The 144179-nt window shown below is 42.4% G+C and overlaps 3 protein-coding genes across 3 annotated transcripts; 2 read left to right on the forward strand and 1 right to left on the reverse strand.

The window, feature by feature from the left end:
* Positions 1 to 18750: 18750 nt before the first annotated feature.
* On the forward strand, positions 18751 to 40123 carry xpnpep2 (X-prolyl aminopeptidase (aminopeptidase P) 2, membrane-bound). The gene is made up of 21 exons (XM_010867705.5): positions 18751 to 18980; positions 19550 to 19611; positions 23718 to 23828; positions 23910 to 23973; positions 26619 to 26723; positions 27342 to 27428; positions 28022 to 28165; positions 28521 to 28622; positions 28705 to 28786; positions 28952 to 29153; positions 29483 to 29572; positions 32008 to 32117; positions 32196 to 32273; positions 32380 to 32451; positions 32862 to 32922; positions 33168 to 33237; positions 34923 to 35027; positions 35246 to 35305; positions 35524 to 35600; positions 35830 to 35919; positions 39347 to 40123. Exons 1-21 carry the CDS (start codon positions 18932 to 18934, stop codon positions 39545 to 39547), a joined length of 2022 nt encoding a protein of 673 aa, XP_010866007.1. The 5' UTR covers positions 18751 to 18931; the 3' UTR covers positions 39548 to 40123.
* Positions 40124 to 46115: 5992 nt separating this feature from the next.
* On the forward strand, positions 46116 to 57652 carry sash3 (SAM and SH3 domain containing 3). The gene is made up of 8 exons (XM_010867706.4): positions 46116 to 46315; positions 49011 to 49100; positions 50545 to 50682; positions 52698 to 52836; positions 53423 to 53580; positions 54176 to 54394; positions 54838 to 54982; positions 55387 to 57652. Exons 1-8 carry the CDS (start codon positions 46247 to 46249, stop codon positions 55623 to 55625), a joined length of 1197 nt encoding a protein of 398 aa, XP_010866008.1. The 5' UTR covers positions 46116 to 46246; the 3' UTR covers positions 55626 to 57652.
* Positions 56552 to 76802, reverse strand: zdhhc9 (zinc finger DHHC-type palmitoyltransferase 9). The gene is made up of 8 exons (XM_034291766.1): positions 76617 to 76802; positions 72297 to 72455; positions 68883 to 69020; positions 66359 to 66407; positions 65942 to 66044; positions 62181 to 62284; positions 61525 to 61621; positions 56552 to 61331 (listed from the first exon to the last, which is right to left on the reverse strand). The coding sequence occupies exons 1-8, from the start codon at positions 76705 to 76707 to the stop codon at positions 61086 to 61088; spliced, it is 987 nt and encodes a 328-aa protein (XP_034147657.1). The 5' UTR covers positions 76708 to 76802; the 3' UTR covers positions 56552 to 61085.
* Between the last annotated feature and the right edge of the window lie 67377 nt (positions 76803 to 144179).

Genomic DNA, 144179 nt, shown 5'->3' on the forward strand with positions numbered 1-144179 from the left:
GAGCAATTACCCAGGGACAGGTAACATAGCTACTGTAGGATGTGGCATTATGCTGCAATGTCATGCTAATGTAAATATACTATTTTGAGTCACAGTCTACAAATGTGTCATGCTACTTGTTTTCTTGTCTGGTACACTGCTGGATGTTCATTCAGTAATTTTGTGTGTATCGGTATCAGTTTGGCACAACCACATTTGGACAGCCTCAATGCGGTTCCCTCAATATCAGACTTAATCAGAGAACTATATAATTCTATAAAATAATATATAGAATATGAAAAATGTAAAGATCTGATAGCAATGATGTGCAAATAATTTTAACCCTATATTAAATATAAAATAGTCCCAAAGCTACATATTAAATGTTGAAACTGAAAAAGGTTATTGTTATTGGAAATATTTAGACACTGACACAATTTTCATTGTTTTGTCTCTGTACGGCACCACAATGGATTTGAAATTAAACAAACGAGATTCAGTTGAAGACTTTCAGCTTTTATTCAAGGTGTTGAACAAAAATATTGTCTGAAACATTTAGGAATTGCAACCATTTTCATACACAGTGTCCTTATTTTTGGGGCTAAAATGTAATTGGACAAAATTAACACAATCATGAATGAAATTTACATTTTTTATACTTTGTCGAGAATTCTTAGCAGGCAATGACTGTTTGAAGTCTGGACTGTATGGACATCACCAAACGCTGGGTTTCCTCGTTCGTGACGCTTTGCTAGGCCTTTACTGCAGCTGTCTTCAGTTGTTTGTTCATGGGTTTTTCTTCCTTAAGTTTTGTCTTCAGCAAGTCAAATGCATGCTTGATCGAATTGAGATCAAGTAATTGACTTGGCAATTGCAGAATATTCCACTTCCTTGCCTTAAAAAACTCCTGGGTTGCTTTTGCAGTATGTTTTGGGTCATTGTCATAGGCGCCGATACCGTGGGTGTACATAACCAGTCGCCTGCTCCGGGTGCTCCCTATCCACCAATCACAGCGTTTCTCAGATGAAAAAATGCCACTATCAAAAACTTGTAGCAGAAATTAGGGAGAAACTCCCAGAAACTATATGTGTCGTTTTTTTTAATCGATATTTAGATAATAGCGCAAAACATTAATTTCCCACAAACTGATCGCGGTTAGGCCTACGTGTCAGTTAAACTTTTCATCTCCAATCCTGTATTTGTGATAAGTGGTACATTTTGAAAGATCTACTTTACGGCTTTATTAATAAGTAAATGAATAGGTGTGCGTAGTGCGTTTATATATGTATATATAGGTGTATATATAGGTATATATAGGTGTGTATATCAGAGGTGGGGGACTCGAGTCACATGACTTGACTCGAGTCTGACTCGAGTCACAATTTTAAGGACTTGTGACTTGCTTGATTAAAATATGAAAATGACTTGACTTGACTTTGACTTGAGGACAAGTTACTTGAGACTTGACTTGACTTGAAGTGGAAGACTCGACAATGACTTGAACTAATAATAAACAAACAGCAATAAAATTATTTTACATGTTGTGACATCAGCACCACTAATCAGCGCACAATTCAAACCGCGCCAAACATGGCAGACAGTAATGTTAGTCGAGCTCCACAAATAGTATCGTTTGGATACAAGGACTTTGAACTGGACCGTGTGAATAAAAAAAGATTTGCCAGATGCAAAATATGCAACAACGTCAAATTTCATTCGTTATTTTAAGAACCACAAGGAAAGGTAAGAAAGTAATCTCTTTATATTCAGTTGAATATGAGCGGGCATGTATATTATTACACGTAGGCTATAATGTCTGTATTAAATGTGGGCATTTTCAAGTGTTGGACTGCGTGTGGAAACTAAAAAGCATTGTGCTTACACCATAACAGTTAACTTTACTGCATGAAAGGCTAACATGGAGGCGCCAATTGTGATTACTAGCACCTAAACATTTCGAAGAGGTTTTTTTTTTTACTCATACAGCGTAATTACATATTAGGTAGTTTTTCAGTCACAATAATTAGTTTATAAGGTTGTTATTATTAGCCCTTATTACATGGATTGGCTGAATTCCAGTGCAGAATGCGTGTTATTTCTTGATAACAGACCGTTGCCATGAAAAACAGCGCGTTGCTATGGACGCAGCAGGATTCTAACCAGAGACGGAACGGACTATTTTCTTTAGAGGAAGCAATACAATCGTTTTTAAATCAATGAATTCCTTTTGAAATCAATCTTTTGTGTCAAATTATAGATTTATTTGGTAGGTAGCCATGCAATAAGCGGGATAAGGTATAGCGAGGCTGTTGTAATTGCGAATACAACCCCTTCAGGCTGATTCAAGATCCCTCCGCTTCGTCCCCCCAAAAAATTGTACCGCGGAGGAGAAAAATATTTGATTTTGAGATCGAGCTTCGCATCGAGCACATGTCAGAAACAGAGGACATTGTGTGTGTGTGTTCATCTCTTTAGTACTGTGACTTGACTTGAAACTTATAAGGACTCGACTTGACTTGCTTAGTGATAACCCTTGACTTGACTTGACTTGCTTGATTTATCTGAACTGTGACTTGAGACTTGACTCGAGACTTGATGGTTAAGACTTGAGACTTGCTTGGACCTGACCATGTGTGACTTGTCCCCATCTCTGGTGTATATATAGGTATATATAGGTGTGTGTATATATATATATATATATATATATATATATATATAAATGGCGTGAGCCTATGAGCACCCACGGAGGAAAACATAAATTCGGCGCCTATGGTCATTGTACATCTGTAAAGTGAAGTGCTGTCCAATCAACTTTGCTGAATTTGGCTGATTCTGAGCAGACAATATATCCATATATATATCAGAATTAATCAGGCTGCTTGTATCTTCTGTCACATCATCAATAAACACTAGTGACCCAGTGCAACTGGAAGCCATGCGTGGCCATACCATCACACTGCCTCCACCATGTTTTACAAATGATGTGCCGTTCATGAGCTGTTCCAAGACTTCTCCATGGTCCTTTTTGTGTTGCAGAGCTCACCACTGTGTTCTTCTTTTCTCAGAATGTATCAAACTGTTGATTTGGCCACTCTTAATGTTCCTGCTATTTCTCTGATGGCGCCTAAGGGGAGGTCCTGTTTCACTTGCATTGAGAGCTCAGCTTCCAAATGTGAATGCCACACGTGGAATCAACTACCGACCTTTTACCTGCTTAATTGATGAAGAAATAACAAAGGAATATCCCACACCTGTCCATGACACAGCTTTTGAGTCAATAGTCCAATTACTTTTGGTCTCTTGAAAAAGAGAGGTCTACATAATAAAGAGCTGTAATTCCTTAACCCTTCCTCCAATTTGGATGTGAATACCCTCACATTAAAGCTGAGAGACGGCACTTTAAGCCTAATCTAACTGTGACTTGAATACATTTAGGTAAACAGCCAAATATTTCTGGATATAACTGTACATGCTCACTTCGAATTGGATGTCAGCAACAGGTTTCAAAAAGCTGGAACAGAAAGACTGAAAAAGTTGTGTGATGTTAAAAAACTAAAGTGGAATATCACACCACAAATAAGGTCAATTTGCAACAGATCAATAACATAATTGGGTATTAAAAGATCATTCCAGGGAGGTTGGGCCTGTCAGGGGTGAGGATTGGGAGGGGTTCACCACTCTGTGAAAGACTGTGTGGACAAATAGTGCCACGATTCATACATCACATATATCACAATGTAAAATTCCATAAAGTTTGGGGATCTCATGATCTACGGTACACAATATCATTAAAAGATTCAGAGAATCTTGAGTAATCTCTGTACATAAAGGACAAGGGCAAAAACCAATATTGGGTGGCAATGCATTAAAAACAGACACGATTCTGTAGTGGACATCACTGCATGGGCTCAAGAACACTCCCAAAAACCATTGTCTGTCAACATACTACGTCGCAGCATCCACAAATGCAAGTTAAAATTCTACCATGCAAAGAAGACAACCCTCATAAACACCATACATAAACAACACCCAGAAATGCCAGCGCCTTCTCTGGGCCCAAGCTCATTTCAGATGGACTGAGGCGAAGTGGAAAAATGTCCTGTGGTCTGCCACTGATCAAAACAAATAGTCTATAATGTCAAAGTAAAAAATATAATCTCAAAATGTCCTGTTTGTATAAATTACAAATACAAAACAGAAAATAATTGATTGCATCAGTATTTACTCTATTCAGTCTAAATTTAATAGAAGCACTTTTAGCAGCAATTGAGTGGAAGTCTTTACTGATGTTGCACATCTACAGAAATTTTTACCCACTCTTCTCTGCTCAAGTGTGTCATAAGGGGCTGAATAGTTATGTTAAATCAGTTTTTTGTTAAATGCCCCTTATTCTGTTTTATATTTGTAATACATTTATTATGATTTGTGTCAGAGGCGTCGCTAGGATCACAATACATTTGGGGCTTAGCCCACCAACCCACCCCGCCCCGCCCGGGTCAGAAAGTACAGGGTTTTGAATGTACATGTGGAAAATGTCGATGTACACGCTAGCAGCCTACAAGTCTACATTGTCATAATGCACGATCGGAATTATGGATGAAAAGCTATTTATTTATTTTTTGGTCCGTTTGAGATTCGGGGCTATTCATAAAAGACCCGGGGCTATTCATAAAAGACCCGGGGCTATTCATAAAAGACCCGGGGCTATTCATAAAAGACCCGGGGCTATTCATAAAAGACCCGGGGCTATTCATAAATGACCCGGGGCTATAGCACCGGAAGCCCAGGACTAATGATGCCACTGATTTGTGTTGATCAGTGGCTGAAAAAAACTGTAGCTGTTTTGTAGCACCAAGCTCAAGCCAACCAACTGGTGAGGTTATAGCCTTCACTGTGCCACTAGCTGACATGTGGCCTGGAACTGAAGCGATTGGATTGGTCAGCGTCGTCTGGAGAGTGGGGAAGCATCATCAGTGGGGACTTTCAGATTTCATCACATCTCTCTCAGGTAGTTTGAGCACCTAAACAGCTAACTGAGGTTGTCAGGCGAGCGTGTTCTAGAAAGCTTTGACCATGTCAAAAGCTGAATGGCTTGTTCTAGATGTTTTATTTTATTTATTTAACAATATAAGTCAGCTGACAACCAGTTCTCTTTGTTTTTTAACGTAGATTTGGGAAAGGGACGACCACGTGGGCTGTGGGGAATGTCAGCAGGAGTTGTCAGGCCAGGTAGTGCTGAAGCTGGTTCAAGGGCTCATGTCACCCGAAAACACCAGAAATCCTTGAATCCAAAAGGATACCTCAGCATATATTTCAGACTGATCATTGTCCCCTGTTACATAAACTAATGCAGCGTAAAGAATTGGCATTAACACAGGACAGACTGACCCACCTTCCCCAGCCCGATAATACATCAGTGTAAAACTAAGGGCTGAGACAGGGAGGTCCAGATACACTGTGGCCGCAAGCAAAGGTAAGGAACGACAGGACCAAACAGGCAGGATGTACAGCTGTGAGGTCAATTTGGTGTTCTATAGCTTCACCAGTGGTAGCTGGACAGAGGTTACTATGACAAGGTGATACTCCAGCTCTATCTGTACATCTCGGCCTCAATGCTTCTGTTTTTTTTTTTCACGTGAAATATGACATACGTTATCCCATTTCCTCCATGATCTGCTTTCAGCTGGGCTCCTGGCACCAGGTTACATTGAAAAGCACTTTGTCAACAGAATGAAAGGAGATATTCCTTCTACTCGGCTGAAGCACCCAAAGTGATGTGTCGCAAAGAAAGGGAAAATGTTATTTCACCAACTCTGTGCAGAAATCTGTAATGCCTTGAAGATATAAACAAGTGTTGGGTGCTTCTTTGGCGCAAGTGAGAAGAGGTTGTAAGAGGTTGTATTTTTTCAACGAGACACAAAGCAGTCAAACCGAAACGTTGTGTTGACTTCAAATGGAGGGAAACTGTACTGCTGTTAATCTTGAGCCATTAATCGTTTTCTTGGGAGGCGGTTAACATTTTCAGGAAATGTCATATAAGCAAAGCCAAGATTCAGCCACAGTTGTATAGACTAGATGTAATCTTAGGGAAACGGTTACATTTGTAATCTGCTTCTAGAGGATTTTGAAGTTGCATTGCAAACAAAGAAAGGCTAGGGTTGTAGAATTGAGTGACCCCACAGTGGCTACTAGCATTTTCTTCTCAGAACAGAGACTGCTGATAGGGGACCTGACTACATTCTGTGTACGTGACTGTACGTGACCAACTCTGCTGTCACTCTATTTGGTTGATTCTGGAAATGTTTCTCTCTGTGCCTGAATCACATCCCTCTCTCTTTCCATCTATCCATGTTAAAGTACAGGCTCATTATTTCACAACTGGTCGTTGATGGTTCCCCACCTCAAACTGAAAGTGGTAAACATATGTCTGTAAGATAAACACAATAAGTCCCTCTGGATAAGAGCCTGTACTAAATTACAATGTGAAATGAATTTGTGGTTCTGTTGTTGTTGATTTTACATTCATAGCAATCTAGCTAACTTTAGCCAACGCTAGCTAAATGTATGGAAGTGATAGGAGCAAGTGATATTGAACTACTCCTTACACTAATTACATACTTCAGTGGTTTACAATAAGCATTGAGTCCGGTAGGTCCAAAACAGATGGACCCCTCATGGCGTCCACTGTCTGTGGCTCTGTCTCTGATTTATATTATTTTGACAGGACTCGAACCTCCACTGTAAATAAATACATCCCAGAAAAAAAGTATGAATTATGAGCACCACAACAACAATTACATCCCAAAATCTATGTTCCAAGACGGTGTAAATTGGTTAGGACACCCAGGGTGGAGGACTGTATGCAAACCCATGTCCACGGATAATCAACCCATGTTCTCTCAGCCTTCCTGCTTCCCTTTAGAACCCTCATGCCTCTTCTAAATCAGAAGAATGTTCCCGCTGAAATGTAGGCCTAGCTGCTTACAACTCAGCCTGTAGTTTACCAGACATAAAGCTAAGCACAGGAGGTTCAAAGGTGGGTGAGTGACGCCACGCTATCTTCACACACCAGAAAAACAGAAATGAAATACAAAGTAGTTCTTTACTGATTCCTGCAGTTCCATGAAAAAGTCATAATACAGAAAAATGTCCAAGGTAATTTGATTGCTTTTAGTTTCTAACACCAACACATTTTGAGTATTTAAAGACCTGCGCCAAACATTGGCTCGACATAATGTTCTTTCCACATTGGGGACCAGTGCGACTGTGTAAGGATCCTATATGAGACAGATGTTCTATATTCTGTGCATGAGACAATTGGATGACATTTTCAGTAAATGGCACCAATCCATGATTGCACCAGTCTTGTTGCAATACATGAAAGTATGTAGCCCAATTATAAAGTCGTTCAACTAACAGTCAGAGTGAAACAGATTTAAAGACACAATTCAAAACAAACACTCTTAAATCTGGATCTTGGTTTTTGCGAGACTAGATACAAAATACGCACTAAATACACTGTGTGTACAATTATTAGGCAAATTGTATTCCTCAAGATTTATTTTATTGTTGAACAAACACAATGCTCTCAACAATTGGTGTGCACAATTATTAGGCAACTAATTAAAAAATGTATTTCTCCCAACTCACGTGTTTATTCAAAGTTTTTCAAGTAAGTGCCACAAATAAGTAACACAAAATTACAATTAGTTGAAATTTTTGTCCTTTCAAAAATGTCTGTGACCAATATAACCACCCATGGAGTCTGTCAGTTTCTTGATCTGTTCACAATCAACTTTCGCTGAAGCAGCAACCACAGACTCCCAAATGCGGTTCAAAGAGGTGTATTGTCTTCCCTGACTGTAAATCTCACGTTTGAGAAGGGCCCACAAATTCTCAAAAGGATTTAAGTTAGGAGAGGAAGGGGGCCAGGTCATTATTCTGGCATCTTTGTGGCCCTTGCTGGTGAGCCAATCAGTGGAGTACTTGGATGCTTGTGATGGAGCATTGTCTTACATGAAGATCAAGGCCTTCTTGAGTGCTGAGGACTTCTTCCTGTACGACTGCTTGAAGAAAGTATCTTCCAGAAACTGGCAGTAGGTTTGGGAGTTGAGTTTCAGTCCATCTTCAACCCAAAAAGGTCCAACTACCTCATTCTTAATGATAGCAGCCCATACCAGTACCCCTCCTCCACCTGGCTGGCCCGAGGTAGCTACAATAGGTACTTTGACTCTACCACCAAACACAGGGAGCTGTTGCCAGGGCTACCATTTATTAATATCAGTCCATAACTTTGAGCTCTGCCACTGAGCCATATTTGAACCAATACCAGAGACAGTAGCCTGTAAGTCTTCATCTGGAACATACCTCTAAACATACTGTACTGGTGATGCTGATGTGGACCCTGGTTAATTTCCTTCATCCGACCATGGATTGTATTTAAGGTTATATCATTCAGATGAGGGGCTGGGCTCTTGTTGTGGATAGTGGGTGTCTTGGCTGTAGGTTCTGTTGGTCGCTAGCACCCTCTACTGTTGATTGGTAGAGGCAGGTAATTTCATTGAGTTTATAAGAGTTTAGAATAGGCAGAAGGGACAGTGAGACAACACCCATTTTTCTTTGCCTTTTTCAGTGGAAGTCAGTTAACTAAGTAGACCAGACCCAGATGCTATCACCTTGTAGGTTGTCCAGTTAAAGGTGCATCCAGGACACATCCCGGTCTCAAACAGACACTAATCACAATGGAAATCCAAATGTGGTCCAGGTATGCTACGGGTCATTGCGCTACTCCCTCTGATTTAACAGGCTGGAATTTGATGTTACTGTACTCTACTTTTCTTCTTGGAAGCCTATGATTTGTTTGCATGGTGGTACTTCTCAGCAGTAGAGATTTCAAATAGATGATATGGTGACCAGAGTGCACCTTTAATAATATTTTGACCAGTGGATAAATATATTGTTTATATTGAATAATCCTCTGGTAAAACAAATGGTCCAGACCTCATGGATCTCTGCCTTGTGAAAAACAATGTCACACTCTTATGATGGCCAGAATTAGGGAATGTAAATCAACAGAGGTGAAACAGGTCCGTAATCTGGACATTTGGCATCTTGTAACAGAGGATAGATAATTCTTGTTTATGTTAATGCATACTTCTTTTTATTATTTTGGGATTTGTCACAAAAAACTGTTTATCTCAGCAAAAAGTCAACAGAGCACTGAGCACACTGTGAGTTAATTCTGCTCATGTCATGCTAAAGTTGATTTTTACAACACATGAAACTATTTATGACAACCACAAGATTGAAGAACCTCAAACGTTGTGTGTGAGAAAGCTGCACCCCTCTGTCAACATTTATCTATGTAACAAATGGCCAGTTTTAGGATTTAATGTTATTGATTGAGTCAGTTCAGTCTATCAATCACATGTATTTACTGTATAAAGCCCTTTTCATCAGCAGTTGTCACAAACTGCTTTTACAAAACATCCAGGCTGAAACCTCAAGGAGCAAGCAACAACAGTGTTGTCAGGGGTGTAACACAACATTCTGGGCCCTGTACATATGTGGTCTCTGAAGGCACCTCCCCTCTTTATTCAACATTCAAACATTTTTGAGGGCCCCTTTACATGTTAGGGCCCTATATACTTCATACCCCTTTCCCCCCCAGTCCAACGCCACTGAGTGTTGAGGCACAATGGCATGGAAAAACTCCCTAAAAGGGGCCAAAACTTAGGAAGTTTGGAACTTAAGTCCTCTTCAGTTCCCACTAAATAACTCAAAACACAAAGAATGTTATTTGTTTTGGTAAAATGCATATTCTAAAATAATCTAGTGAATTGTACAAAAGCTAGTTCTCACCCACTTTGTACAGATACATTGTTTATTTGTAGTGGTGAACAACCTTAATAAACTATCTTAATTTATCCCAGAACGAAACGACTAAGGCACAGCTGACAGGTTGACCTTTTTGAAAAGACATTTTGAAAATGCCTTCATTGCCAATTAACTTTTAGAGGAATGTGAATAATTTATAGCCCTCCTTATATTTTATGCATTCAAATTTAAATACACAATTGTTTTCAAAATCAAGTAAAATAGGACACAATGTGTTATGCTTAATATTTTACTGAACTGTTTCTCACTTTAATAAAGTAATATGGCCATAATTTCATCATAGTCCTATAAACAATAAAGATGGTGGATAAATTATGCTGTTTTATGAAGGTAAGGATGACAGTCTGTCTAAAAGAATAATTGGAGATTTTGGCAACAAGGTTGTTAGTATACTTCCCCAGAGTCATATTTAGTGACAATTTGTATGTATCTGTGTGTTGTTTGAGGAAAAATGCTAGCGCTAGCACAGCAGACAACATGGATTTCCAGTCATTGCGTTAATGCTAGTCAGCATTTGCTTGCGCATCTACTTCAAAGTTATTTCATACTGGTCACAGAGAAAAAGGTTAATCTGAATCTGGGGAGGAATACAGTAGCTTGCAAAAGTTTTTAACCTGCTGACCAATTCTCTGATATTCCTGAATTACAAATGGTACATTGAAATATTTATTTATTATTCTTTTTTTATATATATAAGACTGACACAGTGACTAAATTATTGTGAGGTGACATTGATTTTATGTTGGAAAATATTGTATGAAAAAAAAGGAAACATGCTGCTTGCATTAGTATTCAACCCCAAACATTAATATTTGATAGGGCCACGTTTTGCTGAAATGTTGGTAAGTAAGCTTTGCACATAATGTCAGAGCTATTTTGTCCCTTTCTTTGCAGATAATCAGGTTGGACAATGCTTGTGGACCTCTAAAAAAAGAATATGATTTATTTTTTTATTACTGGCTTTGAGGAAATTGATTTCTAGGTGAATTTAATGTTTCAATCTTTAGCACATTATGGTGGCTCTATGATGACTATTCACTGTCATTCAAATACAGACAATCTTACAACCAATCCAAATACAGATTAGAGAAAATGCTAACATAACATTATAAATGCTATAACTTTATATTCATAATGACCGGATGAACAGACAGTATAGAACTTTAGGCGCTCTCAGCGTGATACACTTATGGATCAAATATGCCCCCTCCTGGTAACGTAATGGATTACCTGTCTCTCTTGGCTGCAACAATTAGCCTGTATGATAAATTATTATGCTGTATATTTAAACTAAAATCCCATTCAGTGCTCTTCTCAATTTATTAATGCTATTTTTGGCAATGTTGATATCTCTACCTGTTAGTGTGTATAACTGACAGTGAATGACTTAGTCATGGCATAGCCTCTGAACCATAAGGGTCTGATCCAGTGCACAACAGATGGTGGTCAGTGACCAAACACTATCAACTCCTAATCATAACATGCTCCAATAGAAGATTCAATCAAAGGCTGTATTTCAGCTGAGCTTCAGTATTTCATCTTTAACTTACATTGTCATTTAAATATTATGTTTGTTTTAATAAAATAAAATAACAGCGATGCTCCCCATCAACTTCACACAAAGTGTTGGCCAGGAGTAAACAACTCACTTCCTAGATTGCAACTGACCTGGAATACCAAGTTTGTTGAACTTAGTCCATCTCTGGAATGAGCTTTTAACTCAGTTGAGGTGGGTGCCATGTAACACTAATTACAAACAGACCTCATTGAAATATCCCATGCCATCGCTTTAAATGATACAATAGCATTTGGGAGGTGTGGTCTACAGTAGTCTTTCAATGTTGAAGCGTTTTGGTTTCAATTATCTTTATAAAAGACAATAAAATGAATGCCTATGAAGGTGACACCAAGTCTGGGAGTTTGTGTTTTTCTTAGTGAAGATAATTGTTTTCTGAAACACACATATTACTATGCTTGTTATATCTGGACCAAAATGTATTTCCAATTAGAAATTCATATTTTCCCTAACCACAGTTATAACCCTTAACATAATAATAACCCGAACAACCCCAAGCCTAAAATAAATAAAAAATGTCCTCACTTTGTTAGTGTCAGGGTGAGTATAAGGAGGTGGAGTCAGGCAGGGGATTGTGAAGAAGACGACAGCTTTATTTTCAACAACACAATGCAGGAGACGTAACCCCAGATAATGAAAAGGGCTGCTACAGCGCAGCACAAACAAAAGATGAAATAACAGAAAACTTCCGGATACAGTGCTAAAGCTATACGGCTGGTGTGAAGTCAAAAACAGATAACGCACACATTACGGAACATCTGCAATACAGCTCAAGGGCGTGGGGAAACAGAGGGCACATTTATACAGGTTATTATTAGGTATGAGTCATGACAGTCCGGGTTGCGTTCAAGATGAATGGGAAACGGTGGTAACTAAAAGGCCAGCGACGTAGATGCTGTGACAGGCCAGGGGAAGGATCAGTACCAGAGGGAGACGTGACAGTTTGATCTGCCATGAATTACTATATGTCTTCTAGTTCTCATTAGTAACATATGTCAGGGGTGTAGTCTGCTCTGCTCAAATGGAAAGACAACACTCCCTAATTCCTTTCAATGTTTAGCTGTGCTCCTATAAAGCCACAAAGAAAATGTTTAGAACAGAGATGCCGGTTGAAATGCAGCTGAGCTTCACGTTTTATGTTTAACAGCTGTCCAGCGACCTAACTCCTGTGGTCAGCCATCCTCTTTCTAAAGATCTGTAGGTACTCCAGGATTTTGACTTGAATCAACCTTGGGAGATACTTTATGAACCTTATTCTAAGTGGTCTGCAGTTTGCATATTACTCATAATTCCACAATTCTTACAGACAGAAGGATTTTATATTTGTTAATTTTAGTTGTATGTTATACCTGCTGGCAACAGTGGCAGAATTATTACATACTACTGTGGTGCGATCATGCACCCACCTGCTTCATCCACTCCCCGAAGGAAAGCTGAAGAGTTTTGAAGCTTCCAGGGCCAAATGGCAGGGCCAGCCACGCTCAAGGGCAGCTGTGCCCCATTGGAACCTTGCCTTGGGAGGTATAAAGAACCTCCCCAGCACCTGCTCAGGGGAACAGTCAGAAGAGCCGGAGCACACAAGCTGGAGAAAATAAAAGATCTGGAGAGGAAGCAACAACAAACAAGCACCAAAACAAACAAAAATGAAAGAGTTGCCTTATTACAGGCTATGTCCAGTACAGTTTACAGTGTGAGGAACGTTATAAACAACGTCCAATCGTACTCCTTGGATGCTGTTTTGTTTTGTACCTGATGTTAAGCGTCTCTGTGTCCTAGAAAAGTGCTATATAAGTTCAATGTATTATTGTTATTATTAAATAGGTATATAGTTGTAATATCTAGGTACATTAAATTGATTAAGTCTGCCTGGCATGTGTAGGATATCCTAAAATGTCTTAGGACATTTTTTTTTATACACCAGTCTTACAAGCTTGGCATTATAGCAATACTTTGGACTGGTTTTTGCCGGGAAGCATAAGCGGATCCGTCCAATTGAGCGAAAGTCTCTTATGCTACGTGCACTTTGTCCCCTTGCTCAATTTGCAAATCGCTCTATCTCTGGCGAGCTGTCGCAGAGCCGGACCTAGGGTGCAAAATGCCCGCTCGGGCAGGGCGTATCTTCCTTATTTATGCCAGCGACAACCACTTAACCAGATAGGGGAAACATCCGTCTCAGCAAATATTAATAATTATTTAATATTTGACTCCACTACTAAAAACAAATGGGAGATTTTGTCTCTAGCTCCGCCCGCTGTCGCCGTGATTCGCTGGCTCTAATTGGAAATGAATGAGACCATTGTATCTCTAGCAGGTGGATAGTGTGCAGGTAGGGTAACAGTGTGCACGTAGGGTAACTGAGTGAGTGAGTGAGTGACCGACCGACTTTCCCTTGTTATATAGCATAGTGGTCAGAGATGCAGACTGCCAAGTGGGGGGCTGGTGCTCGATCCTTGCCATAGATAGATCAAACGTATGCATTAGGATTTGCTGGCTACAAGCTTCAGTAGCTATGTTATAGTAAGCCTAGAACTGTTTATGGTTCTGTTGTGACTATTTCTTTTTGGGGTAATAAAGACCACAACCACTTGCACAGTAAAAGAGGAGGGGTTTCCACGATTCTCTCGTCTTTTCACTTGACAAAAAAGTCAGTTATCGTCACCTATAATGATAGTTATTGTATCAATGTCATTCACGAATGAAAGGAAAATGTACGTTGTTGTGCCATGACATTTTTGTGCTATGAAATGAAATAGCTTTGGTAGTGTAAAGTTTATCTTCTGTCTCGCGAGCAATTGCTCAATTCTCATGACTATTCCAAGTAGAATAGTATTCGATACTAGTAGGCCTATTACTGGCGAATAAGCTGTTAAAACGTCCAATGGCAAAAGCCATACATTTCATAGATGCTATTTGTGGTGGAAGTAAATAAGAAATGTTAGTCTTGGAACCTCAGGTAATCTGATAAAGAAATCCCTTAACATTACACATCTGATGAAATCTTGATCTATTCCATACTTGTCCTTCAAACTCCTGAAACAAAAGTCCTTAAAATAGTACAAAATGCTGTAATTTTTCTCTGTCATCATACCTGTTACAGGCTGGAAATACTCCAAAAGACACTCAAAACCGATCAAATAAGAAACCAGGGGTGTTTCACTATTGTGGAATCCTTGGCCCCTGGCAGAATGAGTGTTGTGAGAAGAATAGATGGAAAACAGGTTCAAACAGCAAGCAGCGCACTTGGAAAAAAGGACAACAATCCTAACGACAATGCAAAAATTCAAGGAACTCTCTCCTACGCAACAGCAAATGTTTCTGGACACAGCAGAGGGAAACTAACAGACCCCCATTCTACAGCCCATCTCTGCTGGAGTACGCCTGAAATCTGACGGGATAAACACATTCCATTCAATATTTTGGGGTCACAAATATCTTTGTTTTTGAAAGAAAAGCAAAAATTGTGTCCATTAAAATAACATCAAATTTATCCAAAATGCAGTGTTGACATTGTTAATATTGTAAATGACTAATGTAGCTGGAAATGGCTGAATACATCTACACAGGTGTATTGAGGCCCATTATCAGCCACAATCACTCCTGTGTTCCAATGGCACGTTGTGTTTGCTAATCCAAGTTTATCATTTTAAAAGGCTAATTGATCATTAGAAAACTCTTTTGGGATTATGGTTGCACTGCTAAAAACTGTTGTGACAATTAAAGAATAAATAAAATTGGCCTAATATAGATCAGTACAGTATCTTCAGCAACAGCATTTGTGGGTTTGACTACAGCTCAAAATTGCCAGAAACAGAGGACTTTCTTTTGAAATTCATCAGTCTATTCTTGTTCTGAGAAAGGAAGGCTATTCCATTAGAAACTGAAGATCTTATACAACAATGTGTAGTACTCTCTTTACAGAACAGAAAAAACTGTCTCTAACCAGAAAAGACAGAGGAGTGGGAGGCCCCGGTGCACAACTGAGCAAGAGGACAAATACATTAGAGTGTCTAGTTTGAGAGACAGCCACCTCACAGGGTCTCAACTGGCAGCTTCATTTAATAGTACCCGTAAAAAAACAGTCTCAGTGTCAACAATTGTCACCTCCCCTGGGACTCCCCCTACTGGTGCGCCTGGGCTCCGGCGGTTGGCGTCACCGGCCTTCTGAAGCCACCTTTGCTCTGCAACACCAGGCGCACCTGTTGTATGTGATTTGGTTAAGTATATGTCTGTCTGTTTGTTATGGGGGTTTGTGGGTTATTGTTTTTTGCACCATTCTGTTGGATATATGTTGTCTAAGTTACTGAGAACCCTGTTATTGCCCAGCATTTGATGTGCTTGCCTGTTTGGGTACCCTCCTCTGCTTGTTCTGCTTGTTTGAATAAACGGTCGCAAGCTACCTCCCTGCGAGTGACTCCTGCTTCCTGACGACAGAACGCTGACAACAATGAAGAGGCGACTCTGGGATGGTGGCCTTCCAGGCATAGTTGCAAAGAAAAAGCTATATCTTAGACAGACCAATAAAAAGAAAAGATTATGATGGGCAAAAAAAGTGTTACAGTAAACTTGTGGTTTTAACGACAGCCATATCTAAAAAGAGTTGCTTTGTGTTTTACATAATTATTCCTAGGCACTGATTTAAATTGCTACTGTAGCTTCAATAATGTTAATTCCTACAGCTACAGTTTGTTTAGCAATAAGCAAGGCACAAACTGTCACGGTCGTGGGGTGAGAAGGACACAGGCGCAGAGTAGAGTTGGTGAAGATAATCCATGTTTAATGAAAAATAAAGAAGGACTCCAACAAAACAAAAGGCAGCAACCAGTGACGTGGGTATTCCTTACACAGGATAAACAAAACCAAAATGAACCACGCCTCGGGGCCTACAAACTAAACTTAAATAGGGTCCCCAATTGGAGGCAATAACTAACACCTGCCTCCAATTGGGGAAACCAAAAAAAGGAGTAGAGGTGGCTAAAGGCCACCTCCTGTCCTGTCCTGGCTATGCCCCGAGCCCAGCGCAGAGATGGCTAGGGGCACAGCCAGGACATGACACAAACGAATAGAACTAACTTCCTAATTTGCTTTCTTGGTCCTGATCAATCTGTTGTGATCGCATTGAAATTAGTAAATGTATTCTTCAGTCCTTGGTTCAATGCATTTCTTAACAATATTTCAAAATAGCTGATGATGCCGTTTGCACTGTCTCACAAATAATTTTCTTTAGCCTACTCCAGTTCAAACATGTATGGTTCAATATCACCTCTTAAGATCACTTCAGAAAATTCTTAATCCGAGATGCCATTTTGTTGTGGAAAGTTTGTAAGCTTACTACCTGCTAGGGATAACAATAATGGCAGTTCTTTGTTGGCTTTTCTTCAATATAGTGAGCATTATTTGGTCTAGTAGGTCATTTACCATTCCTGAGCTAACCAGTGCTTCCTCCAAACAGATTCTGGCACACCTAGAGTAGGGCTGGTTTCATGGAAACAGATTAAGCCCAATTTTGGACAAAATATCAAGGTCAATGGAGAACCACACTGAGCTTGATTCTTTTGTCCTAGACCTGACATTTTCTGTGTCATTGAATCTAGACTCTAATGTTTTGGCTATGTCTTTGGTTTAATTCATATTTGCCTGCATTATGATGGCCATTTTGGCTAGCTTTGACACTTCTTTGGTCCTCGTGTTGTCAGATACAACCAACCCCAAGCAAACATATCTGTATACTGAAAGTGTATTATTTTGGAACCAATAATGTTGTGCTGTATTACACTAAATAATATTTAAATAGTAAGTCCTGTTTGTAATATTAATAAGTAAATTTGGTGTGTGAATATTTCCTACTTTAGTAAACTTATAATACATAATTGGAGTATATTTAGTACACTTGAAATATACTCAAACTTTTTTCAAATATATATTTGAAATTCATTAAAAATAAATGTTGTCGTTTTTATAAATGTGATAATAATATATTCCCACACACATAGGTCTAAGTTATTAAATGATTCAAATGATCTATGTCACAGTAATTGATGACAAGTTATCAATTAGTCAATGTCATAGTAATTGATGACAAATGATCCATTTTGTCAGTGTCACAATAATGTATGACAAATGATCCATTTTGTCAGTGTCACAGTAATGGATGACAAATGATCCACTTTGTCAGTGTAACAGTAATGGATGACAAATGATCCATTTTGTCAGTGTCACGGTAATGGATGACAAATGATCCATTTTGTCAGTGTAACAGTAACCTATCATTTCCATTGTTTGTGTAGTATTAAAAGGATTATCCTCAAGCCATGTCAAATGATGTAACATTGCAGAAAATAGATTTATGAATAGACAGATTTTCTCCAAACCCTTTGTGCATATGTTTATCTTCTGAAAGCTCTTCTATGCACTCTAATAATTTGATACATCATTGTGATAAACAAATACATATTTAAAAAAGTAGTCAGGGAAATTCAGGTGAAAATGGGAGGAGTCAGGTGAAGGGAGAGCATTACATTTTAGGAAGATTTCAGAAAAAGACAACTTTCTCCAGGTATTTCAAAATAACATACAATCCCCGAAACATAGTGGAACAAGAGCATGTATTATAACATCAGTGATTACACATGTGAATAACATTCAGTCCATTAAACTGATTATGCACCAATCATTTCATCATGTACTGTAGTTACATACTACTGCTATATTGTTACTACAGTTAGTTACATAGTTATTATAGCCTGGTGTGCCCTATCCCATTGGCAGGAGTAAAAAAAACAAGAAAAAACACATGGGACTGTTAGATGCAGAAAGATAGGCGCCCTGTGCTGTAAACAATATTAAACACCTGTGACTGTTAAAGGAAGAAATATAGGAGCCTTGTGCTGCAAACATTATAAACAGTTTAAAACACATGCGTCTGTTAGAGACTGAAATATGGGAGCCCTGTGCTGGAAACCATTTAAAACACCTGGGTCTGTTAGAGGCTGAAATATAGGCGCCCTGTTCTTGATACAGGGCTGAATTATTGTAGGTAACTGCAGTGACAAATAGATTTTAAGAGAAATTAAATAAATTATTATATCCAGTCATTCAATTAATTCCATTATTTCGAGGCAGAAAATATAAATAACAAGAAAGCCTGAAGGGAAATAGTTTTTTATATGCCTCGCCAGTCTTCGGACTGCTGAGGGAGGATGGCAAATAGCAGTGCAGCTGAGCGGCAGCAGCAACATGACACACAGCTTTTTATGGCATGGAGCAAAGCCAAAGTTCCACCCCTGAAGCTGTGGTAGTTGATCACTATCACTGGAGGACAGAGAGGACAGTGCATGCTGTCTTGGAGAGAGAGAGATAGTGAGAGATAGACACTGACAACTGACACACACCTGTCTCGCATATCTGTACATTCACACAGGAGCTGTGGTGTAGCCATCACTCACTCAGCAGATTCCGTCGTGGTGGACGGTTTACGTCAAGATGCTCTGTTTGAACTGGCTTCTGGTTGGCGCTCTTCTGGCACTTGCAGGTAAAAGTTTTGTTTTTAACTTCATGTGATGTTTGATGTGTCAGTGTGAATACGTAGAAGGCATTTTTGAGTGAGGGCTCATTGGCTGCTAAAGGGTTCAATATTAATTGCCATCTGCTGTTTGTGTCATGCCTGTTGGTTTCTTCATTGTAAAATCTTTACATTGAACTTGCCTGAGATATGCGCATCATTATCTCATGATAATGATGCGCATATCAATGTGTACATTATGCTTGTCTCATAGTGGATCATTTGATTGATTCTATCATGGTTGAGAAAGCTATGTGAGTTGTACCGTAATTTTACAAGAGATATTATTACAAATATTTGTTCCTGGCTGGTTTATCCTTCCTCCACACATAACTGCATTTTATTCTCATTTGTTCCTGGTGGAAGTTGCAAAGATTTTCTCTGGTACAGATTGAGTCACTCGCTGTAAAGGGTGATGAAATCAGTGACTGAACAAAAACAATGTTCACCTTTGATCTATGAATGGGCATGCACAGCTGAATCACTGTCACTTTCTAAAAGTGTCTTCCTGCTGTAATTAAAATGTTTTCCCATTTTAGAAAGCTGGAACGTCGTTCATGCTGATGATGGGTCTGAAAGGAACTGCTCTGCAATGCCACCGGTAAGTGATGTAGACATCATGATGCCATCATGCACCATATCTCCTTGTAAACTGTTTCCCTCCTGGAGACACAAAGTAAATGGTGATTCATCTCATGTCAGTGAATTTCAGGATGTCGAACAACCCTTCTCTTTCCCCACATTACTGTAACTAGCTAGTCTGGGTCTGTAACCGGTGTAGGTGCGTGAAATAAGGAGCCAACGCAGGGAGGTAGTTTCAAATAGCAATAGATATATTAACAAAAGCACGCGTAACTCTCAGGCGCACAGGCGCAAAACAAGCGTGCAGACAGCTCAAATACAAACGTACACCGCACATAGAACAATACCACACAAAGACAGCCAGAAACACAGGAACTTATATAAGCGATCTAATGAGGGAATGGACACCAGGTGTGTGCAATAACAAGACAGGACAGTGCCGTGGGAGGAGGAGCGGCGTGGCTAGAAGGCCGGCGATGACGCGCGCCGAACACCATGTCGGGAGGGGTGGCGCGCGTCCTCCATGCGCGTCCTCGTTACAGGGGCTATGTTTATAAAGGATTTTTGATTTAGGATCAGGTCCCTCCTGTCATTTCTTCTTTCGTTCATTGTAACAAGGCACAACTGATCATTGTCATATGATCAGTTGTCACAAGGCACACGTCATGGTACACACCCTAGAATAGACACGTATGAATGTACTCTGAACTAAAATGTAAACGTGACATCTGATAATCTTTGGCCAAATGTCAGGGAATGGATTATCTTGGCAAAAGAGAAATGCTCACTAACAGGGATACCAATGTATGCCCGAAATGTGAGGGAAATTAACTTTGTTTGCATAGGGACATTTTGTGTTCACCTCATGAAACCTGGGAGAAACTCTTGACTGTACACTTTGTGCTCATATTTTAGTACAGTACTAAATACACGATCGCTGCTTTTGAATATTGTTTGGCTTAAGTCGGGATTCCAGGAAACCTTCAAGTTCTATCCAACCTTATCTTGATAAATCTACCCTTTGTGACTGTCTATCATGTTGGTTAAGAAAGAGGCCCTTCTCAGTCAATAGATGAAAAAAGAGTTGGATGATTGATTTTCAGAGCAAGATTAGGTTTTATTGACAACAGGTGCCATGGAGGAAGTCTTGATTGCAGCAATCAGTTTTGTACTCAAAATAACATCACAGATTTGGCCTGATGGTGATTGGTCTTCACATATTAACATGTTAATATATATACAATTGAAAAAATATACCAGATTTGTGATGATTGGACAAGTCTACCATTACCTCACCAGACTTTAGTAACTGGATCCAGGTCACAATGGTTATGTTGGTTTGAAATAAATTGGAAACAATTGCGGCAAAAAAATACTTTGCAATCCTGTGAAATATAAAGGCAATAAGAGGAAGTGGGTTGTGTATATCACCCTATTGTTTTTGGCACTGGGGTACTCCTGTTTGTACAGTACCAGTCAAAGGTTTATACATACCTACTCATTCAGGATATTTCTTTATATTTTCCTATTTTCCACATTGTAGAATAATAGTGAAGACATCAAAACTATGAAATAACACAGATGGAGTAATCAAAAGTTTTTAACAACTCAAAATACATTTATATTTTGCTGTAGATTCTACAAAGTAGTCCCCCTTTACCCTGATGACAGGTAAACTCTCAACAAGCTTGAGGTAATATGTCATATTTTATAGTTTTGATGTCTTTACTATTATTCAACCAAATCTAAAAAATAGCAACAACAAGAATGAGTTGGTGTGTCCAAACATTTGACCCATGTATTATATATTTTATATAGAGTTTGATCCGGAAATATTTGGGCACAGAGAAATTTTTTGTAATTTTGTCTCTGTACACCACCACAATGGATTTCAAATGAAAGAACCAAGATGCGATTGAAGTCCTGACTTTTAGCTTCAATTCAAGGGGTTGAACAAAAATATTGTATGGAATTGTAATTTCCATGCCCAGTCCCATTATTTCAGGGGCTCAAATGTAATTGGACAAATGAACACAATCTTTTAGGCAATGACAATCTTTTCAGGCAATGACAGCTTGAACTCTGGAAAGCATGGAGATCACCAAACGTCGGGTTTCCTCCTTTATGATTCTTTGCCAGGCCTTTAATGCAGCTGTCTTCAGTTGTTGTTTGTTTGTGGGTCTTTCTGCCTTAGGTTTGTCTTCAGCAAGTGAAATGCTTGCTCGATCGGATTGAGATCAGGTGATTGACTCTGACTTGCAGAATATTCAATTTATTAGCCTTAAAAAACTCCTGGGATGCTTTAGCAGTATGTTTTGGGTCATTGTCCATCTGTAAAGTGAAGCACTGTCCAATCAACTCCAATCAAGCGCTGTCCAATCAAAACGCTGAATTTGGCTGAATCTGGGCAGAAAATATATCCCTATACACTTCTGAATTAATCCGACTGCTTCTGTCTTCTGTCACAACATCAATAAACACTTATGACCCAGTACCATTGGAAGCCATGTATGCCCATGCCATCACACTGCCTCCACCATGTTTTACAGATGATGTGGTATGCTTCGGATCATGAGCCATTCCAAGCCTTCTCCATACTTTTTTCTTCCCATCATTCTGGTAAATGTTGATCTTAGGTACATCTGCCCAAAGAATTCTGTTGCAAAACTGTGCTGGCATTTTTTGATGTTTTTTGGCAAAGTGTATTCTGGCCTTTCTGTTCTTGAGGCTTATGAATGGTTTGCAACTTGTGGTGAACTCTATGTATTTGCTCTCGTGGAGTCTTCTCTTCACGCTAGACTTGGATAATGTTATGCCTACCTCCCGGAGAGTGTTTTTCACTTGGCTGGATGTTGTGAAGGGGTTTTTCTTTATCATGGAAAGGATCCTACGATCATCCAAGACTGTTGTCTTCCGTGGATGTCCAGGCCTTTTTGTGTTGCAGAGCTCACCAGTGTGTTCTTTTGTTCTCAAAAAGTACCAAACTGTTGATTTGTCGGGGGGTTGGGCTAAGCCCCAAATGTATTGAGATCCTAGCGATGCCTCTGCACAGCAACAGTTTCCAAATGCAAATGCCGCACCTGGAATCAACTCCCAAACTTTTACCTGCTTAATTCATGAAGAAATAACAAAGAATAGTCCACACCTGTCCATCAAACTGCCTTTGAGTGAACTGTCCAATTACTTTTGGTCCCTTGAAAAAGAGGGAATTCCCTCAAATTAAAGCTGAGAGACTGCACTTTGAGCCCATATTCATTATTTAACTGTAACTTGAATATATTTTGGTAAACAGCCAAAATAACAAAATGTGTGTCAGTGTCCAATTATTTCCGATCCTCACTGTATATTAATATTGTAACAAGATGTTAACGACAGTTAATGACCACTAGTATTCTGAGTTTATGTTAACTTCATTTTCATCGTTGAGCCCGTGGCCATTCAGCTTCATTTGCATTTTGTTCCCTACAGATATTCAACATTTTTCTAATTTTAGAATTTTCAAACTCACACTAAACATTGCAAAACCCGCCAGACTTTCAAACACACACCTTTTTCACCACCACCACCACCACCACCATTTGCTCAGCAAAAACGTCCCCTCTTTAAAAAGATGGCCTACTTCCTCTCCCGGTCAGAGGTCAGACACCACAAACAGTGTCCTCTTCCACTGAACCAGAAAAGGAGCAGCACCAACATAAAGCAAACACTAACACATTTCAAACCCCCAACTATTCACAAGTTACAGTACTTAGTAGCCCACTCCATCAGCACTGTATTTTTGCAACAACCTTGTCTGTCACAATATAGCGTGTATATCAATATTTTATACAAATAGACATTTACCACCCTAAAAGGTGCCTTAAGACTTTTGCACAGTATTTTACACCAAAAGTTGGAGAACTACAATATACTCTAGATTACATTACCTGTCTTCCGTGTGGATCTACGAGCAATATAGACTAAAGTAGTCAGGCCTTGCTTGGTCCAAAGAACAGAGGCTGTATTGTGCAAAACATGATGTGTGTGTCCTTTAGCAAAAGCACACAGAAAAACTATTACTTTTCCCCTCTCCCCAGTCCCATTAAGGCCCGTCTGTGATACTCTCTTGTCTTCTGTTTGTCCCAGTACCTTCCGCCCACGGCGGTCAACACCACTCAGCGGCTGCGGGCCCTGAGGGAAACGATGAGTTCCCTCAACGTCTCAGCGTACATCATCCCAGGGACGGACGCTCACCTGGTAGGGGCAGTGTGTGCTGTACGAATGTCTGCATGTGTCCGGGTGTGTATGTGACACTGAAACGGCCTGTCTTTCCAACAGAGTGAGTACATCGCCCAACGTGACGCACGGATGGCCTTCATGACAGGCTTCACGGGCTCTGCAGGTGGGTCCTTCCCTGCCCTACATCCCCCTTTGTTTTCTCTTCCTGAGCCTTCATTTCACATTTCCTCTTTGTCCTCTTCTCCTGAACCCCCCCCCCCCGACAAAACCTTCCGCTCGTCATCTCCTATCTCATAGTCCCACTCTCATGCCACTATGTCCTCTTATCCCGTCTCCTCTTTTTCGCTGATTCTCCTTCTCACATCCGTCAGCTTCCTGCCCCCTCACTAGGCCACTGAGGAGAGACGACTCAGTGAATGTCCACAGGAAGATTGATGTACTCCCTGACTTATGCAGTGACCTGAATATGTGATGAAATCCTTTTCTGTTCTAGATCTCTGTCAGGTGAATGAAACATTCCAAGTACCGTTCGAATGTCTCCCCTGAGACCATTTTTGGAATCTGCCAGATGGTCAGATTTTAGATTAGAAACTCCCTGATGGTACTGCAGTCTGATTGCAGTTTCCATGTATCTCACGTGCTTTGAAACATGTCTGTGCTGGGGTGCAGATGTATGTTTGCCTTTTGCTAACATGAACCCTCAGCTGTCCCACTCCCATTCACAAGAGGCTAGAGCAGAGCAGAAAGGGAACATTTGGTTAAACACATAAAAAACTAGCTACCCTTTTAGCCTCCCACATCTTCAAGTAAAATAATAACATTTAATCTAATAAATATGCCCTGGGAAATATTATACTTGTTGCTGTAACTTACAGCATGATCCCATTAGCTAGCCCTAGAGTCCCAAATCTCCAAGCAAAATAAGCAGTTAAAATTAACATGTGCCGGCAAAATGTATACTGAACGGTGTGACCTACAATATTATTCCTCTTCCCAGGTTGATCTGCTACTTGAATGTATTCAGTCCCATATCATATTGTTGAAAGAGAATTATGCACATGGCCGGCTAGTCAGCTACAGCAGCATATACATTTAACAATAGCCTGTAATCACCAGTCATTACTGCTCTAGAAAAATGCTTTTTAGGTGAATTTCTGCTGTTTGTTATATGTGGAATATAGGGGCCTTTGATGTATACTGATGTGACTATACTCTAGCTTGGTCAGATTGGAACCAAGCTACAAAACAACCCCCACAGGTTAGAAAGGATAAAAGATTACATTTGCTTTGTTGTCAGTTGAATGCAAGTATGTAACATAATTTGACTTTAGCTTTTGACATAGCCCCTTCAGTTTGGAGAGTTTGGGGAGAATGACATGCCACATTCCAATTTTCAGGCTATGCAAGATTGTGTTGATCAGGGATCTGTTCTATAAGAGTCCATTTGTCCCATAAAATTAAATTGAAACATTGCATTACATTCTATATGTTGCACTTCCATAACGTTTGTCTTGACTGTGTCACTGGCTGGGAACTCAATTGATCAATGCATATATAATCTGGAGCAATATTTATTCAGGACTGGCTACGTTTTTCCACTCATCCCCCAAGGGATTCAAACCCACAACCTTGACATTGCAAGTGTCAAGCTCTGTCATGCAGCAGAGCTATGACAAACAGACTGCCATAGCAACCAAGGAGCATTTAAGGCCAAAATGCAGAATGTTCTTTACTGGCCGAGTATGTAATAAGATCTGAATCCAATTGTGCATGCCTTTGACATGATGAAGACAAGACTGAAGACAAAAAAGCCTTGAAACAAACAGGAACTGAAGATGCCTGCAGCACAGGCCTGGCAGAGGATCACAAGGAAAGTTACAATCTGTCGGATGATATCTACTGGATGCGGACTTCAGGCAGACATTTGGGATATATGACCAACAACATAACATGACAATTAGATTGTCCACAACGCTAATCTGTCCAATTATTTTTGGCATCCTAAAATCGGGCGACAAAGCACAAAACATGCTGTCGTTTCTTAATGTTTAATCTGAAATTGATAAGATATAGAACTTAATTAGAGCTGACAGTCTGAACATTAACCCCATAGTCATTATATCATTTTAAATCTCAAGTGCTGAAATACGGAGTAAAATTTAATTAAAATGTGTTACTGTTCAAATACTTTTGAACCTCACTGTAGAAGTTGCTGCAGGGAGGCTCTAATGCAGAAGCAGAGAAACTGTCTACTGGGGCTTTTTGGTGACGGCATATAGATTTATCAGACAATCAGAGCAAATGTTCTCCAAACACTAAGCACAAGAGACTTCTACAAAACTACATCAGCTGCTACAGAATCACAAAGTGTCAAAGATACATAATCAGTGTGTGCCTGGTCTAGAATGGAAGCAAACATTAACCATGACATTGGATACCGGTAGTAAAAAGGACTTAAACTGATACACATGTAAAGCATAACATACTGCAGGGACTCTATTGACCATTAACCTTTTTTCATGGGAAATATTCCCATGTCTCAGTGTGTCTGACAGGAAATAAATAGAGAGGTCAACCTCTGTATTAAAAAGAGAAAATGGAAACGGTTTTGATTGAATTTTTGATTGTGACATGAAAATGGCTTTTTTTTCATTTTGGATTTATTGTTACCGTCCTTCATGTGATGCCCTTGTCATATGTAAACTATAAGAACGCATTATGTAGCCTATAAGAATGCATAACTCCAACACAACTGCAACCACACATTATTTGGACAGAACCAATCTTAATGCCCCTCTCCCTCCCCAGGCACAGCTGTGGTGACCCAGAACAAGGCAGTGCTGTGGACAGACAGTCGCTACTGGGTCCAGGCTGAACGCCAAATGGACTGCAATTGGGAGCTGAAGAGAGATGGTGAGAAGCGACTGTGTTGCTAATTAGTGACCAGGGAAGCAGACTGTTTGGCCCTGTCGTAAGCCTCTCCTTTCAAATGTCTACCTACACCTGAACATTGGATGGAGAGCACACACACATTTAAAAGTGGCATGGAGACAAGCTGATGTATAATCATTTTATTATAATGAAAGAGCTAACCTTAAACAAACACATTTACAAGTTGGTAAACATTATTTAAAGGGTGTGTTGAACATATGATACTTTATTTGTACAAATGACTCTTGAGACAATGTTTCCAAGCATGTAAATATGGAAGAACTATGATAATATTGTAAAAGCACCAGAATGGTAAACACTAGTTAGTTTAATCTGAACAGTATGTAGCATCTTGATGAAGAAGATGACTGTTGCTTTTACCACAGTGTAGTTTGAATTCATTATGGCTTCTTTGTTAGCTGAACATTAATGTTTATAAGTAAATCTAATTTCATTTTGTATACGTTTTTAAAGGGCATTCATAGCAACTTCAATACAGTTCTAACACTTGTGGTAACGCGTTCGTCATGTTATAACCTCAATCTTTAACATGTGTTGAACTAATATCTGATCTGTCCTATTGTTGCTCCTACTCCACAGTGTCCATTAGCAGTATAACTGCCTGGCTGATTCAGGAGGTGGCGGACTCTGACGGCATAGCCTTTGACCCCTTCCTCTTCTCTATCGGTAAAGCCGCCAATATACCGTAGCTTCATCACCCTTGACAGACTACGGCACTCTGCCCATTAGTATTAAATCAGACATACATTTTGCTCCACAGTAGCGACGGGCCACTTAATATGTACTGCCTATATTGATGTTATCCCCACATATTACCCAGGTCACAACAGATGTAGGTGATTGTGGATTTGACAAAGAGCTGCTAACGACTGAAGTAATTCTGGTAACGGGGACAACGAGAGGCTTCCGTTAATTTTTCAACGGGCGTTGAATTTTGCATATTTCCATATGTTCACTAGGCCAGGGGAAGGAGCAATCTATTATTTGAAAATGTTTGGCCACCTCGTTATTTTCAACACAACAAGTATTATTTCTCAAATGTTATTTGGGTTTTGAGCGCACAAAAATTATTTGTACTTAGTCGTTCCTTGTCGGCACTGGTCGGTGCAGCTTAAATAAACCCTAGCGATCATTCATATACCAGCGAACGCTCTCATCTAAAGCGTCTTAAAGCATACTGTATTTTTAATTATACGCAACGGTTGTGTATGGTATATCTGCGTGGTGTTCTGTGATGGTTTCCTTGTTCTTCCACACAGAAACATATGAGGCCTACAGCCGCAACCTTGCACCAGCCAATATGGTCCTGAAGTCCCTCCCTGACAACCTGGTGGACACAGTGTGGAAAGACCGTCCCCCCGTTCCCTCCGATGTGCTCATCCGTCTCCCAGACAGAATCATAGGTGTGTGTGTATGTTCAGCTCTTATCTCCGGGCTGATGCCTTGATAGATATCTGCAAACGGCACAGAGCGACAACACACAGAATCATAAAGGTTCCATTGCATTGTTTATGGCTGGTGATCAAGGCAGGTTATTACTCTGTGGAAGTGGGCCAAGAAGTATGCTTGTCTTAATTAGACTCTCTGTTTGTTTTTCTCCAATAATAATCCCAGACGGTCCTTGTTTGTCTTGAAAGTTGTACCTTTTTGGTCTTCTGTCATCATCATTAGCTGGTGTTTTAATGGAGGGATCGTAAAATGATGGCTGTAACCCGTTGTGTTTGTGTTTTTTCTGGCGCCATCAACACTGGCTGATAGGGAGGACCTGGCAGATGAAAGTGGAACACATACGGAGTCAGATGAGGGACAATCCTTACAAGCCCACGGCGGTCCTTCTTTCCGCTCTGGACGAGACCGCCTGTAAGAACCACCCCCCGAATCCCGGAAACGTCCCATTCGGGTTTACTCGGCAAACGTCATCTATTCCCACTCTCTGTTTCAGGGTTGTTCAACCTGCGTGGGAACGATATCCCCTACAACCCTTTCTTCTACTCCTACACGCTGCTGACCTTGGATGAGATCTGGTGAGTCCAAAGTCGTCGTTGTTGTTGCCCCCCCACCCCCACTCCCTGAACCATAAAAGATTGAATGAGAATGGTCAAACGTGCCAGGTCCTTGTGCACCTGGTTCATGAGTTTTGGTCAGACTTGCCTGTCTGTCTGACTGACTTGCCTGTCTATCCCTCTCAGGTTATTCGTACACAAAGACAGAGTGACAAAGGAAATTAAAGATTACCTGAACGGCAGTTGTTTCCAGGCCAACTGTGTTCAGCTGATAGAATATAACCAAGTACGGAAAATGCTGAGTGATTACTTGACCAGACCAGGTGTAAAGGTGTGGATTGGGACGGAGTACACCAATTATGCCCTGTACGAGCTCATCGCCCCAGAGGTGAGGACACGGGCAGGGTATCATCTAGGGAAGAACCCCTTGTTGACTGGAAATGGGGCCTCAGTGGGAGGCAGATAGCCCAGGGTTTGTTAACTGGCCACTATGTGAAAGGTTGCTGGATCGAATCCCAAAGACGGCAAGGTGAAAAATATGTTGTAGGGTTAAGGGGTTTAAGGAGTGGATTGAGAATGAAAAACTGCCGATAGTTAAAACTACTGGTAATCGCTGTAAACCGTTAACATGGAATAAAAATATGTTGTGTCACAGTTTCTGTGCATCGCTACAGATGGACTGTGATAAAATAATCTCTCTCTTCAACAATACTTTAGGAAAAGTCACTGACCAGTGACTACTCTCCGGTTTTGACCAGTAAAGCAGTAAAGGACAAAACGGAGCAGCGCATCCTGAGAGAAGCTCATGTATGTGAAACACACACACAGTCCAGTCTGTTTTATATTCCCTTTCATTGTTGAGTTGTGCTCTTATAAAGCCATAAAGTCTCACAGGAGACGCCAGTGACTCTAATGGTTAAGCCTGAGAGCATTCAGATGCAGTGTCTTAACATTTGATATTGACAAGCCATTCCTTATTGGTCCTGTTATATTGGAGGCAATATTACATGGGTTTGTGAACGTGCTTGCAGTACCCTACTACGATCTACGCTTTTGGTTTTCAATCATCGCCAAAGCCTGCTTTCATGAGCGGGCGTTTTATGATAAATACCTTCATTCCTGTCGCCATGGCGACAGATAATGTCATTCTAAATCAAATATAAAGATCTGAGCTTGGCAGTAAGACATCGCAGGCGGTTGTCATGGCATTCACATTTGCTATGTTCCATAATTAGATATCAAGGATCTCCTGTTCCACTATGAAACAAATATATTAGAAGTAAGCGTTTGTGACATTTCTAGGGAAGTTGTTTTTTGAATTTGGTCTAGTATCAGTTTACACACCCTAACCTCAAACTCATATCCCAACCTAAACCATTATGAGGAAAAACTTATCTGAGATCATGCCTCAGATGGATCAAGTATGCAAGTTCTGATTTCAGATCCCTTTTTCCTTTTATATCATAATGAATAAGATTACATGGAACTGATTGTGTATCAGCTGTCCTAGTTAAAGGCGGTTGATACAAATGTAGAATATGTAGAATTTTTGCATTTTAAAATGAAAGTGTCCATTATTTATCTACAGTAATAATTAAATGCTTGTATTTCACAACACTTAACCAGAAAAAGTGCATCCTCTTCGCAGTTATAACGTACCTACATTTCCCCTTTAACTTATTGTCTTGTAAAGCAATGCCAGCACCTGATTGGCTGTGTAATCACGTTGTTGTCAGATGGTGACAGAATGTCGTTTTTTTTCTGGTAACAGACTTGGATTGTTGTCCCTTTAATCAATCACATATTGGCCAAAGAAGTAAAACATATACTAATCTTTCAATCTGTTAGCATGCAGTTTAAGAATGAATAATAATACTGGCAAGTAGCAAGAATGGTTTAGCACATGGACATTAACAATGAAATACCAAACCACAAGCCTAGAATGCTGAAACGTAACAAAGAAAAAATGGCTGAAAAAATTCTAGGCAGATTATTTACTTTGAAGTGAATAAAAAAACAAGCATTGTAGGTTTGCTCTTTTATAATTTTCTTTTTACTGGTCAACCAATGTTAAAGGAAAGTTACAGGCACGAGTGCAGGTGGATCTTTGGGGGGTATTCAGTTGCTCTTGTCAATTTCCATATACAGAGAAAGTGAATGACAGAATATTCATTATAAAACATATTTACACCATTTGGATTGGGAGGAATTGGTATGATACCGGGTTCTCGGTAGTAAATCGGACTCGTTCCAGGTGGGGGTTGGCCTCCGCCAGGGCTGCGCTTTGTCACCAATCCTGTTTGTAACTTTTATGGACAGGATATCAAGGTGTAGTCGGGGTGGGGAGGGGTTGCAGTTCGGTGGGCTGGGAATCTCATCGCTGCTTTTTGCAGATGATGTGGTACTGATGGCATCAACGGTCTTTGACCTTTAGCACTCACTGGACCGGTTTGCAGCCGAGTGCGAAGCGGTTGGGATGAGGATTAGCACCTCTAAATCTGAGGCCATGGTTCTCAGCAGGAAACCGATGGAGTGCCTCCTCCGGGTAGGGAATGAGGCGTTACCCCAAGTAAAGGAGTTCAAGTATCTCGGGGTCTTGTTCGCGAGTGAGGGTACAATGGAGCGGGAGATTGGCCGGAGAATCGGAGCAGCAGGGGCGGTATTGCATTCGCTTTACCGCACCGTTGTGACGAAAAGAGAGCTGAGCCGGAAGGCAAAGCTCTCGATATACCGGTCAATTTTCCTTCCTACCCTCACCTATGGTCATGATGGCTGGGTCATGACCGAAAGAACAAGATCGCGAGTACAAGCGGCTGAAATGTGTTTTCTCAGAAGGGTGGCTGGCTTCTCCCTTAGGGATAGGGTGAGAAGCTCAGCCATCCGTGAGGAACTCGGAGTAGAGCCGCTGCTCCTTTGCGTCGGAGCCAGTTGAGGTGGTTGGGTATCTGGTAAGGATGCCCCCAGGATGTCTCCCTAGGGAGGTGCTGGGAGGAGACCTCGGGGTAGGCCCAGGACTAGGTAGAGAGATTATATTTTGACACTTGCCTGGGAATGCCTCGGGATCCCCCAGTCAGAGCTAACAAATGTGGCTCGGGAAAGGGAAGTTTGGGGTCCCCTGCTGGAGCTGCTGCCCCCGCGACCCTGTACGGATAAGCGGATGAAGATGAGATGGTATGATGTCCTACTGATGTAATGGGACTAATATCTTTTGCTGTCTGATTGTCTTCTTCTGCTCTCTGTAGATGAGGGATGCGGTGGCAGTCATCCAACTACTAATGTGGCTGGAGAAAGTTGTACCAGAGGGGAAAGAGACGGAGATGACCGCAGCAAAATTTGTCAATGAGTGTCGCAGGTGAGGGAGAATACACACACACACACTGGAAAAAACAAACACACCCAAACAGCTAACACAATCTTTGACTCTCGGCAGCAAGCAGAAAGAGAACCGAGGGCCAAGCTTTGAGACCATATCTGCTAGTGGCCCCAATGCAGCTCTCGCCCATTATAGGTAACTCTGACTTCCTGTTCTGTGATGTCTCTTTAATATGGCCGCCATTATCTGCCTCTCATTACTGATAGAACCTGTTGTCTCGTCAACAAACATGGTATTTCAGCCCTTCAAATGAAACCAGCAGAAAGCTGACTGTTAAGGAGATGTATCTGGTGGACTCCGGTGGCCAGTATCTGTGAGTAGACAAGCTTTCTCACTACAGCTGAGAATATAGTTGGTTCTACATTGCTGAATGCTGAGGGGCTGAGAGCAAGGGTATGACCAAAGATTTCTGTTTACTGGTGTGATTTAGTTACATTAACCGGTTGATTTAAGGTTTGTGGGTTATGGTCATGATAGCTCATTTAAGGGCTTTATCCTTTCAGTTGTGTTGTGTGTGGTGCTAATTGCCATATACTACACAGTCCTGTACCTTGGTGCTTATATAACACCTAATTTCTATTAATACATTAGATTGGAAACGTACATTTATCATTCCTTGTTAGTCATTTAGCAGAGACCTTTTTTTTAGAGCAGCGTACTCTAATGGGCGCAAGGTTTTTTCTTAAAAATGGCATCCGTGAGTAATCTATTTCTAACCCATAGAGATGGGACCACTGACATCACACGAACGGTTCATTGGGGGACGCCGACCGACATGCAGAAGGTTTGGCTATATACTCTATTAAGATGGTCCTCAGGAGCTAAGTAGCTCTATTTATCTCTATGTAGCCTATACCTAGCAAACAGGGGATGTCTTGAGGACGTCCAGGGGACCATGACACAACCTCCTGGTGTTCTGGGGATGTCCCAACGACTCCTTTTTGTCTGCAGGGTAGGTACTTCATATGTCTATACCTAAAATGTCAAACCCGTTCTCTGGTCAATGTCGATCTATTTCCCACACCATAGGAGGCCTTCACTCGTGTGCTCATGGGAAATATTGAGATCTCTCGAACCATCTTCCCCTCAGGGACAAGAGGTGAGTGCCATGCAATGTTCAAATGCACAGAAGCGGAGACATTTATTCAGGTCACATTCAAAGGTCTACATCTGATGGATATGTAAAAGAACAATGTGGTATTTTCCAAAACCACAAGAGGGCTCTTATTTTTCATCTCATTTCAAAGTACACCAATTTGAATCTGTTTGAGGCCATGTGTGATTAAATATATTTCCTTTGAGGACACAGATCCCACCTAACCATGTGTGACATTTTCAAATTTTGTTGCATTACGAAGTATCATTAAAACGGATGTGTGATTCTTCACAAATTATGTTGAAATATGTGAAAGTAGTAATAAACAGTGTTTTAGAAATATTATTGCAAAATGAAACAATGTAATTTAACATAGTAGTATAGTCAGAGCAATGTTAGAAAAGTATTTTTGCAGCAATGACCACCCCCCACATTCCCTCTCTCTCTCTCTCTCTCTCTCTCTCTCTTTGTCTCTCTCTCCTTCTCTTCATATATTTTTACATTATTCTTTCCAGAATTTGCCTCAAGGTTTAAATTATTTTGTACCAGTTTCAGTAGTCTGACATTTTGTATACAGGAAGGGCCAGTAAACCAGAGCGTAATGTTCACAGTGAGTGTTTAAGCACCAATCCTACAGAAAACATTGCCATATTCAAGGTTTGTCAGGATGATCATTTTTACAACAGTACAATTGGCAGTGTGGCTACAGAATGTGTTTTTGCAGAACAAGAAACAATTCTGAATTTAACTTGAATGTGGGTGGCATAGTAATTCATCAGGTGGACAGAACACCCTTAAAACATGATATTTGTAGGTGTTGATACTTAAACTCTTACCCGTTCAGGCTATAGATGTTACAGGGTGGTCAGCTGAGGCTTTGAGTAAAGAGCATACATTTTGTTTTGTTGGCATTAAGGAGTGTGGGGAGGTTAAAGAATGCATGCCGGATGTTATCAAAACTATGTTTGGAAAATACTGTAGTATTCAGTGAGGGGCCAGTATGAAAATATATGCACTCTCAGTTTCCTACTGTCACAAGAACTGAATCCTGTGGTGTTTTCAAAATCCCCATTTGTATCATGGTGAGATCGAAGAGCAGTTTCCGTCGCTCTTCAGCTTAGACTCAATATTTGATGTCTCTGTTGTTCAATACATTATCCACAGCATCATTTTTACTTGACAATCCTCTAAGAGATACTCAATATCTCGTTTCTTTTTGGTACCCATCAATCAAAAAAAGCCCTTTTTTATGACACTTTTTGTTATTTATTTGTTCAGCCAAACATGACTCCTACACTAATTTATTGTAAGCCCGCTGGGTGGGGAAAACATTTGCATCAACTATATAGTACTTATTCATTTCAATTGAATTGTTAAAAAAAAAGTTTAGAATTGCATTTCACTTTGACACATATAAAACATGATATTTTCTTTGCATTTACTAAATCCGTTTCAGTCGTACATTTGATGCAACAATATAGTCCGAATGAAAATTACTCATATTTGATCTACTGTGTACTGTATGTGTGGATCTTTTACTTTAACCATCACATGTCTGGTTGTGTTAAATCAGTGATTACTTCAACAGAGGAGGGAAAAGTACATGCTTGAAGTATGTAAACAAGTGTTTGTAAAGGCTCAAAGGATGTTTGACACATGGTCATGTAAACACGTGTGTTTATCAACAGGTATAAACATGGAGATGTTGGGGCGCCGGGCATTGTGGGAAGTGGGATTGAACTACGGCCACGGAACTGGTCATGGCGTGGGAAACTACTTTGGTGTCCATGAGTGTACGATTTCCTGACTCAACACAATTTATTTTATTTTTGTCTTCAGTAACATTTGATGGTAGTTAATGTCCAGTGACATGAAAAAAAATATAATACTGTAGTTAGCTTTTTTTTTTTTATGCAAAAAATCATTCAATCCCTGAAAAGGGAAGGTATGTAGCTGAAAATTTTGTGGTTACGGCTGTTCAGTTAAAAACATTCTCTGTTCACCTTCATAGGGCCTGTCGGTTTTCAGGGCAACAACATTCCATTCCGGGAAGGCATGTTCACCTCTATAGGCAAGACTACAAAATCAATATATTCATGCTTGTTATAGTGTGAAAATAGCAATCCTGTGCAAATATAATGTTCATAAAATATATAATGCCTGCTTACTTATCTTCAATTGAAATTGGGCAGCCATTAGGTTTTTTTTTTTAGCTGCCATTTTGTCTTGAATTGAAATCTTGGGATGGAGACCTTTATTTTATGAGCAGATGCACTGTATTTCTTCTAGAACCAGGATATTACAAGGAAAATGACTTTGGGATCAGGATTGAAGATGTCGTTGTTACTGTTCCGGCTCCCACAAAGGTACATAAATTACACAGCTGAAACCTTTCACTGGATTACTGAAAATATCAGATACCAGATAAGCCTTGAACATTGGCAGCATTCCTTATCAAAAGCTTAAGAATTTACTCGCTGTTCATAAAATTACTGCCTATTGTCAGATGTGAAATGTTAATGTCTGAAGATGTTGTGAAATCCGTGATGCATTGAGGGTAATATTGTGACTGACTGTTGTATTTATCCCCTACAGTACGGCCATAATTACCTGACCTTTGAGACTGTGTCATTAGTTCCGTATGACAAGAAGTTGATCGATACCTCTCTCATGAGCCCACAACAGGTAAGGACACCTAACTTGAATACACTGTCACAAAACCTACTTACTGTGGTGCCAGATATAAAAAATAAACTATCCAAAACAGTATTTTCTGTTGATTGTAGCTGGTTGTAGGCTCAAATCAATGGGCCTGTTACAACATCATGTTGTTCCCCTGAGCAAGGCATTCATCCCTGCCGCTCTAAATCATTGTGGATAAGTGTCTACTAAATAGAAAATGTCTACATAAAATGTTCAATATGTCCATCATACTGTATAGTTGCATGTTTTAAAATGTCCCTATCGATAGAATTACCATCACAATATGCTTTGTGTACATCAGTTATTGTTTATTTACATTGGCTATTGTTAATTTATTACATATTTATTACCACTGCAAAGTGTCAGGAATTGTTGTGTGTGTGTGTGTGTGTTTGTGTGGGTGTGTATAATCTCTGCGAGGTATTAGGTAATAATGATGACCGCGTTGCATAGCCCTCATGATTGGTAAAATCTACAAGTTTCTATCTACAAGTTTCAATTGTCTGTGACTTCTAATAGGACAGCATACTCTAAATATGCATTTGATTTGAGACTGACAGGTTGTGGTGTTTACCTCATGGTTATGAGTGTGGGTTTCCTCTGAAAATCCCCCATATTTTTTTTAAGATATGCACAGTCTTCTTGAGAAAACAAATGAATTCCTAGTAGCAGTGATATGACATTCTGTTTGTCTCAAAAGAACAAAGCCAGCACTTACAAATAACGTGGCCTGTTATAGATTAGCTAGTTAAATATAAACATAAGTTGACAGCTGGAGTCACAACCTAACAGAATAGTCTTACGTGGACAATCCTGGTGCTTATATATTGACGACTTATATCACGCAGGTGAGAGTGGAGAAGAGAGACGACTGCATTTCTGTCATTTAATTAATTCAGTCATCCTGATGATTAGCACTAAGCTCTCTAGCTGGCAGAAACCACACATGGCACCAGTTAAAACTTGTAAAATAAATGTTTATTTTGTTTGGCAAGGGATTTAACAACTTGTTTATGGTCACCATCTGGATGTTACTTTGGCATGACACTTTTAAAGATGAACTAAAATAGCTACACACCCCACACCCTTTTGTGACCTAATGTACTTTTAATTTTTTCTACTTCAATCCAGTGGTGACTATTAGTACAGCTATCATTGAGTAAAATGTACTTACTACTGCTGGGTTTTATGGATGACCACCTAGCTTTGCTAAAATGTATGCATTAACTGTAAGTCACTCTGGAAAAGAGCGAAAAACTGATTAAAATAATGAATTGCGATTAATAGAATAATCTTCTGCAGTCAAATGCTACACAAGGCTGCTGTATAAAAAACAAAACAGCCCTTTTATCTGGAGAGCTGCAGGGTGTGCAGGAGTTGGATCCAACACTGAATCACACCAAAGCATTTCAAGTTATGGTCCAAAACAGTCGCTTTCCTGATGGATAGTTAGTCACAACCAGATACTACTGTGTTTATTAAATCATTTCCCAATTCAACCAAGTGCATAAGGTAGGCTTCTTGAATAGGCAATGGAATAAGATAGTCAAGGGGGCAAGAAATGTTTATCTACAGACATGAATCAGGGGTATCGTTAATTCCACTATTAGAATATGTTTTGGTGTGAATGCAACTGGCAATGACATTAATGCTTAGCTAAAATTAGCAAAAATATAACATAAACATTACATACTGCCAAGCAACTTCCAGTTGTTTGGCAGAATTCATAAAGTAGTGACGAATAAACACAATAAACTAGTGACAAGTAAACACAAAAAACTTGTAACAAGAAAACATGAATATGCCCACTGTCCAAAGCTATTTTGAAAAATAATATATAAATCCTCAGGACAAGTCTACCGTAAATAAAGTTATTGATAAACAACAGGTGCATGCTGGTACCACGATCCTGACAGCTAATTTCATGTGCTAATTATGAATGGCTCAACAAGAAATGTGTTAACTGCGACAAAAACATTTACGAGTTAACTTTGATAGCCCTAATATCAGCAAATAACATTTACAAGAAATGGAAAATAAGGAACCTGAATGATTGTGTAAACTCTCCTAAGGCCAAACTTTTGCAGAGAATTCTCTATGAAGTTTCTATTCCCAATGGCTGCTGAGAAGGTTCATAACATAATTGTGACAACAGGCTAAACCAGATCTATTTGTTTCCATTCATCTCTCAGCTGTGCAACATGCTTCAGGAACGTCGGCCCCATGGTCCCCTAGCCTTGTATCTTTTATCTTGACTATTGTAATTGTGGAAGATGGAAAAGAGTTAGCCATTTATCAATTAAAAACTCTTCAGTCGTTAGCATAACAGTTCATTATTTCAGGTTTAATAATATATACAGGAAATATCAGGACAAAAGAGAACAGGTACAGAGACCAACACAGAGTAGTGTCATGACGGTTGTTCTGATTTTACATTGCTAAAGTCTGAGTTTGATGTAGCCTAGAGAATGCTAGGTTGCATACAGACATAGATCCAGGAGACACAGGTAATCATAAAATGTCAGTTGCCCTGCCAACTTGGTGAAAGCTCACATACGACAGCTGGGGCATGTTACTATTGGTGGTTTTGCTAACTCAGCTCTCCCCATAAGGAATAGAGTCCTGTTCCCCTCTATAAAACAAGAAGCAGGAGCCCCACTGCTACTATTAAGACGTTCCTCCAAAAGGGAGACTTCTTCTAGTGGTTTCTGACAGGCCCAAGGCCTAGTCGACCACACATAGATGGAGACATGGAGCCTTGCTCAGCCAACATTCCATTTATTACAGTGTGCCTGGATACAGAGAAGGGAAAGACATTGACCATGGAAGACATGGCTATTGTCATTGGTAGTGCATTAGGTAAACAGAATAACACAAACTCTGAAGGACTAATCAGGGGTGAAATAAGTACTGAAATAAATGTTCATTAGAAAACAAAATCCACAATGTCCCCCTTTCGTCCCATGAGGGACAATAAACTAGAAAACAGATACATATTATTTTAAAATTGGACAATCGGATAAGAAGGTGACTATTGCTGAACTTTGTTACTTCAGCACACAATAATTAATGATGTTTAATTCACTCAAGTCATTTCAAAATCCATGATCACTGATCACACAAAATAGAAATGAGTTTATTTGTTTCTGTTATTGGCCTTCAATTATAACCGTGTTCATATACTGAGGATTTAGCAGTTTGAATACAGTTAGCTAATGAGTAATAGTGAAACTCACACCATTCGATCTAGTCTCCTTTCGTATACAGGTCAGGTGCTTTTATTGCTAAGCTGCCTGTGTGTCACAACTGACTTGGGTCTGTTCCATTGCCTTGATGCTAACAGATGTCCGACTGACCAAAGTCTCTCCGACCCAAGTGCTCACTTCTCCCTCTCTTTCTTCCGTTTTAGCTGCAGTGGCTGGATTTATACTACCAGACCATCCGGAGGCTCCTGGTGCCTGAGCTGGACAGGCAGGGTCTGACTGAGGAGAAGGAGTGGATGCTGAGAAACACAGAGCCCCTCCAGAGGTCCACCGCCTCAGCTGCCATGTCGTCTTTCAGCCTGACCTTCACTGCCCTGGCCACTGCCCTCATCCACGACTTCATCTAAAGAGCCTGCGTCACCCATTCCTCTTCGCCTTCCTTTCATTCCTTAATCTTATTTCACTCCTGCTTAAGATCCAATATTATTAATGGTATCTGCCAGTCTGTTGTACTCCAGCCCTGGAGGGCTAAAACTATTTGGTTTTGTTTGTTCTACCAGGTAGATAATTGAACTCATTTGGTGTCAAAGATCTAAATTAGTCCCTGATTATGAACCAAGGTGTTATGATAAGAAAACTAGAATTGTTTCTGCCCTCCAGGACTGGAGTTGAATGATACCGGGTCCTTATTTATCAATATTGCGTAGAAACTATCCTAAATGTGTACTTATGGATGGGATTCAGAATTGTTGTACAAATAGGAAATGGGTTATATATCACTGGATCCTGAGACTGTTTTGCGCACAACCATAAGAGATAACCATTGATAAACATACATTTTGTTCTTAGACTCGGTGCTCATGCATGACCTTAGCTATTTGTATTTTGACACATCCCTACTTACCCCTATATCACAGGTGTCAAACCGGTTCCACGGAGGGCCGAGTGTCTGCAGGTTTTCACTCTCACCTTGTACCTGATTGATTAATTAGTTCACTAATTGGTTAATTTCTACCCCCACCTGGTTGTTCAGGTCTGACCTGGGAACCAATTTAAAGGAAAACCCAAAGACCTGCAGACACTCGGCCCTCCGTGGAACCGGTTTGACACCCCTGCCCTATATGGTCAAAATCACCCCTTTAAGTTGGTGGGGAACATATAGTGCCATAAATGACATACAACAAACCAAAAGCTGTCTGAAACAGTCAAGGTGCCATATTTAAACATGTTGAGTGCATGACAAAATGACTCAGTAATCGTATTATAATATTGGTTAAAATTAATGCTCAATACATAATTGAGATGTAATATATGCAAGCACATTCAGTTTTGCCACACAGTGGTGCCATAATGGCCACATGACCTAAATTGATGTGTGACACAGTGAGATTACATTTGGCACACATCAGGGTTATGATTCCTAGCTAATTTATTAACTATGGTTCAATTTTTGCCACATTGTGGCATCATTGGAAAAAATCATCAATGCAGCATTTGGTACATCTGTGGACATATGCTGCATAAATGTTTCTAAACATAAAAGTGGTCCAATAAGGCCAATGTTTTCTTACTGCTTAACCCTGCCCAAAACAGCTTGCCGCTTTAATCATCTTTATTTGCCTCTCTATTATGTTTTTTTATGCTCAAATATTTGCTCTCTGAAATGCAACGTATGGAATATCCTCTATCGAAAAATCAGCCTTCCATTCTTTTTCCTCATATATCACTCTGTTATACTGTAAATGTTCAACAATGTTTTTACACATGGCTGTACTTTAACAAATGGCCCTACTTTATAAATTTTTATATTCAAATTAAATGAATGCCTATTAAGATATATTACATGAGAGTTGCAATGGCAAAACAAAGATATCGAAACAATTAAATGGAAGATTGATTCACACGTTTTATCTTTCCACATAAAATAGTCTACGTTTCTGAAGCAGTTCCCGTTTTCAACCACATGAACACTGTGCATACATTTAGTCATTGCTGTGTGTACATTTACAAATGTTCTTAAATGATAATATTGATAGAAATCCCACACTTTGCAGAAAAACGATTGCATGCATTGTTTCTGCACAGATTTGTGGGTATGCATCCTTGATGAATGAACCCTCTGTCTTATGCTGTTCCTGTGGATAGTAAATGCACTGTTGTCAGTTATATATTTGATTGCAATCCATTGATGTGAGTACTTTCTCTTTCAATCGATTTATTTAATTATGTGAAATGTGTTTAGCTGCTTTCATTTGTTTAACATCTTTTTTTTGATTCAGTTTTTTGTATGCACTCCATATATGGACTTTTGCCTGTAGATGAACTCAATTTCCAGTGTAATTTATTAAAAGAGAGTTATTTTGAAACTTAAGTGCAACTATTTTTTGTTAACTTTTTTCCCTTCCTATTTCTTGCCATATCCAATTGTATCTATTGACCTGTTCTGACAATAGATGGCAAGATCTCGGCAAGCCTTTTTTTCTCCACACTGTTCTTCCTACCCGAGGCGTCGCTAGGATCACAATACTAGCAACGCCTAGCGACGCTCCCCCCCCCCCCCCCCCCCCGCGACAGAAAGTAGAGTGTTCTGAATGTACATGTGGAAAATGTTGATGTACATGCTAGCGACGTCTACACTGTCATAATGCGGGATCGGAATTACAGATGAATAGATCAGGGGCTATTATTCTTTTTTGAGACATTTGAGACACTGGGCTGTTCATAAAAGATCCAGGGCTAACGACGCCACTGCTTCCTACCCAAAAGTCACTTGGGTCAAGTACAAATCTGTCTCAAACTTACTTTGTCACTAAAAGGGAGGTTCAAAGAAACAGGGCAAACCCTTACATAACGAGATGGTCATTATGACAGTATGAAGGTCACAGAGAGAATCTTTGCCTTTAAGTACTTTAAGAGGAACTGATAATTGTGGCCATCAGTTTCTCTGAAAGTAACAGCTCTCATTGCCTCATAGGAGTCTCACCCCTCCAACCTTTTTAACAGCTCTTGAGGATCATCTAGCTATGCCACATGTGAAGGATTGATGTCAGCAAGATGGGGCTTGTTGCCTGGCGACAGATCTGTCGGAGTGGCAGGAAAGTGTGAATGTGGGTATTTCTGAGACGTCCGCCCTGCTGCATGCTTCTCTTTTCTTTGCATCCTTCCCACAAACGAAAGAACACTTTCAAAGTTAATCATCTTTGCTTTGTTGTTTACGATATTTCCATTGTAATGGGTTTGCTGGCATTGTCCCTTTTACCCTCTGTGGTTTGAAAAGGTTAAATATTTTTGCTAAATGGTCAAATTTAAGAGCAAAGCATGGGCTTATTGGTGTTGAACATATGCGTGAAAATGGGTAAAACTTTATATTTAATGTATTATCAGGGCAATTAAATATGAAGTTAGTAGTATCAACATAGCAACAACATTGGGATTAAAATGTGACTGACAGCAACACCTATAGTAACATCACATTACAGTTGTAACTACTTTACCAGATGGTAATGGCTGTTGGGTATAATGTTTGGGGAAAGAATCAGTAATTACACAATCCAAAAAAAGTATTACACATTCCCTTCTGAAAGTTATTTCACGTGTGCAACTACTGATGTTATTGCCCTTTCCCTGATTCCACCACATAAACAATGGTTTGTAAATGCTTGTTTAAAAATCACCTCTTAATTATGGTGTGACTAAGTTCTATATAAGTACATGTGGCTGCTACCCTCAACACACCACTGTGATTAGGCTAGGCTTAAGGCTGTTTCCAGTCAGTGTTTTTTAATCTTATTAGACTGGCTCACAGGACTTACCAAACAAATGGATATTTGGACACTTTAATGTTACATAATGTACGTGAAACATCAGGTCTTAGGTGCTTCAATTTATATAGATGGTTTCAAAACTGATACTTTAATATGGGCTATAGGGTTGAGAGTAGGTACATATAACTTGGACTCATCGAGTTATTGACATGGTCATTTTTTGAAACCACAACAACCATACTACTGTTTTTACTGTGGGTGTTGGAGTTAGGGAAACATCATTTACAAAACAAAACTTGTTGCCAACCTTTCATTAGAATGGAGGGGAAACTGAAGTAGGGCATCGTCTTGTCATGCGTCTTGCAAGCCCTCGAAAAATAACAGGCTACATTTAACACATATCTACTTCCTTATTTGTCTATTTCCATTTGGTCTACTAATGCTTTGCCTAACATGCAAGGTACTCTAAACACACATTTATACATATTTTCCAGTAGTATTTGTGGTATTTTCAGATTACCCTGGTCTCTCCATTCTAATTTTGAAAACAGCTTCAAAAACAGTTCAATGCAAATTTCTTATCATTCTGAGTAACAATGAAGTACCTTACTACAGAAATGTCCATTAAATACAGAAGCAGTTTAGCGAATTACCTTTTCTCAATCAAGAATGTTGCTTGAGGGGCCCCTGAAAGACACCCCCTGAAAGGGGCACCTGTGAGCTGAAGCATCGTGGGAACCTGTGAGCTGAACTGAGGTTTAATGCTGTAGAGTGTGTTCCTAATGGACAAACCAGCCATTTAATTTAGCAAGATGTGTTAAGAAAAAGCACAACTTTCATATTTAAGCAAACATTAAGGTGCTCCCCAGTTACATGACCACCCAACTGTCTTTCCAGCTGGAAATTACTGTGATTCTGAGCAATAACCTGAATTGATTTCCTTCTGTTCCATAAGGATATGACCTTGAGATATTGTTGAGATATCAGATGCAGGCAGCTATATAGACATTCCACTGAATTTTTGGTCTTCAACTGGTCCAATTTTGTCCAATTTCTTCAAGAGAGATGACAAATTGTCATACTGTTTTATTGCATTAGTTTTAATAATTTGAATTTGTTGTCATATTACATAGACCAGAAGCATAGCCAAGTTAAATAGTTGTTAAAAATAAATCTCAGGTTGCCTATGATTTTGTGCACTACTGTGGATCTGTTTTCAATACTGACTACCTCAAAAACAAGTGAAAACTGCTGTAGGTTTGCACCTCCAACCTATGTTTCCACCCCCTATTTTTAAAAGTGGGTCTGCAGGTGCTCCATCTGTTCTCTTGGCCAGATGCCGGTGTGGCCTGGTGACATGACTGGGCAAGCCACAACTCTACCCATACAAAACTTGCTGACTAGATAGTTTTGTTTAATGCACGGTGCTTCCGTAACGTATTCGGACCCCTTCAGTTTCTCCACAGTGTTTTATGGTAATTTAATTCATGAATTATCACTTTTTTTTTTTTTTAAGTAAGAGTCTCAATGGTTCCAGACTCCTTTGATTTCACAATGATGGATCCCACTTTGCTCCTCTAAACTATACCCTGACAACATTATATTTCTGAGTTCTATGGCAAATTCCTTATTCACTTTGTTTTTCATCTGACATGCACTGTGAAGTGTGGACCCTTACATAGACACATGTGTGCCTTTCAAAATGACTATGTCCAATCACATGGATTTGCCAGTGGACTCAAATTGAGTTTTTGTGTGTAGCTTAAGCAAAAAAATTTAATAAAAATTATTTAAAATTAAATTTAACACAACAAAATATGGAGAATGAGAAAAGGTCTGAAGGTACTATATATTAGGAAATACACCACATTTTTACACATCCTCCATACTTTTGTGGCCTGTTTCAAGCATGCTGTACAGATTAAGCCTAGCGCTGGACAAAAACAATTAAGCAAAACAGAGCAGATTAAGCTTAGTCCTGTAATAAAACATCAAGCCCAATGGAGAATCCAGGACTAGGCTCAATCTGTCTGCAAAACCAGCCCTTACAGCATTTTATTCAGCTGCAATGTGATATAAATCAGGAAAACGTCATTTGAACTGCAGTGGACCTTTAACCGTTAGGGGGATAGAACACTATGTTGACAATGATTAAGGACCCCTGGTTAGAACTGAAAGGGATTCTCCTGAATTGACCGAACATTCAACATATTGCAAAATGTATTTATACATCATTGTGAATTGACATGCCTGTGTTTCTGATTGATTAGGCTGAGTGATTCTCCTGTCGCAGATGTTTGCACTCGCCCAGCACCTTCTGTTTCTAATGTGTCATCTCTAGCTAGCTTTCGCTTCCATGGTTCAGATCTTCCCTGATGAAAATCCTATTGATGTGTTTGTAAAGCTGAACACTAGCCCCTCGAATGGAAATTGGATCAACCTGAGTGTACACATACAGTACGTGCAAGAGTAAGCATTCTAAAAGGGGAAGTCATGTTCTTCTGGTCAAAAGAACGTATGTATTACTGAACGAGCTGTCTAATCAGCTAGAAATCATCTAGTCAACAAATTAATAGAACTTTGAGCCTAACAAAATATAATGTAGAGGAATAAATGGCAGAATGTTTGGCAGCTTTCAAGCCAGGTTAGGGTTTTAACTATGCACCCCACCGTACGGTACTTTACCCAGTGAGCAAAATCTTTTGAAAGACGTGTTTTCAAAGTATTGTGTACAGTTTTTTAACCAGGAAGACATCTTTTCAACATCTTCAAAGGGTTGAGTAAAGAGGAAGAAAACATCTTACGTGCAAAGATGATTCATTTCTTGCACTCTGCAAGAGCTGCCTTTTTTCCTTGTGTTGCAAATGTTATAAATAGACAGCATGGGAGAGACACATGGACTTGTTCTGCATTTTTGTCACAGCAGGACACAACGACAGTAAACTTTTTTAAAGGTGTGATCTCTGTTTTATAGCTAAATATATATCTAAAATTGAGAAGATTAGAATCATTAATTTCACTTAATTCAGAGATCTTATGTCAGCAACGTACAGACAAAAACACCTGGCACACAAAAAGATGTAATGAAATAAAAGCATTGTAGTATGGTCAAACCCAAACCACTGCACTGGCAGAAGTTTGCTTCTCTACTTCCTGTGTGGTCACGTGACATCCTCTCAGTCTCTGTGTGCCACTCTGTCTAACAGGAAGTTACTTCTTTTCAATCTTAACTTCTTTGCCTAGCAGTGACGGCAGAGTGACAGGAACGGCAAAAGTCTGCGTTGGTACCCTTCTCTTTGTCGTTAGACCACAGAGAGTGCCAGGAGAGACCACGGAGGAACAATGTTACGACGAAAACCTTCCAATGTTTCAGAGAAGGAGCAGGTGCAGGAGAAAGTGCAGAAAAAGAAGGTGAGGAGGTTTGTGTAGTTGATGTTAGGTCAGGGGATTTGAGATTACTTAAAGTTCAATGAAAAGAGACATGCTGTATGTTGAATACAAGGACTTTGGGCGATAATGTGATTGGTGAAAGAGGTATGCAAAGAGATTTGAGACAAAAAGATCAGTCAAAAAGAGAATTTGACTATTATATGATTTTCATGTAAATCGTTTAAAAGAGTGTTTTATATTGCAACCTTGAGCTGATCTTGGGAGCTTTCCTCATTCCATTGTACCCAAACAGTTATGTTAGTAACACAATTTATAACTGTCTCCAAAATGTGTACTTTATCGTGACCTTAACCTGATCTGTTATCACTTAAAAGACCAACTCACAATAAGATCACAATGGGTCTTTTAATCTTCTCGACCTGTCCCAGAACATCTGGCACATTCAGAATTATTCAAGATCAGGGATGCATGTTAGAACCTGGTATAAATGGATCTAATGACAGGCACATTACTGCGAGTATACAAAGCAGAAACTGACAGGATATGCTACACAGGCATAGAATGAAAAACCTTTGTGGTAACTTGAGAAAAACATTGGAACTGAAATAGTTTGAAGCCCCAGTTGTCTTAGTTTAAAAGACAAAATAAATAAACACCATGTTCCAATGAATATACATATTTTTGCAAAGGATAGTTCCCCTAATATATTATATGATTCATGACTTTTGGCTAGAGCAGGTAAGTTGATTTTGTGTCAGACATCTCTGGCTTCATGCTAAAAACCTCCACTGGCTGTGGTTGGGTAACAGCTAACCTCCTACGCTTATCACATCAACCTGGTTTTCCATCCGCAACTAATCTTCTACGATCTTATTCACATATCATCATTATACACTTACTGCTCCTCACCAACTTAACAATAAATTGTTCATCTGAAATATGTACTGGGATGAAAAACAAATGGTCAGAAATGTATGCACAGTCTCTATTTTTCATAAGCAAAAATACTGTGGAGGAAATGATTCAGAAACATGGGCTTCAGTGGGTTTTGATCATTGGCAAGGCGAATGATTGTTTGCCCTTCCTCAGGATCACATAATGAGAGGATCCAAAGGCCTGTTATAAACAATGTTCGAATGATTTGTCTTTTAGTCACTCCCTTTGGTTCAGTCGTTAGATTAACATAGAATTCTCTGTAAAATGAGATTAAGGCTACATAGAAACTGACAGTTGTTCAATATGCACCATTTCCTGTGGTTTCATCTACCATACAGTAGGTAGAAGTGGAGGTGGAGAAAACAATGTCATTTCTTTGAAAGCTTGGCTATGTATCAACACTTCTACTGAATTTAAAGATGCACTATTTAGAAGCGTGTTTCTAGTCCATGGTGGTTTAGGGTGTGGGATATAGTAAAGTGTTTAAACTGAGTTTACGGAACCTACAATTCAAACCAAATGGATAGACCAATTGACGAGAAAGTTTAAATGGGGAGTATCACAGTATCACATCTGAACTATTTTAAACATTAATTTAAAACATTAACTGCAGTATTCTAGTCATTTATGCATGTATTTATGCTAGACATACAGTAAAAATGCATATGGCCTCTTTAAGTACAAGTAAAAAATAAGTTCCACACTAGTTAATCACACGTGGAATCCTACTAAGTTGGAGCATAGCCTTTTTTAATGCCGTTGATTTCTCATTTAAAACTGATGACACTAGAAAGCACCTACTATAAACAACAACAGAACCCAACATTTCGCAATGTTCATATGGTATCAAAGCCTTTTGGGCCTGTAACCTTATAATAATTTATTTGTGCGGGGGGGGGTCCCCCTTAAATGTTTAGTGGGTATCAGTAATTAGGGCCTTATCCCCATTGATGTGGACAAGTGGCAGGTGTAATGGCTATTTGCATATTGAGGAAAAAATATGAATATATTTTGGTTAGGTATCATTTACTTTTGAACTATTTTAGAACCGATATTAGACAAAAATAAACCTGTATTTCCTTCCAAAATTTTTGAAAACCCCTGATACTTAACATTAGCTGAGAGCTGACCTTTTTTTCAACCCTTGCTAATATTTTATATAGACAGAAAATGATTGTTTTATGGTTGGAAATGATGACCCATTAATTTTGCCAACAACATCTGAGCCTTTTTTAATCTGTGTAAGTAGTATGATATCCTGGTATAACTGGCTAAGGTACCTTTTGATTTGTGATGCAAGTAAAGGGACATGGCTTTTCTAAACAGTCACCATCTGGGCAGCCAGTTTTGTAAGCAACAGTATTATTTTGACCTATAGTCAGATATTGATGACGATATTATATCCCTCAATAGGAGATAGACGAGATAATGTTATAACCAGGCCATGGCTGATATAAAGATTTATTCAGGGAATTTGGACTGATAGGGACATTTGTTCCATGCACAGGGAAACACCAGTTGGATAAGTTATCTTAGGAGTGGTTTGGATCAGCAATACAAACAACAAACTAAAAATTTTTATTCACTCTCTAGGCACAGCTATTTCAGATGTTTATCACATGCAATCACTTGAATATGACTGTATCTATTGCACCTGTCTCTGGGCAGTTTACTAGAAGAGCTCTCCCAGTGCCGAAATATGTCATCAAATGTCATAGGTTTAATTTTTCAAATGTTGGATGTTAATTTTTGGTCCCATGTCTTGTATCCGTCTTCACAGCTCACCCTGCAGAGGTCCAGCAGCTTCAAGGACTTCATGAAACCCAAGTCCCCGGTGGTGGTGGACAAGGAGTTCAACTTGGACCACACAGTAAGTTCACAGTGTGACTGTTTGGTCAAGAATCGTGGTTTTCCAATATTCTGTGTTTAGCCCTCTTGAAACAAAGCCTTTTAGGAGGTTTAGGAACCTGATGCAATTTTTCAGTTCTCAAGCAAGCTGAGTCACTGCATGACACTTGGTCACTGAACTACCTGTTACAAATAATCTTGTTTTCCATTGTCAGGTTACAGTTTAATATCAAACAGGTATTATAAAAATGCCTTATACATAAAGGGCCATGCCATTTCACTGCTGAATTTCATCCATTCACAATATAAATGAACACAAATGACAAACTAACGTTCATGTTTTAATCTTTAACAATAAAGGAAGTTAAGCAGTTCCTTCAAAAATACAAAGTACTGTTGACACCAGATACCAACAATAGAAAATATTTGATAGGTTCCTCAGCCTACTTCCTCGGGCTGACGTTGATGACAATGACATCAACCTGAAATGGTCACCATTTCTCAACTGCATAGTACAACAAGTACGACTGGAATTTGGAAGACAAAGAGGTAGAGGTTTAGAATAATTTTTCTTCTCAGACGAGGAGAGGAAGCTTACAGAGGATGAAGCATAGAGCTGCGTGCAAACCAAACCACAATGAAAGACAGAAGGACACAAATACCCGAGCAGGATGTCCTCTGTAAAAGCTAGTCAAGCAGAGAACCTCTGACTGCGTCTGTCTCCTATACTGTCTGCTGCTTCGCTATCACATCCATTTACCAAAGCTAATTACCTCTCTGAAACCCATCGGGCCATTAACTGTGAGGGATACTCCACCTCCTGACATGATTCATTACAGACCAATCTGCCTATGCGGTTTTCCTGGGATTTTAGTGTCGGATGTACTTCCTGGGTTTTCTTCATGTGTGTGTACACTTTTGTGTCGGTCGGAATGCATGTATGTGTGTTTCTTCCCTGGCTTTGTATCTAGGTTACGATTGCCGTGTGGCACTTGCAACAGTTGTGGTGCTGTGGTTTGTAGGTCTCCATGTTTGCTAAATAACCACTCTAGCACAGAGGCCCTGTGGGGAGGAGCTGCTATGACTCATTGTGTCAGTGACTGCGCAATGCTCTGCCCGTCTCTCACCGGGACACTTGCTGCTGCCGCTGACACAAATGAACTGTCATCACCACCAACCTTTACTGGAAGCATTGTCACAGTGTCCCTAAGCCAATCACAGTGTCCCAGTCCTACACTGTGTGTTCCTGTTTGTGTGTGTGTTTTAGGTCTAACTATACTCATGGGGACCAAATGGGGGCCAATTTCTATTTTCTGGTCCCCATGAGGATAGCCATACAAACCTGTGTGTGTGTGTGTGTGTTACAATGACCATTTAAATGTTATTTCATACGAAAGTTGGTCAGGTGTTTCTGTGTTCTTTAGCTGCGTCTTGTATTTATTGATGGTGAACAATTATCCACTTAGGTGCCAGAGGATGGGCCCATGGAGGACGCTGGGAAAAGTGGCGGTAAGCAGGGGAAGAAATCGTGGCGTAACGTCATCTCCCGCACCATGACCCGGAAAACCTCCAAGAGAGTTCAGAAGGTCCTGTCAGAGGAGGGTGTAAGTGTACTAAAGTATGAAGGTCATGAATGTTCAGTAGGAAGTGCTCAGGTAAAGCAAAGATTGCAGGTTCGATTCCCATTAACAAACACATCTAAAATGTACGCAGGCATGTTTTTACGAGTCGCTTCGGATAGAAGCATCTGTTCTTTGCCTGAACATTTTCAAAGAGTTGATAATGCCTCCCCTTAGTGGTCATATTGAAAAAGGATCCAAACAAAGTCTCAGGCTTTCACAGCTATGACTCATTACCATACCAAGACTACAGTTTATCACAGAAAACATTGGAGTTAGTTCATCAACAAAATTCATTTTATTTTGTTAGAGCATTTGTTTGTCACAACACATCACAAAGACTAAACTCTCACTTTACTAAATAGTTTTTTAACTATAAGATTTCTGTGTGGTTTTCGATATCAACAGCAGACACAGTAGTTTTAATATAGCCTCCACAGATACAGTGGGGTGAACAAGTATTTGATACACTGCCGATTTTGCAGGTTTTCCCACTTACAAAGCATGTAGAAGTCTATAATTTTTATCATAGGTACTCTTCAACTGTGAGTGACGGAATCTAAAACAAAAATCCTGAAAATCAGATTGGATGTTTAAGTAATTAATTAGCATTTTTATTGCAAGACATAAGTATTTGATACATCAGAATAGCAGAATTTAATATTTGGTACAGAAACCTTGCAGCAAACAATGCAGCAAAGATTTTGGCCCACTCCTCCATACAGACCTTCTCCAGATCCTTCAGGTTTTGGGCTGTCACTGGGCAATATGGACTTTCAGCTCCCTCCAAAGATTTTCTATTGGGTTCAGGTCTGGAGACTGGCTAGGCCACTCCAGGACCTTGAGATACTTCTTACGGAGCCACTCTTCACTGTTCTTACTCAGGGAAGGAGGTTGTTGGCCAAGATCTCACGATACATGGCCCCATCCATCCTCCCCTCAATACGGTGCAGTCGTCCTGTCCCCTTTGCAGAAAAGCATCCCCAAAGAATGATGTTTCCACCTCCATGCTTCACGGTTGGGATGGTGTTCTTGGGGTTGTACTCATCCTTCTTCTTCCTCCAAACACAGCGAGTGGAGTTTAGACCAAAAAGCTCTATTTTTGTCTCATAAGACCACATGACCTTCTCCCATTCCTCATCTGGATCATCCAGATGGTCATTGGCAAACTTCAGACAGGCCTGGACATGTGCTGGCTTGAGCAGGGGGACCTTGCGTGCGCTGCAGGATTTTAATCCATGACGGCTTAATGTGTTACTAATGGTTTTCTTTGAGACTATGGTCCCAGCTCTCTTCAGGTAATTGACCAGGTCCTGGTGTGTAATTCTGGGACGATCCCTCACCTTCCTCATGATCATTGATGCCCTACGAGGTGAGATCTTGCATGGAGCCCCAGACCGAGGGAGATTGACCGTCATCTTGAACTTCTTCCATTTTCTAATAACTGCGCCAACAGTTGTTGCCTTCTCACCAAGCTGTTTGCCTATTGTCCTGTAGCCCATCCCAGCCTTGTGCAGGTCTACAATTTTATCCCTGATGTCCTTACACAGCTCTCTGGTCTTGGCCATTGTGGAGACGTTGGAGTCTGTTTGATTGAGTGTGTGGACAGGTGTCTTTTATACAGGTAACGAGTTCAAACAGGTGCAGTTAATACAGGTAATGAGTGGAGAACAGGAGGGTTTCTTAAAGAAAACTAACAGGTCTGTGAGAGATCGAATTCTTACTGTTTTTTTTTGATTTTCTGGATTTTTGTTTTATATTCCGTACTCTCACAGTTGAAGTGTACCTATGATAAAAATTACAGACCTCTACATTCTTTGTAAGTAGGAAAACCTGCAAAAATCGGCAATGTATCAAATACTTGTTCTCCCCACTGTATATAGATCTAACAATCTATATCTATACATTGGAGGCAGTGTTAAACCAACAGACTGTGTGAGTAGATGACACACTGAGTGTCTATGGGTAGCTTTCCAACTAATGATGTAAATCCTTTCCAGGGGGAGAGCGGTGAGGAGGGCTCCCCATCCCCCACTGCAGACTGGATTCACGACCTGACACCGGGCAACAGGACATCCGTGTGCTCCACAGGCTCTGAGGACACACTGCACAGCCCTGTCTCACGCCAGCTCTCTGGCTGTAAGGCCAAAAAATATTTTGTTTAATCTATTTATCCCAGTCAAATAAATTAAGTTCTTAAAAAGAAACAAAAAAAGAAACAGTAATTTAGTAGGTCTTCCAGAGTAGATTACAGTAATATAATTTATAATTGTTAGTGACTCTCCAGTTGAACTTGGGTGGATATTTAGGGGTGCCAGGTAGCCAACCTGTGAGAACAAATGACCTGTAACCACAAGGTTGTTAGAAAGGATCTGTCTCTGTGCAAGAAGTTGAATCCACATTTTTATCAGGTCATAGCTTTAACAGAAATTGTGCTCTCAACCAACTTGCCTGGTAAAATAGAGGCACTTTTTGGCCAGAATCTCATAGCAAATTCTAATTCTTATTATAGAAATGCCTAGGGTTTCCAGGTGATACCACAAACAATCACGGCACATCCACAAGCTTGGGAATATCAAACTGGGAATGCTTATAAGCTTATCGTTCAGCTCCCTACTTTTTGGGGGGGAAAAATCCTTTATGAGGCCAAACAGCCTAAAGAGAGGTGACTAGCTGCTATTTACAGTAGGTGCCTGACAAAGGGTGCTGTTGCTATGTGCTGCAGGTGGGGACCGCCAAAGCCTGGACAGTGGCTACAGTCAGAGAGACAGCATGAGGCTGGAGGAGGCCGGCTCTCTCTACACAGGCCCCTTCTGTGGTCGCGCCCGTGTCCACACAGACTTCATCCCCAGCCCCTACGACATTGAGTCCCTCAAGCTTCAAGTAAGAGGCCCTGTTAAAATCATACTGAACCCTACACACACTGGGTTTAACCTCGTTTAACACTACACTACATTTTAATTCACTTGGTTTAATCAGACTGAACCCTACATTCAATAATCAGGTTAATCAAGGCTACAAAGTGAGCATCCCTTAGTTATCGTCCATGACTAAATCTATATAGGGACCGAGTTTACTGTTTGTTTCCATTTAAGTCATTCCATCCAGAACGACTTACAGAAGCAATTAAAGTGTTTTGCTCAAGAACAGAACGGCAGGTTTTTCACCTTGCCTGCTGGCCAGTTGCCCAAACTGACTGCGGGCCAGAATAGACATGCCATATTTAACTATTCCAGTTGCTCGGTGATGAATTGCATAGCAACACTTCACATAATTATGGTAACCCATAAAAGTGAATCATACAGCTGGAAAGCAGATAAGGTTCGGATCAAGTTAGTCATTCGCCTGGTTCATCCTTGGAAAGGTGCCTGACTCACTTCATGTAATAAGTACATGGTCACATTCTATCACAGATGTGGATGGCAGATTGAATAAAAATAAAAAATAAAACAGTCATGATCCACTTTTATTCCTGCAGAAAGGTGACATCATTCAGATAATTGAGAAGGACCCAGTTGGCACCTGGACTGGAAAGCTCAACAACCGGGTGGGCACCTTCAAGTTCATCTACGTCAACATCCTACCGGAGGAGTCCACGCCACCCATGAGGAAGAGGTGCCACAGCAAGAACCGCCGCTCCAAGGTCAAACCCAAGCCTCAGACTCTGGAGGAAGTTCTTGAAAGGATCGGTCTCACAGTAAGACATTTATCCCATTGACCTTACACAGGGGTAAAATAAATGAAACAACTGGCTTGGAGGGCACCGTCAGAAAGCAAAAATGTTGAATTCAAATTAAAGAATTTACACTGAGGGCTTTATTAAGTCTTTGTTGTGAGTAATAACGTCACAATTGGCGTGATATTGAAAAAACACGGATTGCTGATGCCTTTTGCCATATAGATTCTACATTTATGAAACGGCATTGATTCGCCAGATGGTGGCAGTACAAGAAATACACAAAAGGCCATCTTTGCAAGTTCACGCCCTATATCCACTATGACTTGAAATTTGATACATAGCCTACAGAAAGTCTCTCACAGGAAACCTTATCCCCCCCCCCCCCAGGGGATTTGTGCGATGCATTTGCCAATTCACAAATTAGATTCTTCTCACATATAATTTGGTTCCTTGTTTTTCAGGAACTGGGCCCTTTGCTGTCCATGCACGGCTTCCAGAGCCTGGAGGATTTTAGAGGGCTGAAGGAGTCCCACCTCAACGAGCTCAACATCACAGAAGCTGAACAACGCACCAAGATCTTGACTGCAACAGAGTTGCTGCGTGACTGTAGGTCCACACTCACTTCCATAATAATGAAAGTGTACACAAACACACGATATGCTGAATGAAGTGGGCCTGTGAAGCCATAACAATAACACCATCCCAGCAAACCAATTCCATGCTTCAACACTGCCACAACATACCTGTAATTGAACCTCCCATTATATGTGTATTCATTTGTATATTCCATATTTGATCAAGATTCTCTTCCACGGCCTCCAGTTAGCTTCTGTTCATGCAAAGCAGGACATTTTGAACAAGTGCACGCTTCTTTCAAATGAATGGCACCACTCTGATATCAAGCGTCACTTGTCTAATATATATCACCTGACGTTAGATGCATGTAATGAAACAATGTCGTTTTTGGAATGTCCAGTCAGCTGTATTATATTTGTGTCTGCGCCCCACAGCGGACGACGACTCAGAGTCTGAGAACGAGACGAGCCCTGAGAAGTGTGACATACCCAGAGACTCGGGCTGCTTCGAGAGTCCGGAGAACCTAGAGAACGGGCGCCCAGAAACCGAGGGAGAGACGGGTTCCGAGACAAATGTGAACCCGGAGCCAGAGCAGCAACAGGGAGGAGAGGAGCAACAGAGTTCTCTTGAGGACCAACTGCAGGAACTTAATGTGGACGAGGAGGTCTCCTGAGAGATGAATATCAGAGAAGCTCTGGAACTGAAGAGAACCATTCTTGGTAGATTTTTCCATGGACATTCATCAAAAACCGACTGCTCATTCAACCCGTCAGAATATATTGACAAAGTCAGGATAAAGTAATATTACGTAGGACGGAGTGTTTTTAAAACTGTGGTCTCCACTTTTGAGCACAGTGCCGTAACTGTAGCATAAGCTCTACTTGTAGCCAGAAACCTGTTGCCTGGATACGTTTTGAAAGGTTTTGCATGTAGTTGTACATCAGAAACCTCATTGTTTACATAGTAGTGGATGCAATTACAAAACCTGACATGCAGATGGTGCAGTTAAACACGTTTATCTACATCATCGCTATAAAATCTAAGGGTTTATAACTTGGAGGCTAGCAGGCAAGGGAGGCAATGTAAATTATCAGTTAGATAAAGCCTGAAGTATGATGTACTCATTGGATACAGCTACACCCATCAACCGTCTTGCGTGTTGCATGCTGTAATTGAAATCTCTGTAGAGTTACTATAGTCAACATTAGTGTTTGCTGTCCTGATACAGTCCAGCTGGGATTGTGTGCATCAGACAAACGCGCTTGTTTGTGAACCAATAATGTTGCTGAACATGTTTTAGAAGAATGCAAGTCTTTCGAAAGTAACTTTTTTTAAGGTAAAGATTGCAGTGGATGGGCTTATGGTTGTGTTCAGTCCCTTTCATTTATACTATGCTATTTCAGCTTTTATATATAGCAGTCTAAGTGGATTTTACATGAACTGTTATCATACAGATGATCATCATGGCAGGGTACTTGCATGATGTTCCCACAGAGATATTAAGACCTGAGTAAGGGAATACAAACTGCATCAAGTGTGATTCAGACATGTTCACAAATGTCTTCATTAGTAGTATGATTGTACTTATCTGTAACTGTACTCGTTTCTCCTTTATTTTGTCAAGTGTTATCTGTTCCCTTTGAACATTTGAGGTATTTGAATGTAAAGTTAATGTGTAATATTAGTTTGCATGTAATTTTCAACTTTTATTTTGAGAAATATTTTGTTAATGACCTATGAATGGAATTGATGTTGAGATTTTAGAGCACAAAATCAACTTCGCTATGTTGTTTTACTTCATTGTTGGTGTGTTGATCAAAACTTGTCTGTCATTGTTGTAAGGACTTTTCCGTATCAGAGAACACTCCCAATATTCCTGCTGGGCAAACTTAATGCCATGAAAAAGGGTTAACCTTTTCTATATCACCATATTCATAACAAAGTTTTAGTAAGCAGCTGGACTCAATTAGCAACCAAACCTCCAGGATCTAAAAACACGGGAAAGGGAAAAAGCACCTCTATAAATCCTAAATGGAGTTTGTGTCTCGACTTGAAAACGCTCCTGCAGCATGAGAACTACCAACTCTTCTTTATTGGTTTGGTGATCATAGCCCCAGTTAGTCTGGCAGACACTTAAGAATCAAAATCCCATGATAAAAACTACAGTACCTGAAAGCAGATTTTATGGCATTTTGATCAGACTATTATCATGCATTGACAGCGAGGAACCCCTCCTATAAACCATTCTAGTCTTCATAACACAAGTGATGGAGAGAGCTTGGAATTGATTTACCCATTTGTGGATCTGTACATAAAGTTGGACTGTCTTCAGTGAGTTTGAAAATTAGTCATCTTTCAGGTGGGTAATGTATCGGTTATGTTTGGATTTCCTTTTTTCTGTTTCTGTGTTCTGAATACCCAGAATATTTTGTAAGTTCTCAAATAAGTCCTGTCTGCTTGTGTGGTCAATAAAAAAAAATACAAAATTCAGATGTGAAGATGGCATTACACTTTATCGAACATTGTGGCCCACCCATGTTAATTAAACCTGTCGCAAACATGCTTCCATTAGTCTGCTTTATTTTCTTTTGTTGATTTTTAATGGGACAATTTACAGGAATCTGGGGAAACCCAGCACTAAAATATTGTCATTGCAATAATTGAGACAAAACTACTAATAATAAAGACAATATAATTTAATTACCAGACGCGTCAATCAATCATGTAAAAACAAGTGAGGGTAATATTATGAAATATACATCATCACAGTGTTATTACTAAACAAAGTGAACATAAATAGAATTCCATCAGTGGTTTTGTATCTGTACTGCATACAATATGTACCGTCGTAGATCAGAGCATTAAGATCGAAGACCCGTAACATACTTTTCACATTATAAATCATCCATCCAAATGTTAACGAAACATTAGGAACCAATTTCGAACTTCTCAGTTCATTTTATGTACAACTATTATAATCGCATTTAGATGACGATAAGAGCACAAGGGTCTGATCCATTCCATTAGCTTTCAACCTGCACACAATTTAACATGAAGATTCCCTTTTAAACTTGTTTATCTCAATCCCCCGACAGTCATTGACATCAAAGTAGCAGCGCAATTATCTACAGAGACCTTTACAACTGGCCAGAACCAAATACTATTCAGGGGCAAACAAGGATCTGCTTCAAATGATATTAGGATTGAAGGGCAGGCCTAAGAATGCTGGACAATAATAAAAAAAAAAATGAAGAAACCATGACAACTCCTAATAGGCCTTCTAAATGCAAAACATACAAATTCGGTTGGATTAAAATATCCTTTTGTTGTTTGTTTCATAAGAAAGCTTACATTCTTAGCAGCAATGGGGTAATATTTCTCCTAGGTAAAGTTCTAGGATCAGCTTCCCCTCCCTAAATCCTAACCGTAACCATTAATGGGTGAAATTCAAAACTGAACTAAGGTTCGCATCTAGAGGAAACTTCATCCTGCACCTTCTTAGCACAAACATCATTCCAGATTCTAAAGATTTTTTTTTTTTTTTTTATGGATTTGGGTTTCATCTTTCCCACCCAAAAATAGTCTACAGTATATACCCTTTCATGACCTTCACTGGACCACATTACTTTATCCTAAAAACACGGCCAGGTCCAAGATGAGAACTAGCGACTCCACAAAAATTCAGGATTCAAATACAAGTTTGAACTGAAAAGGTGAACCTTCATGAAATTAAATCTAATTAAAAAGAATTGTAAACATACTGCTTTGGCCATATTCAGTAGCTCTGCAATTTCATTAATAATATTACAGTATCATTATATATCTGATCGTAAAATGGAATATTAGCTATATAAATTAGCATGGGCATAGAGGCGCATCAGAATGAAACTGTCAAAATTGTTATACTATAGTTTCTATACAAGTAATATCACACTTACAATTACTCTGCCTTGCATACAAAACAATGAGTAACACAAACTCTCTCCATCATCAACCAACATCAGTTTAACACTGTACCCCACAGCCAAGCCATTCTCACTGACTACCCCTGAATCCTGTCACTTACGGTTGTCTCTCACCCGCACCGCCCACTATTCACGTACTGCCCCATCCCCAGAATCCTCCACTCCATTTGGTGTGAACTGAACAGATGTGTGATGGGCAGAATAAAAGGGGGAATCGCTACCATTGCTCGCCTTTTCGGTACGATAATGAGCTTGCTACGGATAGCATGGATAGCTTTTCGGTAGACTTGGGCACAGAACATCTTCCTCGGGAAAGATGGAGAGGAAGGGAAGAGGGGAAGAGAGTGAGGCACGGTGGAGAGGAAACTGAGGGAGATGTCCTCAGAGATGGACCGTGTCAAGGAACACCAAGATGACATCGGAAGCCAGGGGGACAAATTAATGTCAAAGATGCATAACTTGCAGGGTGCAGGACAACCGTTCGTCCCCAGTTTAAATACCTAATGGCGGCCACACCCCCCCCCCCCATCCTTCCTTTTTCGGTAGCAAGATTATTTTAAACACGGGCATAGAATATATACATTTAAACAATGGCTTTACTTCATCTTTTTTTTGCTATCTCAAAGTCTCCTTGGTAACTGTATAAAAGGGATGGTGATTTCTTGTTGGACAGTCGGCAGGTACGATTCAGGGGGTCACTGATTGCAGTCTAAGGATCTGCCTGTAGATGGCTGGATGACCTTAGTCGTAGACGCATGTGACAGCCGCAGCTTTTCGATAAGGCACTGTTACTAGTGTCTGCTGCCAACAGCAATCAGGCCTTCTTCGTCACACAGCAGACACACACAAACGCAGGCTGGAGTTTCCATATCAATTTCAATCATTACAGGGCTGCCCCATCTTGGTTCTGTATGTTCTTCCTTGGTCGTTAATTACACTCACCTGCACTCCCATTCTAAACATAAACCTGATTAAAAGGATAGAATTAGGTGTTTAGGCCCTCTAAGACCCGCCATTGGGCAGTCCCGATTTTGAGTGTCCACGGAAAACACTCAGAAACACAAGGAATTTCAGTTACATTTTTGAAATGGAAACGTCCCCCAACCATGACACCTGCACACACCAGAACACAGTCTGACAAAGCGTCTGTTTCTGATGCATGAACTCCTGCACACGGTGCACCTGCACACTGTCTAAGAAATGCAGATGGTTTACCATTCCAGAAGACCAGCTTACCATTTGTTAGGAAAGTATAAACTGGAATGGAGATTGTGAAGGCCGCCACTTTTATTTCAACTAATCCAGTCAAGCGATTTGATTTATAACAGATGCAGCAATAGCTGTTTAAATCAGGTCGAGTTTCAGTTACCGGCAGAGACAAAACGGTGACTTTCAGATATTCCCTAACCATTACGGATAGGGTTTTCTTCCTCAACTAACCTAAACTAGCTCTAGATCCTCATTAATACATCCTCATTATCCGAATGGCTATATTGCAAACTGCCAACCTGGCATGAATTGCATAGGGGCCTGCTCAGCACGGAAAAGAAACCGAGAATGGACTAACAACATTATGTTTTCATGAAATTGCAACACAAAAGTTTCAGCCGGACATTGCACGACAGAGAGTGGATGTGAGAACCGGCATCATCGCAGAGAAACCGACGCATTGACAATCAGAGCCGAGGCCACAGGTAGCCATAAGCCAGCAGCGCCTCAGAGCGGCAAACTTTTGAGGATATCCTTTGGCTCACGCCGCCCCGGGGATTTACAGGCATTCGCATCCGGCAGTCTCGTGTCCTTTCCACAGTACCCGCCCCCATCACCTTTGTATTTCCATGCATTGTTCAGGGAAAGGGGAAAAGATTCCAAGCCACCCCTCCCCCCATTCTGAATTATGAATGTCCATTAAGCAACTCGGTCACTAAGACCTGGGGGGGGGGGGGGGGGGGGGGGGGGGGCATGGTACCCGTACGTTCGCTGGAAAGAGCACGACTAGAAACTGTAGTTGATCGTCCACCCAATGACCAGAGAGTTGCATTTCGTTCACGCAGCTCACGTCAAGACCGATTAAAAACATGTCTTCTCATAGGTCCAGACTGTGCTTTGGAGAGAAGGGCTGTGACTTTGGGCAGGTCAGGGAAGGACTTTCCATCCCTACCGCTTGGCTAGAGTGCCTTCTCCCTGGCAATAATGACGGACGCCTCAGCATCAGTTTCAGGTGAGGCCAGGGGCGGGACTTTGGCGGGAGTGGGCGGAGATTTAGGGATGGGCAGGGCTTTGTACAGAGTGGGCTGCTTCTCCTCTTTGGGCGAGGGGCTGCTTTTCTCTGCATGGGGATTGGTGGTGTCTGCGATGCTGGGCTTAGTATCATCAGGAGTGTGCTCGTTTGGGATGAGTGGAGCTGTGGTTTTCTGCAGAGGAAACACGGCACTATAAGAAGGATGCTGGTAGTAACTGAAGACCAGCAACTATTGACAGCTTCATAGGAATATTCAGGGGAATGGCAAGACACACAGACATAAAATGGCACCTGTACAAAATGAAGCACAAAATGGCTTCAGAGCTGTGGGCTGCAGCGTGCAGTTATAAAATGTGTGCGCTTACTGTGGTCTGTGGCACTGGATTGCTCCTGATGGCAGGCACGGCAGCAGATGAAGTAATAGGCAAATCATCCCGCATAAGCCCTCTTCTGTCCAAGACACTGCCAAGAGAAGACGGTTATCAACAATGCCCAGGTCACCACCAAAGAGAGAGGGACAAATGTCATGCATAGTCTTAGCACATTGCTACATAGCTAATAATATATATTTCTACATTACCTTTACTTGGAATATTTTTTTTTTTACTACAATTTCTTGTATCCTCATTTTCCAATGTTAAACCAATGTTTAATTAAATTAATTAATATAAACCAATTAAATATATAAAAAAGAGACAGAGTGAGCGCGTGAGACAGAGAGAGTGAGCGCGTGAGACAGAGAGAGTGAGCGCGTGAGACAGAGAGAGTGAGCGCGTGAGACAGAGAGTGAGTGCGTGAGACAGAGAGAGTGAGTGCGTGAGACAGAGAGAGTGAGTGCGTGAGACAGAGAGACAGAGAGAGTGAGCGCGTGAGACAGAGAGACAGAGAGAGTGAGCGCATGAGACAGAGAGACAGAGAGACAGAGTGAGAGAGTGAGTGCGTGAGACAGAGAGACAGAGAGTGAGCAGAATATTTTCCACACAAGCTTAATCCTTGGAGACGAGATAAGGCAGCCCTGCACCTGGGGTAGGCAGGCCCACACAACACTTCACAGCAGTTCTTGAGGATGTTCTTGTGGCTGTAGGGGTTCTGCACTCGGTTCTTTCCAGACCACGAACCTTTTATCTGTAAAAAAAAAAAAAAAAGTCCCCATTTAAAATATGCAAATAAAGCAATATTTTCCACCCGGGTAAATTCAGTCAGTTCTGTTAGTTGTCGTCTAGCGTTATCTAGCAGTCTAAGCCCTGCCTTGGTTGTGCTGCACGGATTGGAATCTTTCAACAATAAACTCCAATAAAGAACTGAAATTCCCAAAAAGCAATCTAAAAATAACAAGGACTAAAAGAGACTAGAATTTACTGATCTGGATTGGATATGACCCCAAACCCTGTCAGATACAAACAAGGAGCTAATTTCTCACACTTACTGCCTGATGACCACCAACAAACAAGGTACATTCCACATTTCCTCCCCACGCCAAAATAATTTCCATGTACTTCTACCTTATTCAAAAGCACAGTACTTCTACCTTATTCAAAATTTAAATTAAAATTTGACCTACTAAAAATCTGGTAACGGAATTTAATGATTCCTGGTAAAAATATAATCTAGCTTTAGTAACATGCACAGTTTATATGTATGTAGGGCACATCAGGGATACAATTACCTTCTTTATTCTTTTATAAAAACATTGTGTGCGCATTCTATGGTCCGTTATTACAGGACACACTTCTACAACATACTATGGAAGAATGAACCACAGAGTTGGAACCTCCTGTTGAAAGTAATGGAAACAGAATGGAACCAGACAGCTACAGCAACACTCAGAGGTTAAACCTTTAAAATATGGATTATTAAGGGAATGCCTTAATAAGTGTTGCATACGCCATCTAAAATAGAAGCCTAATCCCTGAAATCCTTTTTATAGACAGTTGGGGCTGATATCTAGAAATATCTGTGTTCATGTAGTCGAGGCCTGATGGAGAGAATGAAATTGCCGTAACATTCAAATGTCCCAGCGTTGGGCTTCAATGGAACCTGGCTGATGTTAGCTCACTAAGGGAGACCAAAAAGAAAAAAAAGAATGGACCTTGTGTTCTCTGGAGAGACCAGAGCAACCGCAAATTCTGAAGGTGCCCTCTACGCTGCACACACTCGCAAGCACGCGCGCACGCTTGGCTCTAGGTCAAGCCCCTGCCGGTATTGATGTGCCTATTATTAGACAGGAAGCCGTGTTACGACTGCAGCGACGTTACTGGACGATTTTGCTCACGCTGCTGGGAACAAGTAAAAGAGGGCTGACATGGGTAGGAAGGAAAGGAATAACAAATTAAACATTAAAGTCGAGAGTGATCCCTGCAGCTTTAAACCGTTCCTACCGCCGCTTCTTGCCAGCCTCCCCCATTCTGCATTCAAATGTATGCGAACAAAGGCTCAGAAACACAGCCAGAAATTTAGACACGACATTTACATTACAGCCATTTAGCAGTAACTTATCTAAAGAAACGTTCTTACATTATTGAGCACATACATTTAGTATCTTTACCCATTTTCTCTTTTTTTTGGTTAAGGATGGAGGAGGGGATGAATGAGCCAATAGGATGCATGAGATGATTAGGTGGCCATGACTGTGTATGAGAGCCGGACATCCAGTTTAACACACATCCTCTCATGATAAGTGCCGTGGGATCTGTAGTGAGCGCAGACTGGACACCAGTCTAACATATCATGCAAAAAACGGTGATCTATGCAGGGCAATGTCCCCGTTACTGCCCCCCCGGGTCTTTAAAGATTAATTACAAAAAAAGAAAAGCGCCCCCTACTGGCCCCCCAACACCACTTCCTGCAACATCTGGTCTCCCACTCAGGGCCAACCCGCATTAGGGTCAGAGACAGGTTGCAATGATAAATTAAACTCACTAAGGCAGAGCTACACCCTCCATTGACTATAACCCATGGCGCCACAGAGGGGAAAAGGAATAGTTGAAAAACTTCCAATCAAATGTCAAATGCTTCACTTATCAATAGGCTTGATGTACATGCTCCACTGTAGTTTTTAAATACTCATAGATAACAGGTCCAAAGCTGCAATGTAGCTATGAATAACATTTGAACTTGAATCCAATCACTACAGCAAAAATCCCTTTATGTACACAGTCATTCTTAAGCATGCATTCACTTATCCCGAATAAGAAGTTTGGGTGTGAATATTAAACGTGACTTGTCAGACCAGGCCAGAGAGTAAATATTATCAGTAGAGATTTGACTGAATTCCAGGCTTTAGCTCTAACTATGGCTGCATAGCAAAAAAAATATATTAAATAAATGTGCAGTTGCCAAGGCGACAGCTGACTGGTGGAAGAACTTTTAAATGTTTGTATCACCGCCCCCGAGCTTATATTTATCTTTTCAGCCACGTGAGCTCATGCCTTGTTAGAATTCCAGGTTTAGCATAAACAGCCCTTCAGAGTGACCCACACAGGATCTGACCAGAGCTGGTGCATAACAATTACGCTTCAGATTAGAGGTAGGATCAACATGATCCAAGTAGGCTGTAACAAAATGCCCCTGTTACGGAATCCGGGTTATCGTTACGCCTCTGAAGAAGACGTTTACAGGCCAGTGTCAAGAACTTCAGACGTACATTTATATTCAAAAGCTTTTCCATGTTACAGCTTGCCAATCAAAATCCTTCCTTTCGAATGTAAACGCAAATCAAATGTCAATCAAAATCCTTCCTTTCCTTATCACCAACCTTTAAGTCACTGAAGGATGCAGAGTACAGAAAGCCACCATGAGCTATTGAGACCAGGCTTGGAATTGTCATTTTAGGGGCAAGGCCATTTGGCCTTCGGTGTCACAAAAATGTTTAGGGCACCAAGGCCACATGCCAGGGCACAAAGGCCATTGAGTGAAATAGGAGGATTTGGAGCTTACAAATAAACGTTACTTGCTGAAAAGAATGAACTATTTTAGTATCATAATTTGAATAATAATTTATTATAACTGATATGTTCTTTCCACATAAGACGTTCAATTATGTTTAAATCCTTGAAGTTAAATCAACTCCTCCCTAAATTTTTTTTATAGATTCTGGAATTTGTTTCATTCCATGCATTCACATGACGATGACAAAGAGGCAACGATATGGACAGTTAACTTGAAGGCTAGCGAGCCAGAAGTCTAACATTAACTCAGTTACACAAAAGTATCCTTTAACATCACAATCACCTGCGCTAATGAGTATGACCAAAACAAACCAATGTAGTGACTTATTTGTGCGCGGAGCAAGTCATTTTCGTTTTTTAATCTTTCACCACAAACGCTGCCATGTCCAGTGATACCAAACCTAACGTTACTTCTCAGAGCTCTCAAGAAGTGTTCAGGTGTATTCTCCCACTCGGAGGTCAGAACTTTTCCACCTCCCAGTTGCTCATGAACGCACCTTCCAAAACAATGAGGATTGATTCAGTTAAGCACTAAATAAGTCCAATATCTACAGATAACAAGCTAGCTGGATTACCTACATGTAGTCCATTCTTGTGGTTGTTCTCAATTGCGAAGTACGACCAAATTTACAAAAAATACAATAAATGCTGACCGTGAGATTTTGACAATAGCAGGGGCACAAAGGCCATGGTGGCCGTAGGGCACAGAATGATTTTTTGGGGCTTCACGCCCAGAGAGAAGAGCTACGACGGCCACAGCCGTGGTGAAATTCCTACGCTGACTGAGACACAGAGCCAGAACTAAGACTGGGGAATGGAAAACCAGAATACTCACATCCTCATTGGTGGTCTGGTTAAGGGAGATCAAGTAGGTATGGAAGCCAGTCAGTCCCACCACTGACCACAAGGTGAAGAAGCAGACCAGCACTTCCAGCACAGTGGCATCGTGTTAAGGAAGTGAACAGCAGACACACAGATGACACAGCAGCTTTCACAGTCCACAGTTTAAGGGCCGGAAATGAGGACGCTAAAATCACTACAGAGTTATTGTCCCCTGTGACGTCTAAAGTTCTGACAGTAATGACTCGACATCACCACACAAAATAAGTTGTATGGTGTGATTATTATGAATGGGTTGTGTCTATGTGTCAGGTTTAAACGTAAACTAGATGCTCTCCTGGGAAATCTAGACGTAAGTGTCAAAAAACAGATGGTGCTGTGGACTGAACCTTTGCGGAAACCGAAAGGATATGTCCCAGGTGTGTCTTGTAGCGTCTTCACAAACCCAGAGTCCACCGAACCTGTACAGAGAGTGAGGACGTAGTTAGAGGAGAGATATCACACCTACTCATAACAAATCATACTCCATTTTACAAGTGTGGCATCCCACACAACAAACACACGCCTTAAAAAACAAACCACCACACATAACCAAGACACATTGAAATATTCCTCTCACTACCAGCTCTACAGTATGTAAAAGAAAGTGACTTTAAAAAAACCAACATTCGTGGTAACTGCCATAAATCATCAAGCCTGGAGCAAAATATTCTGAGTGTTAATGTATTGCTGTCCCCCCCCCCAGTAGGAACCGATGAAAGTTTGTGTGCGCGTCAAAATGACAGTAAAGTCTGAGGTGTCTTTCTCACAAGTTTCCTTCATATTCAACCTGCGTCACTCACTCACTGGCCTTTCCAGTTTGGTAACATTCCCCTTCAACTGTCAGGAGCTGGATTCATGCAGGAGTTGAAGCCCTTGGGCTGAAGTACATTAGGCCAGATTATATACAGTGAAGCGACAGAAAAAACTGGTACAGACGAGCCCATACAAAATACATAGCAACGCCACCCATGCACGTCATTGGATGCATCAGTGCATATATGAAGTGATAGACATTTGTAGAAGCATCTAGTGTTGTTTCCGCCATGAGAATGAGATGATATCACTATTTAAGTGATTTTCAACGTGGTTTAATAGTTGGAGCTTGTGAGATGGGTCATAGCATTTCGGAGGTAGAGAAGAAGCTTGGATTTTCACATACTACCATTTCAAGGGTGTACCGTTCTAACTTACGACAGCTGTGTGACCGTTAAATGACTGTGGGAGAACGTGACCAGCGTCGGCTAGCAAGAATCATTTCACGCGATAGGCGTGCAACACTGCCTCACATAACATCTGCATTCAATGCTGGGCCCTCAACAAACATCAGCGTGAGGACTGTACTACGTTCCCTCTGGGATATGGGCTTTAGGAGCTGACGCCCAACTCGAGGACCCCTGATGAATACTCGACACACAGCGATGCGCCTCGCCTGGGCTTGGGAACACCGCCACTGGACACTTGATGACTGGAAACGAGTAGCCTGGTCTGACCAGTCGCGTTTCCAACTGTTTCAGGCAGATGGAAGGATCTGTGTGTGGAGAAAACCCCAAGAAGCCATGGATCCCGCATGTCAACAGGGCACTGAACCGTACCATGTAGCTGGTGGTGGCCCCATAATGGAATGGGGTTTATTTAGCTTCAATGGGACCCCTGGTACGTCTACAAACGTCTCTGACGCTATGTGTGCACCCTATCTGACGAGTTACACCTGTTCATGTCCTGCGTTGATTATGATGGGTTTGGCCTCTTCCAACAGGACAATGCGCTGCCACTCAAGTCTAGACACATCAAATAATGGTTAAAGGAACACTCAGAGTTTGGGGTCTTGGCATTCCCACTTAAGTCACCAGATCTCAACGTTATCGAACACATCGGTGATGCCATGCAACGCGCTGTGGAACACAAATCCTACACCTCGGAATATAACAGAATTGTGGACCACTCTGCAGGAAGTATGGTGTTCATTGCCTACAGAATACTTCCACAAGCTCATGGAGTCCATGCCCTGGCGTATTTCTACAGTTCTGCGCTTCCATGGAAGGCCTACCAAGTATTAGGCTGGTGTACCAGTTTTTCTGGCACAACAATGTACACACACACACACACACTTTATTTAAATAAATATTAATTTGTATTGCAACTACACAAACGTTGCAATTTGGGCTGAGCGAGGCTCCCCACAAATGTACAGAGCAACTTGTCACGTCCTGACCATAGACATATATTATAATTCATAGAAAGGGTTGCCTCGCGAAGGGTCGTGGAACCAATTTGATTATTGTTAAACTAATACGTATGTTATCAACAGCTGCCAGAAGTGACTCGAATGGGAACTGCCATCTAGGAATTATACTCCTATATGGTCGGTCGAGCCTGTCAGTTTGTCTTATGACAGATTTTAAATACTATCGTGGGAAAAATGTAGGCTACATTCTGGAATTCAATGCTTACTGTTGAAAAGTGAAGACTAATCATTGTATAAAACCAAAAATGAACCTCAATAACTCATGAGGAGCAAAGAGCAGCACTGTTTTTCAAAGCAGCTTATCATGATGGGCTTGACACGTTAATCAATAACAATTTGTCTTTTTCAGAGTATAACGACTTATTTAGAGACTTTGTGTGGTATTTAAAAGTGCAGTACTCCCCTAATGAAAATTAGTGGCATGATTTCATCCACGCATTGATATCTCAAATCAGGACATGGTCAAAATAGATTGTTTCCTGCGCACGGCTGAATTTGTCAGGATGGACGGAATGCTATAGTCTGAAACTGACCTGAGCCTAACAATGCTTTATTACATTCTACTTAGGTCTTGGTTGTGACTCATGTTACGAAACTAGAAATTTCAACCCCGACCCCCCGCCCAAACCACACAAGGGAGAATACTCACGCAACACCACGTGCACGATGTCGAAGGTGAAGATGTAAATAGTGAGCAGAGACAAGGACAGGGTGAACAGGTAGAAGTACCGGTAGTTCCTCTTGCCTACGCAGTTCCCCACCCAGGGACAGTGGTGGTCAAAACGATCTGTGGAGGAGAGGATGAGGTTACATATGGTTACAAAAAACACAAATGATTTCAACTGGTGAATAAGCATGTGGGATCGTTTTGCGGATTAAAGGCCTTAAAACCAAACAATATATTTAGGTAGTCATTGGAAATAATAAATAAGAGCTATTTTCCAATAACGCTCTCCCCTCTGATCTAAATATAGCGATAATGCCTCCTTATGAGACCGGAATCGGATCCAGAGTGGAACTAGCGGGAGTCAGGTAACTTTACAGAGAGAGGCTCATCATCTTGTTTTACACACTCTTGAACAACATGGTACACTCCAGGTAGAGTTTCTCAACATCATTTGAACGACAATATTACGTGATGACAGGTTCGGCATTTGATGCAGTGTCAGCTTTCTGCATTTGACAGCGTCCTGTATTGGTTCTCTCTCAATAGAAGAGATAAAACTTTTATATAAGATGATTTGGGGATCGATGGTGTTCCAGCGGTCTATCCTGCTGGGCCTGGTGCACATGTTCCATTGCAGTAGGATTGAATCAAGTCCACCTTTGGCAACAATGAAAACCCATCTTTACTAATGTCTGTCAGAAAACATCAAAATGCCCATAAGAAAAATAATATCTAAAGTGACCTCCAGAACTATTGGCACCCTAGGCAAAATATGTAAATCTACGCTGTGAAAAAATTAAATTGGAAGTCATTTGAATCAAAACCTTGAGTGAAATTGTTAAAAATATACAGCACTGTGCCAAAGTCTTAGTTGCCTGAAAGTCAAACTAGGGCCCTTTATTTGGGCAGTAAAATGAATATACACGGTTCAAAAACATTAAGGGAACACGTAATTATCACACCAAGTCAATTAAACTTCAGGGACATCAATCTGTCCAGTTAGGAAGCATAAGCGATTGTGAATAAATGTCACCGCATTGGTGCAAATGAAAGTGACAACAGGTGCACTGGTGAGGCAACAGCAAGACAACCCTCAAAAAGGGAATAGTTATGCAGGTGGTGGCCACAGATGACTGCTCTCGCCTTATCCTTCCTGTCTGATTCTGCTACAGTTTAGCATTTTGCTAGTGTCATTGTCACTACTGGTTGCATGAGGCGGTACCTGCAGCCCATTCAGGTTGCATAGGTAGTCCAGCTCTTCCAGGATGGGACAGCCATATGTGCCATTGCAGGCTTTGCGTCTCCCAGTACAGACACAAGAGCATGGAGGAGATACCAGGATTACACTAGGAGTGCTGGAAAGGGCCGTAGAAGGGCATCAACCCAGGAACAGAACCGGTATCTGCTCCTTTGTATGAGGAGGAACCGAAGCAGCACTGCCAAAAATGACCTCCCTACAAAATGACCTCCAGCGGGCTACTGGTGTGCATGTTTCTGAACAAACTGTGGCATGAGGGCCTAAAGTCCTTTAGTGGGACCTGTGCTCACAGCCCAGCACCGTGCAGCATGACTGGCATTCACCAGATAACACCAGAATTGGCATGTCCGCCATTGGTGCCCCGTTCTCTTCACAGACGAGAGCAGGTTCACATCGAGCATGTGACAGACATCTGGAGATGTCGTGGTGAACATTATGCTGCCTGCAACATCATCCAGCATGACTGGTATGGCGGTGGGTCAGTGATGGTCTGGGGAGGCATATCCTTGGAGAGTCACACAGACCTCCACGTGCTAGCCAATGGTACCCTGACCGCTGTTAGGTACCGGGATGAAATCCTCAGACCCATCATCAGACCATACGTTGGTGCAGTGGGCCCTGGTTTCCACCTGGTGCAGGTCAATGCCCGGCCTCATGTGACCAGAGTGTGTAGGGAGTACCTGGATGACGAAGGCATTGATGCCATTGACTGGCCCTCATATTCCTCAGACCTGATTTCAATTGAGAACCTCTGGACGCACTGATACGTAATGTCCCAACGCCACCAAGTAGCGCCACAGACTGTCCAGGAACTCACTGATGCCCTGATCCAGGTCCGGGAGGAAATCCCCCAGGACACCATCCGCCGACTCATTAGGAGCAGGCCCAGATGTTGTTGGAGGTGCATGCAGGCATGTGGGGCCAAACACACTACACTACGTCACATTGAGTTGCCGTGATGAAAAACATGCAAGTTGGAACAGCCTGTGATTTCAGCTGTTTACTTTGATTTTCAGTGTGAGTTTGAATCCAGCCCTTAATCGGTTGGTGATTTTGCTTTCCATTGACCGTTGCGGTCATTTTGTTTTCAACAAATTACACAAAGTACAGTAAAGATTTCGATCTTTAATATATTTTCTGCCACGATGAAGATTGAGACCCGATGTGTGATTTGTGTTCCCTTAATTATTTTGAGAAGTGTGAAATAAGTGTCCTCTTCCAGGCAGGTTCATCACAGCTCCAGTTGCTTTATATTTCTTAACTACTGCCCTAATGGGGAGAAAGATATTTGTAGCCATCTTTATAGCCATTGCTTTACTTATGAAGGTCAACAACCTTTGCCTCATTTAATCTGTGTGTTCTCTGTCCTTTCCCATGTTGATTGACGACTAAGGGAGTTTAGCCAGAGCGCCTCCTCACATTTATAAAAAGTTTTTCACATTTTACAAATTCACAAAGATCTAGATTACCATTTAAATGTAAGAAAATCTGAACACACAGATTTATTCATAATTTCTAAGATTCAAATAATTGCAGAACACATGGTATTGAAGAATGATAATGTTGTGTCTGGCAGCTGTGTCATGCTGGGGGTGTCTGGGATAAAGACAGACTACAGCAGGTGCACTGGCCCCAGACAGACAGCCCTCTGTTTAGCCGTGACTGGGCACGACAGCACATACTGAGCCTCCACTGTATTCTGTAATGTTACTCAGAGCCAGTGAGTGTTACACACCATAACTGACGGCTAGCGTTCCTTCAAGGGCCAAAGGAATGCCTTAATCATCCCTGGCCAAATGAGTGTTATTCTTCAGAATTACAAGTTCGGCAAACAGACCGAAATACTATCCTCAAGCAACATTCCAAATACAACTGGACAAACAGGATAGATAGCGTTTCAAAACTAACTGAACCCATTCAGCTATGAAATGTCAATCATCCTTTTATAGCAGAACACAACTTTTGAGTAAAACTTTGGATGAAACACAAATCAAATCAACTATTTCCAATTAGTCCCAACACAATTACGGGACTGGTAGAGACATTTTCATTTTAATCAAATATTTTTTGTGCTTTGTCAAACTAAACTTTTATGGTATGAACAACTAAAGGAATTGACTTGTGAGCTAGTCTCTCACCCACGCAGTTGTCACAAATACTGCAGTGTGAGGCACGAGGCGGTCGGAAGATCTTGCAGGTGTAGCAGTACTTGAGTTTCACGATCTGCCCGTTGATTTGGACGTTGCGGATCCGAGGTGGAGGCCGCTGCCCAGCCGGGACATTCCCATTGGCCGCCTCTAGAAAACGGAGAGGGAAAAAAAAATGTCAGACAGGTGACCATTAATCAAGTACAAGCCACCAATTAGGTTTCAGATGCAGGCTTGAGAAATGTTGGACACTCAAGTTTAAATCATAAAAATTATATAAAGTTTACAGCATATTGTTTTAGTGGTGCAGCGTTGCAAGGTGCTCTTTTTTTTTTTTTTTTTAAGGTAGGGTTAAAGGGCAATTGTCCTACAGTAGTTTCAAAGGGAAACATGTTGTACCACTGAGGTACCAGGACATGAACGTTTAGTTTTCCCTACAGCCCAAAACTGAGGTGCCTCTGAAAACACCTTAGAAGGTGATGAAATCCTCTGTTCTCAACCACAGATTACTGTAAGTACAGATGCGTGCGCGCGCACACCTTGTCATTCCTTCAGCCCAATTAGACAGGCTAACGGCCACTTGAATCCGCAGTGAGACAGATTTGTGTCGTTTCTTTGTTTACATATGGCTCCTGTGATCCTGATGGGGTTGACGTTCGTGTCACCGTGTGCGAGTTAGCTACAGCGTAGGCTACGTTCGTCAAGCACTGGGGACACGTTTTATCAACACCTCTCTGTCCACCACCATCGTAGTCTATTGGAACGTCAATACAACCAGTTAACCTTGTAGAACTATGGTGTGTCTGTGTTAAGGCAGTGTATTTGATGTATTTTCCTACGAATGTCAATTAGCAGAGTATCGGCATACATGTTGAAATCTCAGAAGTTCATTGCTCAATTACCTTGTACTTTATTATTGGAAATTAACTGCATCTGAAAAATCACATGTTCAAATAAAATCTGATTTAAAAAGAAATCTGATTAGAAAGACAACAAATGTACAAATATGCCTGCAATTAGGGGTTTTCCTGGAAGGCTGGAACCACCAACGACCTGCTTCACCTTCCTCTTGGCCCTCCCTTTGCACATAGGCACACGGTTCAGCTATTCGCACAAGCCTCCCTAAAGCGAGAGTGTGAAAGTGATCCTCCTAAATGAAACGTTAAACTGTTTGCGAGCTCTATCGCTCCTCAAATGACAGGAGGAATTTGTTCATTACAATGTCATCCATGTTTTATTATTTAACATCTGAACACATATGTTCAACACAAAAAGTAGGAAAATACCAGTGTCTAAAACACGACGGGATTATTGATCCCTTAGAGACACTCTGGAAGTCACACTGACCAAGTCGGTATTGGCGAGGTGGTGGTTTGAGACTCACTTATTGTTAACAATGGATTCATATATTTTTATTTGCGAGTCATGACTTCTCGTCTTGGACAGACATTTTTGAAACACCATAATTTGTCATCCCAAAGTGAGAGTTTCCATCCTACTGGTTCATGCAGATATATTACATAACTGAACTGACCGCAACACTGAAAGAAATAGGACACGTTGACAAAACTAAACACAATGGTGGATTAGTTTTGACCAGTAAGGTAAACAGCCAAAACATGATGTGAAATTCCATGAAGGTACAATATGATGTAATTGAGACTGGAAAGCATTTAATGCTTTATTAGGCAGATACAAATTATGTTTTAGAGCGCCATGATGAGCTTAGTGAAAATTCCTACTTGAATTCCTAGTGACCAGTGCTTGGTGTAATCCCATCACATAATGAACCCAGTCCAGTTGACAGCGTGCCAATTATATTTGTTTTGTGACAGAACCTTCGCTAAAACATTTGAAACGATAGAAATATGTAACTTCAGTTCACATTCACTACATGAAAATGTATCATTACATCGTCAAAAAAAATAAAATGCATTATATAAGCAGTACTTGAAGCACTGATTTTAAACAAGGCTGTTTGACGAAAATAGATTGTCCTCACTTAATGGTTGAGAGTCACAAACAGACACATTTCAGTCAACTAAATGAACCAGGGTTAGCCAACAACACAAACATGAAGGGGGTGTCCGGAGAATCGTACATTGCCACACTTTGAGAGCCAAGAATAATTTTAAATTAGGCTGAACAGCAGGAATGCTATGAATCTGGAACAACAATGGCGGATGAAGAAGAAACGGCTTGGTAGACATAAATCAGAAGGGTTGAACCTTGAGAATGTCAGTGAATGGTACACCGACTCCTGTCCAAGGTCTTACACATGCAGCCAGTAATTTACGATGATCTGTAATCAAAGCAAAGCGGTTATTTTTATTTATTAGGCCAGATCCAAGATGACGTGGCTAGCCTTTGGCGTTGTCCAGTGTGTGGCCCGTTTCACATGAATCGGCCATTATAATAGTAGACCGCCAGAGGGAAATAAATGAAAGCACAAGAGCGTTAACGGAGAAACTGCTCATCTGGTAAAGATTTCAGCAGTTTGCTCAGAAAGTACTCAGGTCATACCAACCAATAAGTCATGCAGTATTTTCAGCAGCAAAAAGCTAGGAAGAAAGCAGAACGCTTTTTGTGCCACCATCACTGTTGATGGTGTAAAAGCATTAAAAAAATAAATAACTGAATCGAACTGCATCCTACTGAAAACAGCTGCTTTGTAAATGAACACACAGCCAGTACACCAGCGGCTGATGAAGCCAAACATGCGGTCCCTTGGGAAGAGCTAGTCCATGTCTTCCATTATATATTCCAAGAGGATAGGATCACATCCTATTAGCATTGCTCCAGGAGCCTGCCACAAACAGCCTGGAGTGACAGAGCACCGCAGCTGGGCCTTCATCAATATGCCAGGCATCCAGGGCTCCAGAGAGCTCCACACATCCATACCTGCCTGCATCCCATTAACAGACAGCCACGTTCCGTCAGAAACACTAACACCTGCCAGGCCTGAAGATAGCACAAACCACACATTTTGGAGGGTGTTAAAGGCAAGACGATTTTAAGTTGGTCGTTAGTTCTTGTTAGCGACATGTGGTTTGAACAGCTGGACGAGGATGTGATGTATGAATGGCTTTTGAGACGACTCAATCCTCTTGTTGTTAAGGTGTTGATGAGGGACGCTCATGGGTGCTGCGCCTGACGATTAAGCAGTTTGGGAAGAGTGCAAAACCGATTATCAGGGTGAGACTCTGCAGCGGGATCGACAAACAGGGTCTGTGGCTCAACACACCTCTCATGGAAAATTACGGTTGCGGTCACAAGCTGAGCAGCAAACACCTCTATGTGGACCGATTGAAATATTTGAGAACGATACAACCATGACAAAACAATATATGCAATTCCCGCCATGCCTCAAACCATGCCTCTCGATTGTAAACAAAGAATGGGAGAACGCATGAAGGACACAGTGAACCCCCCCACAGACAGCAAAAGGCTACAACCAAACAGTTAGAGAGGGAGGGAGGATGGGTGGGTGGGCATGCAGGCGGGCATGGCTGAGGCAGGGCTACTGCAGAGCAGACTGGCTTTCCCCTCGAAAGACAAAAAGGAAGGAGGGGCAGGCTAAAAACGTGGCCGAATTGTGAATAGTCCAATAGAGTCATAGCAAAAATCCACTGCATGCAAGCGCAACGATTTTGACTGCAATCACCTCCCGTTCGGTCGCGCTTTCATCATTACTACTGTGTTGTCTAGATAATGAGAATAGCAGACTACTAGAAATGGTAGACTTCAGATTACAGGAAAAGTTGGGAGAAATGCAAGAGGTTACCGCCTAGGGGACGAGCTCAGATAAGCTCCAAAAGACACGGATGATGAGCTCCAACCTTAAGCGACATAAAGCATAACAAACATGAATTAACCAGCAGGCCGGGGCTTTGGTCTCTACACTGCCGCTTGACACACATCTGCTGCAGTATTTATGCCACTAAAATGCTTTACACTTTGTTCGGTTCCTAGTTCGCCTCAGTTGGAAGGCCAGAGTCCTCCTGTCACCCATTGCCATTTTGGTCCATATCCGGAAAGTACTGTGCCAATCCCTGTCAAATACACAGGCACTTCATACAACGTAGATCAGAAAAGACTGGAAAAATTTATTCATCTTACTCTTGTCTAGGCTAGATGGTTACAAGGAATGCTAGCAATATTGCTTAGACTTTTACAATTGTCACAGTACATTGACACAATTAGGGTTTCAAATTGCTTGAGTTTATTATTCAGGTAGGCACTAGGACGGTTTCTACATGAGATAGGCATTGGGCGTGGCTGCTGCGGAAAGGGACAGTGCCAGCTACTCACCTATCTCCATCTCAATGAAGGTGGCCTCCTCTGGAAGCGCACGGGGCAACACCCCCGGGTCACTGAAGCTGGTCCTAAGCAGCATAGCCATTACGAAAAGGAAGAGGACGATAGCGAAGACCGGGATTGCAGGGGACAAGTGGATAGCCAGATATGGACACCTGCAAATGTGACAAAGGATGATGGGTCAGCAGAAATATCTGAGCAAACATCACACAACATTGTCTTGATGTTTATTCCAAAATCTTAACACTGATCAACTACAGGATTGACACATTGTGTTTGACAAAATCTGTATTAAGAGAAACAGTAATCCATTGTTCAGTTATTCTGTCAACTTCAGCTAATTTGGCCACTACTAGAATAAATATTTTTTTTGTGTACAATCACCTTTAAACAACATGAACCATTTATGGAGTACTGAACATCTGACAATCCCTTGATTACCTCAATAAGTTAGTAATGGTAGTTTTGAGTAATCTTAAATCATGGATTGGTATCGGGTGAGGAACCATGTAGCATCCAGTCAAAAAAGTAAAGTTTTCTTTTAAAGATGCTACACATTGGATTCAATGTTACACCGTGGAGTTTTTCCAATTGGTATCTTTAAAATAGCCGAGCTAATGTTTCTATTATGCCAATTATTAAAGAGTCCCTATCTGAAATAAAATAAATACGTATTTACATGGCCCACTGAGCCCAATCAAATATGCAACAGACAAAAAGCATTCCCTGACTGTTAACAAAAGTGCTGTACAAACAGCACAGAGAATCAAGCATTTTTGTAGAGCTGCATTCAGATAAGGCAACAGGTGCAACATGCTTGGTCAGTGCCACCTGATCTGCGACCTGTCCCCAAGGCTATACAACTGCATATGAAAACACAACCATGTCAACAACCATGTCAACAGCCGGAGACCATGTTCACTTCTGAACACAGTTCCACTCCAAAGGAGGGAGGGGCTGCTTTAACTTAAGTCAATTTGGTACAACTCAACTTTAATATCCCAATAGAAGTGGGTCGCTCGTGTGGGGAAGGCGCTCTGCTCAGTGCTGCGGCAGATTGGCGAGTGCCACAGGCCAGTGATTTGCACTATTAATACAACACCTGCACTGGTTACCTTCCTCCCCATCTGAAACTACAGACCCATAACATAAGGGGAATATACTGTACCAGTCAAACCTTTGGACATGCCTCATTCAATTAGTTGTATTGTGAAGGTAGGTTTGGCACACAGACATCAACCCATGTCTGTGTTGTACTAGCAGAAGAACTCAAAGAAAGAGAAACAACCATTATTAAGACTTGAGGGTCAGTCTATCTGGAAAATTCAAGATCAATACCTTTAAAGGGTGGCTAGACGGAAAGTATTTAAATTAATAACACTTTTGGGGTTACTACAAGACTCCATTTGTGTTATGTCATAGATTTGATCTCTTCATTATTATTCTACAATAAGTCACATTTTAAAAAGAACCCTTCCCGTCCCACAGAAGTCACACATCGATAATGTAAAGCTTGTAATTCAAAGCAAAAGTAAATGATACCCCTTCCCAGGACGCCCCCTCATAACAGACAAAAAACCCCAAAAACATTTATAACACTGAGCTATGAGTGATGCAGTATGAAGACTAGAACGCAACATACTGAGCACAGAGGAAAAAGCAGATGGTCGATGAGTTAAGAACAGCGGATTTCACAGTGTAGGTGACGAGCAAATGACGGAACAGCACTCAAGGTACGTCAAAAGGAAATTATTTTTCTGACAGGAGATTGTCCCGTGGATCCATCGCATTAAGATGGGGGATCATCTGGCAAAAATCACAAAACATTCTTAAATTAAAAGCACTGTTCCAGGACAACGTCGTGTGCAAATACAAAGAACATTTGGTAATGATTTTCAGGTTTGCCCTGTTTTTTGTTTGGGTGCCATTTTCTGCTGAGTCATGAACACGGTGGATACACAGTGAAAACATACCGCATAACGGAGGAGGGCAAAAAGGGTGTAGCTACATTGAGTCAACAAAAGACAGGATGACAGTTCACCTGTACCTTTCACACACGGATACTGCTTGACTAATGGACTTTAACCATTCAGCCAAGCAAAAGGCACTATGCAAAATAGACTGGAAAATCTGCATACTTTCACCAACACAACGGAGCCATACCTGCTGGACAGGTCTGATACGTTTCTCCCACGTCTGCATGAGTTCTGTTTTAGAAGCTGCATCTTGCTCTTTCATCCTGATGATAACCATGCTAGTTGGCCAAACGGCACAGGCCGATCGGGGACCAGGCTAAGCATTAAACACTAATAGAACAAAGTTCAAATGATCCATTAAATCAATATTATTTTCCACTGCTTCTAGCTTTGAGACAGATGCCCAGCGCTTGTTCCACTTGTTACCACAAAGGAAGCAGACAACACAGGACAGGAAGTCAATTGAGAGAACGAAGAGGCAGGAAAGTGAAGCCTGGTCTCTTCCCTCTCTCAGTCTGTCGATTTGTGTGTAATTCCACCACTGATGACTGGTAGAGCATTCTAGGCACATTGTCATCACCATTAAGTTCCAGGCAATGCACAAAGCATCCTTGTCCTGGAATTCCTGGAAATTACCATTACCGGGAGCCAAAAGCTGGGTGGAATCAGAGCCATAAATATCCATTGGCACTGGTTTGTTATTTTTCCCCTCCCATGTTCTTCGTGGGAAAACAGTCCAATGGTCAGGCTCCTTTTTCAATTCGCCATGCGGTTTTCATCAAAATGAGCAATCAATGATAGACTCAAAACCATTAGAGTTGAAATCATCTCCCTCTGAAAAATATAATGTTATCATGCCTTTATTATTGTCATTTTCTTAATACATCCTCTAAAAATATTCCTTTGTTGGTTACACATCTCCCCCCTGTCCCTGTCTTATCAGCTGTGAGACAAAGCTCCACAAATGTGGGCAGAGGTTATACTCTTCAGTCATCTCAAAATAACATGAAAAACAACTAAATCCAAAACAATATTCTTTCAAGATATCTAAAAAGCAACTGAACTCTTTAAAACTGGGCCTCGAGGCCCAATAACAATGCTATGGACCCTGTCCAAACGTGTCAAAAACTTTCCTGACACATGAGTGTGTTCATGAAAGCCCATTCTCTTTGTGTATACCGAAAACAGAGATAACATCACCCCCCCGAAAAGTTATAATAGCTAACTTAGTAGTGACAAGTCACTATAAACTGTAAACCACTGGAGGAAGGACACTGGCATCAGGCCTTTCTAATATAGGACTTTGAACCATGGAAATGCCACTCAACACAGCAAGAGGAGAGTATGTACAGCACCCAATACTCAATTTAACTTTAAGTTTATACTAAAGCACTCCCAGCTATGATCCAATGCACTCATTTCCCAAACGCTAATTTTCTATTGAAGATTATTTTTCATCCAAATATCAGTGTTTGGGAAACTGTCCGACTGTCTACTTCCTTAACAAAGAAACATCTGAAGTGAAGATGTTGAAGCCAATGAAAATAAATACTTTTAAACAACTGAGGACATCAGTGTGCACAAGCATTAGAGCCAGATGTCACGCCTTAGCTTAGCCACGCCTGACATTTGCCTGTGCTTCAGCTTTTCCTACACAGCTTTATTAATACTCAACATCAGCACATATAGCAGAAGCGAATCACTACACCAATGAATTATGTTACCGTGCTGCTGCGCTAGCAGATCTGCAGTAGGGCCTGCGGAACAAATTCCTTCTTCTAGAAGCATGTCTGCCCACACTCTCAAAGAATTTCTCTCCCGTCTCTGTCAGTCTCCCTCACCTCGGTTAATCTGTCTTTTTCTGTCTCTTTCATTCAGCCTCTTTCTAAAGGCCTGCCGAAAAACAAGAAAGCACAAACTACATTTGCCGCTTCTTCCTTCCATACAACCACAACAAATGGTTCCTGTAATAGCCTAAGTTCAGGGAAACACAAAATGTAATGAGGGGACCAGCTCCCACATTCATTATGACAATTAGTGAATAGGGACGGGCGCAAAAATATCCTCATCATAATAAAATAAACAGGTGCTCCCACTAAAACTACAGCCAGCAGTAACCCCCTAAATGAGGTCATCTTAAGTAACAGCTGGGGCTCATTCCTAATTCTACATATCAGGTTTCATCTAGATGGGGCATTTCTCCATGCATGTTTAGTCCCTTTTGTTATCATATCATAATGTGCCAAACCAGCTATGTCCACAAGTCTCCAAAGGTCTTGGTTAAGACGCCCCCTTCAAACAATAACAAGCCTAACCTAATAATAATCATGCAGATTAGAGACAGTAGATATTGTTGAAGCCAAATGTATACAGTCGGTCAACATTGTAAGTCCAGTAGGAATTGAAATGTGTTCTGATCATTGTAGTGCTGAAATAAGATCTCTGCAGGCACACAGGTGTAACTATGTGGAGCAAAACAGATTCATTGTAAGGATAGAACATTTCTTATTTCAGCCAAACAGGACAAACACCAGCTACTAAAGACTCAGTAGTGGTGAAATTGCATTCTGTTGATTTTTGATGAACAGAAATATAATAATTCAGTGTCATTCATTAAACTGGGTTACCTTTATTTGTTCAATAGTGTCAAAGTGAAGATCACATATACATAAACACCTACATCCTCACAGTTTAGAGTTCAAACACACCCACCCGCCACATCACGAACTATCCCTTTAAGAAATTGATAACTACATAATCTCAAGGACATGAAACCACCACACCAGTAAACTGTGACAGAGAGAGGAAAATGAAACAGGATTGTGGGAAATCAATAAGGCCCAACAAGCTATTGGCAACACATTGCTAGCATCCCAAATAACCATTATAACCTTAATAGTCCACATACTTCCTAAGTAGAGAGCCATTTGGCATTCAATCCATAATAACCTGCAATTTGAGAAGTGGCTGACGCCTTATAACCCCAAATCTTGCCTGAAGTTTCTACGAGGCACATATGAGACCTTTAAAAACATGACATCAGCCACAGCCATCATTTGGTAGAATGGGGGATGGGTCATCCATTACAAAAGCAATTGACTGAGATGACAAACGTGTATTAAAGTCCCTCCGGATTGCCTCATACAGCTGCACAGATATTGCCGGATCACTTCACGGATATTCAAATCCCAGTAAAACGGCCTGAGTTTGTCAATAGAAACACATACAGCAGGTATTCTGAACTGAATATTAATGAAAGCATGGACAGGTTGTGACTCGTTAGGAACCGAACAAAAGGAAGATTAACGGAACCAAGTAGAGGACACCCATCAAGTATCCAATCAGTGAAACCTAGTTTCTGTTGAGACAGTGGCCACAGAGATAGGAGCTGCCCGAGGGACCTCGGGCCAGTTACCAAATATCTATCTGGTCGGTGCGTACTACTGCAAGGTCAGCAGACCCCCCCGCCCCACAACACACACACAGCACGACACACACACACCCACACCCACACACACAACGCAAAGGCTACATAGAGGATAAATACATGACACACACACACAGACACACACACAACCTTTCTCCGTTACAGGGGCATCCACAACGCTGTCAGATAGACAGATGACACACTGCTTTGAGTGCCAGCTTCTGGTTTCATCACAGTCACACGCACAACCCATATGCCTCTTGAGAGCAGAGCCTTGGAACATCCCAGAACCTAATAAACAGGTTACAGGTCAATTACGATATCTACATTGACAGCAGCTAGCTCTAAGCCGACAACCCAGAGGACCATCAAAGCCTGTTCATTATGACGCCAAAAGGAGGAAAAAATGAAACGGAAGGACCTGGACCAATAAGAAGCACTCATTTCAGTTTTCTGTGGAAAATATGTTTTTATAACATATAGTCCTCCACGTATAAGGCAGGGGTGGATATGGTACGCCCACAGTATGTATAAACTGCACAATCCGTGAACTATTAATTGGCTATATCAATGCTGGGAAAAGAAGCAAATGCTCAGAGATTGCTTCATCCTTAAGATTTGTTTCTAATTTTGGTTCCTGTGTTTAGTGTATTTGCAGCTCATTTATGCAGTTAAGTGTATTTAGCCTTCAGCAGGATCCTCCTTTGTCTGGCTGCTGATGGTCGCTGATAAGTAATAAAATGTCTACCCGGTTTGTTGGTTGTTCTTGGACCGAATCCAGATCGCTCTGGAAGACACTGCCTCTCGCTTCTCCCAGCTATGCTTTGTTGCTACTTCTAATCCTAAAAGCACACAAACCAGGCCCTTTTACAGGGAATTGATTGTAGGGGGGGATTTTCACTGACGATGAATATCAAATCAATTAGCGGAAGGAGAAGATGGATGTCAAAGTCATGTAATTATAGGATTCCTCTTACGTGTAAGTTGTTGGCCTTGAGCTGTCAAGCACTGCTTTTGTTCATAAGGGTACATGAGCACAAACATTTTAAAATGTTGTGTAGTGAAAAAAATATGAAAAAAGTGTCTAACAGAACCACACCGTTTTATTTGAGCCTAATAAATTACAGATGAAAATATGTATATTATATTTTCTCGATAAGAGGCTGCACCAGGGACATTTACACAGACCAGTCTCTTATTGGTGTAAACCATGATTGCGCCACAATAAAAAAAGATGTTTCCATCGTTGCTTCTCCAATCCTGTGAGATTTGACGTTTGACCAACAACAACCCCTCTGCAGTGTGCCCCACAAGCAAAAGTGCCTGTGATACTACATTAACACTCCACCTATACAGGATTGTAATGCAGAACAGAACTGCCCCAGTTTCTTTTTGTCAAGACCATAAATGTAGGAAATGTCCCTCAGGTCATTTAAATGCTTGCTGCAAAAGGTCCAGCCTGCAGTAACATTAGTAACAGTCACGATAAATGAGGAATGCCAAACTTTGGCCAAATCCAACAGACAGTCAGAGACACTCTGTGTCCAGATGCAGAATCTGCCCCAGATGGTCTTCAGCAGCCTAATTCCAGAATGTGCTGTAGCCATAAAGATGGATAGAGGACTCAACTTTGATCCAGCTTGATTTAGAGTTTACATCAGCATCAAGGGCCTTTACCAGTTCACAGTAGTTAACCAGAAGACTCAACTGCGTTGAGAGAAATCAATTATATACACATCCATACAGCTCTTTAGATACAGATTGACCTGTACCAATATTAAGATTTAGACATTTGGATGGAGACATTTCATTATCTCTTTAGAGACAATTCTTCAATAGGAGTGCCGGTAGTATTTGGTTAGTGGTAGGGAGAATGCTGTGCACTCACTGTGCCTCCTTCTTCAGCAAATTGCCATTAGCCTGTCAAAAGGGCTAGATCAGATAGGGCTCAAATTGCTTCGTAATGGCGTTTTAAATTACAGCCCCTGTTCCCCAGCTCAACCTCCATAATATTCAGACCTTCCCTAAGGACGGACAATTATGGGTCAACCGTAACATGAACGTTGCATGCTAACCGCTAACAACACTTTGATCATTATCACTGTTGGGCCTGGTCCAACCTTGGAAGCTAAGCTACGGGGAGCAGTATCAGTTGTACTCCAGACCGGTGGCGGATAACAGTTCCCCATACTGGTTCATCAGGGCAAAACTTTTTTTTTTGTTATTATGCAGTGTTTTTGATTGGTTGAGCCTAAACAGTGCCTCCCAGTTTCAGGTCCGTTAGTCCCTATTGAACACCACACCAGATTCACAAGTGAGCGGACACTGATACGGCAAAGGGATCGGCACATTACAGAAGGCCTCGAGGGAGGCCTGCTGTCTGGAGCCACTACTGGAGCGTCCTGATCAGTCTACTAGGTATGATATATATTAGATATAGAACCCCAGTGCCTTGTCCCAGTAGAATAACTTGCGAAGACTCGATTTCCATCTGCTGCTGAAATAGAAAGCCCATTTCCTGGGGGGGAAAAAACACCTTGTGCTTCTAGGGATAGCACAAAACAAAAAATTGGCCCAGGCATTTTTAAACACACCAGCCTGATTTCCCTTGAGACCCCCCATTTCTTCCCAAACAGTGACAGCTGCAATCCCTAAACAGCATGCTCTTTGGCCTGCCCGGGTGGCCAGCTCAACCATCGAACTTGAGCACATCAGCAATTACATTGCCTACGTTACACTAGCCAAGGCAGGCAACACAAAGCTTGGATAGGTCAAACATAGTGGGCAGCATTCAGTTGATGAATTTATGAATATGCTGAAGGACTATCTCGGGCCGCAATGTAAGAGTTAGTTACTTCGTTCCAGGGTGTAATCTCACTACTTGTAATGCAATAGTACAACTACACACTGGGCCTGAGCTAAAGAGGTAAAATTGCTGTTTAGACAGTTTGAAGGTAGGCTGATACAGTACAAGAAAAGCCATACCTGACTGCAGGCAAGCAGAATCTACAGTAAACCTAGGAATGTGGTTTTGATCATGTTCTGATTGCTATTGATTAAGAGAATGCATTATTACTGTATGCAGGACTTACTTAGTCAATAATGGTTACCTTCTTATGCCACTCAGCCATTGATTTTGTAGGGAGGAAAAAAGTTAATATTGTGTATGACATTCACTTCATTTATAGCTTGGTACAAGGTAACTATTCAAATTGTTTAGGCCTGAGCCTATAACAGGTTACCTGCACGGAGTACAGAAGTACTGATCCTAGAAAACATCAAGCGCAATAAAGAAAACGTAAAGTTGTCACTAGTAAGATTCGGATGTCTAACAAAACACGCCCCAATAACGTTTTTAGTGATCATGGCCCAAATGAATAATGTAGATGCAGCTATAGGTCTACTTACTCGAATGCTAAGAACAGTGAGGCAGGTGCCGACGATGAGAAATAAGGTTAGATAGAAGACGCCTTTCTGCGGGCCATCATTACGCGTCCATCGCAGCAGAAAGTGTTCTTTCCCGGAGCTTTCCCATTTTCGTACCTTCCGTGTTATCATTACCGCAGACATAATGTCAGGTTTCATTCAAATCAGTATAGCGAAATATGATGTGTAGGCCTGCAGGCCTTTGCAACTAGTTTTCTTGATTTTCAATACGAAAATGATACAGTATGCTAAAGTAAATTTGCCTTGTGACAGGCAGAATCAACCATAGGTGAGATACTCATGTGTTTATCACTGACTCAGAAGCACAAATAGAATATGCAATAAAAAGACAAGGTCTTTGTAGATTAAAATACAGTATTGTCTTCAGCTTGTAGAAAAAGCAATGCTACCTACAATCCATTCAGTTTACAGCATACAACTAATTTCTTCAACAATCACCGAGCGTTAGTTGGTCTGAAATGAAGAGGTAATGAAGCAACTTGTCGTTGGTCATTTATGTTCACAAAATCCACGAGTCCATATTTCCGGTAATCAAAGTTCTCCTCTTTTCAGTGCCGCCCACCTCTTTCCAGTGCCAGATAGCTTCCATTCTAGAACACAACAGTAATCAGGATCCCAAGTTCTTCTTTGAATTATCGTTATCCTAAATAATCCTTTCAGTTTGGAATTGTTTAAATGTTATCCAAATGCTTGAGGCAGATCTCCTCCGCCCATCGGGAAACAATCCAATCCTGATATTCGCATCGAGACTGGACCTTGACCGAGGTGACATTCACACCATCTCGATAAAACAGATAATACGCGCGCACCACCGCATAGTCACTTGGTTATGTTGCAATTCAGTGAGGCTTATTATAATAATAAACAACAATATATGTATGTGCTAAATAAAAATATAAATTAATCGTAGCCTAAATAAGGCGTGATGCCTGTGCTTTTTCTTGCAAGAGGCGATGATGCGAGCTTTGCTCGTTTCTAATCAATGGGAGCAGGAAACACGCCTAGATTGAAATGGTTTGTGTTAAAGGGCCAGTACAAGGACAGAGAAATGAAAGGAAACAAAGGAGCGCCTTTTGAACATTAGCATTAATCTACTTTGCGTCGTGAAACATCACTAGGTTTTCTAAGCCTCATTTTTTTAAACATCGTTAAAACGTTTGACATCTAGAAATTATTAATTATATTATTTTATATTTCTAATGTATTGTACTGCACAGCATTGTACTTAATCCTTTTCTGTATTCTGTTTTATTTTGTTCTATATGTTGTCATTTTAGGCTAGTGCCTCTATTATCATCGTGAATCATCAAATAAAGCAATGTTAAGTGTAATATTGTCCATAAGGGAGTGAAACACACATATGTTACACAGTGAAACATGCTGGATTATAGGATAACCTGTCTTAACAGAAAATCATATGTAAAAAACGTATCCCTTACATACGTTTTGTCTGGGGAAAACCAGATATCAAGATGAACAAGTTAGGGAGAATCCATTATCATGCTGCATGTCATATTCAGTCACAATTTTCCCAATGTGAGAGAGCAATCCTTGTATTTCCTAAGCAGATCCAGTATGCAGGACATAACCCATGTTTAACAAGCAGCAGGAGGAACCTTATGAGAAGCAGAGGGTCATATGAGGTACAGAATAGAAGGGTGGGGGTGGGTTGGGCAGAAGGAAGTGCTGGACCGGAGGCAGTAAAACAAGTACAGCCAGAACATTTCTGCCTGCTCATCACCATCAGGATTCTGTCTATTTGAATCCACACAAGAGTCATGGGTAATTTATGACTTTCCAGAGGCTGCCATGGATGGGCGGTGTAAGCCAGATTTTCTTTGTGCTTTGGTATTATCCTCCAAGGTTGTTTCTTGGTCTTGAATCTTTACTCTGGAAGTCAGTATATGGACTATGTATCTTACCTCACAACCAGCGGGATAAGAAATGTGGCACATTATAAAAGGTTTCTGTCAATTGCATTTAACAAAAGAACCAAATTGAATTTACACAAAATATACTCTGTAATTAGTTACGCAATGCTACAATCACCCCCCAAATGATTGTCATCATTGATGAAGATGAGCTAAAAGGGCTGATAACACGAAGGTTTGCTATAATGTACGGTAGTTTATTCGAGGTATATATTCCCAAATAAGGTATTGTTTCCGACTATTAGCCCCTTCTTAAATGCTTTGTGCACGGTCCCCTGTAAGGAGTAAGAACACAGACTCCTGTGCAATCTTGACAAAACTGGAGAAGACACATTGGAAAGGATCTCAGACCATTTACCACCAGAAATTAAAAATCCATGTCAAATGCATTTATTGACTGCCCTCTTCACTTCAAACTACCCTCTTCCAATCCAAATTAGAGATTTTCTTTTAATTGCAGATTTAGCCAATCAGCAGAGGCAACAAGGTTTTGGTTAAAATATCCTGACCCTGCATACATTCCTGATGCTGTTGTTTGGCTTCCGGGGGCCGGTGGAAGCCAAACAACTTCATGACACAAAGACAGACCTAGTCCTACATACAGCTCTGGGAAAAATATTAAGAGACCACTGCAAAATTATCAGTTCTCTGGATTAAATATTCATAGGTATGTGTTTGAGTACAATGAACAGTTTCGTTTATTCTATAAACTACTGACAATATTTACTCTCAAATTTCAAATAAAAATATTGCCATTTTGAGTATTAATTTGTAGAAAACAACAACTGGTCAAAATAACCAAAAAAATATGCATTGTTTTCAGACCTCAAATAATGCAAAGAATCTAATTCATATCATTTTTTCAACATACTAGAGTTCAGGAAATCAATATTTGATGGAATAACCCTGATTTTTAATCACAGCTTTCATGCATCTTGGCATGCTTTCCACCAGTCTGTCACATTACTGTTGGGTGAATTTATGCCACTCCTGGAACAAAAATTAAAGTAGCTTGGCTTTGTTGGATGGCTGGTGACCATCCAGCTTTCCTCTCAAATTCCAGAGGTTTTCAATGGCTTCAGTTCTGGAGATTGGGCTGGCCATGACAGGGTCTTGATCTGGTGGCCCTCCATCCCACACTTGACCTGGCTGTGTGGCATGGAGCATTGTCCTGCTAGGAAAAAACAATTCTCAGAATTGGGGAACATTGTCAGAGCAGAAGTAAGCAGGTTGTTCTTCCAGGATAACCTTGTATTTGGCTTGATTCATGCGTCCTTCATGAAGACAAATCTGCCAGATTCCAGCCTTGCTGAAGCATCCTCAGATCCTCCACCAAATTTCACAGTGGGTGTGAGACACTGTGGCTTGAAGGCCTCTCCAGGTCACCATCTAACCATTAGACGACCAGGTGTTGGGCAAAGCTGAAAATGTGACTCGTCAGAGAAGCCCTTACTCCATTCCTCTATGGTCCAATCTTTATGGTCTTCTGCAAACTTCTGCAAACCTGGCTCTTCTTTGCTTCTCATTGATGAAGACCTTTTTTCTAGCTTTGTACGACTTCATCATTTCTTTATAAAGCCTGTCTTACATCAGCAGTTCTCCCAAAGTTCTTCTACAAATACCAAGCAAAAACAAAAATGTATGCACAGGAAAAGTGACTAGGAAAGGTGATGAGAGAGGAGAGATCCTGTTTTTTGAGGGTGGCAGGTCCTCTTCTGCTGTGCCAGATGAAGATTATAGGAGTACATGACCTTTTTGGCCCACATCAGTGTTTGTGCACGTTCAGTATGACCAACAGAACAATTATACAGATGTGCTGTTTCCAGAATCTTTAGGCAGAATTCCAGATCAGCTACACAACCACATGGACAATAACAGGGATGGTCCATTATAACAATTATAATTGTTGGTTTTTCCTTCAGTGAAATGCAAAGAAAGCCAAGGTGTCAATGAGTAGGAAAAAGGTCTGCAGATCCAGAGCCAAACAGGATCAGAAGACAGTTTCTGAGTAGTAACAGCTTGCACAGCAGGATTGTGTATGCCATCGAGAAGGCGAAAGGATGGTTCCTCAGTGCGTGACATTAATAGTCAAACATAGAAAGAGGAAGTGTGATGGTCTGGGGCTCTTTTACTGGATGCAGATCAGCATCTTGCACAGAGTATTTGGCACCCTGAACCAAAACGACTACCACCTAGCATTTTGCAGCACCATGCAATACATTCTAGTGTACGCCTAGTTGGTCAGGTGTTCATCCTACAGCAGCAGACAATGACAAAACATACCTCCAGGGTTGTTTGTCAAGAACTACCTTAGAAGAAATAAACATAACGGTAGGCTTCAAGTCATGGAATGGCCACAGTCTCCAGACTTAAACCCCATCAAGCTGGTTTGGGATGAACGAAGCAGAAAGGTGGAAAGCAAACGTAAACTACAAGTACAAGTTCGGTGTTGGGAAAAAAAATTCTTGAGAAAATAATTGATTTCTATTGTAGAAAGAGTGCCATGAGTGTGTTCAAAGTGTTTTGTCAGCTAAAGGTGGCTGAATATTATGAGTCAAAAATGTAGATTGTTGTTGTTAAACAAAATGTATTCCATTATTATTTTTTGTCCTTCAATTGCTTATTTGTTCTGTGCTTTAATGTCAGAGTACATTATGCATAATACGGAGTGAATTTAATAAAATTGGAAAATCCTAGGTGCTCTAAAACATTTGACCAGTAGTGTATATATGTTAAAAAGGTTATCCAGATCCTCATTAGCTTTTGCCAAAATGGCAGCTTTTTCACTTCTGGGGTCCCCATGAAACAGAAAAAAAAAAACGAATAGCAAAACAGAATGCAGTTGGTTGTGCTGTAAAAGTTTAATAAATGGGCAGACAGTTGTAATGACAATGATGTAATTTTAGCTAGATTCTAGGCAATCGAGAACTGGGTTCTTTGCTTGACCATGTTGGAGAGCCCAAGTAGAATTTTTTTTCCCCCTTGCAATGCATTGTAGTTGTTTTACAGTCTCTCTGTGGTGAAACTCAGATCCAATGTGCTTTTCCTCTGCTCACCTTTGAAAGGCAGCAAATATCTACATTTATTAAGTCAGGGTGGCCTTGTCTAGGTGTCGAGAGTCTAGCTCCTCCTAGTGGTCATAAATGATAATGACAATTCAAGACCCAGAAATCAAATTCTCCAAATTGTCTGTCTATTGCAAGACCTTTTAGATTTATTTTGAAGTGATTAAGTCCAGGTTTGGTTCTGGCAACATCACAGGTAAGCTCCTCTAATATAAAAAGGGATCTGAACAGAATATATTTCAGCAACTGGTTGAGGAACCATTTAATTGACCCGGTTGAGGGTCTGGATGGAAAACAGGACAATTCTGGATCTAAAACCGACTTAAAAATTACATGCCCAGCTTGGACCCGTATCTCCCATATATTTAAATACAACCAACCTCTATGACCTCTAACTCATTACTGATGTGATTGGATTATCTTCAAAACAGCATGTTGGACAATACAGCCTTACTAAGATGCAATAAGAAGACAAATGGATATAGAGTATAAAGGATAAATGTGGCGGTTAGGCAAAAACATTAACAAAACATATTTAAATGACACAACAGAAAAATGGGTCATCATACCAAGTCATATTTGAAAACAGGCATGGATGTTTGTGATTGGGGTAAAGCTGGTCTGATCTACACGTTTGGGATGCTGAAATTCAGGCTGGTGTGGTGAGAGTGGTCCAGTGTTAACACTCATCTTCATTTATTCAGTACATTTGATACAACCAAAGTTTTATCTTTGAATTATCTTTTTTTTTTGCCTTCAGTTACTTACTGACCAGCATACCGACAATGTCCGGAGTCCCAGCATAAAGGAGTGGTCAAGCTGAGTGACTGCTTGGAGTGGGTTTTTGGCTAGGGAATGCATTCTCCTCAGGCTATTTGTATGAGCAAAATTGTTCTGGTTGAGTGACTCTTTGATATAAGTCAGAATGACTTGATGAAATGCATCTTGACCTAACTCTCCCACACCTGGTGGAGCTTTTGCAATGAGGTAAGGCCATAGTCGCGATTTGGTCATCACAAAGTTGGAAAGGGGAGAGCCTTTGGCAAATAAATTGATTAAAGAAATCAAATTTTCACTAAAACTAAACCAAACCCTAAATTAACACTAACCATAACTAACCAAATTGTAACCCTTAACCTAACCTCTAATGCCTGAAACACTAATTCTGATCCTACGATTTTCACCAAACATAATCCTAAACCCACAAATACTAAAAATGGGAAACAAGATTTTTATTTATTTTTCCTTGTTTAACCATCTGGAATTAGATGTGTCTCAATATTCAAAAATATATCTAGAAAATCCGTGCTTATATTCATCACAACTCGCAAATAAAAATAGGATTGGTAAATGTGTAAACATGTTTCACAAATACAATAACATTTGTGAATATGTAAAAACATATTTCACAAATAAAACACAAATCTGTAAAACCTTTACATCTGTTTCCTTACATTTGCATCACCAATGCACCAAGCACGTTTTCGAATTCAGGCAACTAACTTAAGCACAGTTAGTTAAGTGTGATGGCAATTCTAAAATCCAATAGTTCTATGAAATGGTAGGTAAGACAGGAAAAATCAATTGCGCAATAACGGTTTTAATGAAACTTGCAAGGAGAAAGTATGCAGGTTACAAGGTAACAGTGAATAGTTTCTAAATAAAAACATCATTTAGACAGTATTTATTACATAGGAAAAGGGGTGTGGTAAGATGCTGCCATCTGTCTCATGTCAATCAAACACCTTTCCCTTTGTTCTATCACACACGCCAAATGCTATCTTCCCCCACCTTATCCTTCCTGCCATAATGTTTACTGTTGTGTTTACCCAAAGGGCCAACTGACCTTACCTGCCCCCCTGTTGTATCTTCTCCTATCTTGTCCTAAAACCATTGATCTGCATCTGGACAGACAATAGATGCCCCATATGCAAATACCAGATCCCCACATTCCTCTACCTATCTTAACAGTGGGACTCAGTCCCTTTACTCAGTGAGAAATACATTGTATAAAGAAATTTCCACAACATAAGTCAGCCTACATCTGGTTGGCTAGCTAGCCAGCTAGTATACTGTTGCTTAACTAAAGTAATGAAGGTATCTAACCTAGGGTTGCTGCCATCCCGTATAATATGGGATCGTCACGTATTGAAAAATAAATACACTGTCCCTTACAGAATCATATGGGACGCGATTTGTTTCGTGCACACCCTACTTTAAGCTTGGACTGACACGAAAATAATAAAACCAAAAGAGTTTCATGAAACATAGCGGAGAAGTATTTAGTCAGAATGACAGGCGAGTCTGTCACTGAACGTCATCGTTGTCCTGGTTCTTCCAGATACACATGTGTTTGTGTGAGAGAAATGTAACCTGGTGGAAAGTCAAGCAGAGGTGTGAAAGTACAAAGTAAAAAGTACTCAACTGGTTCGGCTGTGTTCACCACTTTTGGGAAGTTCCTAAAGAAGGTTAAATGACAATGTAAACCAGAGTTCATAACTCATCAGTGTCCTTAATTGATAATTTACACTCTTCCTTTTTATTTAATTGATCAACTAGTTAGTTTTGAACTCCCTTTACCTGGTTATTTAGATCTTAATTAGATACTTCCCAAAAGTGGTGAACACAGCCGAACCCAGTTGAGTACTTTTACTTTGTACTTTTTATACCTCTGAAGTAAATTTTGGTGAGCTCGTGCAAATTGTAGCCTCTTTTTCCTATAGTGGAGATGAGTGGTACCCGGTGGGGTCTTCTGCTGTTGTAGCCATCTGCCTCAAGGTTGTGCGTGTTGTGGCCTCACAAATGCTTTGCTGCATACCTCACAAGTGGTTATTTCAGTCAAAGTTGCTCTTCTATCAGCTTGAATCAGTCGGCCCATTCTCCTCTGACCTCTAGCATCAACTGGCTTAAATCACCTTTCTTTCCCATTCTGACATTCAGTTTGGAGTTCAGGAGATTGTCTTGACCAGGACCACACCCCTAAATGCATTGAAGCAACTGCCATGTGATTGGTTGATAAGATAATTTAATTAATGAGAAACTGAACAGGTGTTCCTAATAATCCTTTAGGTGAGTGTATATCAAATCAAAGTAATACAAGAAGAGAAAGAAGAGAAATCTAATAAAACCATCAACAGATTAAAACACAGTAAGAGGACATTAAAAATAAGTAAAGAGTGGACTTGACAAAAACCAAGGGACAACGTCAGACAGAACTAAAACCAAGAGAAAAATGTGATGCCAGGGTATGCAAACTTAGGAGCACAATTGTATGACCACTAACACTACCTACATGTGCAAGACTCATACTGAATGAACCAAATGCCGCTGTGCAAGTCAAATAGTCAGTTGTGTCGTCGGGTAAGAGACCTTCATTACTTCAGTTAAGATACAGTAGCCTACGAGCAGAAAAACTAGAACTATTATCACATGTAGGTAGTGTTAGTGGCTCGATTTATTCGCTGGGAAAAATAGTAAATTTTTGACTGATACTTTACTAAGGGGATTGTTGATGTTTGACTGGAGGAGGACTGATGATTGACAACAGTAGGGTTGACGATTGACAAGGGGAGGACTGATGATTGACAAGGTGAGGACTGACGATTGACCAGGGTAGGGCTGACGATTGACCAGGGTAGGGCTGACGATTGACAAGGGTAGGGCTGACGATTGACCAGAGCAGGCACGCAGACGGCACTAGGGACAGGGGGGACATGACCCCCCCAGATTCACAGAGATCCGATCTGTCCCCCGCCCTCACTATCCCTATGAAAGGCGAAAGAAATCGGTAAAACAGAGGACTAACCAGTGTTTACACTCTCTCTCTCTGTGTATGTGTGCTACGACTCCTGAGTGACGCGTCGCCGGGGTCCTATGAGGAGCTGGTAGGTGCCTCAATCGTGCATGTAGGAGCGGTAACCGGTTACCATAGTGATCATATACCATCTATGACTGAGCTGAGTATGTGATTTTCTGAACTGAATCGACTGTATAAATGCCACAAAAAGGCAATGAGGATACAAAAAACAAAAAGAAATCACCTTGTTTTTTCAAAAACCTAACAATGTAAGTATCCTATGCCTGTTGACTTTCCCAGATGTGGCAGATTAGATTTGTTAAGGGGAATAGCTATCCATCCATCCATCTTCTTCCGCTTATCCGGGGCCGGGTCGCGGGGGCAGCAGTCTAAGCAGGGATGCCCAGACTTCCCTCTCCCCAGACACTTCCTCCAGCTCTTCCAGGGGGACACCGAGGTGTTCCCAGGCCATCCGGGACACATAGTCCCTCCAGCGTGTCTTAGGTCTTCCCCGGGGTCTCCTCCCGGTGGGACGGGACCGGAACACCTTCCCAGGAAGGCGTTCCGGAGGCATCCGAAACAGATGCCCAAGCCACCTCAGCTGACCCCTCTCGATGTGGAGGAGCAGCGGCTCTACTCTGAGCTCCTCCCGGGTGACCGAGCTTCTCACCCTATCTCTAAGGGATCGCCCAGCCACCCTGCGGAGAAAGCTCATTTCGGCCGCCTGTATCCGGGATCTTGTCCTTTCTGGCATGACCCAAAGCTCTTGACCATAGGTAAGAGTAGGAACGTAGATTGACCGGTAAATTGAGAGCTTCGCCTTGTGGCTCAGCTCTTTCTTCACCACGACAGACCGATACATCAACCGCATTACTGCAGAAGCTGCAACGATCCGTCTGTCAATCTCCCGTTCCATCCTTCCCTCACTCGTGAACAAGACCCCTAGATACTTAAACTCCTCCACTTGAGGCAGGCACTCTCCACCAACCTGAAGTGGGCAAGCCACCCTTTTCCGACTGAGGACCATGGCCTCGGATTTGGAGGTACTGATTTTCATCCCCACCGCTTCACACTCGGCTGCAAACCGTCCCAGTGCATGCTGAAGGTCCTGGTTAGAAGGGGCCAACACGACAACATCATCTGCAAAGAGCAGAGATGAAATTGTGTGGTCCCCAAACCTGACACCCTCCGGCCCCTGGCTGCGCCTAGAAATTCTGTCCATAAAAATTACGAACAGAACCGGTGACAAAGGGCAGCCCTGCTGGAGTCCAACATGCACTGGGAACAAGTCTGACTTACTGCCGGCAATGCGGACCAAGCTCCTGCTTCGGTTGTACAGGGACCTGACAGCCCTTAGCAAAGGACCCAGGACCCCATATTCCCCAAGCACCCTCCACAAGATGCCGCGAGGGACACAGTCGAATGCTTTCTCCAAATCCACAAAACACATGTGGATTGGTTGGGCAAACTCCCATGAACCCTCCAACACCCCGTAGAGGGTATAGAGCTGGTCCAGTGTTCCACGGCCCGGACGAAAACCACACTGTTCCTCCTGAATCCGAGGTTCTACTATCGGCCGTATTCTCCTCTCCAGAACCCTGGCATAGACTTTCCCGGGGAGGCTGAGAAGTGTGATCCCCCTATAGTTGGAACACACCCTCCGGTCCCCCTTCTTAAAAAGAGGGACCACCACCCCGGTCTGCCATCCCAGAGGCACTGTCCCCGACCGCCACGCGATGTTGCACAGGCGTGTCAACCAAGACAGCCCCACAACATCCAGAGACTTGAGGTACTCAGGGCGGATCTCATCCACCCCCGGTGCCTTGCCACCGAGGAGTTTCTTGACCACCTCTGTGACTTCAGCCCGGGTGATGGACGAGTCCACCTCTGAGCCCTCATCCTCTGCTTCCTCAATGGAAGACGTGTCAGCGGGATTGAGGAGATCCTCGAAGTACTCCTTCCACCGCCCGACGACATCCTCAGTTGAGGTCAACAGCTGCCCACCTCTACTGTAAACAGCGTTGGTAGGGCACTGTTTCCCTCTCCTGAGGCGCCGGATGGTTTGCCAGAATCTCTTCGAGGCCAGCCGATAGTCCTTCTCCATGGCCTCACCGAACTCCTCCCAGGCCCGAGTTTTTGCCTCCACAACCACCCGGGCTGCAGCCCGCTTGGCCTGTCGGTACCCGTCAGCTGCCTCAGGAGTCCCACAAGCCAACCAGGCCTGATAGGACTCCTTCTTCAGCTTGACGGCATCCCTTACTTCCGGTGTCCACCACCGGGTTCGGGGATTGCCGCCTCGACAGGCACCGGAGACCTTACGGCCACAGCTCCGAGCGGCCGCTTCGACAATGGCGGTGGAGAACATGGTCCACTCGGACTCAATATCTCCAACCTCCCTCGGGATCCAGTCGAAACTCTGCCGGAGGTGGGAGTTAAAGATCTCTCTGACAGGAGACTCGGCCAGATGTTCCCAGCAGACCCTTACAGTACGCTTGGGCCTGCCGAGTCTGTCCAGCTTCCTCCCCCGCCATCGGATCCAACTCACCACCAGGTGGTGATCAGTTGACAGCTCCGCCCCTCTCTTCACCCGAGTGTCCAAGACATACGGCCGCAGGTCAGATGAGACGACAACAAAGTCGATCATCGACCTGCGGCCTAGGGTGTCCTGGTGCCACGTGCACTGATGGACACCCTTATGCTTGAACATGGTGTTCGTTATGGACAAACTGTGACTAGCACAGAAGTCCAATAATTGAACACCACTCGGGTTCAGATCCGGGGGGCCGTTCCTCCCAATCACGCCCCTCCAGGTGTCACTGTCGTTGCCCACGTGGGCGTTGAAGTCCCCCAGTAGAACAATAGAGTCCCCAGTCGGAGCACTTTCCAGCACCCCTCCCAGAGACTCCAAGAAGGTCGGGTACTCTGCACTGCCGTTCGGCCCGTAGGCACAAACAACAGTGAGAGACCTATCCCCGACCCGTAGGCGCAGGGAAACGACCCTCTCGTTCACCGGGGTAAACTCCAACACATGGCGGCAGAGCTGGGGAGCTATAAGCAAACCCACACCAGCCCGCCGCCTCTCACCATGGGCAACTCCAGAGTGGTGAAGAGTCCATCCTCTCTCAAGGAGTGTGGTTCCAGAGCCCAAGCCGTGCGTAGAGGTGATCCCGATTACCTCTAATCGGAACCTCTCAACCTCACGCACCAACTCAGGCTCCTTCCCCGCCAGCGAGGTGACATTCCACGTCCCTAGAGCACCCTATTTAGGGGCGGCACCCTATTTACAGAATAGCTAGTCTGACAATAATGGCAAGAAGGCTTTTGCAAAATGTGGAGACCATAACTATGCATTTAGGTGAGTAGACAGAGGCAAATAATGAATGAACACAAAAGGAAAGGTTGGATAAATCAAACAATTTATCGTCGTCAGGAAATAATGTTTAATCTTATCATTTAACCCATTGTACTGTATAAATTGACTGAGGTATGTTTACTGTCGTGTAAGGCACTAAAATAATTATTATAACAAGTAAATGTGTGTGGTGCAAAGTTTATGCAAACAACAAATAAAGGCCTACATAAACTTTTGACATCCTCTTATAGCAGGAAATCATGTTGTTTTTTTATTGTACGGAGCAACAGAGGATATAGATTCTTAAATTAAATATGATGAAAAACATTTCTAAATATGTCATACATCATTTGAAAGATATTTCTAATCTATAAATTGCAACAAACTTTGTTTTGCAACAAAATTTTGAGTTATTCTTAGACATTTGAAATAGTAGTTTTAGCCATTAATTCTCAGGAATATGTATATTTCACATTGTTTTGAAATTCTATAGAGGTATAGAGGGTTGACTGAAATTATAAGATTTAAAATGTTGTCCTCCTGGCCTGCAGGCAATTTCTGATGACAGTAAGGCAGGCCCAAGTCAGTCAAGTGAGGATCTGATGAGGGCAGCCACAGTAGAAAAAGACAGCATGAGGAAGGAGAGACAGTAGAATTACAGACAGAAGAAGCAGGGACAGAACAACAAAGAGGGACCGGAGGCAACACAGAGGGAGAGGATGTTGACATGATAATGACATATACAAAGTCAAATCAACCTGACCCGTTTTGAGAGAAATGCTCCCTGAAGTCAGGTGCCTATTTGATCAGGTAGAGACATTAGTAAGATAGTTGATGGTGGTGCCCATATAATCTGCTGAGGCAGAGCGCAGTTTTAGTGGATTACGCAAGTTGAAAACTTGGTTGCGATCAACCATGACTCAAAAAAGACTCAATGGCATTGCTGTGTGCCATATTAACCAAGAGAGGCTTGACAGACTGGACTGACAAGAAATTGCCCAGCAGTATGTTCAGGGTAATGAAAGGAGGAGAGATGTTTTTGGGTCCTTCATTGAGTAAATATGTTTGGCTGCACTAGACGGAATTTCTCATACTCCGTATACTTACTTATTTTCATTTATGTAAATATGTTGTTGTTATTTTACTTTATTATTATTTATTTTTTGGCACATATGTTCTTTGCTTTTTTGTTCATAATGATATACTTTGTATGCTGAGATAAGAAAATGTTTAAATAAAACATACTTCTCTGTAGACATTAAGTTTTTGTGGGTGATTACTAGTCAAATAACAGTCTGATCATGCATTGCTAGTTGTGATCAGGTAGGCCTTTGTTTCATTGTTGTTTAACCATGATTTCAAATAAGAATCCCCCAAAGGCTTTTTAGTGCAAATCATTAGCCCAAATTACGCAAAGTAACTACTTGAGCACTAGTTAAAGCCCAAATTTAGCAAAATAACGAATTGAGTTTAAATAATTTGCTGACACCCAGGGTTGGGGCTCGTACGCGAGCGCCTGGTGGCCGGGCCTTTCCCCATGGGGCCCGGCCGGGCTCAGCCCGAAAGAGCGACGTGGGGCCGCCTTCCCGTGGGCTCACCACCAACAGGAGGGACCATAAGGGGCCGGTGCGAAGAGGATCAGGCGGCAGTCGAAGGCGGGGACCAAGACAACCCGATCTCTGGACACGGAAACTAGCTCTAGGGACGTGGAACGTCACCTCGCTGGCGGGGAAGGAGCCTGAGATCGTGCGTGAGGTTGAGAGGTTCCGACTAGAGGTAGTCGGGATCACCTCTAGCGCACGGCTTGGGCTCTGAACCACACTCCTGAGAGAGGATGGACTCTTCACCACTCTGGAGTTGCCCATGGTGAGAGGCGGCGGGCTGGTGTGGGTTGCTTATAGCTCCCCAGCTCTGCTGCCATGTGTTAGAGTTTCCCCCGGTGAACGAGAGGGTCGTTTCCCTGCGCCTACGGGTCGGGAATAGGTCTCTCACTGTTGTTTGTGCCTACGGGCCGAACGGCAGTGCAGAGTACCCAACCTTCTTGGAGTCTCTGGGAGGGGTGCTCTGACTGGGGACTCTATCGTTCTACTTGGGGACTTCAACGCCCACGTGGGCAACGACAGTGACAACTGGAGGGGCGTGATTGGGAGGAACGGCCCCCCTGATCTGAAACCGAGTGGTTTTCAGTTATTGGACTTCTGTGCTAGTAAAAGTTTGTCCATAACGAACACCATGTTCAAGCATAAGGGTGTCCATCAGTGCACATGGCAACAGGACACCCTAGGCCGCAGGTCGATGATCAACTTTGTTGTTGTCTCATCTAACCTGCGGCCATATGTCTTGGACACTCGGGTGAAGAGAGGGGCCGGAGCTGTCAACTGATCACCACCTGGTGTGAGTTGGATCCGATGGCAGGGGAGGAGCTGGACAGACTCGGCAGGCCCAAGCAGACTGTAAGGGTCTGTTTGGGAACGTCTGGCCGAGTCTTCCTGTTAGAGAGATCTTTAACTCCCACCTCCGGCAGAGCTTCGACTGGATCCCGAGGGAGGCTGGAGATATTGAGTCCGAGTGGACCATGTTCTCCACCGCCATTGTCTGAAGCGGCCCACTGAGCTGTGAGGTCGCCGGTGCCTGGTCGAGGCGGCAATCCCTGAACCCGGTGGTGGACAGCGGAAGCTGAAGGAAGGAGTCCTATCAGGCCTGGTTGGGCAGCTGGTTGGCAGGCCTGGGAGGAGTTCGGGTGAGGCCATGGAGAAGGACTATCGGCTGGCCTCGAAGAGATTCTGGCAAACATCTGGCGCCTCAGGAGAGGGAAACAGTGCACTACCAACGCTGTTTACAGTAGAGGTGGGGCAGTTGTTGACCTCAACTGGGATGTCGTCGGGCGGTGGAAGGAGTACTTCGAGGATCTCCTCAATCCCGCCGTCATGTCTTCCATTGAGGAAGCAGAGGATGAGGGCTCAGAGGTGGACTCGTCCATCACCCGGGCTGAAGTCACAGAGGTGGTCAAGAAACTCCTCGGTGGCAAGGCAACCGGGGGTGGATGAGATCCGCCCTGAGTACCTCAGTCTCTGGATGTTGGTGGGGCTGTCTTGGTTGACACGCCTGTGCAAACATCGTGTGGCAGTCGGGGACTGTGCCTCTGGGATGGCAGACCGGGGTGGTGGTCCTTCTGACCGGGGTGGTGGTCCTTCCGGCGGTCCGGAGGGTGTGTTCCAACTATAGGGGTATACCACTTCTCAGCCTCCCCGGGAAAGTCTATGCCAGGGTCCTGGAGAGGAGAATACGGCCAATAGTAGAACCTCGGATTCAGGAGGAACAGTGTGGTTTTCGTCCGGGCCGTGGAACACTGGACCAGCTCTATACCCTCTAGGGTTCATGGGAGTTTGCCCAACCAATCCACATGTGTTTTGTGGATTTGGAGAAGGCATTCGACTGTGTCCCTCGCGGCATCCTGTGGAGAGTAATTCGGGAATATGGGGTCCTGGGTCCTTTGCTAAGGGCTGTCAGGTCCCTGTATGACCGAAGCAGGAGCTTGGTCCGCATTGCCAGCAGTAAGTCAGACTTGTTCCCAGTGCATGTTGGACTCTGGCAGGGCTGCCCTTTGTCACCGGTTCTGTTCGTAATTTTTATGGACAGAATTTCTAGGCGCCGCCAGGGGCCGGAGGGTGTCAGGTTTGGGGACCACACGATTTCGTCTCTGCTCTTTGCGGATGATGTTGTCGTGTTGGCCCCTTCAAACAGGACCTGCAGTATGCACTGTGACGGTTTGCAGTGGTGGGGATTAAAATCAGTACCTCCAAATCCGAGGCCATGGTCCTCAGTCGGAAAAGGGTGGCTTGCCCACTTCAGGTTGGTGGAGAGTGCCTGCCTCAAGTGGAGGAGTTTAAGTATCTAGGGGTCTTGTTCACGAGTGAGGGAAGGATGGAACGGGAGATTGACAGACGGATCGTTGCAGCTTCTGCAGTAATGCGGTTGATGTATCGGTCTGTCGTGGTGAAGAAAGAGCTGAGCCACAAGGCGAAGCTCTCAATTTACCGGTCAATCTACGTTCCTACTCTTACCTATGGTCAAGAGCTTTGGGTCATGCCAGAAAGGACAAGATCCCGGATACAGGCGGCCGAAATGAGCTTTCTCCGCAGGGTGGCTGGGCGATCCCTTAGAGATAGGGTGAGAAGCTCGGTCACCCGGGAGGAGCTCAGAGTAGAGCCGCTGCTCCTCCACATCGAGAGGGGTCAGCTGAGGTGGCTTGGGCATCTGTTTCGGATGCCTCCGGAACGCCTTCCTGGGAAGGTGTTCCGGTCCCGTCCCACCAGGAGGAGACCCCGGGGAAGACCTAAGACACGCTGGAGGGACTATGTGTCCCGGATGGCCTGGGAACACCTCGGTGTCCCCCTGGAAGAGCTGGAGGAAGTGTCTGGGGAGAGGGAAGTCTGGGCATCCCTGCTTAGACTGCTGCCCCCGCGACCCGGCCCCGGATAAGTGGAAGATGATGGATGGATGGAATCATTTGCTGACAACTTGGTCCCCCCCAGTTAAAAAATACTATCTGCGGCCCTGGACCAGGGTAAGATTGATGATTGACCAGGGGAGGACTGAACTTTAAACGGGGTGATGTTTGACAAGGGGAGAGCGGATACTTGACCAACGGAGGGTTGACGTTTGACCGGGGGAGGGGTGATGACTGAGTAAGAGGAAGATAATGTTTCTGGGGAGGAATGATAATGTTCCTAAAATGGATGCTGTAACTTACAGGTTTCACACATTGACACGTATTGAATGTCATGTTGCTAGTGTAACTAGTGATGGGACGCATGAAGCCAAGGATTCGAGGCTTGCTACGAAATTTCAACCCAGTTTGCTCGAAGCGAAATGGTTGAGGCTTGTTTATGAGAAAAATGCCACGTGATGGCGGATGTCACAGATTTCGGAACAGGCTTGTTTTAAAAGACAAGGCGCTCTACAACTAGTAGGGCATTTCAAGCCTTTTCGGCGAGTATGGTCGTAGTAGGGAACGGAGCCAAACGAACCCCCCGCGGGATAAGGAATAAAGAACATTACCTCGCAGTAAGCAATATTGGGGAGATTGCGGGAATTGCGTTAAATAGTATGACTATACCCTTCAAATGACAAGGACTTGTAGATATATTGATTGTATAAGTTAGTGAACTGTTGTAAGCTGTTGTAAGCAATGAAGCAAAATATTAAGTGTTTGTAACATAAGCTGAAACTGAAGGTGCAAGTAGGAGAACAGGAAACCCTGTTCAAGCGGTTGCCGGGGAGAGAAAGATTTAGGCCTAGTCCACACGAACACGGGTATTTTTATAACCGTGACTTTTTTTACGCGGTTCGGCCTTCCGTCCACACGAAAACGCAGTTTCAGGGCACTGTAACCGAACATTTTTGAAAACTCCGGCCAGGGTGAGCATTTTCAGAAACGCCGGTTACAGTGTTGTCATGTGGACAGTATAACCGGGTTTTTTGCCTTGCGACGTCAGAGTGTGCGCCGTTATCCGCTGTGTTTGACGTCATATTGTGCGCCGCTAACTGCTTTGTTGATGTTTGTTGACGATTCTTTGCAATGGCGGATGTAGCCCAAATCGTGCTTATAACAACTGTGCTGCTAACAGGGCTTCTAACATGTATACAGATACATGCTCAATTATATCACTATATTGAGGAACAAAGGCGTCAGAATGCAATTCTACGCAGGGCACTGCTAATGACAACACTCCCAGTCCCGCGACACAGACCCCGCCGCCACCGACGCCGGTTTTGGACGAGACCCGGTCGGACCTCTAGTTGGTGGGACAACTTTGAGCACAAAGTGGTTGTTGCTGAAGAATGGAGAGAGAATTTTCGTATGTCGAGGACATCGCTGTTGAAATTGAGTGATCTGCTTCGCCCGCACATTGAAGGGCAGACAACTGTAATGAGTTCGCCTGTCAGTGTTGTCAAAAAGGTTGCCTGCACACTGTACTATTTAGCAGACGAGGGGAGATTATGCAAGACGGCAAACGCCTTCGGAATATCTAGACAGGTGGTGTCGAAAATAGTAAGGCATGTATGTGAATCAATTACAGTCCACTTGGGACCAATGTATATACAGTCACCTGTCACTGAGTGCAAAGTAAATGAACTTGTAGAGGGGTTTCACCGAGCCTATGGCATTCCACAGTGCATTGGTGCCGTGGATGGGACCCATGTCGAAATAAAACAGCCATCTACAAATTCGATGGATTACATAAACAGAAAGGGGAGGTTTTCTATTAACATCCAAGCCACATGTGACTACAAATATTCATTTTTTGATGTCGTAGTCAAATGGCCAGGTAGTGTCCATGATGCCCGTATGTTTGCAAATTCGACGCTGAACACACAATTGAAAAATGGCACGATCCCCTCCTCAAAAAAACAAATATTAGAACATGAGGAATCCATTCCAGTTTTTCTTCTTGGGGACCCAGCGTATCCTTTGCTTCCTTACCTGATGAAGGAATACGCAAATGGGGGAAGCACTGTTCAAGAACAGTATTTTGGACTCTCCATATGTCGAGCCAGAATGGTGATTGAATGCGCCTTTGGCAGACTGAAAGCAAGATTTGGAGCATTGAGAAGGGCGATGGACATTAATATAAACGACCTTCCCTTTGTCATCCCATGCCTGTTTTGTGCTCCATAACTAATGTGAGGCCACCAAGGAGACGATGGATGAGAACAGAGTCAATGAGGCAATTCAGCACGATAAGGACAACCAGCCAGACACACAGACTTATTTCAGAGCCGACTGCTTAACATCAGAAGGGAAAAGGGTCAGGAAAGTTCTTACTGAATTTCTTGATCCATAAAAGGGACTGTGGCCACAGTCTTCTCTGCCTAGTACATGAGAGTGTGTTACATTCCAGTCAAACCTGGTTAACCTGAAAAACTGTTAAGTGCCTTAAGTTAAAAATTGTTGCTGTTTTTTGTTCTAGGAAATCAGTTAATGCAATTTTCTATGAAAATGTGAGTTTACAGAAAAAAACGTGTGAGTTTACAGCATCTACAGTTCACAGTATTGTCTTTTGTTAAATAAACAGTCAGACATGTGCAACTTTATAACTTTTTTTATTGAAAACATTCACATTATTGTGACTGAATAAAAAAAAAAAAATAATCACAATCGGCCTGAGTACTGTTTCAGCACAATTTAACAAATCAGGATCCATTTAAAAAAATCTTTCAGGAGCATAACTTAAAGAATGAACTGACCTCTTAACTTAAAAGTAGGCTGGCTTCCTTTACAGAAAATCTTTCGTACTATAAACAAAGGGTTTGACAGTCCATTATTAAAAAAACAGACCTTATTTTACTCATTGTTTTCTACATAAAATATTGAAGCCATTTAAAACAAATGTAATAAATTTAACACCTCAAAAAAAGGTAAACTTAAACAGTCTTTTGAAGACAAAGTGAAAGTATAATAAATTAAATATAAAGATGCAGCCCAAACAACAGCTTTCTAGTGTTTTTTTTGTCAAGAACTTCAGATGTCATCCTGGTAAAGTGCTTGTGTGAATGAAAACGGTGTGAATCCCTGCACAGGTGAGGTAGAGCCAGGTGTGTGTTGTGACACACTTACGGTAGTGTTGGGTGGAAATGTGGCAGGTGTAGTGTTGGGTGGAAATGTGGCAGGTGCAGTGTTGAGTGAAAATGTATTGGGTGGAAATCTGGCAGGTGTATTGGGTGGTGGTGGTGGTGCAGATGCATACACATGTCCATAAGGACCCCTGTTTTGGTATGGTGACATGTTGAATGGTTGTGGTGGTGGTTGCATTATAACTTGTCTCAGCAGTGAAAACCCATCTGCAATTGAGCTTGTCAGACTCTCAAGATTGGTTGATAATTTTCTGAAATTTTCAGATGCTTGCTTCTCTGATGTCTCCATCATGTCCAGAATTCTTTTTTTTATCTGGATGTCTTCCTCGGCTGCATGCAGAAACTGTGTCTCAGCTGGAAGCTTTCTTTTAAGTCTGTCCTGTTTGTGTCCTGTGAGTTTTGCCTGAAAAAAAAATTAAAAAGTAGATTAAAATAATTATTTCAAGAAAATTTCAACTCCATAGGCCAAGATGATAAAAATGATAGAAAACACACCATTGTTGGAATAAAGCTAAGTACACTTACATTGTACTTAAGTACAGATTTGTGTAACTTATGTTTAGAGTATTTCCAATGTCTAATACTGAAGTTGATCATTAATACCCACCAGTTTATAAAGTACTTAAGAAACATTAACATGATTAACACATTGATAAGTTATCCAGTAATAACATTTATTTTATTATTAAATTAATTTCAGCATTTTTTCTTTTGATACTTAGTCTTTTTGTTGAAACGTATATTCTTATACCTTTGTACTTTTAACATTTTGAATGCAGGACTTTTAATTGTAACAGTGTACCGTTCTACTGTCCTATTGCTACGTTTATTTAAACAAATGATCCGGTACTTATTCCACCACTGCAACAGACACACCGGTACCTGCATGTATATAGAGTTAATCTACATTCAACTTTTATAAACAAATGCACTTCTAAATGGTCAACGATTAATAATACATACATTAAGTAGAGCTCTCCTCTCCTTCACCACTGAGGGGGTCAAATTGCTGCCATCAGAGTCTTGAAGTAGATCAGACACGGGGGACATTTCCGCAGCCGAGAGATCAAGTGTAGATGAAGATGGAGGATCTGAACTGCGATGAGAGGCCGTTTCAACATCTGTCGTTTCTATACCGGATTGAATGGTAGTCGTTGCAGGAGAACCACCCCATATCTGCTCACATAGTTCAAAATCAAGTAGAACCACTCTGCCATGGCCGCTTTTCCGACCGGAATCCACCGCTTGCCTGTATTTAACCCGTATCGCCTTAAGTTTATTGGTGATGATGGTCCTGGTTATATCCTCTTTACGATGAGGAAACTCTTGGGACGTCTCAGGGTAATGCTCTAGAAACAACGCTAGGATGTCGGCATACTTGGACTGGCAAGACTCCCAGTCCACATTTTCATGTGTTTTGTTAACTTTATATTCACGTGTGACATTAAGTAAAATCTCAACTTCGCCATCAGTCCAAACATACGACTCTCCCTTTCCTCTGTTCGTCATGTTGTTAGTCTAGCGGAACCGGTAATAACTTTTTTCTAGGCTTCTGATTGGCCAAGGTGACTTTACGATTTGGGTTATATCGCCGCCTGCTGGTGTGGCATGCTCTTGACAGCGCGTTTTTGTGTTTTCATGTGGACGGAGATTTATTTTAAACCGAGCATGTGTGGACAGGTTTTTTTTTTTAAACGGAGGAGAAAAAACTCTGGTTATAAAAATACCTGTGTCCGTGTGGACTAGGCCTTAGTATGTCTGTCTTTTGAGAAACAGGACACAGGTTAGAGACACACACACATAGTCTGACAGACAAGACAGAAACCAGAAGGGGGCAAGATGTTTGCATTATCCTTATAAGGTACAGAATTGGAATTGGACCAATGACACACTTGCTTTGCTAACTTAACGCCTCTATCTTTTGGGCGTAGTTGAAGTATAAAATGCTGTTTTGACTGTTGATCCTTAGACATTGTGCGGCGACACTTGTCTCCAAAAGCTTTTGTAATAAACGGAATATGCGGTACGGTAATTGACCTGACTCCTGGTGTTTTATTCTCCTTTCCAACAAACCAACTCGGGGAAGTGTTGACTTCAACAATTTTGGGGGCTCGTCCGGGATTGGAAAAAGGAGAAAGAATTCGATCCGGTCCAGTTAACCTACACAGGATTCACAGGTTCCAGCGCCGGCGCATCAGAAAGGTAAGCAGAGCCTGTTATATCTAAATCTGCATATAGGCTATGAACTAAATTGTGAACCTGTGGAGATCGTATTGGGACACTGGTTTAAATTCAGGAGGTCAGAGGAACGGTGTGTGAGTTAGAGTCTCACTGTAAGTCGGGTTAGAGGCCCGTTAATCGTTCTGGGGTTGACTACCCCACACCACTTCCCGACGGGGACGGTGGAGGTTACGAGTTAGAGTCTTGGCAACCAGTCGGGTTAGAGGCCTGAGGACTTAGGGGCACCTCGAAATATTTAGCGTGAAGTACAGTCGAATAGTTTAGAATGGACGGGGAGTTTGAGAGAGAATTGGACAATAATGGGTGGGGTCCAGGTTCCGGGGGATGGAAGAAATTGAGACCATTACATGTTATTTTGTGGAATAAGGAGAAGGATTGTGCCAAAAATCGAGATAGAGTTAGAGTCAAGAAGGAAACAGCAAATTTGGTCAAGAGAGGGAGATATAGAGAACTGGAGAAGGAATGGGAAAAGCACAGAAAAGAATGGTGTAAATTAGCAGTGTGGTGTCAGGGTGTAGACCATTTGAACAAAGAAAAAGGAACAGAAAATTAAGGAGGAGAAAAAGAGAGGAGAGATAGAACCCCCAGCATATGAAGATGACCCGGTGGTGCCTGGTACACCGCGTGTACCATTGTATCCAGTGTTACGTTTAGAAAGTGGGATATTGTCTTTAGAACCACAGAACAGCAAGCCCGTAACTCAATTCACAGGAAAACAAGATAAGAGAAAGTTGAGTAGGAAGGCGGAGTCAGAGAGCGAGACAGACACTGAGGGGGAGGTGAAACCGTTCAAGGCAAGGGCAGAGAGAGAGTACGGGAGGTACGAGGAGAGGAGCGAGAAGGGGAGACAACTAGGAGAGAAAAAACAGGATGAGATTAACCATCCATGGTCGACGTCCGCGATATCGCGGACAGTGCTCATTTGCATAAATATTTCGAAAAATAGATTTGCCATAATCGTCCGATTCCAATGGTATATTATTTGTAGCCACTTTCCTGAAGCGTTCCGTGTATAATTGGGGTTGTCTGTGTATAATATGGGTTGTATAGTTGTATAGTTTGGGTTGCTATGAGAACCTTTCACCAGGCAACGACATTGCCAATGCATCTTAGAAAGGCTCATTTGTACACTACTATGAATATTACAAGCGTGTACATCACTATATATGATGTTTTGAACCATAATACATCGTTTGTATTATATATAAGATATAAAAATTTATATTTAGTCAAAATAGTATGGGGATGTTCTTGAGTTATATATTTATAAAATATATAAGTCCAAACGTAACTAGCGATCTAGTGCTGCCACCTGCTGGCCGTTTTGTGTCATTAAACTAAAGGAACCGTTATATTTGGTTATTATCTTTCATGTTATAGTGTTTCATTTCTAGGTTGAAGAACCAAATTTTTTGGGGGTGCCTATATTTTCTAACTTCTATTATATAATTATTTCATTATTTTCAACCCAATTACAGTGTAATTTGATAGTAAAGGCATGAAAGTATGAGGAAATACCATTGACACAAAATCTCATAATGCTTTCAAAAAAAAATCTTGATGCTGAATGGCAGAAATGTTTTCCGAAAACAATTTTTTTGCCTTTCAAACAGATGAGTTTTATAAATAGTGACCCATAAGTCTGTTTTTATGTGTTTTTATTGTAGCCAGAGGGGTTGCTATTACCAGGATACATCATAATAGGTTGTATCTGTTACAGAAATGAATCTAGGACCCAAAATGTGAAATCCGGTAGTGAAATCCGGCCGAAAGCCCCATAGGCTACCAAGGGTTAAAGGGGCCAGAAAGAAAAGGACAAGCAGTACTAAAGGCAGGTCGGGTCTAAATTCATATATGTAGGCCTTGAAGGGGTAGCGGCAGATGTACAGTTGACAGAGGAGCAGGATCAGGGGGCCGACAATGGCGATACACGAGACTACCACAGGGGTTCGCGCTTTCCCCTGGTATATTCAACCAGGTACTGAGAGAAGCGCTGCAGGGATGCTGCCTGCCGACAGGGGTAACTTTGGTCCAGTACGTAGACGACCTGCTGCTGGCGGCCCCGACGGTGGCCGCCTGCATCCAAGCTACAATGACGGTCCTCACCAGACTGGCAGAGAAAGGGTTCAAGGTGTCAAAAGAAAAGCTACAGCTGGTAAGGACGCAGGTCTCCTTTCAGGGCAGAGTAATCTCGCAGAAGGGAGCGGGGCTTTCCCCAGCTCACCGCACAACCATCCTCCATCCTCCACCATAAACCCACTACTGTTCAGGAAATGCTATCATTCCTGGGGCTCACGGGGTACAGCCGCAATTACATCCCAAACTATTCAGGGCTCACAGAGCCACTTAGAGCGCTAGTTAAAGAGCAGGGAATGCGTAAACTTAAAGCCACTCTCAATTGGACTTGCCTGGCCGACCAGGCCTTCATTTTGCTGAAACAACAACTAGCCACAGCAGCTGATCTGGCCATACCTGACTACACAAGACCCTTTTTTCTAGATGTTTCTGAAACAGGACAAGTCATGAACGGGGTCCTGTTTCAGAAAAAAGGGGGAGATAGGAACATCCTTATGTATATAAGCGTAGGATTTGACAAAACCGAAAAAAGGCACCCCACCTGCACACAGCATGCAGCGGGGGTAGCGAGACTCATTCAGAAATGCGCACACATAGTAATGGGACATCAACTCCAGATACTTACAACACATAGTGTAGTGGCGTATGTAAATTCACAGATGTTCACTATGACTTCCCTCAGGCAACAACACCTAAGCAAAATTCTCGGGGCTCCAAATTTGATTTTCACACATGAAGGGATAAATATGGCAGACCGAATGGGGACGGGGCTACCACATGAGTGCGCGCAAGAGGTAGTGAGGGAGAGTAAGACACAAACCGATCTGGATGCAGAACCCCTCCCAGGGGCAGAGGACTTCTTCACTGATGGGTGCTGTTTCAGACACGAACAAGATGGGCTGAGGGCGGCGTTTGCGGTAGTGAAACTAACACCAGAGGGTTTAGTCACACTGAAAGCAGAGAGGCTCCAGGGGCTGCAGTCAGCCCAGAGAGCAGAAGTGAGAGCAGTGATAGAGGCCCTCAGGCAGGCCAAGGGAAAGAGAGTAAACATTTACACAGATTCGGCATACGCAGTAGGCGCAGCGCACGTGGAGCTAGGACAGTGGTTGAAAGCTGGGTTTAGAACAGCAGGAGACAAACCGATTAAACACGAGGCAGAGATGAGAGAACTAGCCGAGGCCCTAGACCTGCCCGAAAAGGTAGCCATCATAAAATGCAAAGGACACGATAATTCAAATAATGTAGTAGCTCAGGGAAATCAAGCGGCAGACACAGCAGCAAAACAGGCAGCAGGGTACACTCCGCGAGTGATGGTGGTAAGAGCAGAAGAGGAAGTGGGGTGGGGAGAAGGCCCTGAGAGAGAGGAGCTAGTGAGACATCAAAAGGGGGCTTCCCCACAAGAGAAAACAATTTGGCAACAGAGAGGAGCAATAGAGACGAGCAGGCTCTGGAGAGGGCCAGACGGTAGAGTAATACTTCCACCAGCCATGCGGGGAGATACATTTGCAGAAGCCCATGGGTTGGGCCATGTAGGGCCAGCATAGATGTTGAGGAACTTGTGCCATTGGTGGCACCCATTTATGGTAGACATGGTACGTAACTACACTAGGACATGCACCATCTGCACTCACCACAATCCAAAACCGACGATCAAACCTGAGATGGGGGCGTTCCCCATGACGACGAGACCTGGACAAGAGATAGTGATAGACTACACGGACATGGGGGAAACAGTACGGGGGTGCCGCTACATGTTAGTGTGTGTGGACATGTTCACAGGGTGGCCAGAAGCCTGGCCGGCAAGAAGGGAGGACAGTCAGACAGTGATCAAGTGTTTAGTGAACCAGTATATTCCCAGACACGGCTTCCCAGAGAAAATCAGGTCAGACAATGGGACTCACTTTAAGAACAGTGATTTACAGAAGGTAGAGAGCTTATTGGGCCTAAAACATGCTTTTGGCACTGTATACCATCCACAGTCCCAGGGAAAGGTAGAAAGGATGAACCAAAACCTAAAAAACAAGTTGGCTAACATATGTGCACAGACTAAATTGAACTGGGTGGATGCACTGCCACTGGCACTCATGACGATTCGATGCTCGTTAAATCAGACCACTGGGTTCACCCCATATGAGCTGCTGACGGGGAGACAGTTTCCAGGACCAGCCGCGGGGCCTGCGGTCCCGGAAGGGGAAAAGTGGCCCAAAGATCACAGAGTGTATTTTGATGAATTGCAAGCTCTCGTTTCAGAATTCTCCAATAGAGTCGGAGAACGGAGGAACCAGCACCCGCTGGACCAGAACCTGCCCCAGGCGGAGTGGATGCTGAAGGTCATCAAGCGAAAGTGGTCGGAGCCAAGGTGGACGGGTCCTCATCAGGTGGTGGAGAGAACGAGCCATGCGGTCCGCGTGAGGGACAAAGGAGAGACGTGGTACCATTGGAGCCAGTGTACACCAGCGCAGGAGCCAGGGTGGTCGCTAACTGACCTCATCCAAACCGGGAAGGAGGAGCTTTCCCCAGTGTGGACGGAAGGAGGACCAGCACCAGCCGGACCGGTGCCAGGAGCGGAACCCAGGACACGGCGGGACTACGAGCAAGTGAAGGAGACAAAGGACGGCGCCAGGGGAATAGACTCTTAGGGGAAGGAACTGAAGAATACTGTAACAAAAGGGGGTATAGGACACCAAGTGGCTCCTACCACTCATACCAAGATGACAGGGTCACAGAGAAAGGCCTGGGGAGATGATAGTAGAATGAAATGGTATATGGGAATTGGTGGAATAATGATATGTGTGTTGTACGTTGCTACAGGTTTCCCTGGTTGGCGTCAAGTCTCCATTTCCACAGCAAGAAGGCAGGTGACACAAAACAAGGATGCCTGCCTGAAGGAGGGAGGGGGTATTGAATTGGATTATATCAAAGGGTCACATACTGCTTTCACGTTCGACTTATGCTCGGTCATAGCTTGCGGGAGATATAATGGCTTGTGGAGGGATTACAACCTGTATGTGTGTCACACTTCATTTGTAGATGTGATGTGTGCCGGATTGGGACGTGTGCCGGGTGAGGGGTGGTGCCCGGGATGGGACGAGGTCCGAGCGTATACGGGACAGTGGCAGCCCGGACTCCCGTGGGGACCAAATGCCACTATGTGGAGCTCGTTTAAGTTCCAACGAGATTTCAGCTCCTCCCAGAATCCACTTACCTTGTCTGTCAGAGGTTGGGACACCTCTCCTTACAGAGGTGCGGACAAAATATATTTGGTTCTCGGAGTGGAGCAGGCAGGAACTGACACCAAAGCATTTATTAAGATTAACATTAGGGTGACGACCACTAGCTCTCCAGTTGTGGCAGTCACGGGGACTGTGGACACCTCAGCAGGTAAGGTGCAACCTGGGGAAGTGGTAGAGGTTGACTATACCAAATTGAAACCGTTAGAGGTGATCGAGAAAGCCACGGGGTATCACGAGAGTAATATCTGGCTTGATTGGATGTGGCAAAATGCCAAAGAACAAGATTTAGGGGACTGTGTGGCATGTGCCGCCGCCCGACCTCAACTATACACTGAGCCGGCTCCTTTGTATTCAGAGGACCCTTGGGGACATCAGTGCATGTTAGCTCTTACACATAGCGCTTCCCCTGTGAACTGCCCCACCCTGGCAAGCGTGTTTCCTCCAATAGCTAACGACACCAGGATGGGGCCTTTCACTCCCCATAAAGGGGGAGGGGGATATACCTGTTTCCACTTCACCAGTCAGAAACCTGTGGTGAACGTTGGAGAAATCCCCTCGCAGTGGTGTAATGTTACGATCCAGAGCATATCTATTATCAGACCCTGGGCCCGGTCTGGCCTGTATTACTATTGTGGGGGCACCCGACTCTTGGTAAGAATCCCAAGAGGCACCCAGGGGGTATGTGCGATGGTACGGTTAGCAGCACCCTCAGTGCCACTCCAGGCAAAAAGGGGCGACGCTCTTACCCGGAACCGGCGTAGATAAGTAATAGGCCGTCGCTCAAGTGATACATTCGACCTCACTGTGGACTCCCCAACCTATATAGATGCGATAGGGGTCCCTAGAGGGGTCCCCAAAGAATTCAAACTCGCAGACCAAGTCGCGGCAGGATTTGAAAATAGTCCTATTCTGTCCGCTTTGTTCCCCGTCACTCCAAACAAGAATGTAGACCGCATTAACTATGTACTTTATTATGTCTTACGTCTCTCTAATTTGACCCGTGATGCGGTTGCGGGCCTGTCAGAACAGTTGGGCCCCACCTCGATGGCGGTGCAAAATCGCATAGCCCTCGATATGTTATTGGTCAGAGAAGGGCGGGGTTTGTGCGATGTTTGGGGACATGTGTTGTACTTTCATTCCTAACAATACAGCTCCGGACGGGTCGGTTGCTAAGGCGCTGCAGGGCCTTAGGACTCTCTTGCGAACTATGCACGAGCATTCTGGGATAGATAATCCGCTGGAGGAATGGCTGACCTCGATGTTCGGCCAGTGGAAAGGTTTGATAATGTCTGTTCTTTTATCGCTTGCTACATTTGGTGCTATAATGGTTACTTGTGGGTGTTGTTGTATCCCCTGCATAAGAGGGCTCGCCATGAGAGTGATCTCTACAGCCATTGAGAAGGCTCCAGGACCGCCACCAGGGATGCTGATGCCTCTACTGGAGCAGCATGACCCGGGAGAACTGGAGCTTGGCGAATAGGGGTGATCTCTCTGGGGAGAGATCAAAAGGGGGAATTGTAGATATATTGATTGTATAAGTTAGTGAACTGTTGTAAGCAATGAAGCAAAATATTAAGTGTTTGTAACATAAGCTGAAACTGAAGGTGCAAGTAGGAGAACAGGAAACCCTGTTCAAGCGGTTGCCGGGGAGAGAAAGATTTAGTATGTCTGTCTTTTGAGAAACAGGACACAGGTTAGAGACACACACACATAGTCTGACAGACAAGACAGAAACCAGAAGGGGGCAAGATGTTTGCATTATCCTTATAAGGTACAGAATTGGAATTGGACCAATGACACACTTGCTTTGCTAACTTAACGCCTCTATCTTTTGGGCGTAGTTGAAGTATAAAATGCTGTTTTGACTGTTGATCCTTAGACATTGTGCGGCGACACTTGTCTCCAAAAGCTTTTGTAATAAACGGAATATGCGGTACGGTAATTGACCTGACTCCTGGTGTTTTATTCTCCTTTCCAACAAACCAACTCGGGGAAGTGTTGACTTCAACAGACTGTATGCCTAATTGATCAAAAACACGACGTGATTAATTTACAATATTGAAAGTTGAGTAGGTCATGTGATATATTGAAAGAAACAAAATTACAGCAATCATACAGAATCGTTTAACAATTTATTCCCCATCAACAATGCATACTGACAAAACTTCTTAGCCGTAGGCGTATAGCCAAATAACCTACTCATTTTGGCATTAAATAATTCAACAACAGTATACACAAGCAAATATGATGCATTTGATATTGCATTATTTAATGGGAGAACGAATGCAATTGCCAATCAACAATGTTCAAAACTGTATTTTTGATTATCTTTAATTTCTCGTATGTCAGGAAGACAAAGTTGTTATCGAACGGCTACTAGAATAGTGTCCGTGTCTTTTCAATGAGACATCGCTTTTGGCAGTGTTCACTTAAAATACAGTTAATATTAAAACTTTAAAAGCATGTCAGATTCAGGGGTGATAGTAGAAAAAAATCCTGAGCCTGAACTTTTTTTCCCTGGGAGGTAAGCGGGCCTCTAAGCCCTGATCAACATAATTGTCAAGCGGGATCCAGGGGTGTGCTCCCCTGGAAGAACATTTTGATAAATAGTGCCTTAAATTATTATTAAATATTATAGATTCTGGTGACTTTTGTGGATATAAATGGACATCATTCAGACATGAGATGAACAAACCCAATACAAGCCTATATTACAGTAGCATCTTTTTGTAGAGCACCAGAGCTCCTGGGACCCTGGGCCTGTTCATTAATCCATCCCTGCTTTTACTTATCTTACTTATTTATACAGTCACTTACCTGCATACTTATTGCTTGTATAGCATACTGAGACTACAGATACTACAGCCATATTAAGAAAGGTCAGTGGGTGGCAATTATAATACTCCAAAGTAAACTATTGATTAGTAACCCAACCACTGACTTAAGGGCATAAACAAGGAAATCTCCTTCTGTTTAGGTGATTTCTCTATATCATAATAAAGATCAGAGCAAAAATCTTCTACATGTGAGCCAAACGGTCTCATGAGGGCCTTAGCAGTATTGGACACCATGTGAACAGTGTCTCCTGATATATCTAGGAGATTAGGGTTCTCCTTCCTTGCTAACGTTTCAAGCCCAGATTTCTTTCCCCTCATCACAGCACAATTGTCCAGAAGAATGCTAGTGACTTGTCTCCACTCCAGCCTATATGATTGCAGGACATCTTTTAGTTGCAGCATCAGTGCTGAGGCATTTGCAACATTAACCTTTTTGCTGGCAAGATGCTGTGTTTTCACACTGCCTGCATCCTCGTCATAAAATCGGACCAGTACATTTAGAATCTTATCCATGCTTTTGTCCGTGGCCTCATCAATGTTAAGTGAAAACATGTTATTCTTAAGCTTGTCGGACAGATTTCTTTTAAATTCTGGCGAGATGCCGTGTGTAATAAGATAGCCCGCATGCTGCCTCGAGACAGACAGATGCGTGAGAGCGAGTTTATCCTCCGCTAATTTCTGACAGAAAGTGACGAGTGGACGAGCGATTGTAAACGACAGATCAAACTCGGCAATGAAGGAGCACAAGCGAATTTTTAAATCAGCCACGCGATCGGTCATCGAGGCTCGGATATCTGCTGTGGCTGTTGCCCCCGGCAAACGTGAGGTGTGTTGAATTGCTCGGACAGCTGCTTGATGACTTGGGTCTAACTCGTGCCGTGGCAGCACTTTTTTCCCGCTAGTACCATATAATATTTTCCTTGCGCACAAAGTGCAGAAAAATGCTCCTGCTTGCCGGAGTTTTTGACACCAGCTTCCAAAGGGCTTTTCGTCTCTACCCACCTCCTCTATCCAAGACCAGCGCCATTTATTCTTTATGCCTTTATCGACGAGTTTGGTGTCTTCCCCTGGCTTCATAAAGTTGCGCTCCATGACTTTTCGCGTTTCGCGCTGCCAGTGTGGGAAACAAAACAAATTCGCACGTGGAGTGACAGCTGAATCAATCTGATTGGCCAAAACCCAAGACCAGCCCCTACCCTATTACCGATTGGCTGAAGTAGGCTTACTGGTGTGGTTTAGTGAAAGCGCCACTCAGATCTTGGGAATTGTCAGATCACGCGAACGCGAAACTGATTTTTTATTTTTTTTCGCAGACACATCTGTACGCCGGAAATCCGGCGTGGCGCCGGAGCGCTATCAGCCATGCAGATTGGGAAAATTAGCATGGAAATACATGAAACTGATGTGCATTTTGAAATTAAATATCCTTGTGAGGAAATATACGAACATTGTCTGCCACCAAATCTTCACAGTAAGTGCCGGTGTTACGAAGAATTCAGTGATCGAGCGAATTCAGTGTGCCTGTCGAAAGCGCTGCTATCGAATATATGTTCCTCCCTCCCGACATTGGGCCTCATTCACCAATAGCTTCCTGTCACGTCCTGGCTGTGCCCCTAGCCATCTCTGCGCTGGGCTCGGGGCATAGCCAGGACAGGACAGGAGGTGGCCTTTAGCCACCTCTACTCCTTTTTTTTGGTTTCCCCAATTGGAGGCAGGTGTTAGTTATTGCCTCCAATTGGGGACCCTATTTAAGTTTAGTTTGTAGGCCCCAAGGCGTGGTTCATTTTGGTTTTGTTTATCCTGTGTAAGGAATACCCACGTCACTGGTTGCTGCCTTTTGTTTTGTTGGAGTCCTGCTTTCTTTATTTTGTATTAAACATGGATTACCTTACCTACCTCTACTCTGCGCCTGTGTCCTCTTCATCCCACGACCGTGACACTTCCTAAGAATTTTCTTAACTTTGTTCTTAATAAACTCCCTAAGAAAAGTCTACGTCGGATTCATGACATTTTCTTAAACAACAGAATTGTTCGCACCTGTGTTCTTATGATTTATGAAAACGCGTGCCAGTTGTTCCTAATTAGCATAAAAAAACACCCCGTAAATTCCCATATAAGGAAGTGACACTTCGGGGCCGTGTGCAAGACGCACAGACGGTGGTGGTCCACCGATCACCAAATGAAAAAAGAACTCCAGTAATTCTGAAATAGAAATTCTACTGCAACAAGTAAATGCCAAATGAGGCATAACATTTAGTAGTGTTTCCAGTGGTTCTAAAGCCACCAACAAAACTGAGGAATGTAAGGAGATCACGAATTCCATGAACTCTGTTTCTGGACAACATCGCTCAGTTGAAGATGTAAAAAAGAAATGGTTTGACTTAAAATCAGAGACCAAAAAATCCATTGCCAAACATAAGAGACATATGCTGACTACTGGAGGGGGGCCATGCAGGCCCTGAGTTATCTGAGATTGACCAGTGCATCAGGGCCATTATTGGTGAGATGGCATCAGCACAGCAACTGGACACTGACCAGGGCCCTATATCAACAGCTTCATATCCTCCAAGGCCATCTCCCACCAGTGGATCAGACGGTAAGCAATTGTATGCCATGATTTAACTGAAAGCAACGGTGAAACCATTGGAAAGGCCCTATGTGACTGAATGAGTCCTCACCAGAATTCCTAGTTTATTCAGTTTGAAATCCTATTGCTTTTGCAGTAGGCCTATATATCTATAAAAAGAAACTGCACTGTGATTGTTTTACTTTTAGTATCGTTTTTGTTTTTTACAGATCTCCAATCCAGGCAACCCCTCTGTCAAGAGGAACCTGACACAATTCTGCCTCTGTACGTGCCCCCAGGTCCCGTCTAACTGCACCTGTCATCTCCCGTCCAACTGCACCTGTCATCTCCGATGCGGTCTTGGATAACCAGGAGCGGATTGCGCAAAGTCTCTGAATTCACTTCTACTCTGGCCACAATATCAGAAACACTCGAAGACATAAACACAAATAAAAAAATATAAAGAACGCACACTGAAACCTGTGACATTTCATGTGTTTAATTTGTGGTATTTAAAGGACAAAACAAGAAATTACTTATTGTCTGACTTCCACGCCAAGTCTGTTGTCTGGTCCCAGCAATGGGTCAGGACACACATCCTGGTGTGGTGGCTGAAGTGGAAGTGGAACACCACGCTTCATAGCGAAGTTGTGTAACACACAACAGGCCCTGATTATTCTGCAAACCTAAAAACAGTGTAAAGATGATCAAAAGCTAGAAAAATTAAAAATGTTGGAATTAGAATATTCTACAACATATTCTCCATTTTTCAAACCTGCATTACACAAGTAGTCCTACTCACCTTCTCTGGCTTGTAAAGCAGCTTAACACCTGCTGGGTGGACACATCCAGCATCCCTTCAGAATACCAATGGTTCACTCAATGGTGGAGCGGGTGCGTGCGTGCCTCTGGTTATATGAGGCCTCTTGGTGCGTCTGAGGGTTTGTGGCGTCATTTACCATGGCGCAAGGGCATACCCCCGCAAGGGTATACCCCCGCAAGGGCATACCCCCGAAGCCATTAATGAAGAAACCCACTTTTTGAAAGCAACAAGTGGAATTTGAAATTACTAAATGGTTCTTACCAATGAGCCATGCGTCTCCAGCAGCTCCTTGTTCCAGGCACATTCCCACAGAACTGTTCTGCAAAATATAAGAGTCATGTGCACCTCCTGGGAAGCGGGAAACCACGTTCAAGAGATGGTTGTCGGAGTCACAGAAGACTTGTACATTGAGTGATATTGCTTGCGGTTGAGATATGGGAATGGGTCTGGTGAGGGTGCCTTAATCCGCACGTGAGTGCATTCTATTGCCCCAATTACGTTGTGCAGACCCGCAATAGAGTAGAACCCTCTCTTGGCAGCTGTTTTTGCGCTGTGTAGGGGAAGAAAATATATTGTGTGGCCAGTTGTTTTATTCCATCCACAACTTGTGGGAGAGCACAGCTGATGGGTGGCTGTGATATGCCCACACGGTCTGCTAACTCCCACTGAAATGTCCCAGTGGCTAAAAATCCCAAGGTGGACAGTACCTGCATATGAGGGGGTAAGGGATTGGCCCGTTGGGTATGGCTCCAAAGTATCACACAGCTCCATTAAAACGTGTCTTGGAAGCCTAAACCGTCTGATCAAGTACTCGTCAGTCTCTGCAAATGAATCAACGTGATCATCGAAGATGGGTTCCCTTCTCAGAGCACGCTCGGCAATGTCGTCAAGCAGCAATAGATGTACCATTTTGATAGCATGCTTGATGTGTAGAAACAGGCCCATTTTGGCCCTAGAAATAGCACGATCAATCACCACATAATGCAGGATTTAATCAGCTTAATTGCTGATGTAAATTGCAGTGTTAGTGTTTCTTTGCATACTATGATTTTCTTTTTCAACAATTGATCAGAAATACATAACAGCAAAATACTATCATTGTAAACAACTGTAGAATTAAATAAAATGCAGTAACCAATTATTTGGAGAAAACTGTCATCACTCAAATGTGTGTAAGAGTGCTCTTTAGTGTGCATAAGAGTGCTCTTGAGTGTACATAGATTTTGTTCTTAGCTAAGGACAAATTCAAGATAAGAAAACATTAGTGAATGTCAGAATATTTGTAAAAAGTGCGTAAGTGGGGTTTAAGAACACATTACTTCGTAAGAATGGTTGGTGAATGAGGCCCATTGTCTTCCTTCTAAAAAAGCGTCTGGTAACCTAAGCTTGTTGGCACTGCAGAGGCGTCGCTAGGATCACAATACACTCAGGGCTTAGCCCAACCATCCGCCCAGCCCTGGACAGCGTTTTGAATGCACATGCGGAAAATTTCGATGTACACGCTAACGGCCTACACGTCTACATTGTCAAAAAATCTGATTTATAGATTAATAGATCAGGGGATATGTTTGTATTACTATAATTGTTTGGTCAATTTGATATCCGGGGTTAATCATAAAAGATCCGGGTCTATAGCCCCGGACGCCCAGGCCTAACGACGCCACTGTGGCACTGTAATATTAACCTTGTGATCTTTGCGATTCTGCATCCATAGATATGTTTAAACAAAACAGCAGCAGAGAAAGTATATTATGTTGGTTAACGTGTGTGTAGTACTGTATTGTTGCAAAGACAAATGCCATGTTTGCGTTACCTAGCACAGCCAGTCAAAGTAACAGATCTTATAGTTTGCCAATTCAATTTGTTGGACTTCTCTCAATATTAACCAGCTACCCATACGGGAAAATATATGTATTTAAAATATATTATATCTATACATTTGATAAATGTATGTCAGTGTTGCAATTGGATTCCTTAAATATATTTGGAAAAAACGTATTACTATAAATGCATGACTGTATTACGAACACGCAACTTTCCTTTCTCCTGTCTGTCGCTCCACACCCTGCTCCAAAAAAGGAGTAGTGGGTTTACCAAAGTCGCGGCATTGTTTAGTGCCTACGGCTGTTACGTAAACGCCTGCGCCTGTTAAATAAGTGCGTGCGCCTGTTAGCAACGCCGTTCAAAATATGGGACACCAAGTGAGTCAAAAACATGACACATTACGGCGTCCCGCGTCGTCCAATGACACGCAAAATACGCTGTTCCCCAGTAAATCGCTGTCCAAAACGCCGTTCCCCCAGTAAACCCCCGTCCAAATCGGCGTTTTTGCTGTTGTAAAACAAGTCCAAGTGCTGCAATAAGCGCCAATCACATGGCAAGATTTCAACCAATCGCTGAGGAGAACAACTTTGAAATACGGAAAAATTACAAGAACAGCCGCAGGTAAAACTGCACATATGTAAGTATGTTGCCTGTTGGACATGTTCTTATGACTTTGGATTACAACATTTAATAAGATTGTTTTAATGCTGTGCTTTACTAGCTAAATGTGGTGTTAGTAATGAAGCTAAAATGACATTTTCAATCTGTAGCTCTACATTGAACAGAAATGTTTAACTGACTACAGCTGGTTAGCTAGTTAGCTTGATGGTTACTGCAAGTTGCTTTAATCGTTTTATAATCAAGTAGCTAGATTGTCTGGTTTGCTTACTTGTATACATTCACTGGTTTTAGGTTTTGTGTGTTAAATTGTGTGTCTGTCACCTTCATGAACTGGGGAAAGCTGGCTTTAGCTAGCTAGATAAATAGTGCCTTTAGTTATGGTTTTTAGTCATTGCCAATGGCTTTTCTGTCTTGGTTGCAATACTATCCATGTTACAAGGCTTTAGGGAACATGGTTGTGTATGGCCTGGTAACAGCAAAAAGTCAGTTTTAGAATTCTGTGATACAAACAAGGTTTTTCCTGACAGTTCTGTAACATCTCTTCCCTACTCTTGGTTTTAGGTGTTGTGCATAACGTTCTGTGTTAACATTGTTTGTTACATTCATGAACTAGGTAAAGCTGGCTTTTGCTAGCTAGATAACGGTTATGCTTTTAGTTGTGAAGCCAAGTAAGTCACAATGGCTTTTCTGTGTGTTTACTGTCTTAGTTGCAATAGTGCCCATGTTACATGGTTTTAGGGAACAAGGTTGTGTGTGTATGGCCTGGTAACTTAACATCTAGCGAAAAACTGCCTGTTTTAGAATTCAGTTAAATGTTTTTTCCCTGACAGTCACATGACCTCTCTTCCCTAGTGTTGTCCCTATTCTTGGGAATAGGTTGACTCTTGTTGATTCTCTTCAGTTCATGCCATGTTTGACATCCCAGTTTAGTTGGTCTGGCTCACCTGTTACTGCACAGTCCATTTCCAACACATTGTTCAAAGTAAGAATTCCCAACCCACACCCATTCATGTCATTGTCAAATGTATTACAAACACTTATTAACAAAAACAAATATTCCTAATGTATAGAAATGCCATTAAATGAATCAATTACATAAACATATTGCCTGTGTTTACGGAGACAGTGTGGCATCCAATTAGGGATCTATTAGGCAACCACACATCCCTGGGGTTGAAGAACAGGACCCTGGGCATATATATCCCTCTACAAGTCAGGATGATCATCAACACACAAGCCAACTTCCTGGACATATGTTTTATTCATTACAACTTTGCAGAGGTTTCTTCTCCGTGACATTGAACCAGGGAAGCTCTTCCATTCCCCAATCCTTTCCAAACAAGAGACTGCTCACTTAAATCTCATGATGGTGTATTTAATGACACAACTACTTCTGATTTTAGCAGGATGCATTGGCCACACAGAATCAACACTGTCTTCACAACTATGGACATATGAACTTAAATCATTAGAATCAACTAACAGGCATGGGGGTCTATGATGTAAATAGTCAAAGCAGTGTCTTGTTGTTATACTGTTTAGAGATTTTAATACAATTCTTAATGTTGTCAAGTAAACAGTTCCCGAAAAAAGTATTCCTGAAATAGGGGCCAGTTCCCTTTTGCATTGCTCCTGAATATTGAAAACTTTAGAAGCAGTCCCCAGGTGTTGATATGTAAGAACATCCTTTTGGCATCTTGATTCTGAGACTTAATTCTATCTGCTGCACATCTTCAGATATCAAGAGAAAATAGGGTCTTCATGGCAAGGGGTACATGTTCTCTCTAAATCAGAGGATAATTTAGTGGTGAGAAAATGGCACTTGTTCACTGTTAAACATTTCTGTACATACCAAAGTTAAAATGTAATGTTTTTGCCATCATCAAAATGATCATACAAAGACAACATGCAAACATTTATAAGATAATTTAGGTCAGTGATAGCCTTCAGCTTGTAGTCTTAACGAAGGAGTGTCTCAGCAAATTTACCTGGTGGATTGATAACACAACAAAAATAACTCAAACATACAACCAATACCGAAGTTGTCTCGGAAACGCAATGTTAAAGTCAAGATATATGCAATACAATAATATGTATGATGCTTGTGTATAAACCACGCGTTAACATGTTTAACATGCTGGATTAATGGGCTCAATCCAGTCAAACTTGGATTGCAGTATTTACCAGTACCTTCAGTGGTTAATTATCTCACATGCTGATTTTGGGTACCGGATACAAAGTCACACTATCAGGGTGCCCCCGGCCAAAAGTATACTTACCTTTACTATTAAGGAACTATGTACTTTAGTACGTGGTAGAATGAGCATATACCAAATCCGCTTGTGCCTTATTCCTTAAGTATACCAATTTTCTATAATGCAACTTAAAGCATAGAAATAGCAAAGAGAAGTTAGGGTTAGGTGAACTACAAGGGAACTACACACCAACTGTTACAGGTGTACATTTAGATTTTGGATTTAGCTGTAAATATGCGGTGATCACTGTACATTTCATTGTATTCTGTAACATTTACTCTTTAGTATTTTCATGAATAGAGAGTGTATGTTTTGGCTCAGTGATATTTTGACTTGTGTTGTCATTTTATGTTACTAGCTGTTCAGACAGTTAACCAAGCAAAAATATGAATACCTGTTAATATGAGTAGTATTCCTTATGTTGTAATATCATGTTATAAACTATTTTACAAATCTGCTGTTAAATCCATGATTGAAATGTTAAATCTTTATTTTGCTACATTCTTTTACTCTTGGCGACACTCACGGCAACGTTCCGACGTTGCACATTGTTAATCACTCACGGCGCTTACTGCAGCACTTGGACGGCGTTACAAATGCCGTTTTACAACAGCGAAAACACCGTTTTGGACGGCAGTTTACTGGGGGATCAGCGTTTTGGACGGCGGTTTACTGGGGAAAGGCATATTTTACGGCGTCCCACGTCATCCAAATACACGCAATGTGTCATGTTTTTGACTCACTTGGCCTTCATTAGGGAACGGGGTATTTTGCATGCCATTGGACGATGTGGGACGCCGTAATGTGTCATGTTTTTGACTCACTTGGCCTTCATTAGGGAATGGGTATTTTGCGTGCCATTGGACGACATGGGACTCCGTAATGTGTCATGTTTTTGACTCACTTGGCTTTCTATACGCACACGCTTATTTAACAGGCATGAATTCTGACCCCTTTGGCGTTCCATACACCTCAAGGTGAAATACACGTTTTTATAGTTCTGTAGATGTCAATTATCATTAAATAACAAGAATGTCTACACAAAACCTTTCAATTAATAATAAAATAAGCCTTAATGGTAGCACTTTTGTCTGTTATCAAATGATCCACCATTCCAACCCACCATTATTCCTTACATTACTAGAACATACACTAGCCCATGAGAAAGGTCACTCGAACATAACAGGACCAAAAGGAAAATCAATCAATCAAATGTATTTATAAAGCCCTTTCACATCAGCAGTTGTCACAAAGCGCTTTTACAAAAAACACTCTGCCTGAAACTCCAAGGAGCAAACAACAACAGTGTAGAATTTAATTGGCTAGGAAAAACTCCCTAAAGGCTGAATTTTAAGAAGAAACCTAGAGAGGAACCAGGCTCAGAGGGGTGACTAGTCATATCCAATAAATACATATCATTGTGAAAATACAAATATATTGAGAACATGTTTGTCAGTGAAATACATTTGGACAAAAATTTAAGGAATTTATACATTTTGAAATACATTTTGATACCTGAAATGTATTTTTGAATCTAGTTGAAAGTTGGAACACTGCGTAATAGTGCATTAATTACAGAATAATGTCTCTCAATATAAAATTGCAGAGAGTTTGGGGATCTAATCATCCATGGTACATAATAGCATTAAAAGATTCAGAGATTCCAGAGAAATTTCTGTACACAAGGGAAAGGCCCTGAAAACCAGATCTTTGGGCCCTCAGGAAGCACTGCATTAAAAACAGACACGATTCTGTAGTGGACATCACAGCGTGGGCTCAGGAACAAAAACATTGTCTGTGAATTCAGTACATTGCTGCATCGACAAACGCAAGTTAAAACTCTATTATGAAAAGAAGAAACCATATATAAACAAGATCCAGAAACACCGTTGTCTTCTCTGGGCCCAAGCTTATTTATGATGGGCTAAGGCAAAGTGGAAAATTGTCCTGTGGTCTGTAAAAATACTAAATTGAAATTATTTTTGTGAATCAGGCTAAAGAGGAGAGGGACCATCCATGTTTGTATCGGTGCACAGTTTAAAAGCAAGCATCCATGATGGTACGGGGATGCATTAGTGCACATGGCATGGGTGACTTGCACATCTGTGAAGGCACCATTAATGCTGACCAATATATACAGGTTTTGGAGAAACACATGCTGCCATCCAGATCAAGTCTTTTACAGGAAAGGCCTTGCTTATTTCAGCAAGACAGTGCCAAACCACACTCTGCATGTATTACAACAGAATGGCTCTGTAGTAAAAGAGTCTGGGTGTTAAACTGTCCTGACTGCAGTCCTGACCTGTCATCTATTGAAAACATTTGGCACTTTAAGGAATTAAAAATACGACCAAGGAGACCCCAAACTGTTGAGCAGCTTAAATCCTTTATCAAGCAAGAATGGTAAAACATATCACCTTCAAAGCTACAGCATTGGTGTCCTCAGTTCCCTAACGCATACAGAGTATTGTTAAAAGAAGAGGTGATGTAACACAGTGGTTAACATGCCCCTGTCCCAACTTTATTGAAACATGTTGCTGGTATCAAATAAAAAAAAGGGTTTGTATATTTCCAAAAACCATAACATGTATCAGTTTTAACATTTGATATCTTGCATTTGTACAATTTTTCTATTAAATAATAGGATAAAGGATTTACACATCATTGCATTCCTTTTATATTTGCATTTTACACAGCCTCCCAGCGTTTTTGGAAATGGGCTTATATATTTATCTTGCTTATGGGTAGCTGAATAAAGTTAAATGAACAATAAATATTCATTGGAGGACTCCCCCTATAATCAATCCACCAGAATTGTCCAAACTATATCTCAACAACATTGAATCGTTTTTTTTTTATTCAGGAGCATATTTTCATTCAAGAAAGAGAGGGGCACCATTTCCGCAAGGCACCGGCAAAATCTGTGTCCCTCTTTCAATTAAAATAGAAAGTACCTAAATTGAACAGATGATATATAGACATATTAATCCTCTCCCTCACCAACACATTGAATGCATTTAATTCAACGTCTTCATTAAAGAGGGGGATACCATTTCTGCCAGGCACCAGTGAAATCTGTGTCCCCCTTTCAATTAAATGACATAGTACCAAAATTTACCAAAGTCATAGAGTTAATTATCCTCTCCATCACCATCATATATAATAGGTTTTATTCAATGTGGATAATATCCTCATTCATTAAAGAGGGGGACACCATTTCTGCCAGGCACCAGTGAAATCTGTCTCCCTCTGTCAACCAAAATACAGAGCACCTACATTTTCCAAATCTCTTACAGATATTGATTCTCTACCTTACCAACACATTCTATGTCTTTATTTCATTCTGGATAATATTTTCATTCATTAAAGAAAGGGACACCATTTGCGCCAGGCACCGGCAAAACCTGTGTCCCTCTGTCAATCAAAATACATAGTGCCTGGCGAAATAGTGTCCCCCTCATTAATAAATGTATTATATACTCCAGATTAAATTAAACACATTGAATTTGTTTGTAAGGTAGAAAGTCAATTGCTGTGAAAGTTTAGGAAAATGTAGATACTATGTACAGTGTTTTGATTGAAGTGTTCCATTTAGTCGTTCAATCTCAGGGCTCTCTAGTGGTCTTGCCAGGGGTTTCAGCCCCTGGGTTAGCACGGTACTGCTTGTACCGAGTAATAATTGTATCTAGTTGTCAATGTTTTGTGATTATTTAGCGACATGAAATGTAGGGTGTCATTAATTAGCATTTTTGAAATTACTGTGAAAATATTAATAGTTTCAGCTAGTTGCTCAGTGACGTAGCAAAAAAGACCCCATACAACCGGCCACCGTCCCCAATTATCGGTCACCTTACTGTTTTGTTCTGTTACATTATAACTAGTTTTTGTGTTGAATAAAACACCAGGAGTCAGGTCAATTACCGTATGGTATATCCATTTATTACAGAAGCTTCTGGAGACAAGTGTCGCCGCACAATGTCTAAGGATCAACAGTCAAAACATCATTTTTATACTTCTACTACGCCCAAAAAGATAGAGGCGTTAACTTACAAAGCAAGTGTGTCCTTAGCCCAATCCCAGTTCTATTCCTTATAGGATAACTGCAAGTACCCCCCTTGCCCCCCTTGTGGTGTCTGTGTTGTCTGTCCGACTATGTGTGTGCGCCTCTAACTTGTGTCCTGTTTCTCACAAGACAGACATACTAAATCTTTCTCTCCCCGGCAACCGCTTGAACAGGGTGTCCTATTCTCCTACTTGCACCTTCCATTTTAGCTCATATTACAAACAATTAATATTTTGCTTCATTGGTTACAACAGCTTATAACAGTTCACTAACTTATACAATCAATACATCTACAATTCCATGGAGATTGGACACTTCTTTATTGAAAGAGAAGGGATTTTGCCTAATGATTTCATCAGCCATTGATGATTTTCTTGAATTTAATAGAGTTGATTGTGTGTCTCCAACTATTGTGTGGGAGACACTCAAGGGTTGTTATTAGGGGGAATATTATCTCATATAAATCCATGCTAAATAAAAGCAGATGTTTTACAGGTGATATATAGCCAATATTCAGTTTCCCCATGCCCAGAACTTTACAAAGAATAAGTGGAACTTCAGGCTAAGTATGAGTTGTTGGCATCAGAAAAAACTGAAAGGATGTTGTTGAAATCACAGGGCATTATGTATGAACATGGGGAAAAGTCGGGTCATCTTTTAGCCCACCAGTTGAAAAGTAGAGCATCTGAACCACATGTCTCGTGTATTATGAAAGGTAATAGGGAACTTACAGTTGATCCTGTAGAAATGAATGACACATTTCAGGCATTTTATTCACATTTGTATTCATCTGAAGCTCCTAAAGATAATACAGTTATGGATAATATTTTCAGCAATTTAAATATGCCCACAATAAGTGCAGTCAGTAGAGCAGAATTAGAGTTCCCTGTCTCACACACTGAAATTGCAGATGCAATTAGGACCATGCAAAATGGAAAGGCACCGGGCCCTGATGGGTACCCAGTTGAACTTCTAAAGAAATTTCCTGGGGAACTAATTCCACTTTTACTTGATATGTTTAACGACTCAAAAGCTAATGGTACTTTGCCCAGGACACTGACTGAAGCTTCCATAACTTTACTGTTAAAACCAGGGAAGGACAGAAAGGAATATGGGTCATATCACCCTATCTCCCTACCTAAATGTGATATCAAAATATTGGCAAAAGCACTTGCACGCCGTTTGGAAAAGGTTATGCCAATGGTGATCTCCCCGGACCAAACAGGTTTTATGATGAGACGGCACTCTTTTTCAAATGTGAGTCACCTTCTTAATGCCTTCTACTCAACTGCTTCCAGTGCGGTGGCTGAAGTGGTAATCTCTCTGGATGCTGAAAAAGCATTTGATAGGGTAGAGTGGAGTTTTTTGTTTGAGTGTTTGAGTAGATTTGGTTTTGGCCCTAATTTTAGATCTTGGATTGAGCTTTTATACTTCAGCCCAAAGACATCAGTAGTCACCAATAGGAATCATTCCAAATGTATTTCCCTGATAAGGGGAACATGTAAGGGATCGCCAATAAGTCCACTTTTGTTTGCTCTAGTTATTGAACCTCTTTCTATTGTGCTTAAGTCAAAGACGGAAATATGTGGAATTCATAGATGGGGATTGACCCATAAGTAATCTTTGTATGCAGATGATTTATTGTTGTACAGTGGGGAGAACAAGTATTTGATACACTGCTGATTTGCAGGTTTTTCCACTTACAAAGCATGTACAGGTCTGTAATTTTTATCATAGGTACACTTCAACTATGAGAGATGGAATCTAAAACAAAAATCCCGAAAATCTCATTGTATGATTTTTTTTTATAATTCATTTGCATTTTATTGCATGACATAAGTATTTGATCACCTACCAACCAGTAAGAATTCCGGCTCTCACAGACCTGTTAGTTTTTCTTTAAGAAGCCCTCCTGTTCTCCACTCATTACCTGTATTAACTGCACCTGTTTGAACTCGTTACCTGTATAAAAGATACCTGTCCACACACTCAATCAAACAGACTCCAATCTCTCCACAATGGCCAGGACCAGAGAGCTGTGTAAGGACATCAGGGATACAATTGTAGACCTGCACAAGGCTGGGATGGGCCACAGGACAATAGGCAAGCAGCTTGGTGAGAAGGCAACAACTGTTGGCGCAATTATTAGAAAATGGAAGAAGTTCAAGATGACGGTCAATCTCCCTCCGTCTGGGGCTCCATGCAAGATCTCACCTCGTAGGGCATAAATGATCATGAGGAAGGTGAGGGATCAGCCCAGAACTACACGGCAGGACCTGGTCAATGACCTGAAGAGAGCTGGGACCACAGTCTCAAAGAAAACCATTAGTAACACACTACGCACACAAGGTCCCCCTGCTTAAGCCAACGCATGTCCAGGCCCATCTGAAGTTTGCCAATGACCATCTGGATGATCCAGAGGAGGAATGGGAGATGGTCATGTGGTCTAATGAGACAACAATAGAACTTTTTGGTCTAAACTCCACTCGCCGTGTTTGGAGGAAGAAGAAGGAGGGGTACAACCCCAAGAACACCATCCCAACCATGAAGCATGAAGGTGGAAATATAATTCTTTGGGGATGCTTTTCTGCAAAGGGGACAGAATGACTGCACGGTATTGAGGGGAGTGGGCCCATGTATCGCGAGATCTTGGCCAACAACCTCCTTCCCTCAGTAAGAGCATTGAAGATGGGTTGTGGCTGGGTCTTCCAGCATAACAACGACCCAAAACACACAGCCAGGGCAACTAAGGAGTGGCTCCTTAAGAAGCATCTCAAGGTCCTGGAGTGGCCTAGCCAGTCTCCAGACCTGAACCAATAGATAATCTTTGGAGGGAGCTGAAAGTCAGTATTGCCCAGTGACAGCCCCGAAACCTGAAGGATGTGGAGAAGGTCTCTATGGAGGATTGGGCCAAAATCCCTGCTGCAGTGTGTGCAAACCTGGTCAAGAACTACAGGAAACATATGATCTCTGTAATTGCAAACAAAAGTTTCTGTACCAAATATTAAGTTCTGCTTTTCTGATGTATCAAATACTTATGCAATAAAATGCAAGTTAAGTACTTAAATAATACAATGTGATTTTCTGGATTTTTGTTTTAGATTCCGTCACTCACAGTTGAAGAGTACCTATGATAAAAATTGCAGAAATGCTTTGTAAGTGGGAAAACCTGCAGAATTGGCAGTATATCAAATACTTTATCAAATACACTGTACCTGTCAGACCCTATACATTGTATTCCCCATGTTTTGAATATATCGCAAAAGCATTTAGTTTTTTCTCTGGTTATAAATTGAACCTAACTAAAAGTGAGTGCTTTCCTATAAATGCCTTGGCCTGGTCTCTCCAGGACTCAGATTTACCTTTTTGTATGTCCAAAGATGGGTTTAAGTATTTAGGTATTAACTTGACTCAAACCTTTCCTGAGATATACTATAAAAATGTTCTTCCATTAGTACGTAGTGTACAGTCTGATTTTCAGAGATGGAGTGCCATTAATTTGTCATTGGTTGGTAGGATTAACTGTATTAAAACAAATGTTCTCCCCAGATTTCTTTATCTTTTTCAGTGCCTCTCAATTTATCTACCTAAATAATTTTTTCAATCTATTGATAGCGATATAACATCATTTATTGGAGCTGGTAAGGCTCCTAGACTTCGAAAGAAATTCTTTCAAAGACATTGTTCCAACGGAGGCTTGGGTTTGCCAAATGTACAATTTTACTATTGGGCAGGTAACTGCCAGAAAATCCTTTATAGGTGTCAGTCATCAGATAAGGTCTGGTGTGAATCTGAAAATAATTCTTGTCTTTCAACATCACTTTCAGCTTTAGTAACTTCTAAAATGCCTCTGGCTATTTCAACACACACTTCAAATCCAACTGTCATTAATACCTTACGTATTTGGCAACAATTTAGAAAACATTTAGGTCTCTCTAACTTTTCCATTCAAGCCCCAATTTGCCATAATCATTAATTTATTCCGGCTGGAATAAATGCAACTTTCTTGGAATGGAACAGGCAAGGCCTTGTCAGATTTAAAGATTTTTATAAGGATGGTGTATTTGCTAGTTTCAAAGACATGGGAAAAGTTTGATTTCTCTTGCTCAAATCACTTTAGATATCTACTGATTCACCACTTTATTCGTAGTAATACGACAGATTTTCCAAATGAACCAGATATATCTGTCTTGGAGGATATCTTGGAAGTATCTTCTAATTTAAAGGGACGTATTTCCAGAATTTATAACATCATCACTTCCCATGGTGACAACATTCTGGATAAGATTAGAGCAAAGTGGGATGATGAACAATACCAGATAGTATATGGGAGGAAGCTGTGCGTAGGGTCAATGGAACTACATCCTGTGCTCGTCTAAGCTTAATCCATTTTAAAGTTTTACATAGGACACATTTTTCTAAAGCTAAATTGGCAAAAATATTTCCAGGCATGGATGAAAATTGTAGCAGGTGTCACAGCACTCCAGCAACCTTGACCCACATGTTCTGGTCATGCCCACGCTTGGATCCATTTTGGTTGGGGCTCTACAAAACGCTATCTGTAGTTATAGAAACGTTATAGAAATGTTCTAGAATGTGAGCCCAATGTGTATACCTCAATTTTTGGAACAGTGCGGAGCGACCATATAGGGCTTGCTAGGTATAAAGATAAATTAGCCTTTTCAACATTGATTGCCAGACGGCAAATTCTTTGATATTGGAAATCAACATACCAACCAAAAGGATCTGTATGGCTTACTTATCTTATGATGTATCTGAAACTGGAAAAGATAAAGTATGCACTTAGAGGGTCCAGTGACCTATTTTATGGTATCTGGAACCCATTAATAACATATTTGGAAAAACTTAAGTCCCTTCCTGAGATTCCCTAATGACATGTAAGCACTAAGACAGTTTGATGGCCGAGGCCTAAAGAAGTCTACATTATTGTTTTTATGTACTGTTGAAGTCTAACACTTCCCCGAGTTGGTTTGTTGGAAAGGAGAATAAAACACCAGGAGTCAGGTCACCTCTCCTTGAACTGCCACCTTAACGTGGTGGAGGGGTTTGAGTACCCGAGTGACCCTAGGAGCTATGTTGTCTGGGGCTATATGCCCCTGGTAGGGTCTCCCAAGGCAAACAGGTCCTAGGCGACGGGTCAGACTAAGAGCGGTACAAAAATCCCTTAATGAAGAAAAAAATCATGTGTTCTGTGACGTCGCCCGGCATGGCGCAGCCGGGGCCCCACCCTGGAGCCAGGCCCGGGGTTGGGGCTCGTTCGCGAGCGCCTGGTGGCCGGGCCTTTCCCCATGGGGCCCGGCCGGGCCCAGCCCGAACGAGCGACATGGGGCCGCCCTCCCGTGGGCTCACCACCCACAGGAGGGACCATAAGGGGCCGGTGCAGAGAGGATCGGGCGGCAGTCGAAGGCGGGGGCCTAGACAACCCGATCCCCTGACACGGAAACTAGCTCTAGGGACGTGGAATGTCACCTCGCTGGCGGGGAAGGAGCCTGAGATGGTGCGTGAGGTTGAGAGGTTCCGACTAGAGGTAGTCGGGATCACCTCTACGCACGGCTTGGGCTCTGGAACCACACTCCTTGAGAGAGGATGGACTCTTCACCACTCTGGAGTTGCCCATGGTGAGAGGCGGCGGGCTGGTGTGGGTTTGCTTATAGCTCCCCAGCTCTGCCGCCATGTGTTGGAGTTTACCCCGGTGAACGAGAGGGTCGTTTCCCTGCGCCTACGGGTCTGGGATAGGTCTCTCACTGTTGTTTGTGCCTACGGGCCGAACGGCAGTGCAGAGTACCCGACCTTCTTGGAGTCTCTGGGAGGGGTGCTGGAAAGTGCTCCGACTGGGGACTCTATCGTTCTACTGGGGGACTTCAACGCCCACGTGGGCAACGACAGTGACACCTGGAGGGGCGTGATTGGGAGGAACGGCCCCCCTGATCTGAACCCGAGCGGTGTTCAGTTATTGGACTTCTGTGCTAGTCACAGTTTGTCAATAACGAACACCATGTTCAAGCATAAGGGTGTCCATCAGTGCACGTGGCACCAGGACACCCTAGGCCGCAGGTCGATGATCTACTTTGTTGTCGTTTCATCTGACCTGCGGCCACATGTCTTGGACACTCGGGTGAAGAGAGGGGCGGAGCTGTCAACTGATCACCACCTGGTTGTGAGTTGGATCCGATGGCTGGGGAGGAAGCTGGACAGACTCGGCAGGCCCAAGCGTACTGTAAGGGTCTGCTGGGAACGTCTGGCCGAGTCTCCTGTCAGAGAGATCTTTAACTCCCACCTCCGGCAGAGCTTTGACTGGATCCCGAGGGAGGCTGGAGATATTGAGTCCGAGTGGACCATGTTCTCCACCGCCATTGTCGAAGTGGCCGCTCGGAGCTGTGGCCGTAAGGTCTCCGGTGCCTGTCGAGGCGGCAATCCCCGAACCCGGTGGTGGACACCGGAAGTAAGGGATGCCGTCAAGCTGAAGAAGGAGTCCTATCAGGCCTGGTTGGCTTGTGGGACTCCTGAGGCAGCTGACGGGTACCGACAGGCCAAGCGGACTGCAGCCCGGGTGGTTGTGGAGGCAAAAACTCGGGCCTGGGAGGAGTTCGGTGAGGCCATGGAGAAGGACTATCGGCTGGCCTCGAAGAGATTCTGGCAAACCATCCGGCGCCTCAGGAGAGGGAAACAGTGCCCTACCAACGCTGTTTACAGTAGAGGTGGGCAGCTGCTGACCTCAACTGGGGATGTCGTCGGGCGGTGGAAGGAGTACTTCGAGGATCTCCTCAATCCCGCCGTCACGTCTTCCATTGAGGAAGCAGAGGATGAGGGCTCAGAGGTGGACTCGTCCATCACCCGGGCTGAAGTCACCGAGGTGGTTAAGAAACTCCTCGGTGGCAAGGCACCGGGGGTGGATGAGATCCGCCCTGAGTACCTCAAGTCTCTGGATGTTGTGGGGCTGTCTTGGCTGACACGCCTGTGCAACATCGCGTGGCAGTCGGGGACAGTGCCTCTGGGATGGCAGACCGGGGTGGTGGTCCCTCTTTATAAGAAGGGGGACCGGAGGGTGTGTTCCAACTATAGGGGGATCACACTTCTCAGCCTCCCCGGGAAAGTCTATGCCAGGGTTCTGGAGAGGAGAATACGGCCAATAGTAGAACCTCGGATTCAGGAGGAACAGTGTGGTTTTCGTCCAGGCCGTGGAACACTGGACCAGCTCTATACCCTCTACAGGGTGATGGAGGGTTCATGGGAGTTTGCCCAACCAGTCCACATGTGTTTTGTGGATTTGGAGAAGGCATTCAACTGTGTCCCTCGCGGCATCCTGTGGAGAGTGCTTCGGGAATATGGGGTCCTGGGTCCTTTGCTAAGGGCTGTCAGGTCCCTGTACGACCGAAGCAGGAGCTTGGTCCGCATTGCCGGCAGTAAGTCAGACTTGTTCCCTGTGCATGTTGGACTCCGGCAGGGCTGCCCTTTGTCACCGGTTCTGTTCGTAATTTTTATGGACAGAATTTCTAGGCGCAGCCAGGGGCCGGAGGGTGTCAGGTTTGGGGACCACACGATTTCGTCTCTGCTCTTTGCGGATGATGTTGTCGTGTTGGCCCCTTCAAGCCAGGACCTTCAGCATGCACTTGGACGGTTTGCAGCCGAGTGTGAAGCGGTGGGGATGAAAATCAGTACCTCCAAATCCGAGGCCAGGGTCCTCAGTCGGAAAAGGGTGGCTTGCCCACTTCAGGTTGGTGGAGAGTGCCTGCCTCAAGTGGAGGAGTTTAAGTATCTAGGGGTCCTGTTCACGAGTGAGGGAAGGATGGAACGGGAGATTGACAGACGGATCGGAGCAGCTTCGGATCGGTGCGGTCGATGTATCGGTCTGTCGTGGTGAAGAAAGAGCTGAGCCGCAAGGCGAAGCTCTCGATTTACCGGTCAATCTACGTTCCTACTCTCACCTATGGTCATGAGCTTTGGGTCATGACCGAAAGGACAAGATCCCGGATACAGGCGGCCGAAATGAGCTTTCTCCGCAGGGTGGCTGGGCGATCCCTTAGAGATAGGGTGAGAAGCTCGGTCACCCGGGAGGAGCTCAGAGTAGAGCCGCTGCTCCTCCACATCGAGAGGGGTCAGCTGAGGTGGCTTGGGCATCTGTTTCGGATGCCTCCGGAACGCCTTCCTGGGAAGGTGTTCCGGTCCCGTCCCACCGGGAAGAGACCCCGGGGAAGACCTAGGACACGCTGGAGGGACTATGTCTCCCGGCTGGCCTGGGAACGCCTCGGTGTCCCCCCGGAAGAGCTGGAGGAAGTGTCTGGGGAGAGGGAAGTCTGGGTATCCCTGCTTAGACTGCTGCCCCCGCGACCCGGCCCCGGATAAGCGGAAGATGATGCTATGCTATGAGTCAGGTCAATTACTGTATCATATGTCCATTTATTACAGAAGCTTCTGGAGACAAGTGTCGCCGCACAATGTCTAAGGATCAACAGTCAAAACATCATTTTTATACTTCTACTACGCCCAAAAAGATAGAGGCGTTAACTTACAAAGCAAGTGTGTCCTTGGCCCAATCCCAGTTCTATTCCTTATAGGATAACTGCAAGTACCCTCTTGCCCCCCTTGTGGTGTCTGTGTTGTCTGTCCGACTATGTGTGTGCGCCTCTAACCTGTGTCCTGTTTCTCACAAGACAGACATACTAAATCTTTCTCTCCCCGGCAACCGCTTAAACAGGGTGTCCTATTCTCCTACTTGCTCCTTCAGTTTCAGCTCATATTACAAACAATTAATATTCTGCTTCATTGGTTACAACAGCTTATAACAGTTCACTAACTAATACAATCAATACATCTACAGTACTACTGGTTTGTTTTTTTATTACTGGATCAAGTCTTCTGTTTGACTGGTGTCATACTGAGAAGCACAGTGGTTCTGATAAGGGTGGGTGTGTGGGGGGGTGGCCAGTGGGGTTTTATTTTGGAAATGAAAAAGTAAAACAAATGTAGTTCCAGTAAGTATGTAACTTGGTTATTCTTAATGAATAAAAAGAGTGGTAGTGGAAAAGGTTCTAACATGATTTATCTTTGTCTAAATTATTTTCTGCATGGTTTATGCATACTGTCTGTAATTTTGTACTGTCGCAAAAAGTGTGTTCCCATATTATGTCATGATACATGAGTTTGTCTCAACACAGTATGGACCAGGTGATGAACAAGGGTGTGTGTGTATGTGTGTGTGTGTGTGTGTGTGTATCCTGACTGACAGAGCTAGAGCACGTCGTCCTCTGGAGTTTAAGAAAAACAGAATTAGCATTCGGGGCCGCTCTCTGCAATGTCAACCTCAGACGACTTTACCAGCCAGACACCTCAGTGCCCCTTTGGCTAAATACCTAGCCTCCACCATCACCATCACACCAAGGGCCATTAACATCCAGCAAAGGGGCGCTACAGCTGACCTTATGAACTTCCTAAACACACCTGATGAGAAGCTGTCTGTCAGCTCTGGGACATAGGGGAGGATGCAGGAGACCAGTGCTATAAAGCCCACTGGCAGCTCTCCACCCAGCATGGCCATATGCTGATGGATGACACATGGCTCAAGAACGATGAGAACTGGTGATGAGAAACCCTCAAATCTCCCAAATGCTTCCTCAGTAGACTCTAATCCAGAATGGAGGAAACACTGATGATATTCCCTGACATTCATGTGCATCCTCATCACTCATGTTTGGGTCAACTCCATTTCATTTCTAGCAATTCCGGAAGTTAACTTAAATTTAAATTTACTGAAGAAAGAATCTCAAAGGAGGCCATTGAGATCATCAGTTTTAAATAAAGTTCTGTTGAACTGACTGAATTGGAAAGGAATTTATCCCACACATGGAACAAGTACACACACACACACAAAATGAGAACCCTTTAGAATTGCAGCATTCAAAATGCGCTTATTCATCACTATTTACTGTCTATCTTGTATGTTTATTTAACATTTTATATATTGCTTTAACTACAAAAATAGGTCCTGGATAAATTTCCAGTCTGGCCCTCATAGCAGTGTGGCTGCATTATCATGTCTAGTTTCTAAATAGCTCATTTAAGAATGTGAGAATCTGGATAGAGCAAACTAAATTATTAAAATGTGAAAATGTAGAAGGTAGAATCCAGCTGTGTCAATACCTGAACTGTCCAGAATGTCAAGAACTGGTAAGATTACGTTTTCTAATGCATATCTACATCCCTCCCCACCAACTCCCAGCATCACATTTTTTAAACTAATGCTTGCAATTTTTATTGTCCTTTTTTTCACTTCTAGCACAGACTTTTCTTTGAGGGCAACTAAGTTGAGTAAGGTATATCCACAATACTGCCCCTGAGTTGTTTTTGTCTAACCTAGCAATCTGAACAGTACAGCTAATGTTGTAATGTTAAGATAACAGAACCTTTGGTGCAAAGGACATTTTCCCATAAGGATTTTCTGCAGGCTTGTTTACATTGTGTTTTGGGAAATTCAATCAGGCTTTTTTCTTGTCTCTTTCAGCAATTTCTTGGAATCATACTACATAATATTTCTTGGTTGTGTGCAGTAGATAGTGCATGCTTAAACTGTTCTACAGATCAGCTTGTAGTTCTAATGCAGTGTTGTAAGATGCTTTTTCAACAGTTCAACCCCAATTATAATGACATAAGGTTGAATATGTTATAGTGGCCCAGTCCTGGGCGGATTATCACAGTTCCATGAGCTGCAAATCTCTTGATTCTGAAGTTTCAATGTTTATTTGTCAAATGCACTGACCAACACAGCGCCATCCTGCACAATGAAATTCTTGTGACATGGCATCTATAAGCATATATAAGCAAAAATATAGCCAGACAAAAAAAAATAAAGCAACAATATCCAGAAATAATTGGACACTGACACAAGTTTTGTTATTTTTTATATATTTTGTTCACCAAAATATATTCAAGTTACAGTAAAATAATGAATATGGGCTTAAAGTGCAGTCTGGCAGCTATAATTTGAGGGTATTCACATCCAAATTGGAGGAAGGATTTAGGAATTACAGCTCTTTAATATGTAGCCCCCTATTTTTCAAGGGACCAACAGTAATTGGACAATTGACTCAAAAGGTGTTTCATGGACAGGTGTGGGCTATTCCTTTGTTATTTCTTCATCAATTAAGCAGGTAAAAGGTCTGGAGTTAATTCCAGAGGAGTATACTACGAATCGAGGTAACTGGCGTATCGAGGTAACTTGGTGACGTCGGGTGTAACTACCCGATTAACCCATACTACGAAAGGTGAATACGTTTTACCCGGGGAATGCTGTCATGGCAATTTACGCTGCATCTCTAAACTGCTCCGAGCTGGTTATCTTAATAGTGTAGATGTAGTGATTGTATGAGTTAGTGAACTGTTGTAAGCTGTTGTAACCAATGTAGATGTATTGATTATATAAGTTAGTGAACTGTTGTAAGCTGTTGTAACCAATGTAGATGTATTGATTGTATTAGTTAGTGAACTGTTATAAGCTGTTGTAGCCAATGAAGCAGAATATTAATTATTTGTAATATGAGCTGAAACTGACGGAGCAAGTAGGAGAATAGGAAACCCTGTTCAAGCGGTTGCCGGGGAGAGAAAGATTTAGTATGTCTATTTTGTGAGAAACAGGTCACAGGTCAGAGACACACACACATAGTCGGACAGACAAGACAGAAACCAGAAGGGGGGCAAGGGGATACTTGCAGTTATCCTATAAGGAATAAAACTGGGATTGGGCCAATGGCACACACTTTGTAAGTTAACGTCTCTATCTTTTTGGGCATAGTAGAGGTATAAAATGATCTGTTGAATGTTGATCCTTAGACATTGTGCGGCGACACGTGTCTCCAGAAGCTTCTGTAATAAATGGACATATGATACGGTAATTGACCTGACTCCTGGTGTTTTATTCTCCTTTTCAACAAACCAACTCGGGGAAGTGTTAGACTTCAACAATAGTTAACTCGAAGTTACCAACGTAAGCACTGCCCTTCCGCCCCCAAAAGGACCCGTACATTTGGAAGACACAGTCGACATTGCCGCGCGGATTGTGAGAGGCTCACTCCGCAAAGCGAGCGTGTTTAAAGAACGTGTAACTCCTTTAGTTTACGCCGATGGTAGGTTCTAATAACGATATTCGTTCACATTTGAGGGAATTCGGTATCTTTGCTGGCTTCTAGGGCCAGACGTCTCCAATGCCACCCGTCAGGGAAATGCGCTCGTGTTGAGCAGTGTCGTGCTTTGCGACATTTTGCCAGTGGATGCTGAACATCTGAGTAAGAAAACTGTAGGCTATGCCGTACAAGGTGGTAGCTCATGTAACGGAGAATTATTTGTGGTTTCCCTTGTAACTCCATTTATTCTGTATTCACCTACTGAACAAACATTCTCATTGGTTGGTTCGTGTAGTTTGCTGATTAGGGGTGATGTTTCAGTGAAAATCGTCCCAGTCAGCGAGCGCCAGACTAACAGTATGTTATAGCTGCAAAACCCTATACCTAAAAATAATTTCTAATGTACCTCATTGCAGATGGGAATATATAAATTATATCAGGCTGTCTGTAAATATCTTTAATATTATACTGGTTATATGATGTTCCTTAATTAATTTCTGTGGATATATTGATTGAATAAGTTGTTAAACTGTTGTGAGCATTCAGGCAACATATTAAATGTCTGTATCATAAACTGAAAGTTGCAAGTAGAAAACAGGAAATCTTAGGAGAGCAGACTGAGCCTGTGTGTCAGACTACAGGAAACAGAGGGGGACAGATTAACAACACACACACATAGTCTGGGCAGGGGGATTAAGAATAGACACAAGAAACCACAAAGGGAAGATGACGCTTGTGCTGCATTTACACATATAAGGTATAGAACATAAATTGGACCAATGGCACACTTGCTTGGCTAACTTAATGCCTCCACTTTTTAGGCGTATTTGAAGTATAAATAATGCTGTTGTGACTGCATTTTCAGACATTGTGGGGCGGCACTCTGTCTCCAGAAGCTTCTGTAATAAACGGATGATACGGAATTGGTAATTTACCTGACTCCTGGTATGTTATTCTCCTTTCCATCAAACCAACTCGGGGAAGTGTTAGACTTCAACATTTCCAATACGAATTTGAATTTCCGTGGTAGGTTATGCTAGCTAACCATGTGCAAGTCTATAGTCTGTAATGAAGGATCTCATGTATTTTGTACAGTGGGTGCAACGGTATATGAAATGCAACTGTGTTGTATGACAGAAACTTCTGCATTTTATATCAGATCTGACGGAATAAACATCCGGCTGGTGGCAAAGTCAAATTCTTAAAACAACGCACAAATAATACTGTTACCCTCACACTAAACTGCTTGATGCATCTGTTTTGTTTCCTGGCCATTTAACAAGGATTTAAGTTGGCACATAGAACACATCAAATCAGTGGAATGTAATCACATTATTAATTTTAGTTTTTGCTTAACAATGCTCTTTTGACCAAAAATAGTACATTGATTATTGACAATTACCTGTTGTCCACTCTATGGGGCAAGAGCCTGCAAAAACATATAAAGCAGACAGTCCGTGTATTAAGTGCCTTGGCCGCAAAACAAGTAAAAAACTTAAAATAAAAAGGCCCAAACCCACAATAGTGAGCAACATTTTTCAGCGTCGTCAAGGTAACATAAAGTCGCGAAGTGCTGTCCCATTACCATTTATAGCATTTAGAGCCCTTGCATCCTCCTGCACTCAATCACTTACCAGGTGACGTCAGTTACATCTGTGAGGTTTTAGGCATAGACATAATAAAGAGTAGACGGCGCATTGGCTGCTGGGGCGCAAGAAATACGGCCGCCATCTTTGACCGGTCATACACCTATTTGCGTAGCAGCAGAAGCAACAATGCCAGAGCACTGTGCAGCATACTCCTGCTCATATCGGCGGACCATCGAAAGCAGGGCTCGGGGGATTACTTTTCACAAGTAAGATTTAACATTACCGTACTATTGGTTGTATTTTGTGACTAGAATATTACCAGAGAGTTGAGAAGGAGCAAGGATCATTGATATTACTGTACTGAAATCGTATCCAGCTAGCTAGGCTATGTTTACTGCACCAGCCGGTGTTCCCCCAGCAAACTGAGACTTGATAAGTAATTCTATAACCCTGACTTAGATTACAACTGACTCAATGCATACCATACCATACCATCTTCTTCCGCTTATCCGGGGCCGGGTCGCGGGGGCAGCAGTCTAAGCAGGGATGCCCAGACTTCCCTCTCCCCAGACACTTCCTCCAGCTCTTCCGGGGGGACACCGAGGCGTTCCCAGGCCAACTGGGAGACATAGTCCCTCCAGCGTGTCCTAGGCCTTCCATGGGGTCTCCTCCCGGTGGGACGGGACCTGAACACCTTCCCAGGAAGGCGTTCCGGAAGCATCCGAAACAGATGCCCAAGCCACCTCAGCTGACCCCTCTCGATGTGGAGGAGCAGCGGCTCTACTCTGAGCTCCTCCCGGGTGACCGAGCTTCTCACCCTATCTCTAAGGGATCGCCCGGCCACCCTGTGGAGAAAGCTCATTTCGGCCGCCTGTATCCGGGATCTTGTCCTTTCGGTCATGACCCAAAGCTCATGACCATAGGTGAGAGTAGGAACGTAGATTGACCGGTAAATCGAGAGCTTCGCCTTGCGGCTCAGCTCTTTCTTCACCACGACAGACCGATACATCAACCGCATTACTGCAGAAGCTGCACCGATCCGTCTGTCAATCTCCCGTTCCTTCCTTCCCTCACTCGTGAACAGGACCCCTAGATTCTTAAACTGCTCCACTTGAGGCAGGCACTCTCCACCAACCTGAAGTGGGCAAGCCACCCTTTTCCGACTGAGGACCATGGCCTCGGATTTGGAGGTACTGATTTTCATCCCCACCGCTTCACACTCGGCTGCAAACCGTCCAAGTGCATGCTGAAGGTCCTGGCTTGAAGGGGCCAACACGACAACATCATCCGACTGCCACGCGATGTTGCACAGGCGTGTCAGCCAAGACAGCCCCACAACATCCAGAGACTTGAGGTACTCAGGGCGGATCTCATCCACCCCCGGTGCCTTGCCACCGAGGAGTTTCTTAACCACCTCTGTGACTTCAGCCTGGGTGATGGACGAGTCCACCTCTGAGCCCTCATCCTCTGCTTCCTCAATGGAAGACGTGACGGCGGGATTGAGGAGATCCTCGAAGTACTCCTTCCACCGCCCGACGACATCCCCAGTTGAGGTCAACAGCTGCCCACCTCTACTGTAAACAGCATTGGTAGGGCACTGTTTCCCTCTCCTGAGGCGCCGGATGGTTTGCCAGAATCTCTTCGAGGCCAGCCGATAGTCCTTCTCCATGGCCTCACCGAACTCCTCCCAGGCCCGAGTTTTTGCCTCCACAACCACCCGGGCTGCAGTCCGCTTGGCCTGTCGGTACCCGTCAGCTGCCTCAGGAGTCCCACAAGCCAACCAGGCCTGATAGGACTCCTTCTTCAGCTTGACGGCATCCCTTACTTCCGGTGTCCACCACCGGGTTCGGGGATTGCCGCCTCGACAGGCACCGGAGACCTTACGGCCACAGCTCCAAGCGGCCGCTTCGACAATGGCGGTGGAGAACATGGTCCACTCGGACTCAATATCTCCAGCCTCCCTCGGGATCCAGTCGAAGCTATGCCGGAGGTGGGAGTTAAAGTTCTCTCTGACAGGAGACTCTGCCAGACGTTCCCAGCAGACCCTTACAGTACGCTTGGGCCTGCCGAGTCTGTCCAGCTTCCTCCCCTGCCATCGGATCCAACTCACAACCAGGTGGTGATCAGTTGACAGCTCCGCCCCTCTCTTCACCCGAGTGTCCAAGACATACGGCCGCAGGTCAGATGAAACAACAACAAAGTCGATCATCGACCTGCGGCCTAGGGTGTCCTGGTGCCACGTGCACTGATGGACACCCTTATGCTTGAACATGGTGTTCGTTATGGACAAACTGTGACTAGCACAGAAGTCCAAGAACTGAACACCGCTCGGGTTCAGATCAGGGGGGCCGTTCCTCCCAATCACGCCCCTCCAGGTGTCACTGTCATTGCCCACGTGGGCGTTTAAGTCCTCCAGTAGAACGATAGAGTTCCCAGTCGGAGCACTTTCCAGCACCCCTCCCAGAGACTCCATGAAGGTCGGGTACTCTGCACTGCCGTTCGGCCCATAGGCACAAACAACAGTGAGAGACCTATCCCCAACCCGTAGGCACAGGGAAACGACCCTCTCGTTCACCGGGGTAAACTCCAACACATGGCGGCAGAGCTGGGGAGCTATAAGCAAACCCACACCAGCCCGCCGCCTCTCACCATGGGCAACTCCA

The sequence above is a fragment of the Esox lucius genome, chromosome 4, assembly GCF_011004845.1.
Source record: "Esox lucius isolate fEsoLuc1 chromosome 4, fEsoLuc1.pri, whole genome shotgun sequence".
Taxonomy (NCBI): Eukaryota; Metazoa; Chordata; class Actinopteri; order Esociformes; family Esocidae; genus Esox; species Esox lucius.

Bases quoted from the DNA above. Each gene is read 5' to 3' on its own strand.
- xpnpep2 (XM_010867705.5), top strand. From the start codon at position 18,932: ATGCTCTGTTTGAACTGGCTTCTGGTTGGCGCTCTTCTGGCACTTGCA. The intron at 23,974-26,618 runs GTGGGTCCTTCC...CTCCCTCCCCAG, and splicing joins AGGCTTCACGGGCTCTGCAG to GCACAGCTGTGGTGACCCAG. The intron at 29,573-32,007 runs GTATGTGAAACA...TGCTCTCTGTAG, and splicing joins GCATCCTGAGAGAAGCTCAT to ATGAGGGATGCGGTGGCAGT.
- sash3 (XM_010867706.4), top strand. From the start codon at position 46,247: ATGTTACGACGAAAACCTTCCAATGTTTCAGAGAAGGAGCAGGTGCAG. The intron at 49,101-50,544 runs GTAAGTTCACAG...TTATCCACTTAG, and splicing joins AGTTCAACTTGGACCACACA to GTGCCAGAGGATGGGCCCAT. The intron at 50,683-52,697 runs GTAAGTGTACTA...AATCCTTTCCAG, and splicing joins AGGTCCTGTCAGAGGAGGGT to GGGGAGAGCGGTGAGGAGGG.
- zdhhc9 (XM_034291766.1), bottom strand. From the start codon at position 76,707: ATGGCTATGCTGCTTAGGACCAGCTTCAGTGACCCGGGGGTGTTGCCC. The intron at 66,045-66,358 runs ATATCCTTTCGG...ACACGATGCCAC, and splicing joins CTACAAGACACACCTGGGAC to TGTGCTGGAAGTGCTGGTCT. The intron at 61,622-62,180 runs GTGCAGGGCTGC...TTCTCTTGGCAG, and splicing joins TGTGGGCCTGCCTACCCCAG to TGTCTTGGACAGAAGAGGGC.